Genomic DNA, 144,179 nt, shown 5'->3' on the forward strand with positions numbered 1-144,179 from the left:
AAACCTTCCCTATCAGCATGACGAGTCCAGACCACACACGAGTTCGGCGACATCTGCAACACTCCGACGCCTTGGGTTCACTGTCATCTATCATCCTCCATGAAGTACCGACATGGCCCAATCCGATTTTCATCTGTTTCCAAACTTTAAAGACTACCTTCGACGACTCCACGTTCATAGTTATGAAGCAGTGCAAGCAGAGGTGAGACTGTGGCTCCGCCAACAAAGTCAAACACTCTGCACTGATGGTTTCTACAAATTGGTATATCGTTGCGATAATGTATTCGTTGCCATGGTGACTATGTTGAGAAAAAATATGTAGACATAAGGAATAATGATGCAGAATGTTAATAAAATTAGTTTTAATTAAAAATCTTTAAGAGCATTCACTTAAAAATTTCAGAGGCATTAATTTTTGCACGCTTTTTTATGATTTTGAAAATGGTGGCGTTCAAGCGAGCCAACGGTGTTAGTGATTTCAATTTTATGACGACTATGTCACCAGCATTCGTATTGACGTTGACGGTGGACGATATCTAAATATGCACAGGTACAGAGAGCTCTGTGGCATACACTGAGGTGACAAAAGTCGTCATATAGAGACATGAACATATGCAGAAGAGGGTAGTATCGTGTACCCGAGGTATATAACATCAGTGCATTGGTGGAGCTATCATCTGTACTCACGCGATTCATGTGAAACTGTTTCCGACTTTCCGACGTCATTTTGGCCGCACAAAGGGAATTAAGAGACATTGATCACAGAATGGTAGTTGTAACTAGAGAAATGAGACATTAAATTTCAGATCAACAGTGTCAAGAGTGTTCCGTGAAGGTCAAATTTCAGGCACCAGGAACAACGTAGTGACCAACGCTCTACACTTAACGACCGAGAGGGTCGGTGTTTGTGTAGAGCCACCAGTGCTAACAAACAAGCAGCACAGGGTGAAACAATTGTACATACCAAAGTGCGATGTACAACGAATGTATCCGAGAGGACAGTACGGCTGCATTTGGCGTTAATGGGCTATGGGAGCAGACGACCGACTCGAGTACCTCCGCCTGCAGCTCCTCTACTGGACACGTCGTCATATCGGTTCGATCCTAGGCGACTGGAAAAACGTTGCGTTGTAGGTGAATCACTATTTCAGCTGGTAATATCTGATGGTAGGGTTTGAGTGTGATTCAAACCACGCGAATGCATGGACCTAAGTTGTCAAGAAGGCACTTTGCAAACTGCTGGAGGCTCCATAATGGTGTGGACTCTGCTTAAATGGAATAGACTGGGACCTCTCGTCCAACTGAACCTATCGGTGACTGGAAATGTTAATGTAAAGCTAGCTGGAGACCAATTACAGCCATTCCTAGATTCCAAGATCCCAAATAATGATGGAATTTTTATGGATGGCTGTGCGCCATGTCATCGGTTAGAAGAACATGAATGGGACAATGCTCAAATGGTTTAAATCACACCTAACTGGAAGAGTGCAAAAAGTTGAAATAAGCAGTTCACATAATATGGAAAAAACTGGTGAGGAACAATCAAGAATGGGGTGCCGCAAGGTTCGGTCTTGGGTCCTCTGCTGTTCTTAATATATATTAACGACTTGCCATTCTATATTTACGAAGATGCAAAGCTGGTACTTTTTGCCGATGATACAAGTATAGCTATCACACCCGACAGACAAGAATTAACTGGTGAAATTGTAAACGACGTTTTTCAGAAAATCATTAGGTGGTTCTCTGCAAATGGGCTCTCATTAAACTTTGACAAAACACAGGATATACAGTTCCACACAGTAAATGGAATGACCCCATTAATAAATATAGACTTCGATCAGAAATCGGCAGCTAAGGTATAATATTCAAAATTTCTAGGTGTATGCATTGATGAGGGGTTGAACTGGAAAAAACACACTGAGGATCTGCTGAAACGTTTGAGTTCAGCTACTTATGCTATTAGGGTCACTGCAAATTTTGACGATATGCATCTGAGTAAATTAGCTTACCACGCCTATTTTGATTCTCTGCATTCGTATGGCATCATATTCTGGGGTAACTCATCATTGAGTAAAAGGGTGTTCATTGCACAAAAGCGTGTAATCAGAATAATTGCTGGAGCTCATCCAAGATCATCCTGCAGACACTTATTTAAAGAGCTAGAAATCTTCACTGTAGCCTCACAATATATATATTCACTTATGAAATTTGTTGTTAACAATCCGAACGAATTCAAAAGTAATAGCCGTGTACATGGCTACAACAGTAGGAGAAAGGATGATCTTCACTACTCAAGGTTAAATCTAACTTTGGCTCAGAAGGGGGTAAATTATACTGCCACAAAAGTCTTTGGTCACTTACCTAATAGCATCAAAAGTCTGACAGATAGCCATACAGCATTTAAAAGGAAATTAAAAGAATTTCTTAATGGCAACTGCTTCTACTCATTAGATGAATTTTTGGATATAGTAAGTGGGTAATTTCCCGACATGCTCTAAAAAAAATTATTGAGTGTCATGTAATATTTTGTCTAATGTAATATCTTGTATAGACACCTTTTATTAACCTGACACGTTCCACATCATTACGAAGTGTCGCATTCATGACCTATGGAACAAGTACTAATCTAATCTAACCTAATCTAACAATTCGAGAGAATGATACGGACATCCAGATCATTCGACATATATCCTATAGAACATTTATGGAAGATAATCTAGAGGTTATTCAGTGAAAAACTCATGCACTGCCAATACTTTCGCAAATGGGGACGGCTATAGATGCACCGTGGCCCTGTATTTCTGCAGGGGACTTCCAGCGTCTTGTTGACTCCATGCAACGTCGAGTTGCTGCGCTACGACAGGAAAAAGCGGTGAGACATATTAGGAGGTCCGGCCGCTGTGGCCGAGCGGTTCTAGGCGATTCAGTCTAAAACCGAGCTGCTGCTACGGTCGCAGGTTCCAATCCTGCCTCGGGCATGGATGTGTGTGATGTCCTTAGGTTAGTTAGGTTTAAGTAGTTCTAAGTTCTAGGGGACTGATAACCACAGCAGTTGAGTCCCATAGTGCTCAGAGCCATTTGAACCATTTTTTTGGATCAAAAGTTACGGATCTTCCAGTGCTTCTCTTCTAGTGCGCCGTTTCTAGTGCCTCTCTTCTGGTACGGGTCTGCTAGTGCGGCCGCGGCTATGCAGCTCGTCGCTTTTATACCCTTCGTGTAGATGCCACTCCTACCGAGGTGAAGTCCTAATCAGCGTACAAGTGGCTGACGTCTCCTCACAGCCCTCTGTGTTGTATCGTTCTCGATCTTTGCACCGGCGCTTGTCGTTATGCCGGAACAGCTGACAACACTAAACACCATAGCAGCGGATTCTGCCTCAATAAACATCAAAATATTAAACTGTTATTATTGCTAACTCCGTCAAATCCGGTGTCATCGTCATCTCCATAGCGTTTCAACCCATCTCAAATGATGTAACAAACAATTTCTTGTCTCTGTCACTATCTACTCCTATGTGGTCTTCCATACATACCTTTACAGATATCACACAAGTGTAGCACTACCTCACATTTAAGTTACCGAGTTTCAAATATCGTATGTCTCTCCAAATTCAGTTTCACTAGGACGTCAATAAAAATGAGAAATTATTTAATATCAGCAGCAGCACTTTAAAAATTTATTGTATGTACTTTTGTGGCGTTTACTGACGTTCTTAATTGTGATTATACTAGATAATCAGCTGTTGCTGCCTTTCAAATAAATTTTTCTGTTTACTTGTATAAGGGGTAGTCAAACGAAAATAAGACAGGCCGACAAAAGTAGGTAAACTGTTTATTATTTCAAAATTATAGTCTCCGCAACTGTTAATGTGTTTCTCCCACTGTGAGTTAAGCCGGTCATCGCCTGCATGGAAAAAGTTTACGGTTGCCTACGGAACCATAAGTGATCCAGGCATGCACCTCGTCGTCCCAAGTTTCCAAAAGTGTGAAAATCTCATGGCGAGAGAGCGGGAGAGTATGGAGGATGTATAAGGGCACCCAGCGAAACTTCTGCAGGGTAGTCTAAGTACCTTTGGCAATATGTGGGCGGAAGATTACTTTTGAAACAATTAACAGTTTACCTACTTTTTTCCCATCTGTCTCGTTTTCATTTCACTGCTCCTTATACTATTTACGTTCCTCGCTTCAATGATCCTCTTAGTCTCTGGATCCTCTTTTTAAGCATTCTGTAAGTGCATAATCCTGATAATACCAAAAGTTTCTCACGCTCAAATGTCAGTTGCTGGGGAGCGGTATTTTAACCATACGCGCCAGTCACGCGACCGGCGTGTTGCTACTATTACTTTGTATAGAATGTCGTGAAGCCTTGTGAAACGGGCAGCATGATTTCGTCTACACCAGCAAAGGCAGTTGAGGTTCCACAGCCAACCATTTTTACAGCCAGATGTACAGTCATACTACCACAGCGTATCACTCAACGCAGTCATTTACTAACATATTCAGAAACATATAGCCTCGTTCGCACCCTCGAAATGCAAAAAAAAAAAAAGGTTCAAATGGCTCTGAGCACTATGGGACTAACTTAAATTGTGAGGTCATCAGTCCCCTAGAACTTAGAACTACTTAAACTTAACTAACCTAAGGACATCACACACATCCATGCCCAAGGCAGGATTCGAACCTGCGACCGTATCGGTCGCACGGTTCCAGACTGTAGCGCCTAGAACCGCTCGGCCACCCCGGTTGGCCTCGAAATGTAAACAAACACTCAATAGCAGCTCAAAAAATTGTGGAAACGTCACAGGCTCAGTAGCACCTTTGACAGTGTCTTCCAACCACTCAAAAAGTCATCGGATGTTACCCCCGAAATATCAATCATTCAAATTTTATCTCCATCGTTCAGACACTAACGAAATGTCAATTAACTTGAACAATGGAAATACTAAATAGGTCCACTGGGCACCATATAAGTTATTAATAAAGGAAATAAATAAATCTACTTTACGAATAATCCTGCGTAGAGAGCTCACCGGGTTTTTCTTTTCCTTTTTTTTTTTTTTTTTTTTTTTTTTTTTTTTTTTTTTTTTTTGTCTTACGATATTACAAGAACATGTTACAGCTATTGCCATCATCGGAGCCCAACTTAAAACTTTAACACAAAATTTCAGCGTCAATTTAAGATAAACCTTATTCTGAAGAAGGAAGTGATCCATTAAACTCACTTACCTATGGCCGTCGCTCTCAAGAAGATACAAATTATCAAGAGTCTATTAATTTTGGTCAGAATCACTCTCTGACAATACATCAGCTGTCTTCCCCTTTTATATATATATAAAGAATTTCGGTGTCTCCCTCGGCAACCTTATCTTCTGCTTAACTTCACATCTCCCTGTTAACGTATCACTTGTACACTCCGTAAACCATTTCAGCATTTATTTGCCATAGTTTATCTTGAAAATATCTACTGATTACTCTGCCTTCCACTTTTGTACTCCTTGTAGCCGTTATTTTCTTGCAGGCATGCAGCTCTACTATATGGCTTAAAGGTGATGAAATCCTCTTGGGTAAAATATGATGGAAATAAAATAGTCCCCCATTAGTATCTTCGGGCGAGGACTAATCAAAAAGATGTTACCAGTAAAAAAAAAAACTGGTGCTCTGTGGATCGGATTGTGTAATTCCGCCGGCCGGGGTGGCCGAGCGGTTCTAGGGGTCTAATTCTTGAAGCTTAAAATGTCGTATTTTAGGTCTTTACGGATACATTGCACTAAATAATTTTGAGGATTAGTGTTGCAGATCTTTTGCTTTTGCGTAAATATATTTTCTCACATTTTAGTATTTATACAGTATTTTGATTTTTCACATTAACAAAGCCGAAATTACGTGTTTAGCACAAAATACAAAAACACGTCCGCGTTCATCGTGGCCAAGCCTGCGACTCCCTCACATTCTGCGGAAATAACAATATTGCAAAAGGCTTACAATTTTTCTTAACAAATGAATGTCTACTAGTATCTCTTACGTTCGATTATTCCATAAGTGAATCCAGAAATTAACATAGCAAACAGTACAGGATTGCGTAATTAATAATAGAAATTTTAAATGTGCCAGCAATTCGTAATTTCATATTTTGTGAACTACTATAAGGTTTGCCAAACGCTGTTCAAAATGATGCCAAAAGTTAAAATACAGATTGCCGAAATTAAATTCCACAATTATAAGGTAATTTTAGGTTGTATGATCATCACTTCCCTATGAACATGAGTATAGGTTAGCTTACAAAAAACTGCAAGTGGTATGGAAGGAAATACATATCCTCTGACAAATTTCTGATTAAAATAGAGTTCTTCTTGCTTACAATTTGCTGTAGTCTAAATAAGTGTGGAACATGACTAGTGAAATGATAAAATTAACGTAAGGTGCAAATTTCCAAAATTATGGACAAAATCCGCAATAAAATGCTCTGACATATTTAGCTCTATACAGAATGGTCCAATCTAATGTAATTTTTGAGTCTCTTTCAGCACTGTAATGAAAGAAGTTTGCATGTCTGTTAATTTTACGTAATACTGAATAATGAAATATTATAGAAAAATTTTACTGTAATAACATAATGTAAATGTACATAGCGCAGAAGTGAAACATTGTTCCGACAAACGCAGTAAATAACACAAGTGTATGTGTATTAAGCATGATAAAGATGCATTCAAATGTATAGAAGTATCTGATATATATAACATATTACAGAAAACGTAAGAAAAATATCTACTATACAAGTGAGAACTATACATATATGAGAATATGGCATTCAGATTTTCAGATCTGTGGAACATTCTGTCTCAAAACAAATGATACAAAGTTAAAACTACAAGATTACAACACTAAATTATAGGAATAAGTGCAGAGGCAATGTAAAGTACTATAATTACAAATTGGAAGTTTATATCTATTAAATCACACCTTTAAAATCGTCAAAAGAGAAGAAAAGAAATTCAGAGCCTAAGTGCACCACAAATGAACAGACTCGAAGAACTCACAACGATGGGTACTGACCAGAATAAAATATGCTCAATCAAAAGTAGGAGTATAGCACAAAACCAATCAGCCACATAAACCCGAGTATGTAAGGATACGTTGACTCACGAAAATAGAAAGTAATGAAAAATATTAGGACCGACCCATGAATCCCAACCACCCTGGGTACACACCAGCAGAAATTATTCGAAACAACAAAACGGATAATGTTCATAATCATGTATCAATAAGTTCAATCGTATGTAAAGAAAAATTAGTGGAATAGTCTAACCTCAGTCAATAGTTGCACATTCTGCTTGAGTACATACAAACACACACACACACACACACACATTTGCTATGACCAGGGGTACCCAAAACAGAGTTAAGCATGAGTCTGCACACAACTCAAGTTCCAATGAGATATAATAATGCAGTACTCTAGATAAATGCAGGTAATCAGAGTTATAAATAGCTTTGAATGATGATACAATCGAGTAGCATGAGGACCAAAATAAGACTGGAAATCAGAAATATATACATCTTGTTATATGGTCTATACACAATTCATGATCACAAACGTAAATGTCTTCCATACTATTTGCTAATTGTTCACACAAACCAACCTATGCACATAGAAGCCTAGAAGTTTCATTTACAATTGGTAAGAAAATTCATACTGTTTACTGTAATAATAAAATTCATTGAAATCTACGACTTCTAACCGAACAATGCCTAATTTTATCAGATTCTGCTAATTATTTACAACATGGTTCATAGAACATACTCCTGATCTTTTTAAGTTTTCACATTTCAGTGTTGAACATAACAAATCATCAGTCATAGAACATCAACCTAAGTCAAACACAATTTAAAATTACATAATTTATTGGGAAGTTAATCCATCTACTTTAAAAAACATACATTTATGTGGAATAACACTGTCTATAGCAGTCACGTCTATTCTAAACAAATAATTCCTTGAAATCTATATAAATGCAAGAATTTTGCATATGGGATAATTTCTTAGCTAACAGTTTACAAATGTCAGTCACAAGACTGATGTATTTGACAGATGCTTGAATATCTTACGCAGCACCTATGATCACCTCCTGTCTAGCTTTCACATCGAATCCTGATCCACTGTTCAGAACGTATGTACAAAAGCAAAACAAGTTTACCTGTACTGATGCAGCACCAGGCAAATGCCTAGAAAATAAGGTATGGGCCATAGTCCACGATGTACTGACATAAGAATTCTGTGTTTAATATACACATGTGTTTGGTTTGCACTCTGAAATTTCAAGATACTATTCCTAATGGTGCACCTGAATAAAACAAGTCTTCACTCATATTACCACAACACCCATGACTTTACCCAAAAGAGTTCATGACAATTAAATTTAGGCACTCTCTGCAGAGTACACAAGAATAATAACAATAATCAACACTACTAGCATTTTAAAACAAGAAATTTATCTCTAGATATTTAATGGCATTGCCACATTTCAAAATTATAAAATAGTCCACCCATTTAGCCACGTAGCATGTTGTGGTCTTCAGTCCTGAGACTGGTTTGATGCAGCTCTCCATGCTACTCTATCCTGTGCAAGCTTCTTCATCTCCCAGTACTTACTGCAACCTACATCCTTCAGAATCTGCTTAGTGTATTCATCTCTTGGTCTCCCTCTACGATTTTTACCCTCCACACTGCCCTCCAATGCTAAATTTGTGAGGCCCTGATGCGTCAGAACATGTCCTACCAACCGGTCCCTTCTTCTTGTCAAGTTGTGCCACAAATTCCTCTTCTCCCCAATTCTATTTAATACCTCCTCATTAGTTATGTGGCCTACCCATCTAATCTTCAGCATTCTTCTGTAGCACCACATTTCGAAAGCTTCTATTCTCTTCTTGTCCAAACTATATATCGTCCATGTTTCACTTCCATACATTGCTACACTCCATACAAATACTTTCAGAAACGACTTCCTGACACTTAAATCTATACTCGATGTTAACAAATTTCTCTTCTTCAGAAACGCTTTCCTTGCCATTGCCAGCCTACATTTTATATCCTCTCTACTTCGATCATCATCAGTTAATTTTCTCCCCAAATAACAAAACTCCTTTACTATTTCAAGTGTCTCATCTCCTAATCTAATTCCCTCAGCATTCCCCGGCTTAATTCGACTACATTCCATTATCTTCGTTTCGCTTTTGTTGATGTTCATCTTATATCCTCCTTTCAAGACACTGTCCATTCCGTTCAATTGCTCTTCCAAGTCCTTTGCTGTCTCTGACAGAATTACAATGTCATCGGCGGACATCAAAGTTTTTGTTTCTTCTCCATGGATGTTAATACCTACTCCGAATTTTTCTGTTGTTTCCTTTACTGCTTGCTCAATATATAGATTGAATAACATCGGAGACAGGCTACAACCCTGTCTCACTCCCTTCTCAACGGCTGCTTACGTTTCGTGCCCCTCGACTCTTATAACTGCCATCTGGTTTCCGTACAAATTGTAAATAGCCTTTCGCTCCCTGTATTTTACCCCTGCCACCCTTAGAATTTGAAAGAGAGTATTCCAGTCAACATTTTCAAAAGCTTTCTTTAAGTCTGCAAATGCTGGAAACGTAGGTTTGCCTTTCCTTAATCTTTCGTCTAAGATAAGTCGTAAGGTCAGTATTGCCTCACGTGTTCCAACATTTCTACGGAATCCTAACTGATCTTCCCCGAGGTCGGCTTCTACCTCTTTTTCCATTCGTCTGTAAAGAATTCCCGTTACTATTTTGCTGATGCGACTTATTAAACTGATAGTTCGGTAATTTTCACATCTCTCAACCCCTGCTTTCTTTGGGATTGGAATTATTATATTATTCTTGAAGTCTGAGGGTATTTCGCCTGTCTCATACATCTTGCTCACCAGATGGTAGAGTTTTGTCAGGACTGGCTCTCCCAAGGCCGTCAATAGTTCTAATGGAATGTTGTCTACTCCCGGGGCCTTGTTTCGACTTAGGTCTTTCAATGCTCTGTCAAACTCTTCACGCAATATCGTATCTCCCATTTCATCTTCATCTACATCCTCTTCCATTTCCATAATATTGTCCTCAAGTACATCGCTCTTGTATAGACACTCTATATACTCCTTCCACATGGCACCCCTTCCACATGGCACTCCTTCCACATGGCATATATGCATCAAAATCCAAAGCACATATCTATTACCTAACATAATTGCATGAACCTGCAGATACAGTGTTGCATAGAATTAACTCAGACAGTAAATACGACACAACTTTAGAAATCACATCATCTTACATGCTGCATTCCGGTCAAAGGAGAAACAAATAAAATAGATACTAATGAATCATGCCTATAAGCTTTCTGTAAGCTTGACCCAGTGGCCCTGATTTTCTTAAGAAGAAAGGCGTGTTACTAGGCTAGTCTTCTGGGCACAAGTGAATAAAATAAAGATATCGTAATGGTTAATGTAAGAGCCCCATGGAAGCGGGAAAGACCAAAGGTTGGCCAGGTGCTTACATCAGGAGTTACCTGGTGATACAACATCTACGGTCTCCACGCCTCGAGTAGTTACCACATAGCCTGTCCCAGAAGAGGAATAAGTGTCGTGATAGCGTCGACGCAGCAGAAAGTCTATGATTCGGTTTTGGCTGATTTGATGGAAATCGATACCTTGGCAAGGATGGGCAAAGGCAGTATAAATTTCGTTTATAGACAGGTGTATGCAGACTGCAAGCTGCCAACTTCGAGGCGAGGAGGAGTCGACAGGAGCCTGCAAGCTGCCACGACCGTACTCTGCCGCTACTAGCTGCAGACCTGCTGTTCACGCTAACACATTCTTAGCGCCCTCGAACCAGTGGACCACCTGCTGGCCTACTTCAGTCACTGCAGGCTTCCTACAGCTGTGGCCTACGTTGGTGGTCCACAGTTTGAGACTGGGGCAATGGAACTGTTCACTCGACATCGCTTGTGGAGGCTAACGCCTATCTGTCTGCGTCATCTTGTGTGGACAGGCACTGTTGCAGAGAGCATGATTCTGCATGCAATGGCGCGTCTTGCCCCAAGCTGCTCAGCTGCTTTTTTTCTGCGTGGCTGCCGTCATGCGCTGCGTTCAGTCTGAGTGGTAGCCGTTGTGGGCTGCCGCTAGAGTTGTGCTCTTCCAAAACTACAGTTCGGTAGTTTTGGTACAGTGCACAAATGACATACACTATGTGATCAAAAGTATCCGGACACCTGGCTGAAAATTACTTACAAATTCGTAGCGCCCTGTATCGGTAATGTTAGAATTCAGTATGGTGTTGGCCCACCCTCAGTCTTGATTACAACTTCCGCTCTTGGTGGCATACGTTCAGTCAGGTGCTGGAAGGTTTCTTGGGGAATAGCAGTCCATTCTTCACGGCGTGCTGCACTGAGGAGAGGTATCAATGTCGGTCGGTGAGGCCTGGTGCGAGGTCAGCGTTCCAAAACATCCCAAAGGTATTCTACAGGATTCAGGTCAGGACTGTGTGCAGGCCCGTCCGTTAAAGGGATGTTATTGTCGTGTAATCACTCCGCCACAGGCCGTACATTATGAACAGATGCTCGATCGTGTTGAAAGATGCAATAGCCAACCCTGAATTGCTCTTCAACAGTGGGAAGCAAGAAGGTGCTTAAAACATCAATGTAGGTTTGTGCTGTGATGGTACCAAGCAAAACAACAAGGGATGCAAGCACCCTCTATGAAAAACACGACCACACCATAACACCACCGCCTCCGAATTTTACTGTTCGCACTACACACGCTGGCAGATGACGTTCACCGGCATTCGTCATACTTACACCCTGCCGTCAGATCGCCCCATTGTGTACCGTGACTCATCACTCCACACAACGTTTTTCTATTGTTCAATCGACCAATGTGTACGCTTTTTAACCAACAGAGGCGTCAGTTGGCATTTACTGGTGTGATGTGTGGCTTATGAGAAGCTGCTCAACCATGAAATCCAAGTTTCCTCACCTGCGTACTTGCAGTGGATCCTGATGCAGTTTGGAATTCCTGTGTAACGGTCTGGATAGATGTCTGCCTATTACACATTACGACCCTCTTCAACTGTCGGCGGCCTCTGTCAGTCTACAGACGAGGGTGGCCTGTACGCTTTTGTGCAGTACGTGTCTCTTCACTTTTGCATCGGACTCAGTGGACCTAGTAATGTTTAGAAGTGTGGAAATCTCGCGTACAGAGGTGTGACACAAGTGACGCCCAGTCACCTGATCACTTTCGAAGTCGTGAGTTTCACGGAGCGACCCATACTGCTCTCTCACGATGTCTAATGACTACTGAGGTAGCTGATGTGGAGTGCCTGGCAGTAGGTGGCACCACAATGCATCTAATATGAAAAATGTATGTTTCTTGGGGTGTCCGGATACTTTTGATCACATTGTGTATTAAATGGTATGGTTAGTGGTAGTATTCTTAGCTTTGTCAGGAAAAGAAATATAAATGAATGTCTGAGGGACAAAATGAGAGCAGACGACTTCTCTTTGTTGTTTTTTTGTTTGTTTTGATCATAATCAGAACCGCATAAGATCAACGTTAGTTCATTGCGTATTTTATGTTTTTACAATATATGAAAAGCAATTTATAAGTAATAAAAATTACTTGATTGCGTAGCTTCTGCGATACTATATATTCATGCAATTACTTTTGATACAACACAGTTCACATGCACAAACATAAAAAATGTTATTTTGAACTAAATAGAATGTTGCACATGGTGATGAAAGGCAAGAGTTTCTAGTTATCACCGATAACTTCGAAGTTGTTTATGAGTAGCAGAAACATGTGTTATATAAACTGCACGAAATACTGAAGTGGAGTTTGATCTCTTTTTGTTTCGCAATCTTTCTTAATTTTATCTCTACTTGACGCAATTGCGTTTTCTAATATTGTATGACAAATCTGTTCTTCTTTATTTTTAATACAACAACCTTCCATTTCCCGTTGCAAATCAATAGTTCTAGATTAAAAGATGAATTGAACGTTTACAATTTCAATTTTGCTTGTAAATGCTGCTCATTTTTAAGTAACGGAGACGAGAATACCTGTGTAGAATAAAAATGTTTCTAGGTTACGTGGCTCATCATAGACACATCAAAAAGAATGTTTTGCATCACCTAGGCTCCGAGAGTTTCGGGACCTGTACCAAAAATTGGAATAGAGATAAACAAAACATCATTTATGCCCTTTCTAATGCTCATGAAAACCACACATTGTATGTCGTACCAATATACAGCAAGACCTTCAGAAGTGGTGGTCCAGATTTCTGTACACTCCGGTACCTCTAATAATCAGTAGCATGTCCTCTTGCATTGACGAATGCCTGTATTTGTCGTGGCGTACTATCCACAAGTTCACCAAGGCTCTGTGTGCCCAGATTCTCCCACTAGTCAATGGCGATTCGGCGTAGATCTCTCAGAGTGGTTGGCGGGTCATGTAGTCCATAAACAGCCTTTTCCAACCCATCCCAGGCATTTTCAATAGGGTTAATGTCTGGAGAACATGCTGGACACTCTAGTCGAGCTCTGTCGTTATCCTGAAGGAAGTCATTCACAAGCTGGGCATGATGGTGGCGCGAATTGTCTTCCATGACGCCGAATGCCTCCCCAATATGATACCAATATGGTTGCACTATCGGTCGGAGGATGGCATTCACGTGTCGCACAGCCGTTTCGCGCTTTCCATGATCACTAGCGGCGTATGACGGCCCCACATAATCGCACCCCAAAACAGGAGGGAACCTTCACCTTGCTGCGCTCGCTGGACAGTGTGCCAAAGGCGTTTAGCTTGACCGAGTTTCCTCCAAACTCGTCTTCGACAATTGTCTGGTTGAAGGCATATGCGACACTCATCGATGAAGAGAGCGTGATGCCAATCCTAAGCGGTCCATTCGGCGTGTTGTTCGGCCCATCTGTACCGCGCTGTATGGTGTCGTGGTTGCAAAGAAGGACCTCGCCATGGACGTCGGGAGTGAATTTGCGCGTCATGCAGCCTATTGCTCACATTTTGAGTCGTAACACGACGTCTTGTGACTGCGCGAAAAGCATTATTCAACATGCTCGCGTTGTTGTCAGGGTTCTTCAGAGCCATAATCCGTAGGTAGCGGTCATCCACTGCAGTAGCAGCCCTTGGTGGCCTGAGCGAGGCATGTCATCGACAGTTCCTGTCTCGCTGTGTCACCTCCATGTCCGAACAACATCGGTTTGTTTCAGTCCGAGACGCCTGGACACTCCCCTTGAAAGGTCCCTGTTGGATTCATTTCATGTTAATTTCTTAAATCTGTTGTCATTTACGGCATAAATTCCTCTTCTAAATTTACTGTGGTATTTCTGACTATCTGGGAGGAGACTGAGCAGTGAAACGTGTTACTTTTACACATAAACAAGAACGATCTGTCACACTACTACACTTAAAACACAGTTTATATGTAATTCATGTCACACAGTCTCATACGTAACCTACATCCGCTTTCTTTTATATACTATATATGATAAGATACTGTCATCCCCCTTCCCTTCTGTGTGATAGGATGAATGAGCAAATGTGTTTCTAGTTGCATGCTTGAGGGTAGCAGACAAGCCTGTCTGCTAGAGAACAGTAGGACCAACGTCGGAACAGGTAGCTACGCTTTCTAAAAGCAGAGAGGTTTCCATTCTTAGCATGTCCGTCTCTTGTCATATTGGCATAGGAAGCTGTCTCTCTGGTCACTTCGGTTTCTATCTGGGAAGCACGCTCGGTAGGAGCGCAGGTCAGTCTGTCCGCGGCGAGCGTCTGAAGTGGTAAGATCTCCGGCTAAGCGCGTGTCTGCTAAGTCCGCAGGACAATGGATTTCTTAAGTTCAGCCAAACTGAAAATTTAATACCTTTATTTCAGGTTTATCTCTAAAATATCTAATGTTATCTTAAATTGCAACGCAGTGTAATTCGCGTGTGAAGTTCAGAATATCTTCCGGTAGTTGCTTTGTCACTACTTTGTGAGTAAAGTGGAACCACGTGTTGATCAGTAACTCTAACTAAGATCATTAATCTTAAATGCGAATGCTTGTGTGATTATAACGTCTCGTCTTGACAATATTTTTCAATATAGCAACTTTTCTTTATGTTCAACCCACGTGGGGTGTACTTTGCGAGACCAGTACCACATGCCTATATAACTGTTTGACCCATCAGGTTAATAGTAAGACGATAGTAACCAGTTCAAGGTTTTTCTTTAGTAAATTGCATTTCGATGTAATTTATTTTAATTATCAAAATTATTGTGGAGTTACACTCTTTGTGTAAACCAAGTTGACCACGTGAAGCATGTGGTGAAAGCATCAACGTAGCCCTCAGCTATTCTTTTCGGGAAGATTTCACAGAGAGTTAGTATGAATTTAGTATACCAGTGTGTGGTAATTACATGACGGACAGGATTGCGCTACGAACGTAACTTCTTTGGGTGAAAATTGAATCGGTTGGTTGTGGTTAATTTCCTCTTGCATATGTTTCAACGTTCTTTGTGTGTTATTTTATGAATACAGTGTTGTATGTAGTCTCCCAATCTTGGCTCCCTATTTGATGTGTTCCGTAAGATTACAAACTCACATGTTCACAGTCCTAAATAAGGCACCAGCTTAGTTACGACTCACGGTTAATATGCTGAAATTTCAATGATCAATGTTAAAATAAATTTCCAAATATAAACTGATTTATATCTTTTTATTTAAATTCTCTTTTTTATACATATATCACCGGTTGTCGTATGACTATTAAAAGATTATAATTAATGTTAGTCTGGTTGGGAATTCGGTAAGCTAGACTGGATGCCTGGTGAAACAGTTGCTCAGTAATGCAAGGTTAACTTCCCCAGACAGCTCACAGCTTTAACCTGCCTTTATTGTCTATCAGTACCGCTTTCATAGCAAATTAAAGTAACAACGTTACACCCTTGTTGAGAGCCCCTCCTGGCAGAAAGTAACAATCCGGACGCGATCGAACCGCGGTACTGACCGTCTAGTCATGGTTGAACTACAGACAACATGAGCCATGTACCTCCTTCCTGACTGGAACTGATCGGCTGTCGTACCCCCTCCATCTAATAGGAACTGCTCATGAGTGGTTTTTTACATTTTTGGACGGGTTTAGTGACATCTCTGAATAGTCAAAGGGATTATGTGTGATACAATATCCTTAGTCAACGTCTATCTTTAAAAGTTATGGGAAGTGGGGTGATGCAAAACTTTTTCTGATGTGTGTACATCCTCACTTACACTCATCGCCTACGCAAAGAAATGTGATCGAAATGAGGTAATTCCCGACAAATATGCAACACACCTAAAGTAACATGTTTACGATCTTAATTGACAAAGGCTGCTAGGAAAATGACTTTATTCTACGCTTGTTTCCGATACTCTACGGTAGCCTACGGTGGTTTTACAACTCTAGCTGCTGCCCGCTTCTGGAGTCAGCTTCCATTCCAGAGTCGCTTCCGTCACTATTTCACTGGCAGAGCGGTGTCACAGGTAGCCAGTGAGAACAAGCCACTCGCACGGTAGCACTTTCTAGCCGTCTGTATACAATTTACACTTTGGGGACGTTTCTTTTCCGAGCATCATCACCACTGTTGTATGCTGAGCAGAAAAATAAATATTTTTATCAAAAGTGTTTTCATGGCGAAACGTCGGATGACGCAAAAGCCTTTACTCGCCGCTTCACAGTCATCACACTCAAGGATGTGTAATGACTTCCTGACATCTGACAGCTCAGCTCCAATGCCCACCGTAGAGTCCAACCACTGCTGGCCTCTACAGGATGTAAGAACGTTTTTTGGTGTGACAAGAACATTTCCAGCAAAAATAAGAAGATGGCAAATGGAAACGTGGCAGACGACCATGTCCTGGACAAATGGTATCAGCGAACCAGTGGGGCCTTGCAGTGTACTCGAGGAGGTTGCCGTGGGTAGAGAGGCTTGGTAGAAGACAACAAGAATACAACAGATTGTTATTAATTGATATTTGCCCTAATTCATTCTGTGTTAACAGTAAATTGAAACTATCGCATTTTGTTCAGTTGGGTTAAGTGAAATATCTTAGCCTTCAATAGTTATAAAATTTAAAGGATTTTAAGGAGTTGAAAGGTGGCTGCGTTCACAAATTTCAGCCACTAATAAAAAGCCAGGATTTTATCAGTTACTGAACACGTACGAAACAGCTAATGTCCTTGACTTTTCAGAAGAAGAAGTACTAAATATTTGAAATAAAGAATTAACTGCAAACAAGCTATCTGCAATATAAATTTCAATTCTTTTTAATACTAACTAGAAACAAATATGAAACTATGTTTGTAAGAACCATTCGGACTATTTGAACGGAACGCTAATTTTGCGAGCTGCTTTGTTGCAATAGGTCAGTCATGGTTACACCATTTTACACTAGAAACGAAACAGCTACCAAAATGAAATCCGGTGACCCAACACGGAAAAAAGGAAAAAGTTGCATTCATTTAAGGGAAAGCTTATAGGAAGTGTTTGTGAGATTGAGATGTTTTGATTTCTTATTGACAACCTGCACTGCAATAATGGTTGACATTGCTGCTCAGGATAGTGAACCAGCCCGCAAACGTACTTTCGTTCTGTGATATCCGTGGGACTTGAAGTACGAATGTTTGAAAGATCCTCAATTCTCGCCTAGTTTGGAATCCTTCTAGCAAACGTTTTATTTCCATAAGCGAGGTTATGGTACAAGCATATAGGGATTTGTAGACATTTCCCGAATAACATATCAGGGATGAAATCTACTTGTTGGAAAAACGTTGCACAAATTGCGTTTATCTGACTGGGAATTACCCCGTCAAATAAGCCGTCTTTCTCCTAAGAGATTCAGTGTTCCACAGGGACCGAGGATATTTCGCCTCGTCCCCTTATCTTTTGTCGAGTTCTTGCGTAAGAGAATCAGTAGGAATAGGAAGCCTCAAAGATCTAGGATAATTTCTGAGCGTGATTCAGATCAGTTAATTTGGAAAACCCTATACTTTAAGGAAAGATATTCCGAAGATTGCATGTTGCTCTGTACAAAAAATCAACAACCCATATTTTTCTCTTTTAATTATAGTTGACAAAATAAAGAAAAAGTTAACCATTCAGTGAGACTCTCAGGAACCTCATACAGTAATGCGTATATATATTATATATATTATATATTATATATATTATTCTCCCATGTCGCAGCAAAGTGCTGATTCGTTGCCCTGGCAAGAAATAGGAAAACATTATCTCATCGTACATTACCAGAAATCGCCTAAGAACTTGTGAACCACACGTTGCGACAGTGATAAGTAAAAAGTGGCCATCGTTGACTACTTATTGTAGCCCACGCAAGTAGCGTAATCTTGCCGCTCTTTCCTCCTGGCTCATGCATTCGCACAGGGACACTTAAATGCACGTTCCACATTATTCAGTAAAATGAAATTAAAGTGCGCTACCGTTTCTTGACATAAGAACATCAGAAATATAGTTTTGTTTGTGATTCGATGTGTGACAATATGCGCGAAAGTTTTTGATCAAGTTTGACTCAGCTATCATATCCTAACTACAGTAACGGAAAATAATCTCATTGCCAAAAAGGAGTTGCTAGTCGTAAGCAAAAGTTGGTAGGCGTGTTTCTACAGCTGAAAAACGATGTCTATTCATATTTCGCAGCAGTCGCGTTAGACAGGCGCTAATAGCGCCACCCTTAAGATGCAAATTAGGATTGCGTCAAACACACTGTGTACTCGTCGTAAGGTTTAGTTACCTTGGTCACTGGACGTGATGAGTTGATGTTAGTCAAGAATGCCTTTTAGAAGGCAAAGACGCCATTTCAGCACATCACTAAGTTTGAATGAGGTCGTGTAATAGGGCTACGAGAAATTGGATGTTCCTCCCGCGATACCGCAGAAAGATTTGGCAGGAATGTAGCCACTGTACGTGATAGCTGGCAGCGATGGTCACGGAAATGTACTCGCTCGAACACAAGAAGACCAGGGTCTGGACGACCGTGTGGCACTTCAGAGAGAGAAGACCATTATGTCAGTGTGTAGCTCTGGCACATCGCAGTGCATCTGCAGCAGCAGTTGACACCACAGCGACACAATGAACTCTTATAAATCGGTTACTTCAAGGACAGCTTCGAGTCACGCGGATTCCACTGATCAGAGACCACCACAATTTTCGACATCATTCGAGGGCGGGGTGGAGGTCTGTTATGTTTTCTGATGAAAGCCGGTTCTGCCTCGGTGCCAGTGAGGGCTGTGTATTGGTTATAAGTAAGCCAGTTGGCGGCCTCCGACCATTCTGTCTGCGTGCTAGACACACTGGGCCCACACATGGCGTTACGGTGGAGTGCGATTTCGTATGACAACAGAAGCACACTCGTTTTTATCCCACACACCCTGACTGCAATCTGTAGGTCCGTCTAGTGCTTCGATCTGTTGTGCTGCCATTCCACGTAAAAAATGGAATGAGCGTATGGCGTCGTTGGCCGGGAGGCTGCTATTAGGAGAAGTTCGGCCGGCAAGAGCAAATCTTATTTCATTCGACGCCACATTGTGCGACTTGCACACCGGTGATGAGGATGAAATGATAATGAGGACAACACAACACTCAGTCCCCGAGCGGAGAAATACAAACACGTAGTCTGATCGAACCCGGGCACACTTCCATGGGAGGAGAGCACGTTACCAACTAGCTAAGCAGGCGGGCACCATTCCAGGTGGCGTTAACCAACAAAAAATGGCTCTGAGTGCTATGCAACTTAACATCTGAGGTCATCAGTCCCCTAGAACTTACAATACTTATACCTAACTAACCTTAATACAGCACACACATCCGTGCCCGAGGCAGGATTCGAACCTACCCTGTAGCAGTCGCGCGGTTCCAGACTGAAGAAGCGCCTAGAACCGCTCGGCCACCGAGACCGGCGTTAACCAACAGGATGACTCACTTCCACGTATCAGTGTCGACATGTTGTCTTGGCCTTCTCTATCGTAAGATCTGTCTGCAATCGGGCACATACAGAATATCATGGGAAGACAACTAGCGTTAGCCGTCCCTGTGTTGTCCGACCAAATGCAGCATGCATGGAACTCCAACCCACAAACTGAAATCCGGCACCTGTACAACACAACGCATGCACGTTTGCATGATTGCATTCAACACTCCAGCTCTTACACTGGTTTTTAACGTTGCAGTATTCCACATTTGCAATGACTTACCTCGCACTTACTTTAACCTTTGATCATCCAATGTTAATCACTTGTATATGTTACCTAAACAAACGCATTCCCGAAATTTCATTACTCTACTTTTTTTTCCCTTCAATGTATAAAGAGAACAGTGACGATTTCAAAAAATTAATGCGAGACAGAACGACACCGTTTGATGTTCATGAACGGTAAACCGCCCATTGCCAGCTTAGTTGGACGCATGGGTCTGAGACGGACATATTCTCGACGTTGAGAGTCAGCTTAAGATATCAGTATTACTGCACCGTTTCTCAACAAGCGGCTGTGGTAGCGGTGTCGTTAAAGGCAAGAACGACGCATGAAGATATAAAAATCCAATTACTTTATGATGGTGTTTGGTTTGTAGGGCACTCAACTGCGCGGTCATCAACGCCCGTACAAAGTCCCAATTTTGACACAGTCCAATTTTTACGCAGTCCATTCTAGCCATTGTCACGAATGGTGATGGTGATGATGATGATGATGAAATAATGAGGAAAATACAAACACCCAGTCCCCGGGCAGAAAATATCCACAAGCCGGCCGGGAATCGAACCCGGGACCCCGTGATCCATAGGCAGCAACGCTAGCCACTAGACCGCGAGCTGCGGACAATCTCATCAGTATTGGAGGCAGTCTGAGTGTGTGAATTGTCTTCGTACAGGAGTCAGTACTACCGCACCGTTTCTCAACAAGCGACTGTGGTAGCGGTGTCGATAAAAGCAAGAATGACGCATGAAGAGATAAAAATTCCATTAGTATTAGAGGCAGTTTGATTGTGTGAGTTGTCTTCGTACAGGAGTCAGTACTACTGCACCGTTTCTCAACATGCGACTGTGGTAGCGGTGTCGATAAAAGCAAGAATGACGCATGAAGAGATAAAAATTCCATTAGTATTAGAGGCAGTTTGACTGTGTGAGTTGTCGTCACACACTAATTAACTACAAAGTTCATTCATAGTGGACAAATATATGCTGCTGACGTAATTGCAACACGTGAAACATGTTTACTCCCTGTATATATAATTAATTAACAAGAATAATTTGCGTCAGTGATCCATTAACACACCTAACCTTTTTCTCAAGTGTGAAGTGTTTTGGTAATGGCAAGACATTAATATACTAAAAGCGAAAAGCACGAGATAGATGATTGTAGACTCAAGATAAGATTGCTATAATAACTAATTTCCAGTGGATATTTAAGTTAGTAATAATCAGTTGTGGAAGTACTTAAATCATCAGTTAAATACATAGTGAAAGGGTCGCTTTTTTGAAGCCCCCTCATTTTACCCCACTGTGACGCAGGACTGTGACTCTTGGCTCACAGATTTGTACACCCTTCATCTGTAACAGTACAAAAGCGTGGCGCCCAGAACCTAGGGCTCGGCGATACTTCAGACACCAATGTGTCGACACGTAAGGTAAACGGTAAGAGCTTAGAAGTTCATGACAGGTGTAAAGTGGGCTACCGAGGTCACAGTGACACCAAATTTCATCAGAATTCTACCCAATGCCACAGTGGACGTGTCACACGATGAGAAGGTTTTCTTATGAGTGGCGAAGGAGAACATCTCAAACACACCGCCGCTCAGAAACGACGCGGAAAGGCATAAGCTGTGTCATTAAAGCTACCCCTTCCCTTGGGGCTTTCATTTAGACACATTTCACAGTTGGAAATGACGTGCAACAGACTGATGGATGATTCAGTCCTTCTCTAAGCATTTCGTAGGGCTACAGTCCCAGTTAACGCGATCGCACCTCTTACTGTGTAGTGTGACTGCAGTTTTGCTGTAGTATAGAAGGTGGAATTTCTAGATGCCATTCAATATCATTCGACGAAATTTGAACGTGATACGAAGCAGCAAAGGGTGTTTATGCTTTTTCATCCCTTCTGTGTCACTCCCTCTTCTATCTGCTCACTTTAGGGATAGCGTCCCGGAGGGGGGGGGGGGGGGAAGAATGCGACAATGACATGTGCATGAATTAGCCACCAATGTACCAATGCAATTTGACTGAATTTTCTCATACTGTGATCTTTGATGGAGAAATCTATGTTTTTACTTGCGAAAAGACTTTGTGCCAAAGATGGCATAAATTAGTCTTTATTGATGACAACAGGTTGAGACGGTTGTATATGTCATCCTCTGCTCTATAACACAGTGCATATACCTGGAAAATACCTCCTACCACGATTTAGGAAAATATATTTGAGGAAAAAGATTCGTTTCACATTACAAATACGAAAATGGAAGATATACATTCGCATATCCTTAAAAAGTAATTGTTATAAGAGGTGCTACACAGCAAGTCATGTTGTGGCACCACGATGGTATGTAGTGGTAACTCAATATCGAACACGTTTTATATGCAAAATTTTTTGAAGGTATTAAATGTGCAGTTTCGAGTTCCGTGTTTGTAATGTTCTCAAATATTTTTTCATAGATCGTGATACGAGAAATTTTCCCTGTGTATGCATTACGCTACAGACCAGGAGATGAAAGGGTCAATCGCCTAAACCGGTTGTTGCTAATAAAAACTAATTTATGCGATTTTGTGTATTGAAATATTTTTCTCATGCATCTTTATTTCACACTTTAAATACGTACCTGCAAAGAGACAATGCTTGACTGATTCTTAGGCACCTATGGGAGACAACCACTGCGACTCCCTACTGAATCTAAGGGGTGTCTAAGGGATTGCTTACTCGCAGCAGCCTATATATCGGTCCAGGGTTGTCTCTATACAGGTGAATTTTTGAGTCCTCAACAAACCTATGAGGATTGTACCGACGGTGTTGCCGAACTGTAACGTCTTAGGGGGACTCTGTTTTATTCATGGATATGTAAATATTGAACCCGTTCGCTATCCCCCCCCTCTGCACCCCACCCCACCCCCCCAAATCGCTGACACCTACGTCACAAGAGAGTCTAAACACCCCTTGCTGCTTCAGATCGCTTTCACATTTCGTCGAACAGTTTTGAACGATGTTAGTGGTTCGACTCTGTGTACTAGCGTAAGGACTGAGGTCTCATTATAGTGCAAAGAGGTCAGAACACGTTCATTGGAGCTGCAACCGTACGACGTCCTTAGAGAAGGATTGGATCGTCAGAGCAGTGTCGACGACGGCGTCAAAGATTTTAAGGAACCTCGTCCTGTTGCTCATCGCCAAATTTAACGTCTCAATGCGATCGACAGATCAGCATCAACGTTGTGACATATGAAATGGAATTTAATTCAGAACACTAGCACAGAGTCTGATGTTCAGTAATTTTACACCAATATCGCTTCTCCTCTCTCCAGTCTAATACTGATTTGTTGAGGTTTCTTCCTACCACGATTAGGAACGGCCATCTTTGAGGCGAGAGCCTCGGCACGGCGTGCGTCATTGGCCACGGTAATATATTTTGTGGACGCTCTTAGTCTTCAGTCTCGCCCTAAGCTCGCGAAAAAAAAAGCGTTCATCAACTCAAGCTCTACTGAATTTTCCTACACTGAATTTGTCCAGAAGTATCTTTCTAGCAGCTTAAGTTAATTCTTCTCTCTGCTAAGGAGAAAAATAAGCTTTTAATGGAAATGTATTCACGGAAACAAAATTGGTGTACTAATACAGTGCGGCCCAATAGTACGGTGCATGTCTTTCAATGAGACACCACTTTTTTTTATCCATCTGTATCTCCGACGTTTTGCCTACATCAGTTGTGTGCGAATGTCGCATGACATCCATTAAATTTCATGGATGAGAACTTCAATCAGTTCTTTTATGACAGAGGATGGCCACACCGTTACCGAGCAGGCGTAGCTACACATCCAGCTCGGCAACTTGCGTGTCCTTGACTGGCAGTTGTTAACTACCTAGAGAAAAGACACCTACAGTTTGACGTTGAATTAGAACTAGTTTCTGGCGCCTCTTTACATCTTTGAGAAGTTTAAACTCAGACTGAAAAACCGTGGTCCGATCGTGATTCCATCCCACGCTTTATCAAATGGTTCAAATGTCTCTACGTACTATGGGACTTAACATCTGAGGCCGTCAGTTCCCTAGACTTAGAACTACTTAAACCTAACTAACGTAAGGACATCACACACATCCACGCCCGAGGAGGGGGAGGAGGATATTAGTGTTTAACGTCCCGTCGACAACGAGGTCATTAGAGACGGAGCGCAAGCTCGGGTGAGGGAAGGAGGGGGAAGGAAATCGGCCGTGCCCTTTCAAAGGAACCATCCCGGCATTTGCCTGAAGCGATTTAGGGAAATCACGGAAAACCTAAATCAGGATGGCCGGAGGCGGGATTGAACCGTCGTCCTCCCGAATGCGAGTCCAGTGTGCTAACCACTGCGCCACCTCGCTCGGTCCCATGCCCGAGGCAGGATTCGAACCTGCGACCACAGCAGCAGTGCGGTTCGTGACTGAAGCGCCTAGAACCGCTCGGTCACAAAGGCCGGCCATGCAGACACAGTTACAGTATGTGTTGAAAATGGTATCCCTGTGTCTCAGTGCATGCGTGTACGCGCTATAGCACATTCTGTCCCACACGTTCACATCGGCAAGGTTGCATCCGAATAGTGTGAAAGGCAGCATGAATAAGCTGCTCCAGCGTATCCACATCTGTAATGGCCTCTGCATACGCGATACTTTTGAGATGGCCCGTGTAACCAGAAATTGCACGGGTTAAGATGCGGTGAACGTGCAGGCCATGCAACTGGCAACTGGACTCCTTCGTCCTATCCATCGACCAGGGAAGATACGATTTAGATGCGGCCGGCAAAATCGGCTGGAGCACCATCATGTAGGGGTCACATAACCCTTCAAATCATCAACGCCACTTCCAGGGGAGACAAGTCATCCACAAGAAAAGCAGATAGTTCCGGCCTGTTAGGCGACGTGGAAGGAAGACTGGTCACAAAATACGGTCGACAATTATCCCGGCCGATACATTCCGGCTGCATCGATGCTAATGATTCGCTATCACCTTCTGCATACTATCCCATAGATGACTGTTATGAAAGTCGAAGATACGTCGCCGCGTATTAGTGGCCTCATCTGTGAATAGTGTGGGTGACACAGATTCCGGAATCGCGGTTGCCTGGTGAAGAAACCAGTGACAAAACTGTTCCTGATGGGGAAAGTCTGTCGCTAGTAAGCCCTGCACACGCTGTAAGTGATAAGGTAGTAACAATTGTCATGCAGAGTGTTCCACACGATCGTCTGGCTTACCTTGTACTGGCGAGTGAAATGCCTGGTACTGACGTGTCGTTCGCCTTCCACAGTGTTAATTACATATTCCTCTAAGTGTGGTGTCCGAATATTTTGGATACGTCCTTTATGATTCTGTGCTTCCTGAAACGACCCTTCTCAGACAAACACCGAAAAATTGTTGCAAACATTGAACGTTCTGGTTTCTGTCGGCGGCGATAGGTCTCCTGATACAACCTTGCTGCCCGTCGCCTGTTGTCATTTCCTTCCCGTACGTAAACACCTTGCCGGCAAGCTATCAACTCGAATACGGAAGCGTTCTATACAACTCTGTATCAGATCCACTACAAGGTGAGTCAGCAAGAGAAATGGGACACAACATTACAAATTACTGTGGCAGGAGAGGATGCTAGGGCATGACGTATGAGGAACAGTTACCACCCTCTAGGAGGAAACCACGCACACACTATGTGTGCTATACCGCAGTCTCTGTGACAAAATATGATTGAAAAAATGGTCTCTAGCATGGAAACCATGCATGTGCGGACATCATTAGACATTTTTTGTTCCGTATCCTAACGTTTGTACAATGTGAAAAAAATCACCCTGTATGTTTGACATGGGTCCACAGGGGCAGTCAAGGGGAAGAAGCTCATCCTAAATCCCTGGAACAATTTCCGTCAGATTTGGTACACATATATGGAAAGAAATACAGAAGTGGTAAGAAACGCTACCCTCCTATTGGAGTAAGCGCGATAAATTGGAGAAAGAAGGACGGACGAGGATATGAACAGACAGCAAGGGGGAAGGAGATAGGTATAGATACGACGAGGGTGAGATGGACAGAGATAGCGGAGGGGCAATTGGACAGAGGGAGGGGAGATAAGGAGATGGATAGTGGAAGGAATGGAGATGGACAGAGACATGAGGAAGAAGAGGTAGGCGGAGAGATGGGGAAGGAGTAGTCGAACAGAAGGGGAGAGGGATATGGACAGACAGAGGGGCAAGAGGAAATGTCCAGAGAAGGGAAAGAGGAGAAGATACACAGAGAGAGGTCAGAGGAAACAGGTGGAGCCGAAAAGGGAGAGGTGGGAGGAGGAAATGGACAGAGGGTGGGAGAAGGCGATGTATAGACAGTCAAGTAGGAGGAGATTAACAAATAGAAGGGGAGGAGGAAATGGAGTGTGGAAGAGACGATGTACAGAGGGGGAAGGAGCAGATTGACAAAGAGAGAAGGGGAGAAGGAGAGTGAAGGGGCAGGAGGAGATGGACAGTTGGGGGTGGAGACGTACAGATAGAAGGGATGAGGGATATGGACAGAGGAAGGGAAGGAGGAGGTGGACTTCTCGTCCTAATGAAAAAATTAAGCCTTATTACTTAAAAGTTAAATTGAAAATTTTATTAAGAGACAGTCGATTTCTTGTTGGGATGAATGAAAACCAGGGCAATGTCGGTACTCAGCTAGTACGTTGATAAAAACAAGTTTTCAATAGCAGAGTCGGAACTGGGGACCTAACGATAAAGCTTGGCCGGCCGCTGTGGTCGAGCGGTTCTAGGCACTTCAGTCCGGAATCACGCGGCTGCTACGGTCGCAAATTCGAATCCTGCCTCGGGCATGGATGTGTGTGATGTCCTTCCGTTAGTTAGGTTTAAGCAGTTCTAAGTCTAGGGAACTGATGGCCTCAGATGTTAAGTCCCGCAGTACGTAGAGCCATTTGAACCATTTGATAAAGCGTGGGATGGAATCACGATCGGACCACGGTTTTTCAGTCTGAGTTTTAACTTCTCAAAGATGCTAGAAAGGAAGACGAGATAAGAAAAATTTCAAATAGTTTAAACCTTCTAGCCAATTTAAATACAGCTAATTAGATTATTAAAGAAAATACCGTCTTTGTTGTATTGACACAGCATATGACGCTACTACTCTAGCAGAATTTCAGGTGTGAGAACAGCATGAATAGCTGCTGCTACAAGGAAATTAATATACATGGAGAATGGGAGCATTGAAGTCCTGTGTCCAGATTAATTTTTCAATGAGCAGTATAAAGTAGATACTTTCAAGATAAGTTGCACCAGCTAACAAGAGATTATATAAATCATGACATGAATTACAGAGTGTACAAGTGGTGTGTTATCAGAAAGATATGAAGTTACGCAGAAGATAAGGTTGCCGCGGGTAATTCTGAAATTGCAGCATAACTTAGTGTATAAAAGGGGAATTCATCTGATGTCTTGTCAGAGCGAAGTGTTGACGAAAATGAAGAGCTTCCTGATTTGTATTATCTTGGGAGCGACGGCCTCAGGTGAGTGGGTTTTACGGTCTATTTTCTGCTATAGAATAAGGTTTACCTCACACAAACGCTGAATTTTTGTTGATGAAGTTCTTAGCTTGGCTTCGAAACAGATGAAACAAGTTACATGAAAAATTGAACACAAAAATTCAATAAATTAGGCAGCATCATTCGAAAAGCATATTTACTTATTTTCTTTATTAATTGCTTTTATGGAGCTCAAATGACCCAATTTAGTATTCTCATTCTTCAATTTCCTTGATATTCGTTATCGCCTCTACGAAGGAGGTAAAACTTGAATGTTTGGTATTCCCGCTGTAACCTCAGATGTACTTTATGTAGTTGGAGGTTATTATCAAAAGTGCTAGTAATGTTGTGTGTTCTAGTTCAGGAAGATTTTTGTTTCATAAGCTTCATGTCGGGGAGTCTAATATGGATACAATAGACAAATTATCGGCGTAAGACATTTCCACAGTTTTTAAGCTGCTTTTCAGTGTTTGTTTACGTTACGTCGCAGTCAACGAGACAGTACTTTTCTAAATATGTTGATGAATAATTGACTTGAGAGATACGATATCGTAGTGTGAGATCAATCTGAGTTTATGTCTGCCTGTTGGTTAAATACGATTGGGTATGTAAATTATACAGTAATTGCTGATGCTGTAGAAATCATGTTTCACGCCTGAGGACTTCCAGTGCGAAGTGATGATTCCAACCCAGCGATAGCGCTACTGACACAAATATTTGAAGTACCGCTGTCGAGAACCGACATCTGAGCCTGTGAAATTGGTGGTATTGGCAGGCGTATGCACTTACTGAATGCTAAAGAAAGGGATTCGAACTCTTAGAGTGTCAGCATAGCTTGAAACTTAGGTAGTATAAGGGGCAGTCAAATGAAAACAATACGGAAGGAAAAAAAGTAAGTAAAGTGTTAACTGTTTTAAAAGTTATCGCCCGACCACATGTTGTCAATGCTGCTTGGAGTACGCTGCGGAGGTTTCGCTGGGAAGCCCTTACACATCCTCCACATGGTCCTGATCTCTCCCTATATGATTTAATACTTTTAGAGCCCTGAAGAGAGTCATTCGTGCCCGTCGATTTGCTTCGAACGAAGAAGTGCACGCCTGGGTACAATCATTGTTCCGCAGGCAACAGCAAACTTTGTCCGTGCAGACAGTGACCCACTTGTGTATTGTTTAATGTATATTGAGCCGCGGACCTAGAAACGATGGAGAGGCTTCGTCGCGCCATAGCTCTCAGTGGTTCCCAACCCCACAAGAGGCCACAGCAGTCCACCCACCCCACCGCAGCCCCACACGGAACCCAGTGTGCGGTGCGGCCCCCAGTGGACCCCGCTGGGAACGTCTCATACCATACGAGTGTACCCCAAATGTTTGTGTGGTATAGTAATTATCATGTACGCTCACTTGGAGGCAGTGTGTGCGTAGCAATGGCCGGCATAGTGTAACTGAGGCGGAATAAGGCGAACCAGCCCACATTCGCCTCCTTAAAAACCATCCACAGGCTGGCTGGCACACCGGAATTCGACATGAATCCGCCGGGCGCATTCGTGCCGGGGACCCGGCACGCTTTCACGCTCGGGATGCAGCCCGTTAGACCGCGCAGTTAGCCGGGTGATGACCTACTTACAATGGGACAAATGTGTTAACAGTTACGGAGATTACGTTTGAAATAATAAAGAGTTTACTTACATTTTTCACCTGACTCGTTTTCATTTGACTACCCCGTATACAGGACAACAGAAAAATCTACTTTGAAAAGCAGTAACCGGTGACTAGCTAGGGTAATTACAATGAAGAATGCGGGTACAGACTGCAAAAGCGCATACGGGAATTGTCTATTGTACTGCTGCTGTTATTAAATAACTTGTCATTATCACTGTCTTGCTAGTTAAAGTAGAATTGGAGAAAACTTCGACACTCAGAACTTGGTAACTCAAACTGTAAAGTAATATTACAATTTATGATACCTGAAAAGGCACGTATCAAGACCACAGAGGAGCAGACGGCGACAGAGACGAGAAATGGTGTCACAACATTTGAAACGTGTTGAAACGCGATGGTGTTTATGATGTGATGTGATGGAGACAGTAATAACGCTGTTCTTCATTATGTTGGTCATTGACGCTGAGTACGCAGCTAATGTGTTTGGTGTTGTTACTCCAGTGTTCAAATGGTTCAAATGGCTCTGAGCACTATGGGACTTAACATCTGAGGCCATCGGTCCCCTAGAACTCAGAACTACTTAAACCTAACTAACCTAAGGACATCACACACATCCATGCCCAAGGCAGGATTCGAACCTGCGTCCGTGGCGGTCACGCGGTTCCGGACTGAAGCGCCTAGTACCACTCGGCCACCGCAGCCGGTTACTGCCGTGTCATCTATGACCGCACCGTGGCGCACAGCGTTTCGGGGCCAGGAATCAGACGGCGTTCAGCTCGCGGCCGACAGGCGGTAGCACCACCGCCGCAATACAAAGCAAGCTTAACCACCCCTGAGCCGCTTCAACGTTAACACCGGCAAAGCCGGCCGCCGTACACAGGGAAAATAGCTCCCTACCGACTACAGGCGAATCACGCCATACTACTCTACAGCGGGCTCACCGGGGGTCTGTTCACTCCCGCATGCCCCGACCAGCTAAAAGCGCACGCTCCGCCACGAACAGCACTGCGCACTTAGACGCAGCGCTTGTAACTGCAGACATACACAGAGTCGAAGTGACAGTGATGCATTATAGTGATAGGGACGCAGTTTACAATTCCGGCTGACAGTGTTTCTTTTCAGATCTTGCGTGAACTTCAGCTGAGAGATTAAACTTGTTTTTCCATTAACGCTTCCAGTCTTTGCTGTTCCGCGCTTCCCGGATACAAGTTACCAGGCCTGGTGGGGTATAAGAGGCATGGACAGCCTACGATGTTGAGGGATCACTTCGAAGAAGGATGAGATGACGCTTACTCTTGTGATACAGCGTTGTCAGTACCTGAGAATGATTCAATGCCGCTCTTTGTACGATTGCGCACGTTCTGTCTTAAACCATTATCAAGCGTCCTGTTATTATAGGCAATATAAATCTCCTGTGTCCACAATCTATTAAGTGTTAAACTTAGTAAGAAGTTAGACCTTACTTCACACACAATTGCCGATAGCACATTACACTGAGGTGACAGAGGTCATGGGATACCTCCTGATCCGCATTCTCCCCACATACCTCACTAACTGGATGTGGGATGGGCTCAAAAAGTCGTTGGAAGTCACCTGCATAAATACTAAACCATGCTGCCGGCCGCTGGTGGCCGAGCGGTTCTGGCGCTACAGTCTGGAACCGCGCGACCGCTACGGTCGCAGGTTCGAATCCTGCCTAGGGCATGGATGTGTGTGTTGTTCTTAGGTTAGTTAGGTTTAAGTAGTTCTAAGTCCTAGGGGACTTATGACCTCAGCAGTTGAGTCCCATAGTGCTCAGAGCCATTTGAACCATTTTAGCCAAACCATGCTGCCTCTACAGTCGTTCGTAACTGCGAAACTATTGCCGGTGCAGGACTTTTTGCTCGAACTGAATTATCTATTAGGTCCGATAAATTTTCACTGAGAGTCATTTTTGCCGGGCGATCTGGGTGGCCAAACCATTCGCTCTAATTGTCCAGAACGTTCTTCAAATCGGCGACATGGCGCTCTGCCATCCATGAAAATTCAATCTTTGTTTGGGAACATGAAGTCTACGAATGGCTGCAAATGGTCTCCAACCAGCCAAAAATAACCATATCTAGTCAACGATCGGTTCAGCTGGGACAGAGAATCAGTCCTCTCCATACAAACGCTGCCCGCGCCATTATGAAACAACCGCCAGCTTCCACAGAGCCTTCTTGACAACTTTCATCCAAGGCTTCGTGGGATCTGAGCCACACTCGAACCCTAGCGACTGAAATGTGGACTCATATGACCAGGCCACAGTTTTCCCGTCTAGGGCCAACCCGATGTGGTCACAAGCCCAAGGGAGGCGCTGCACTCGTGTCGGTCATCTGCTACCACAGCCCAGTAATGCCAACTTTCACCGCGCTGTCATAACGGATACGTTGGTTTCTGCGGTTATTTCACGCAATGCTGCTTGTCTGTTAACACTAACAACTCTACGTAAACGCCACTGCTCTCCGTCGTTAAGCGTAGGCTGTCGGGCAATGCGTCGTCCGTGGTGAGTGGTAACGCCTGAAACTTGGTATTCTCGGCGCGCTGTTGAGACTGTGGATTTCCGAAATGGAATATCCGATCCGTGTAGCTCCTACTACCAATCCGCGTTCCAAATCTGTTAATTCCGGCCGTGTGGTCATTCCCACGTCGGAAGTCTTTTCACATGAATCACCTGAGTACAAATGATAGCTGCACCAATGTACTGCCCTTTTATTCCTTATGCATGCGGTACTACCGCCATCAGCAGATGTGCATATCGCTGTCCCGTGACTCTTTGTCACTTGTATGGCGTACAAGTCTCTGTGTCTGCGCATGTTTAAACATCGGTCACCGTCACTGCGCCTACGAATGAAGGTGGCACAGTCACCATAACATTGAAATGAGTAGCTCCGTTTGTTTGGTTGCACGTCACAGTTCTCAAAATTATGTATTAGGGCTTGCTGAAAAGTAAGGCCTCCAAATTTTTTAAGTGAATACTGTTAAATATTTGTAAACAAATGTCATTAACATTGCACATCTTTATTCTACTTGTCTATGCAATTTCATTCTCAGCATAGTCACCTAGGTGACGAACACATTTCCCCTAACGAGTGACCAGTTTGTTGATACCGTCACTGTAGAATGTCTGACATTGTTGACGGAGCCACAACCTCACCTCTGCTTGCACGTCTTCAGCACTACCAAACTGAGGTTCTCGAAGATGTTCTCCGAGTTTTAGAAAGAGATGAAAATCGGATTGGGCCATGTGGAGACTACGTGGAGGATGATCCATGTAAGGGAACGCAAGCGTCGAATATTTGCATATGTTGCAGAGCCCGTGTGTGCTTTGGATTCGTCGTGCTGATGGAGAGGGTACGCATGTGTGGTCGAACTCTTAGAATTCGAAACACAATTACAGCACGCCATTTCTCATACAGCGACATAGTTAAGTTACACACGTCCATGTTACACACTACAATTCTCAGGCCTTTAGCAGCAAAGGGCTGCAGATACATGGGCATGAAGAACAAATCTGTGCCCGCATCTCGTGGTCGTGCGGTAGCGTTCTCGCTTCCCACGCCCGGGTTCCCGGGTTCGATTGCCGGCGGGTCAGGGATTTCCTCTGGCTCGTGATGGCTGGGTGTTGTGTGCTGTCCTTAGGTTAGTTAGGTTTAAGTAGTTCTAAGTTCTAGGGGACTTATGACCACAGCAGTTGAGTCCCATAGTGCTCAGAGCCATTTGAACCATTTTTTTTTTTAACAAATCTGTAGAGAGTTAATAACGGTTGTTCTGTGTAAAAATCTGTAAGATCTTTGACATAAAAATATCGGAGGCTTTACTTTTCAGCATGCTCTTGTATATTACACGTATCATCGCACTCAGCATACACGTACGGCCGCACTACATTTAATGTTGGCATGGGGCTACTGATAAAGTGTTATCAGGATCTTGTACACACACACACACATATCAAGAAGACGTACAAATACGAAGCAGTCGGGTGTTCTGATTCATGTGTACTGAAGAGTGATAAGATAGGTTCAGTAAGGTTGCCTGACAACAAAAGTGAGGTACACAAAAAGCATGATCGGATGTTAATGTAACTTCGTACACGCACACAACATTGACGGGTATGTAAATTATTTAAGTTGAAATTCCCTAAGACAGGCTGAACGACAACTAGGATGCATTAATGTTGTTCGTGTTTAGCGTTGTTACCAGACCTAGTGGGGTATATACGGCATGCACAGCGTCAGAGGTGGAGCGACCACCGCGAAGGAGTCGGACGGGCTGCATACTCTTGCGATACAGTGTTGTCCGCCCGGGGAAGGGCCTCGCAGTGGGCCTCTGTACGGCCGTCTGGTATAATCGTGCATTATCCAGATACATGGCTCATTCGTAAGTGACAGTGGCCTGATCTGGACGGAATGGCAACGTAAGGGCGAGCAAACTCGTTATCAAGTTCCCTGGTCCACCACGTCTGACCACCACAAAGGAGCACCACCGTGTTGTGCACCAGGCACATAATAAACCCTACAAAGCTGTCCATGCCATCCGAAACCCCTTGCAACATTTTGAGTCACTGGATTTTCTCATTGAAGGGGATCTGTTTTATTTGTTAAAGACCATTCAAAAGCAAATATCGCACAAAATATTTTTTATTCAAGACACCCGGTTTCAACAGCGTTGCATTTTACTCACTTGACATCTTTTGCACGAGGTTCAGAGTAAAATGAACATGTGTTATTCCAAAATTTGTTTAAGACTGAAGATGACAGCTAAGACTATTGAATCCGTATATTGTGCAATATTGGCTTTTAAATGATTTTCAACAATTTTGTGTCACCATTAGCCGGAGACTAACACCAGCCAGGCCAGGGAATTACTGTTCTAAGCGTAGTAGGATGCCGTTAACATCGCAGCACAAAAGGGTGCGATTCGAGAGGTGCGATAACGGAAAGCATAGACTGCTGTTGAATGCCATCACATTGGCTTCGACGATGAATCGCAGTTCTGCACTAGCAGGCTGACGTTCGTCAGCGAGTGTCAAGTATGGCGGCGACCTGCAGAGAGCTCCTTTTCTTTTAATGTTTCGGATGTGCGCAGGGACATTACTCACGGCATGGTGTGAAGAGCCATCGGGTATGACTTCAGGTCACGGCTGCTAGTGACTGCGGGAACTCTGACTGCACAAAAATAGGCCGAGAACATCGTGCATTCTCATGTGGTACCTCGCATGCGACTGTGCCGCGGTACACTTATTCAACAGGACAATGCTCCTCGACACATCGCACGAGTCTCTATGAAGTGTCTGTGTAATGCAGAGGTATTTCCAAGATCTTTTCACGATCGAACATAGGTAAGTCCTGCTCGGTCAACTCAATCCCATTTCCACTATCCCATATATCAAGGATACTTAATACACCTGTAGGCCAGCTTGCGTGAGGAAACAACTACAGGGGATAGTCAAAATAAAGTGAACACCTGTTCATACTTGGGAAAATTTTATTAATAAGAGGGCCGCGCGGAGTGGCCGCGCGGTCTAGGGCCTCATGTCACGGATTGCGCGGCCACTCCCGCCGGTGGTTCGAGTCCTCCCTCGGGCATGGGTGTATGTGTTGTTCTTGACATAAGTTAGTTTAAGTAGTAAGTCTAAGGACCGACAACTTCAGCAGTTTGGTCCCTTAGGAATTCATTCACATTTTCTTAATTAGTGGTTGGACCCCATTTGCCCGTAATAAAGCCGCGGTTCTGCTTGGAACAGTGGCCTATAATGATTGTACGGTCTCCAGTGGAATGTTATGTCACTCCACTCTTCGATCAGAGCCTCTTCTAACTCCCGTAGTGACATGGAGTCGGAAATCGGCTCCGAAATCTGCCTTCCAATACCGCCCACAAAGGTTCGATAATGTTCAAGTCCGTGGACTGTGCTGGCCAGGGAAGACGCTGCAGTTCAGCTGCATGCTCCTTCTACCACGGTTGCACTGTCCTTCCTGTGTGAATGGTTGCATAAACGTCCTGAGATATGGCGTCGTTGTTGGGGAACAACATTTGAATAATGGGGTGCATCTGATCAATTAAAATGTTCACATAATCGTTGGCTGTAATACGGCCTTTGAGAGTAATGATGGGACCAGAAGAATATCATGATACGGCTGCCCACACCTTTACTATTCTGACACCATGTTTTAGGTTCAAATGGCTATGAGCACTATGCGACTTAACGTTTGAGGTCATCAGTCGCCTAGAACTTAGAACTAATTAAACCTAACTAACCTAAGGACATCACACACATCCATGCCCGAGGCAGGATTCGAACATGCGACCATATCGGTCGCTCGGTTCCAGACTGTAGCGAAAATGGCTCTGAGCACTATGGGACTCAACATCTTAGGTCATAAGTCCCCTAGAACTTAGAACTACTTAAACCTAACTAACCTAAGGGCATTACACCCACCCATGCCCGAGGCAGGATTCGAACCTGCGACCGTAGCAGTCCCGCGGTTCCGGACTGCAGCGCCAGAACCGCTAGACCACCGCGGCCGGCACCAGACTGTAGCGCCTAGAACCGCACAGCCACCATGTTTTACGTTCCTTTGGTTTGGTTGTCGTCACTAACCGTTTCAGTATAGCATTTCATCCATAAATATTCGGTTTATGAAGTTGTCGATGGACAGCGTCGGTACATACGGGCTCTCGAAGATGGCTCTGAGCTCTGCAGTCACTTTAGCCGCCGTAGTTTTATGTCGTTTTGACACAATTCGTATTATCGTACGACGATCTCTGTCATTTAGTTTTGATTTGCGCCCACTATTACCTTTACACGATGATGTTTACCCATGTTTTGTGTAGGCTGTCAGGCCTGTTGAAACAGTTGCTCTTGAAATATTCAGTAAGTTGGCTGTTTTGGTTACTGATACTTCAGCTAATCGGGCTCCCACAATCTACCCTCTTTGGAACTCCTTTAGGTCTTTCATTGCACGTCGAGCTCGTCCTCTGAATGCAAATACAAAGTGTCCACTACTCGTAAACAACCTACATTGATGCCTAGTCCGTATTGAACATGAACAGTCCAGCAAGACACGAGCCTTAGCTGCATTGTTGAGCATTAAACAAAACCACCCTGTTACTACTGCTGTTCACATTATTTTGCCTTTCGCCTGTGCATGACATCCTTCTCAACCGATTCTGTGCATGCATCCACACCACAGGAGAAACGTGATCTCATACTGCCAAGTTCATCACACATTTGATTCGATTTCATCATCACTAAAATTACGTCACATGCCGTCTCAAATCTTGAAGTTTCGTTTCCTCCTATTCTAGATCCTTCCCATTCCTTGACAGTCAGTGTGTATACGGAAGTACATACATGTATACATGTAGTTACCAAATTAAAATAGATTCACTATAGCGGGAAATTTCTGTCACTCGACATATCAAACCCTCATAAAAAAATTATACCAGCAGAAACTATTTAAAGCATTAAAATTTACCTCCTTAAGTATAAAAGAAACGTCTAGATAAGTTTATGAATAGTATATCTCCAAGAACTGATAACTGCATACGACTATTTCTAGCTCTAGAACGAAATTTGTACCCAAGAGAATGGAGTGGTGTTGGGTTCTGCCTCGCAGGCGAATTAGGTGATACTTTTATTAAAAATTTACTAGAAAAGATATTTGCGGGTTCACTGGAAAAACGAGAAAATAGTTCATTATGATAGGTGTGTCGACGACATATTAATCTTATTATACAACAAATGAGTATAATATTAAACATTCACATTTCAGCAGGTTGTGTCATCAGATTAAATTCGCAGTGGAACCAAAGAAAATGAGAAAACGTCAGCTTTTCTTATCTCAAAATTTCGAATGTGAAATTTGAAGATACATTCGATATATTTCATAACCCCTGCACAACGTACATTATTATTCACATATAGAACCGTCACCAGAAGGCACATAACCCTGCATCAGCTTACTCTATGATTCATAGGTTGCCAGTGGAAAACAAAATTGACTACAAATTCTGCGGAACATAGCAGTAAATAACGATTTTCCTAAGTAGGTAGCTCACACGTCATTTAGAAAACCAACAAAATGTGGCTCAATCTCGTTACTTTTTCCGATAAAATAGCTCGTTGCTTTAAGAATTCGAAAGTGAGCACAAGTCGGAGGAACGATAATAGTTTGCAGCGCCTGTTGAGACAAACGCCACGTAAACCGGAGATTTTCCCATAAAACATAAAATTAGTTGCGGAAATGATTTCAGTTTTATATTGGTCAAAGAGAAAAGAAGGTGCAAAGAACACACGGTGATAAGTGACAGTAACTCCTCCACTTTGTTGCACATTTAAAAGACTCCAAGCACAAAGAGCTTAGTATTAGTGAATCGTTGCACGATCTGCATGAACTACACAAAGGTAAAGTAACGGACGTGGTGGAGGGAATAGACAGTTTTCTTAAAGTAAGGATCTAAGTGAGGTAGCTCAATGGTTAGCACACTGGACTCTAATTCGGTGGGGGAGGGGGGGGGGAGGCAGGAGGGGATGACGGTTCAAATCCTCGGCCGGCAATTCCAGATTTAGGCTTCCAATGATTTCCCCAAATTGCTCCAGACAAATGCCGGAACCGTTGCTTTGAAAGGGAATGGCGATGGAAGTCTCAAGATAAATGACGATGGAGATGATACGAAATGCTTTAGAAGCACGTAGGAGGATGTGAAGATGGTGATCGAGCTGACGCAGCTGAACATCTATCTGGAACGAAAACAATCAAAATAATTCAAAAAAATATGGGCAAATGGAGGAAACTTAAATTTATGGATCGAAACATTATATATTTATATGAAGATGAAGCGTGGATGCTTGTACTCGGACGGTGAAGTTATCATACAAATTTACAAGACTTGGGAAGTTTTTGATATGGAGGGACATGTGGTCAGTACACCGCTATCCGCTCTCCCGGCCGGATGTCAGTGTACGGGACCAGGGACGCTACTTGTCAATCAAGTAGCTTGTCAGTTTGCCTCACAGGGCTGATTGCTGCCCCTTTGCCAACAGCGCTCTACAGACTGGATGGTAACCCATTCAAGTGCTAGCCCAGCCCGACAGCGCTTAACTTCGTTGACAGATCCTTCTAGCACCGCGGAAGTTATTTCTGATGTCTTAACATATGTCCTATCGTCATGTCCCTTTCCCTTGTCGGTGTTTTTCGTGTATTCCTTTCTTCAGCGATTCTTCGGAGAATCTCCACATTCAGTATCTCATCAGTACAATTGATTTTTAACATCATTTTATAGTACCACAACTAAAACGCTTCAGTTCTTCTCCAGTTTTAACGTAGTCCTTGATTCATTGCCATACGATGCAGTGCTCCAAACACACAATCTCAGAAATTTCTTCCTCAAATTGTGCCTGTGTTCGATACTAGTAGACATCTGTTAGCCAGAAATTCCTTCTTTACCTAAGCTAGCGCTTCTTATTGTGCTTCTTATGTCCTTGCTACGTTTGTTATGTGTTATTTTGCTACCAACGTGGCACTTCGTTTACTTCCTGGTCACCAGATTTGATGTTCAGTTTGCCGGGAGCGGTTCTAGGCGCTTCAGTCTGAAACCGCACGACCGCTACGGTAGCAGGTTCGAATCCTGCCTCGGGCATGGATGTGTGTGATGTCCTTAGGTTAGTTAGGTTTAAGTAGTTCTAAGTTCCAGGGGACTGATGACCTCAGATGTTAAGTCCCATAGTGCTCAGAGCCATTTGAACAATTATTTTGATGTTCAGTTTATCGCTAATCTCATTTTTACAGTTTCTCATTACTGTCTTATTTCTTCTGCATACTCTCAGTCCATATTCTTCACTCACCAGCAATGTTATCAGCAAATTTTATAAAAAAGGGTGTATTCAAGCTGCATTTTAACTTCCTTGTACCTATGTTTTTCAACTTATGTGACTGCCTCTTTTAGTAAAGCCAGTTCTCTCCAACTTAACTGCCTACTACCGTGTTTACTGTCTCAGTATTTACATACATAAAAAACTTCTAATTTGCCTCATCATTCCACAGTACCTCTGTATCTTATTTCTTTGCACATTGACGGTTCCCTAACATTCTTTTAAACTTCAGTCTATTGTTCGTCCTTTCTGTTCTGATCAGAATCCCTGTGTAAGCTTTACAGTCAGTATCTGTTGTCGGAATCTGTGTTTCACGACCTTTTTCTGGTATATCACCTCTTCTTGTGAGTATACACTATTATTAGCTGAAATTTATTGGACAACCCATACCCTTCCACCATCATTGCTACTGCAAAGCCGTATTCTCCCGTTACTCCTAATGCTATTCCTTCGCCTACTACCACATTTCCGACCCCCCTTCATTATTAGACTATCTACTTTTACACACTGACTTACTAGTTCAATATCCTTACATATTTCGTCTATCTTCTGCTGCACGTCGGTAAGTACATCAGAACTCTTGCCTCTGGCGTTGGTTTGCCGATTCTGATGAAAATAACACTATCATTGAGCTGTTTGTGGTAACTCAATCTCCGTTTTACTGTTCTATTCATAAAGAATCCTGCTCTTTTTATACCATTTCTTGCTGCTTTTCATGTTATCCTATACTCGTCGTACACACAATAACATTTACTGAGCAAATAGGGCGTTCCAGATAAATTAAAAATAAAGCTTTGAGACTCAGGCTCTTTTTGAATGATCATCGTTAAACTACACTAAGGATATGGAAGTGTTAGTTGTGTTAGAAATGAAATGTCTTAACAATATAAACTACGAGTATACTACGGACTTCTCAGGGGTGACTATCAGTACGTTGCTTGTTGCTCTTATATATCGCCACTCTACCTGTATAGAGACAGACTCGGAGAAAGGTGACGATATTATTTGCACACCGTATAACTCTCACCAAAGAAGTCTAGTAGTATCAAATAAGGGGTCTAATTTAAAGAAGAAATTCCTAAATAAACTCGGAGTTGTTTGGAAGTGAATAATTGATTGTGGAAGGACTGGAAAAGAAGAGAACTGAAACGATGAGATATGGTACTACAGGGAAATGTTGAAAATTAAGTGGGCCGATAAGGTAATAAATGAAATAATTTCCTAGGTGCTCTAGGCAGACCGGCACTGGGTAACAACTGAAGGGGACAAAAATGGCTCTGAGCACTACGCGACTTAACTTCTCAGGTCATCAGTCGCCTAGAACATAGAACTAATTAAACCTAACTAACCTAAGGACATCACACACATCCATGCCCGAGGCAGGATTCGAACCTGCGACCGTAGCGGCCGCTTGGTTCCAGACTGTAGCGCCTAGAACCGCACGGCCATTACGGCCGGCCTGAAGGGGAAGACAGACATTGGAATACATCCGAGAAATAGTGAGGACAGTGGGTGGATGTACTACTCTGAAATGAAGAGGTTGGCGCAGGAGAGGGAAGAGTTTTGGGCAGAAGATTGATGGAGGAGAGCAAAGTTTCACCGCCCTGGCCTCAGACGAGTCGGACGGGAGCGAACGACCGCCATATTATCCTCAGTCAATGGCGTCATTTTGATGTGCTGTGGATTAACGTGGGGTCAGCACTTAGCTCTCCCGAACGTTGTCGGCTTTGAAGTCTTGGAGCCGCCACTTCTCATTCAAGTAGCTCTTCAGACAATATAACGAGGCTGAGGTGAACCCTTGCCAGGTGTCCCATCAAGAAATCAATCTCGTGGAGTACCATAAATTCTAGTAGCGTCCTCTACGTCACTGAATGCCATGCTGACCGCTCAGATTCCCAACACGCCACGGAAGAAAAAGGAAAAATCTGCTCTAGGCATTCAATTATGTCTCTACTGTTCGCGGTAAAGACGTCAAATAAAAGTAAATAGCTCAGCTATAGGGCAGATTGGCAACTCGTATATCGATATTGAAGCCTGCATTCGTCTAATCCATAAGACGTTATCTCGCTTTTCTGTACTTCGATTTGGAACTCTAGTTTGATAGCGTGTTTGCTGTACGAGACTACTCTAGCTTTTCTCATTGGTGCTGACGTGACCTGAGTTTAGGTACAATCGTAACGTTCACCCCATGCAGCATTTTCTGCTATCGATTTATCGTCGCTTTATTTCTCTACACTATACGCCATTCGCAGCAGAGGGGTGACTAACCAGGCTACGCCACAATACTTTCTACACATATCATGACATGTAACGGTGTTACGTTGTAATATATATTTCAGTTTATTTACTAACAGCAAACTAAAGTGCATCCAAACACTGAATAACAGTGTGTCAGAGTGAGAGCTCCACTGTCTACAGAACGAATGAAATTGGTGGAAAAGAAGCACCAATCTATTATTTTTCAAACTTTGTGGAGACGTTCAGTTTACAAACTTTTATTTGGTTTGGAAGCGATGTCGATTATTAACATCGGTATGAGGTGTAGCCCACATGGTCACGAAGACAGTCTAGCATTCATTTAGACATGGAACAAAAAACCCTTTGAAGGTCATCTTGAAAGAATTTCTTGTCTACTTGGAACAATTTCTCAGTTCATGAAAGTTATTAGGAGGCTGTTATGAAAGTTGTCTTGCCGCAGCAACTCAGATATTCTCTACGGATGACACATCAAGGGTGACAACACATCGGTCAGTGATCCTTGCATTCCTCACTGTATTTGTGGTGTGAACTTCAGTGTATGGTACTGCTGTTGCCTGCTACAATACGCCGTTTATTACCCTGTTCCCGGAGGGTACGACAACAACTGTCAATCCTCTTGGAATTTCCCATCGCATCCGTCTACAGGAGGAGTTGGAGAGGTATGAGTCTGGAGAATCGCCGTTCATGTAACTCTTCACCATGTCATGCAAGTCTCTGTGGTGCATGGTATAGTGTCCGCGGTAAACGACGTCCAGGAACTAGGGAACTCGACTCTGCCTTCATTAATGTTTCCAACAGTTCCTCATGACCTGTTTGTGACATCTTTCCCGATTTCAGCTGTTGTCGTCCGTCTACCCCTGAGAGCCACTCGAAGACTCCTACGATCATCTCGTGCTGTATTCCTTCTGCAAAGACCTTTGTATCTTTTCTTCCTACCGCACTGTTGTCGTAAATTCATCGTTCGTTATTTCACTACTGGCCAACAATCATTGTGGTTTGTCGGTCTGATGCTCCTATGACATTAATTCCAATGATTCTACCTTTTACAAAATCCGAAAGACTATTGTAACCTGCACAACGACATCCTTCTCCTAGAAAGTATCAGTAACGTTAAATACGCCCGAAAGTCACGTAATGATACCATTTTCCATCGGCAGGAATGATTATTTTCTGGATGAAAGAAAGCTCTGGTGAGGATGAGCTTTTAATGAGCGTATGTCAGATCGCTGGAAATACTGAAGTACTAGCTAGCTCTCACTCTGTCAAAGTGTTCTTCATTTCCCATTTCTTTCAGTGTGATTCTGTAAGTAGCGCGACAGAGATTTCGTGAGAGGTTTTACTGCTCGTCAGCGTGACGTGATGGATATCATGTCCAGTATAAATGTATTTCGGTATGTGCTTTGCAGATGCATGGAACACCATGTTAGAAGTTACACAGACACAGGGCTTTCGGCGTTAATCGTTTCAGCAGATCACTTGTCAATTCATTAGTCACTATTAGCAAAGACTGAAGAGTGAAGACTTGGTAGTTTTAAGCTGACAGCTCCCTATGGTATACAGAAACCCCCGTGCGAGACATACCTTACTGGATACAGGCATTAGTAGTAACGCTGGAACGCACCAGTGGGCGCTTGAAACATCAAAACAGGTGGCTTAGACGGCTGGTGTTTTGCAGTACACATTGCTAAACGACGAAGTACGTCAAAAATCAGAGCAAACAATCGCGTTTGCCGACAGATAACATTCCGGCTGATGGGACACCTACTTCTATGTGGGAGATATTGCTGTGAACTGAAGTGGAGCTCGTGATACAGTTTACAGTATGATGGTGAGCGATACACGAACGTACAGTTCTATCGTGCCCAGTGCCATTAGAACACTGTTGAATCTTATCTTTGATGAACATGCGTGAAGTAGCCACAAGAATAGACTACTTCGGAAAACGCGTGCATCGTGTATGATGTAATATGAAGATTCATTAGTGCAACTATTTAGATGCTCCAAGAATAACACCAGTTAAACAACCGAGGACATATTACATACCAGATGACGTAATGGATGATCAGTTTCAGAGCTCTTCGTGTAATTCGTACTTGCACGATGTGAATGCTACGATTTCGTTGCGCAGTGTGTTACCACTTCTCAGTTCTGACGGTAAGCATATAATATTCAGCATTTTCACAGTAGACAGATATAACATATGATGCCATTGCTGTTTCTCCGTGTTGTTATTTAACTGCGTCGTGAGAGCATCGGATAACGTTAAAACTTTCTTTCTCCAATGACAATGGAATCTTTTATATCTATATCTACATACATTCTCAGCAAGCCACCGACCGTACAGTGCATGCCGGAGGCTACCCTGTACCACTTACTAGTCATACCCTTTTTTGTTTCACATGCAAACAGAGCAAATGGAAAACGACTGATTGTATCCCTCTAAATGAACCCTAATTTCTCTTTCTTTATCTTCATGGTCTTTACGCAAAGTGTACGTTGGCTGCAGCAGTATACTTCTACAGTCGACTTCAAATACCGTTTGTCCAAATGTTCTCAGCAGTGTCCATCGAAAACAACGTCGACTGCACGCCAGGGTCTCCAGACTGAGTCCAGAAGCATCTCCGTAATACCTGCATGTTGTTCGAACGTAGCGATAACGAATACAGCAGTACGCCTATGAACTGCTTCATTGTATTCCTTCAATCCGAACAAGCGCTGATCCCAAACACTCGAGCAGTACTCAAGAACAGGTCGCACTAGTGTCCTATATGCTGTCTCTTTACGGATAAACCACACTATTCCAAAGTTCTCCCTATTAAAAACCTTATATGCTCATTCCATTTCTTATCGCTTTACAATGTTACGCCTAGGTTTCTAAACGTGGTGGCTATATCAAGCAACAAATTCCTAATGCTATATTCGGACATTACGGGTTCGTTGTTCCTACTCATCCGCACTGAATTACATTTTTATACATTTATAGCTAACATCCATTCATCACATCAACAAGAAATTTGGTCTAAGTACCCTCCTACATTCGCCAAATGGTGATACTTTCCAGTACATCACAGCATCATCGACAAATAGCTGCCCGCATCTCGTGGTCGTGCGGTAGCGTTCTCGCTTCCCACGCCCGGGTTCCCGGGTTCGATTCCCGGCGGGGTCAGGGATTTTCTCTGCCTCGTGATGGCTGGGTGTTGTGTGCTGTCCTTAGGTTGGATAGGTTTAAGTAGTTCTAAGTTCTAGGGGACTGATGACCATAGATGTTAAGTCCCATAGTGCTCAGAGCCATTTGACAAATAGCTGCGGATTGCTGCTACCCTGTCCGACAGATTTTTTTTGTGTATAGAAAACAATAATGGTCCTTTCACCCTTCCCCGGGGCACTCCATGTCTGGGAAACCACGTACTGGTATCCTTTTTTAAGAGCCTGCAGTGCGGTACAGTGTTAAATGCTTTTCGGAAATCTAGAAGTATGGAACCTGCCTGTTGCCCTGCTTCTACGATTCTCAGTATATCGTCTGAGAAAAGGGCAATCTGAGTTTCGCACCAGCGATATTTTCTAAAACCGCGCTAAATTATGGACAGAGGCTTCTCCGTCTCACGGAAGTTTGTTATATTCGACTGAGAACATGTTCAAGAATTCTGCAGTAAACTACTGTCAAAGATATTCGCCTATAATTTTTATGGTACATTCTTTTATTCTTCTTATGAACACGACTCAACTGCGCTTTTTGTCAGTCGCTTGGGACTCTGCGTGGGCGGGAGATTCGCCATAAATGCAAGATAAGTAAGAGGCCATTGAAATAGAGCACTTTCTGTAAAACCGAATTGAGATTTCACCTGGCCCTGGTGAATTATTTGTTTTCAACCTTTTCAGCTGTTTCTCTTCTGTGTCATCCATTCCCCGGGAGTCTGCGCGAAAGTCAAACGACTGTATGCTTGTACGATTCTCCTGCGTGAACGACTTATCAAAAGCAAAATTTAAAACTTCGGCTTTCCTTTTGATATCTTCTACTGTCACACAAGACAGGTCGACGAGTAACTGATAAAAACCTTAGAGCCGCTTAATGATTTGACATAGGACCAAAACATTCTCGGATTCTCTGCCAGATATTTTGATAAGGTACGATGGTAGTATTTGTATGCTTCGCACATAGATTTTTTTACAGAAAAACTAATCTCTTCTTTGTGTTTTCCGAATTTCCTTGTTCAACCACGGTTGTTCTTTTCTGTCCTTAATCCAGAGCACGATTTACAATCCGTTCAGACTTTGTCAATAATTTCTCTACCTCCATCATACTTGAACTAATTGCCGGCCGCGGTGGTCTCGCGGTTCTAGGCGCGCAGTCCGGAGCCGTGCGACTGCTACGGTCGCAGGTTCGAATCCTGCCTCGGGCATGGATGTGTGTGATGTCCTTAGGTTAGTTAGGTTTGAGTAGTTCTAAGTTCTAGGGGACTGATGACCACAGCAGTTGAGTCCCATAGTGCTCAGAGCCATTTGAACCATTTGAACTAATTGATGCCAGTTCATTGCCTAATTGAGATACTGACAACTCCTTATTTGTTCTTTCTAGCATATATACTCCCCTATGCTTCTTGATCTATTTATTAGCTTTATCGACCATAGTGGCTATCATGATGGCATGACAAAAAATCCCCGGCTCTATTCTGACGTCGTCGATAAGGTCAGGCTGTTTGTAGCTACAAGGTCTCTGATATTTCCTCTGCATGTGGGCAATCGAACTAGCTGCTCGAGACATTTTTTGAAAAAAAAAAAATGTTCAAACTACTTCGCAAGACTCTGTCTCTGTCTCCCGCAATGAATCCATTGACGTAGTCTTAAGTCGCTTCCAACTAATATTATATAATCTTGGCATTTCCGCGCTACTAATCGTTGACTTTCCGTAAGTGACACTAAAACTTTCATAGTTGAAACGGGTGGTCGGTAAAAATATCCAACGATTTACTTGGTTTTACCTAGACTTTTATACGCTACCAGATAACTTCACTGTCACACTCAAATTCTGCCTCAATAAAAAACGATTCTTTTCACCTGCAATGAACACTCCCTCTGCCATTGCATCTAATTTGCCTTTCCGATACACGTTCCATGACCGGCTAAATGTTTCAGAGCTTCCCGGGTTTCAGCTAGTCCCAAGAATAATTTGAGCGTGAGAACTTTACTTGAGAAGAGGACGGAAAAAGGAACGATATTTAGCCACGAAATCGTCACCGAAGTTTACTAAATGGTGTGGCTCCCAATCTCGTAACATCTCACTTGACTTCTTTGCTGGTGGGATGTCACGTAACAGCATCTACATTTAGTGGATATTAAGTCTGAAGGCCATCTTACACATGAGTAGTAGGTACTGTTCACCACGTGTGTAGTGATAGACATTCAGAGTTGTTTGTCGAGATGCAGTGTCTGGGCACGGGGGCCGCATCGTGAACGGCAAACCGGCGGAGGACCACGAGTTCCCCGCGCTGGCGTCTCTGCACGTGAACGGCAGCCACTACTGCGGCGCCAACGTGCTCTCCGAATACTGGCTGGTCACCGCCGCGCACTGCGTCAAGACCAGGTAAAGCAGCCACCGCATCTGCGAATTGTGTGCCCAGCCGCTCTTATAATACTTTCCATTCGGAGAAATACACTTTCTTATACTTCATACTTTACCTAATATAATTTCATTACCGATTCCCCATTATAAAAACAAAGCCATTCGCAACACCTAACAACAAAGTCTTTGACACTGTGCAAAATATATACGAAATTCTTTCAGTTTATTTTTATACGTAAGACACATTTATGGCAGCAACATAACGTTCCCGATTGCTTGCTGATTCCATTCATCCTATGCAGTACTCCGGAAAATGTGTAAAGGCTATGAAAAAGTTTACGAACGAAGACCGTGCAGACAACAATTGGTAAGCCAATCAGGCAACACCGCTGTGATAAATGAGGCAATCATCCTACCGAAGCACCTGGTTGACTATACTCGTTTGGTATAACAGCGTGTCCTGCTGCACAACGAATTCCGTAACTGCCTGCTGCACATCCTCTTCCGACGAGTATTATCTAATCTTCAAGGCCGTTTTTAAGTGTCCGAAGGTGTGATAATCTCACAGAGAGATATTAATACTACAGGGCAGGTGCTCTGTCTCGCACCTGAGTTTGCGTTACTTCTCTACGACGACGAGATTGAGGATGGCCTCCCAGGTCCACCAGCGTTTTGTGTAGGATCGCGGTCAGCACAACTTGGTGCACCATTTGACTACGATGGTTATCAACAGACATGCTGCCCCATACACGTTCTTGATTCTCCAGTCGCTGTCTAAGGATATTTGCCCTTCGGCAGCCCAAAAGAGAATAAGACGTTGCTCCTGTACAGATTCAATTGGTAATAACGTCGCCATAGTTTACGTTTCCGCTTTTACCGTACGCAAGTCGGAAAGACACGAATGCCACACTAATCCCTTGCCTTTACGTCGGTGCTTACATACCCGCATCGGAGTCGCGCTACATTGCGTTCCTATAAGAAATCCATATTTCGAGTGTTGAAATCAGTTTAATACATGACCTCAATCTTAAGTGCCGTGAACTGAGGATCGATAACTACTTTAGACCAAACCAGAGTCATAATTTGAAAGCGTTGTCACGAATTAACAAAAGATACTGTTCTGCAGTATTAAAAGCGAATTAAAGAACTGTTTTCAAAAGTAACATTTATTCAGGATATGCTGTAACACAAAATATCACGTTATACACATACAACAGAGGCCAAAACATATCAGCTAACTTAGTATAATTCAAATATAAATTCTAATTTAACTCTCCGTAAGCTTGGAAATACTATAGACAAGCAAAATTTGAGACCAGTTTTTGAATTACAAAGAAAATTCCTTTAAGACGACACGACCTACACATCCATTATAAGCCTTTTCAAATTTCGTAAACAATTCATCTATTACATTTTCCTAAAGTGGCAGACAGGTTTTTGGAAATAATACTGTACACAAGTCTGACTTCTAACTTTATTAATAAACTCTCTAATTGGAAAAAAGGCGCAGATTGGTTACAAATCAATATTCATACTGTTATCGACGAAAAACGCAGAATTATATACTCTGATGGACGATGTATGAATGTGTGGCGTTGCAGCGCTATTCCATCGAGCAGATGGCAAGGGTAGTTGGCTCTGAGCACTATGGGACTTAACTTCTAAGGTCATCAGTCCCCTAGAACTTAGAACTACTTAAACCTAACTAACCTAAGGACATCACACAACACCCAGTGGCAAGGGTAGTAATCAGGGGGCATGTCCATACCAGGGTTTTTGTGACATATGATACCAGTATCTTTGTGACATGTTAATAGGAGCCATGTCACTATTCGACGACGCTGGCAGGAATATGTGAACTATGGTCGCATATAGCGTCAAGAATGAAGCGGTTGACCTGTAGAGGCGACTGAACGAGAGCACTTAGAAATCATCAGAGAGGCACTTAGAGTCCCAGATGATTTATTATCACCAGTCCTACCTGCAAATGCAGCTTCAGCAACCACAAGGACCATTAATAGGGGCCCCTTGCGACGACTGCTATTGACCTCTGTACAGCAATAACCACGTTTGCAGTGGTGTCGGGCACATTCTGCCTCGAATCTCATCGGCTGCAATACAGTTGTCTTCAGCGACGAATCCCGCTCCGAACTGCGCACTGATCACCGAGGAAGACGTGTCTGGAAACCCCCAGAAAAGTGGTTGGATACCAATCCGGCTGTCGCCCACCATCCAGCCCGACAACTGGGACGTCGACGATATTCTACGTCATGCTTTGTTGCCCTTCATTGCAAACCATCCTTGTCTCACATTTCAGCAAGATAATTCCCGCCCGCACACGGCGAGAGTTTCTACTGCTTGTCTTCGTGCTTGACTTAGTCAGTAAGGTCACCGGATCTCTTCCCGAATGATAACATTTGGAGCATTATTGGTACGGCCCTCACCCATCCGTGGATTCTGACGATCTAAAGTGTGTATTGGGGAGAACTGGGCACGATATCGCCCAGGAGCGACACTTAACAACATTATAAATCAATACTAAGTGGAATAACTGCTTGCATAAGGGGCAAAGGTGGACCAATGCATTATTGAATTGCTCAATTTATGAAGCTCTTTCTCTTGAACAATCATCCAACTTTTCATACTACTTGTACGTCATATTTACCGATTTCCATCCCTTTCGGATAATTCCTTCATGGTGCATTTTTTCCTTCTTTTTTATGAGTGTGATGTAGAGGACTGGAGTTTTGGCTTCTCTGTTCTCTAAACGGTGTAGCGTGGAGTGTGGTGGTGAGAATCTGTAGGACGCCCGAAGTCGCTAATGAGACACAGTTGTCAGAAAACAGATTTATTATTCATGGATACATTAGCTGTCCTGTTTGACGGCTGCCAATAGCTGGGCGAACAGAAGTACGTTGGTTATGATGGCATGCACTGACACCGGCGCCTTTCTCGGTGTCAGCTGCCGGCGGAAGGGAGGCGCATACTCCGTACACCGCGATGTAGCTGTCAGCTACCCGCAGCTCTGCTGCCTCTGACGGCCAGCAGTCAGGGCGCTCTCGTTGACTTGGTAAACTGCATCCCGGAGAGACAGGCAACAACTCCGCATGAAGTGCTCGTAGTCGTGAAGTGTTACGTCACGTCCCCTGGGCGAGAGAACGACCAGTAACGCAGGTCTGCTTATACAGCGTGAACATTAATAAAATCGACAAACTGCAGGAACGGGTTGCTGACTCGAAATGGGAAAAGGAAATACGAACATGTGTCTGGAAACGCATCGTTGCCACAGTAGATGGCTCTGGCAAATGGAAGTTCCTCTGATCAAGAACTGTGTGTTCCTTGCGTTTTGTAGGCTGTGTGATTGACGCTGCGAGCATACTGTAAGCTGTAGAATGGTCCTGTATTCACGTCAGGAAGAAGCCGAGATTATGTTTGTATACGGTCAAGCAGATGCAAACGGTCAAGAGGTTACACCAAAGCAAGTATCCTAATAGGCACCAACCGCATTTTCCACAATTTCAAGCCCTTTTCGGCCGTCTGTGTGATCATGGGTCCTTTCAGACACAAGAATGTGCAGGGAGGCGGTGAACTATGCGTAAAACCAGATTCGGAGGACAGTGTTCTACAGGATACTGAGGTGAACCCTAGCACGAGCTCCAAATCAGTTGTACGCACAGTAAGCCGCCTCCTGCACGTTCGTCTGTCTGAAAGGACCCATGATCACACAGACGTCCAAAAAGGGCTTGAAATGTTGTGGTTGGTGTCTTGTTTTGATGTAGCCGTGCTTCCTATCGGAAGTTTCCATCTAGTTGGCCGTACGCAAACAGCATCTTGACTTGTTCCCGACATGAAAATTTCGAAAAGGATGGAAATTACATGTAAAATCTGTTGCTGCTTGAAAGTCCTCTTGTTCTCAGATAATGGATGAATATAGTCTGCACAATTGTCTTTCTCAGGCAAAACTTCAACGAAATATTATTCATTTTAATGAATAGATGTACACAGATTTTTAAATTTTTTTATTTAATCGATAATTGCTTGAAATATTAGGAACTTTTTTTTGTTGGTTTGGAAGCCGTTACATCGGAAACCTGAAATTGATACCGGGTGATGGAGGGTTTTCCACTCGTTTATTAATATAGATCCGGGGTACAGAGGCTGCTACTAAGCTCGACAGCTTAATGAAAAGAGCAGGGCAAATGTGCTTATAGGCTACCACAAACAATCTTATAAGGTAGTGTCATTGTTTTTGTAAAAATCGGAAAACAGATTGCAAAAATGACGAAGAATATTAAGATATTTCAATCTTCCGCGTAATTTTGACTCAAACGAACTAGGGACTCCATTTCCATAACAATCTAAAACTTATTTTTGGTTATAGATGGATATGCTCGTCGAAAATATAAGACAGAGATAAAAGGTGTGCCCTTATGTATACACGAAGTCGACTGTAAAAGTCTGAGACCCCATTTCATCATGCCACAAACGGAGCTTCTGGATTTAATCAACGTAATTCGATGAATTTAGTGGTGGCAATCGATTCAAGCCTCTAGTTCCGAAGTGCACTTGTAACAGTGTGCCACGCAAATATTTATAAATCAAAACATGTCTTCATGGCACAATATTTACTTCGTAAACAGCTCACAAAATGCACTCAAAGTTACAACTGACGTCTGGTTTGTTATTGCGCTACTTCCGGCCTACAACTAATTGGCATTCACAAAAAGTTTCAGAATTCCGTGTCTATATGACCTACCATGACTAGAATACTCTCTTTCAAATTCTGAAGTTAGCAGGGGTAAAATACAGGGAGCGAAAGGCTATTTACAATTTGTACAGAAACCAGATGGCGGTTATAAGAGTCAAGATGCATGAAACGGAAGCAGTAGTTGGGAAGGGGGTGAGACAGGGTTGTAGCCTCTCCCCGATGTTATTCAATCTGTATATTGAGCAAGCAGTAAAGGAAACAAAAGAAAAATTCGGAGTAGGTATTAAAGTTCATAGAGAAGTAATAAAAACTTTGAGGTTCGCGGATGACATTGTAATTCTGTCAGAGACAGCAAAGGACTTGGAAGAGAGTTGAACGGGATGGACAGGGTCTTGAAAGGAGGATCTAAGATGAACATCAACAAAAGCAAAACGAGGATCATGGAATGTAGTCGAATTAAGTCGGGTGATGCTGAGGGAAATAGATTAAGACATGAGACATTTAAAGTAATAAAGGAGTTTTTCTATTTGGGGAGCAAAATAACTGATGATGGTTGAAGTACGGAGGATATAAAATGTACACTGGCAATGGCAAGGAAAGCGTTTCTGAAGAAGAGAAATTTGTTAACATCGAGTATAGATTTAAGTGCCAGGAAGTCGTTTCTGAAAGTATTTGTATGGTGTGTAGCCATGTATGGAAGTGAAATGTGGACAATAAATAGTTTGGACAAAAAGAGAATAGAAGCTTTCGAAATGTGGTGCTATAGAAGAATGCTGAAGATTAGATGGGTAGAACACACAGCTAATGGGGAGGTATTGAACAGAATTGGGCAGAAGAGGAGTTTGTGGAACAACTTGACTAGAAGAATGGATCGGTTGGTAGGACATGTTCTGAGGCATCAAGGGATCACCAATTTAGTACTGGAAGGCATCGTGGAGGGTAAAAATCGTAGAGGGAGACCAAGAGATGAATACACTAAGCAAATTCAGAAGGATGTAGGCTGCAGTAGGTACTGGGAGATGAAGAAGCTTGCTGAGGATAGAGTAGAATGGAGAGCTGCATCAAACCAGTCTCATTACTGAAGACCACAACAACAACAACAACAACATGGCCTATTATAATATCAGTTCATTCTTAGGTGATGCTTGACATCAAGCAAAAACGTAGTTGAAGACATCCCTCTTCCCCAGAGTTTAAGGGACGTGGAGACACAAAACGAGGTATAAACATGTACTGAAAAATAGAATAAAGCTGCCTGTAGGATAGCGCTAGTTTCATTGATATTAGTAGTAACTTAAAAGAGTTTTGCTATAGTATATTAATCCTCCTGAACGCATTGTTACGCCACAGAACGATACTCCAGGTTAATCGGAACATTTTTGAAGTTTTCCTCAGTCCTCGGTCACTGCCAGAACCAAAGCGGAAGTCAAAGCAGTCTAAAACGCAATATGTAGACTGAAATGACAACCAGGAAGAACAGCCGATATTACATGCACATCACGGAACTAAATTGCCACACATCACCAAAGCTGGGAGGGCAAGGTACCGATGCAGCAAACTGATCTCACAGAAAATGACTTTTAACGTCACTCAGTTGTCCACGCACAGTGAAGCTACAGTGCCTAGTAAGAGCTTTGAGTACACAGACGCTGCAGAAAGAACTGAACAGAAAGCCTGACTATCGGATTTGGGACATCATGGCCCGGTGTAGAGCAGTGAGAGGTTATGAAAACTGTGACACCGTTGTTCTTTCTAGCCATATGATAACGTAAATGGCACAAATACACTGACTTCCACAGCTTAGTTCCCAGTCTGCAGCTAATCAGTCCTGAGGTGGGATCTGTGACGCTCTATCGGCAAGCCTCTACATAATCCCGATTTACGATGCAGCAGCCAGCTAGGCCTCAAGGACGTATATGCTATGGGCTCGACATTAATACAATCGACAATAAGGAAGGATCACTGAATGGAAATGGAGGAAAAAAAGGTCCTTTGAACATGTGTTGGGAAACGCATCGTTGCCACGGTATATGACGCTACGATGAAGTCCATGCAACCTTGTACTAGTCTCTTCCTCTCGGCAAAGGTGATGTAACCTCAATCTATGTCCATAATTTTTATCCCCTACACTACTCTCCATTACCAAAATTATGCTATCTTGATGCTTCATGTTCATAACAGATAATTCCTAAGTACTAAACATTGTAATTACTCCGAAACTAGCAATCGGATTTTGAAACGTGATATGCCGTTGAATTCGTTTATTTTAGAACAACGGTTGCAACAGCAGCATTTGTTACAGATCCGCTTCAAAAAGTAAAGCTGGTACCACAGCTCTGTAATTAATATGGCTATGAAAAGAGACTATAAGTCATTTAGGGAGGACTTTTTCACAGTTCGTCTGTGTGTAAATAGAATTATGAATTACTGCACTGGTCTGGAAATATACGAGATGTGCAGCTCAACTGGATAACCCAGTATACTACACATCAAGAGGAACAGTTTTGCCGTAGTTCAGTCTCCCAACAAGGATATTATTAATTCTGAGGGATGTTGTTTACCACAGATACCTTGTTGTTATTTAAATCTTTCAGCGCTCTGTCAAATTTTTCTCGTAGTATCGCATCCCCTGTCTTCCAACTACTTTTCTTCCTGTGCCATAATATTCGCTTTAAGTTGCTTTCATTTCTACTGCCCTTCTAAATTTCACACTTCCATTCTTCACGTAGCATTCGCTTGCCATTTGAGCCCTCGATATTTACACGCCTTTCTCTTTCTTCTCCAAACATTTATTTTATTTTCGTGTAGGCAGCATTTATCTTTCCCACTGCGATGCGTACTTCAACAGCTGTGCACTTTCCTCTATCCATTACTGCTCTGTCGTTTTGCACTTCCCATCAATTTTAGTTTTTTAGTATCTGTATTGTCACTTGCTGTTTCATTATCTGCATTTTTATTTCTTTTGTCAACAGTTAAATTCAGTTCCTCATGTTATTACGCTCTAACAGAAACTGTTGAATTTTAGCACGGTTGAGGTATCTTACAAATCAGGATTTCTACTAGACCTTGTCTTTTGTCCTATTCGATCCTCTGCTGCTCTCGTTATCCTCCCATCTTTAGTATTCGTTACTTCTGTTTCAGCCAATCGTTGGTTGATACTCTGTGTAAACATCTCACGGAACTTTGGTTCTCTCAACATATTGAAGTACCATCTCCTTAATTTTCTCCTTCTCTACGTCATCACGCAAAGTTACTTGTTCTTATTCTCTTATATTTCTTTCCCCTATATCAGTTGCCTAAAGCATGGTTTGAAACTCTCAACATCTGGTTCTTTCAGCTCATCCGGGTCCCTTCTTAATTTCCTACTTTTCTGCCTTTACTTCAATTTTGACCTGCAATAAGTAACAGCTCCTCCAGGAAATATTAATGTTGGGTCAATGTATGGATTGAATGACGTGGGTAGTATGCAACTCCGTGTCGCGGCCTTCTTAACTCCTACTTCCCTTTCATGCATTTCAACAACTATGACTACAGTCTGGGTTACATACGAGTTACAGATAGAATTACGCTCCCTGTAATTAATCCCTGCTACCTTCAGAATATCATACAATCTATTACATTAAACTGTGCCAAACGTTTTCTCTGTCTCTAGAAGCACTACAAACTTAAGTCCACCAGTCTTCAGTCAACTGTCTAACGTAAGTAGTGCGATCATCATTGCTTCGCATGTTCCAACCTTTCTCCAGAACGTAAACCGTTCATCCACGACGGAAGTATTTACTAGTGTTTCTGCTTTCCTGTAAGTACATCGTTTCATCATTTTGCAACTACTATTTATTGAACTGAAGGTTCGGTGATGATCATAACTATCAGTAACTGCCATACCTGGAACTGATGTTACTAAGTTCCTCTTGTAGTTTGAGGCTTATACGCCCATATCTTATATCTTGCATGCCAAGGGGAATTTTTTTGTCATGATTGGTTCTCCCAGGGGTATTAATTTGGTCTACTCCAGGTGCCTTATTTCGACTTAGATCAGCAAGTACATTTTTTTTCTAACGCTCTTCTATATATTATTTCCAGCTTTAAGCTGTCAGTCTCAATTATTAGAGATCTGTGTTGCCTTTTGCCTGTTTCATTTGCTTCATTTTTATATTTTCTCCTCTCGCCAGTTACATTCCATATGTTGTATGTTATCGAACAACTTCTACTGGGCCTTGTTTTTTGTCATTCGTTACACTTCTGTCTCCATCACATCATCCTTGAAAGCTTCCCATCCATGTTTTGTTGCGTTTCTCTTCCTGTTTCTGTCAGTCGTTGCATAATGCTTCATATAAAACTTTGAACTACGTCTGGTTCTCTTATATTAACCATTCATCATCCAAATATTTTACTTCTTACTGTTCCTGTACTTTTAATTTGCAATGAATAATCAATAACTAAGGGAAAGCAGAAAGGTGGAAGGAGTATATAGAGGGTTTATACAAGGGCGATGTACTTGAGGACAATATTATGATAATGGAAGAGGATGTAGATGAAGGTGAAATGGGAGATACGATACTGCGTGAAGAGTTTGACAGAGCACTGAAAGACCTGACTCGAAACAAGGCCCCCGGAGTAGACAACATTCCATTGGGACTACTGACGGCCTTGGGAGAGCCAGTCCTGACAAAACTCTACCATCTGGTGAGCAAGATGTATGAAACAGGCGAAGTACCCTCAGATTTCAAGAAGAATATAATAATTCCAATCCCAAAGAAAGCAGGTGTTGACAGATGTGAAAATTACCGAACAATCAGTTTAATAAGCCACAGCTGCAAAATACTAACACGAATTCTTTACAGACGAATGGAAAAACTAGTAGAAGCCGACGTCGGGGAAGATCAGTTTGGATTCCGTAGAAGTACTGGAACACGTGAGGCAATACTGACCTTACGACTTATCTTAGAAGAAAGATTAAGGAAAGGCAAACCTACGTTTCTAGCATTTGTAGACTTAGAGAAAGCTTTACACAATGTTGACTGGAATACTCTCTTTCAAATTCTAAAGGTGGAATTGGTAAAATACAGGGAGTGAAAGGCTATTTACAATTTCTGCAAGATGTGATTGTTGCAAGACGGAGCTCGACCCCATCGAAGCAGGAGAGTGAGGTCCTGGAGGAGCACTCTGGGGATCGCATTCTCGCTCTGTGCTACCCCGAGACAACTGGTTTGGCCTCGATTGGCCGCCATATTCTCCGGATGTGAACACAGGCGACTCTTTTTCGTGGGGCTACATTAAAGACAACGTGTACAGCAATAATCCCAAAACCATTGCTGAACTGAAAACAGCCATCTGGAGGTCATCGATGACATCCATATTCCGACACTTTAGCGGGTCATGCAGAATTTCGCTACTCGTATGCGTCAGATCATCGCCAAGGATAGTAGGCATACCGAACATGTCGTAATCTAAATCCGAATGTCTCTGGCGTAATCTAAATACGAATGTCTCTGGTAACGTTTACATGTTGAGAAAAGTGTGAGCACGCCGTAGTTTGTAACTAATTTACATATTTTCTTATAGTTCAATCCCTGTATTTCAAACATCCACGCTGGGTCGTCGTAATTTGAACACCAAGATATTGAGATCCAAACAGATCCATAAAGTACTTCAACTGAAATCTAGTAAACAGCCATGTCACAAAATTACGGAATAAGCAAGACAGAGACTTCGGCACAACAAGATTCAAAGTGTCTTGCAGTCATCTGGTGGCCGGGTCTTAACTTTGACTTGTCTTCAGCAGGCAGGCTCATATGATGGCTTTTTGATGCTGCCGGAGAATTCGTTGATAGCGGAATCGACCTCGCTGTCGAATGACTGAGATATAGCTATGATGATTGGAAGATCCAGTTTGTATGCTTCAAAATGGTGAAGCAACTAAACTGAAAATGTGTATTTAGAGCTACATGAGCTTGTTCTCCTGTATTCATTCCATCAAAAGGACGCTGATATCTGAAACACAGCCCAGTCTTTCACATACCAACTAAAAACCCCAGTCGTTGCTTAGGACAACATTCATTCATATGCATCTATGGTTAACTGTCATTAAGTCCGCACAGTTCTTTAAACACAACACTTTTTCGACGAACATAATGTTTGTACACAACGATTAATGTATATGGCAGACTAAATTTTAGTTTTAATGGAGAACTTTAAGTACATGGTAGGAAAACGAAGAGAAGGTGAAACACAAGGAGAACTGGTGAAATTATGTGAAGTGGGAAACTGTCTGTCTCAATTTTGCACAGAGCTCAGATTAATACTAGCAAACATTTTGTTTAACGATCACAAAAGAAGGCTGTATATGTGGTTGAGATCGGGAGACTCTGGAACGTTTCAGAATGATGATATGATGGTAAGCCAGAGGTTTCAAAATCCCATTTTAAACTTGTGTTGTGGTATAACGGATATTCGCGGCAATTGATAGCAGGTTTCTGTAAATCCCGTTGTATGCAAATGACGAGATAATGGTAAGATAGCTGTTAAGTCATTGGATTCCGAAATAGTTCAATTATTTAAGTATGGTGTTTTGGTAATTTTTGTACATAAACCTTTTATTCTATTTGTTTCATACCATTATCGTGTGGCTCGGCTTATTATCTCTGGCAGCATCTTCGTCGCTGACGCCAGAGACAATAAGCCGACCACTGGCACGCAAAAACCGACGGCCAGCGGAGAGAAGAAGATCCTACTTACAACTGTTGCTCTCTGCCTTCAACTGAATTACTTACGAAAAATATTGTAAGTGAAAAGTAAATGAATGTCGTTGTATTCATTGACTAACGTGTAACGTGATAATGTATCAGTACGCACGTTAATGTCTTGTTGTCAAGAGCTGTCACAAACTTGTGTGTATTTGCTACGATGTAATAAAGTCAGCTAGAAGTAAAGATTATTGTATTCGACTTCTTGATCAAGAAGCAAACAGTAATCATATATTTTGCAAGGGCCTGCTGTAAAATCACTTTACTGTTTTAAGTGATAATTTACGAAAATCTGTCAATTCACCTATGGTTTGTTTACGAAGCTGCCCATTCCAGAGATAGGCTTTATTATTGAGAATTTTTGATGAAGTTGATGTTTTTACTACGTCAACGGAGAGTGTTTCTGCTCAAGCCAGAGCCTCTCAACGACAGAATCTGCACATATAGTTAAGGCCTACACACTGGGTAACCGAACACGGTCAAGAAAGATTAAATCAAATATTTATTTTAGTGCAAAGCTGATTAACTGAAAACACAACTTCTGCAATACTTATTCACCGGGACCGGAGGCTCTAACGCACCAACACAGACCCTCATAATAATTTATTGATTGTTGTTGTTGTTGTGGTCATCAGTCCTGAGACTGGTTTGATGCAGCTCTCCATGCTACTCTATCCTGTGCCAGCTTCTTCATCTCCCAGTACCTACTGCAACCTAAATCCTTCTGAATCTGCTTTGTGTATTCATCTCTTGATCTCCCTCTACGATTTTTACCCTCCACGCTGCCCTCCAATACTAAATTGGTGATCCCTTGATGCCTCAGAACATGTCCTACCAACCGACCCCTTCTTCTGGTCAAGTTGTGCCACAAACTTCTCTTCTCCCCAATCCTATTCAGTACTTACTCATTAGTTATGTGATCTACCCATCTAATATTCAGCATTCTTCTGTAGCACCACATTTCGAAAGCTTCTATTCTCTTCTTGTCCACACTAGTTATCGTCCATGTTTCACTTCCATACATGGCTACACTCCATACAAATACTTTCAGAAATGACTTCCTGACACTTAAATCTATACTCGATGTTAACAAATTTCTCTTCTTCAGAAACGCGTTCCTTGCCATTGCCAGTCTACATTTTATATCCTCTCTACTTCGACCATCATCAGTTATTTTGCTCCCCAAATAGCAAAACTCCTTTACTACTTTAAGTGTCTCATTTCCTAATCTAATACCCTCAGCATCACCCGACTTAATTCGACTACATTCCATGATCCTCGTTTTACTTTTGTTGATGTTCATCTTATACCCTCCTTTCAAGACACTGTCCATTCCGTTCAACTGCTCTTCCAAGTCCTTTGCTGTCTCTGACAGAATTACAATGTCATCGGGGAACCTCAAAGTTTTTATTTCTTCTCCATGGACTTTAATACGTACTCCGAGCTTTTCCTTTGTTTCCTTTACTGCTTGCTCAATATACAGATTGAATAACGTCGGGGAGAGGCTACAACCCTGTCTCACTCCCTTCCCAACAACTGATTCCCTTTCATGTCCCTCGACTCTAATAACTGCCATCTGGTTTCTGTACAAATTGTAAATAGCCTTTCCCTCCCTGTATTTTACCCCTGCCAACTTCAGAATTTGAAAGAGAATATTCCAGTCAACATTGTCAGAAGCTTTCTCTAAGTCTACAAATTCTAGAAACGTAGGTTTGCCTTTCCTTAATCTTTCTTCTAAGAAGTCGTAGGGTTAGTACTGCCTCACGTGTTCCAACATTTCTATGGAATCCAAACCTTCCCCGAGGTCGGCTTCTACCAGTTTTTCTATTCGTCCGTAAAGAATTCACGTTAGTATTTTGCAGCTGTGATTTATTAAACTGATATTTTGGTAATTTTCGCATCTGTCAACACTTGCTTCCTTTGGGATTGGAATTATTATATTCTTCTTGAAGTCTGAGGGAATTTCGCCTGTCTCATACATATTGCTCAGGAGATGGTAGAGTTTTGTCAGGACTGGCTCTCCCAAGGCTGTCAGTAGTTGTCTACTCCCAGGCCCTTGTTTCGACTCAGGTCTTTTAGTGCTCTGTTAAACTCTTCACGCAGTATCATATCCCCATTTCATCTTCATCTACCTCCTCTTCCATTTCCATAATATTGTCCTCACGAACATCGCCCCTGTATAGAACCACTCTATACTCCTTCCATCTTTCTGCTTTCCCTTCTTTGCTTAGAACTGGGTTTCCATCTGAGCTCTTGATATTCATGCAAGTGGTTCTCTTTTCTCCAAAGGTCTCTCTAATTTTCCTGTAGGCAGTATCTATCTTACCCCTCGTGAGATAAGCCTCTACATCCTTACATTTGTTCTCTAGCCATCCCTGCTTAGCCATTTTGCACTTCCTGTCGATCTCATTTTTGAGACGTTTGTATTCCTTTTTGCCTGCTTCACTTACTGAATTTTTGTATTTTCTCCTTTCATCAATTAAATTCAGTATCTCTTCCGTTACCCAAGGATTTCTACTAGCCCTCGTCTTTTTACCTACTTGATCCTCTGCTGCCTTCACTATTTCATTCCTCAAAGCTACCCATTCTTCTTCTACTGTATTACTATCCCCCATTCCTGGCAATTGTTCCCTTATGCTCTCCCTGAAACTCTGTACAACCTCTGGGTTAGTCAGTTTATCCAGGTCCCATCTCCTTAAATTCCCACCTTTTTGCAGTTTCTTCAGTTTTAATCAACAGTTCATAACCAATAGATTGTGGTCAGAAATGTTTTACAATTTAAAATCTGGTTCGTAAATCTCTGTCTTACCATTATATACTCAACCTGAAACCTTCTAGTATCTCCAGCGATCTTCTATGTATACAACCTTCTTTCATGATTCTTGAACCAAGTGTTAGCTATGATTAAGTTATGCTCTGTGCAAAATTCTACCAGGTGGCTTCCTCTTTCATTTCTTAGCCCCAATCAATATTCACCCACTACGTTTCCTTCTCTTCCTTTTCTCACTGTCGCATTTCAGACACCCATGACCATTAAATTTTCGTCTGCCTTCACTACTTGAATAATTTCTCTTATCTCGTCATGCATTTCATCAATTTCATCATCATCTGCAGAGCTAGTTGGCATATAAACTTGTACTACTGTAGTAGGCGTGGGCTTCGTGTCTATCTTGGCCACAATAATGCGTTCACTATGCTGTTTGTAGTATCTTACCCGCACTCCTATTTTTTTATTCATTATTAAACCTACTCCTGCATTACCCCTATTTCATTTTGTATTTATAACCTTGTATTCACCTGACCGGATGTCTTGTTCCCCTGCCACCTAACTTCACTAATTCCCACTATATATAACTTTAACCTATCCATTTCCTTTTTTAAATATTCTAACCTACCTGCCCGATTAAGGGATCTGACATTCCACACTCCGATCTGTAGAACGCCAATTTTCTTTCTCCTGATAACGAAGTCCTCTTGAGTAGTCCCCTCCCGGAGATCTGAATGGGGGGGAGTATTTTACCTCCAGAATATTTTACCCAAGAGGATGCCATCATCATTTAATCATACAGTAAAGCTGCATGCCCTCGGGAAAAATTACGGCCATAGTTTCCCCTTGCTTTCAGCTGTTCGCAGTACCACAACAGCAAGGCCGTTTTGGTTAGTGTTACAAGGCCAGATCAGTCAATCATCCAGACTGTGGCCCCTGCAACTACTGAAAAGGCTGCTGCCCTCTTCAGGAACCACAAGTTTCTCTGGCCTCTCAACAGATACCCCTCCATTGTGGTTGCACCTACGGTACGGCTATCTGTATCGTTGAGGCACGCAAGCCTCCCCTCCAATGGCAAGGTCCATGGTTCATGTGGGGAGGGCATCCATCATAAAATCATTAAAATCTAAGTATTCAAAAAAAAAAAATGGTTCAAATGGCTGTGAGCACTATGGAACTTAACTTCTGAGGTTATCAGTCCTCTAGAACTCAGAACTACTTAAACCTAACTAACCTAAGGACATCACACACATCCATGCCCGATGCAGGATTCGAACCTGCGACCGTAGCGATCACACAGCTCCGGACTGTAGTGCCTAGAACCGCTCGGCCACTCCGGCTGGCTAAGTATTCCACTGGGTATGATAAAATATTAACGAAGTTAATCAAAGAGTGCTCATGCGAGTTGAGTTCTATCTTAAGTTATTTGTGTAATCAACCTCTTATCAGTCGAACATTTCCAGACTGGTTAAAATATGCTGAAGTTAAGTCTCTTTACAAGAAGGGGGATAAAGAGATACTATCAAACTATTGACAAATTTTACTTTCCCAGATTTCTCAAAAATATTTGGAAAGGATTGTTCATGCGTCTCATTAAGCATCTGACTGCAAATAATGTATTGTCCAAGTCAGAGTTTGGATTTCTTACTGGTTCTGATACTGAGAAAGCTATTTAAACTTACAGTGAGAATGTACTTAATTCATTAAATAATAAATTAGAGGCTACTGGCATATTCCGTGACCTGTCAAAAGCTTATGACTGTGTAAGCCACTGAATTCTCTTAATTAGAATATTATCGTGTCACCAGCAATGCTGCAGAATGGTTTGAGTCTTGTCTATCTAACAGGAACGAAAGGGTGTTGTTGCAAAATACCTGTGCAGTAAGCAGTCAGTCTTCATCTAATTGGGAATTAATTACATGTGGTTTTCCTCAAGGTTCCATCTTGTGTCCATTGCTTTTTCTTGTGTACATTAATTACCTCTCGTCTGTTACAATTCCTGATGCTAAGTTTGTTTTGTTTGCATATGATACAAACATTGCAATAAGTAGCAATTCAAGTATAGATTTAGAAATAGCTTCTTATCAAATTTTCACTGACATCAATAAATGGTTTAAAGCTAATTCACCGTCATTAAACTTTGAGAAGACCCACTATATGCAGTTCAGAACCTGTAAGAGATTCCTCCCATCATATGTATAACATATGAAGTCATGCACATCGAAGAGAAGTTGACAGTGTTACATCTCTGGGATTACAACTCGATAATAAATTCAGTTGGGAACGACACACCACAGAATTGCTTAAGCGCCAAAAAAGTCTGTATTTGCAGTGAGAATTATGTGGATTAGGAGATATAAATATAAAAAACTTGCATAGTTTGCTTAGTTTCATTCTGTTACGTCATACAAGATCATATTCTGGGGTAACTCATCAAACCGAGCAAAAGCTTTTAGGGTGCAAAAACGTGTGATGAGAATCATTTGTGCTGTAAATTCAAGAACATCATGTAGAAACCTGTTCAAGGAACTTGGTATTCTAACCACTGCTTCTCAGTATATTTATTCCTTAATGAATTTTGTTACAAGTAATGTATCTTTATTTCCAACCAATAGCTCAATTCATAGTGTTAATATTATGAATAAGAACGATCTACATAAAGACCTAAAATCACTTACCTTGTTCCAAAAAAGAGGTCCAATATTCGGTAACACACATTTTCAATAAATTTCCAGATTCCATTAAGAACTTGTTTTCAGATAAAGCACGGCTTAAACAGAATTTGAAAGACTTTTTGATAGGCAACTCCTTCTACTCTACTTTTTAACATGGACTATTAAGCCGGATTAAGTAAAAACGTCTGTTACATTTCAGTCTTGACAGACTTACAGTTAGTCACAAAAGTCAAGATTAGTTATTTTTTGTATCATAAATTTATTAATAGGCATAGCAATGTTTCGTTCTAACAGCATGTTAATTCTGTAAATATTAGGTTTTCCAGTTTACCGCATTATATTCACCTGTTTCGACAATATCCTGACAAATTATCAGGAAAGTAAGTATTATATTCAAATGTTTTACGTTATACGTTCTGACATGTTCCACACCCACGAGAATCTTCTCATTTTTTGGGTCTATGGAATGAAAACTGAATCTAAAATCTATAATAGAGCAACCGAAAAAGCTTTCCGTGCCACTAACGATCCTGATACATAAAATGATGGCCGCGCAAACAGACTTGCCGGTCAACAACCGATTAATAAAATTCTTTGTTCATGCTTATTCACTAGGTCTATTAAAAGTGAAGAAAACTGTACATTGATCAATTCTCTGTCTCATCAGCCGACATCACAAAGATTACAATCCTACAGCAAGCAGTGCATAACTTTGCGCGTTGAATGCAAACTAACGGCGTGTTAGTGAACTGTCATCGGCCCGATTAATTTCTTAGTTGTACCATCAATGTCAGGCACAAAACGTTTTTAGGTTGGACACTTTTACATCTGTTGTGAAAATAGTAGATGTCATCAACACTCTGTCAGCTGTTGTACATTCGATGACCTACAGCCAATGTGTAACAAATTTTATATTTATTTTCACCAGGCTTAAGATGCGCATATAATTATGTAGTTCACATATAGCTACGGCTTCCGCAACACTTCGCTACTTTAAAGTTAGACCAGTGACAGCAGTGTTGCGAGATGACGTCAAGTCCAAGTTAAATTGTCTGGTGCCTCAAGATATCATGTTCCCCTTACATCCTATCAATGGACAACATGCCTGGTAGTGTTACGAAGAGCAAATGGCTCCCTATGTCTCGGTGGTGAATTAGTGCACAATCAGAAATTAACGTTTACCCCATTCCAAGGCCAGAAGAGCTTCTGTCAGGACTATCAGGTGAACAGTAAGTCTCTAATGTTGGTAGATACGAAGCTTATTTACAATTGTTGCTAAAGGCCAATTCATGGACACCAACACTTCATCAGGACTGTACAGGCGCAATAGGTAGTCTTTCCAAATTGTCGTTGCAACAAAGATATTCCAAAGTTTTTTTGGAATAGATGATCGAAAACTTTCTGAACCCAGTTAATCATCTGGATGATACGTTATTGAGTGTTGATATGACAGGGCAATACTTTGTGAACTGACGTCTACTGTTCCAAACACCACAATAAAATGAACTGAACAGCAACCTACGAATGTTTCGAGTTCGTTCAAAACTAAATGGTGTGATTAGACTGCACATTAAATGGCAAAAGCACTTCAGCTGACTGAGCAACATGTGGATGCCGCAGAAAAAATCCAGAAACTATTATGTAAAATTTACAAGTGTCTCTCACATCAGCTGACCCCTTGATAATCTAAGCAAGAAATGTGCAAAATATGAATGTCCAAAGCGGTGTCACAGGACTTTTCACAAGTTAAACATTATCTGAAATAAGCTCATTGGCGACCTATCACCTATCAAGGAAGGAAGACTGGGCTTAACGTCCTGTCGACATAGAGGCCGCTAGAGATGGAGCACAGGCTGAGATTTTTTCATGGATGGGGAAGGAAATCGGCCGTGCCCTTTCAAAGCAACCATCCTAGCATTTGCCTGAATCGATTTAAGAAAATCACTGGAAACCTCAAACTGGACGTCCGGACGTGGGTTTGAACCAACGTCATCCCGAATGCGAGTCTAATATGTTAACCCCTGTGACCCATAAAACGTTTTATCCTGACTGCTGGCGTGTCTCACAATGGCATCGGCGCCAAACTTTCTCACAAAAGTGAAGATTGGCATACATTCTTTACAGTACAATATTTCAGCCCATAAACCACTGGCCTTGCTGTCTGGTGGGGTGGTTTGCATGCCTTCTTGACACTGATAGCCATACAGCACGTGTGAGGCCAGACAAACTTGTGGTTTCCGAAGATGGGCAGCAGCCTTTTCAGTAGTTTCAGGGGCAAAGCTCTGGACGATTGATTGATGTGGCGTTGTAATATCAACCAAAACGGCTTTGCTGTGCTGGTACCGTGAATGGCTGAAAGCAAGGGGAACTATAGCTGTAATTTTTCTCGAGAGCATTTTCGGTTGAATGATGATGGCATCCTCTTGTGTAAAATATTCCTGTCGTCAAATTGGCCCCAATTTGGATTTCAAGGCAGGGAAAACTCAGGAGGATGTTGTCATGAGGGTAAATAAAACTGGCATTCATCGGATTGGAGTGTGGAATGTTAGATCCCTTAATTAGGTAGGTAGGTTACAAAATTGAAAGATGAAAATGGATCGCTTGTTGTTCGATACAGTAAGAATTACAGGTTCAGTGGCAGGAGGAACAGAATTTCTGGTCGGCAGAAAACAGGACTATGAACACAAAAGCAAATAGGCATAATGCAGGAGCAGGGTTAATAATGGATAAGAAAATATGAATGTGTGTATGCTGCTATGAACAGCATAGTGAATGCATTATCATAGGTAAGATAGACACGAATCCCACACCCAACACAGTAGCACAAGTTTATATGCCTACTAGCTCTGCAGACTTTGAAAGGTATGTGCTAAGGTCTGATCAGAGTAGATCCAGAAAATAAAGTCGGTAGTTGCCAACTGCAAGGTGGAATGAGTATAATATCTTTGAGTAGGAAGATCTTTGATGGTTAAGAGAGCCGAGCGCTCGCGCAGTAAAAAACTCGGGAGTCGCAGCTAGGTGCCGGGAAGAAGCAGACGTGTGTGGACAGCTTTAAGGTAGGAGTTGGGCTCGCTGAGCAATTACCTTAAGAATACTTTAGCACGTAAATGAGAGAAGATTTGTACGTCCAAGGTTTGACACAGTAAGCGTTTTGTAAAATTTTTTGTAAGAGTGATTCATGCTACAAAAATGTTGGAAATGGTAGGTTTTGTGTGTGACTTAAAATTTTACCAATGTGTGTGTATATATATATATATATATATATATATATATATATATATATATATATATATTGAGATCAACATTGTGTTTAAATCTAACAGCCTGAATCATAATCCACATCCTTTCATTGTATTGAATATGAAAATGAGTGGTAAAGTTACTCACCAATAAAAGAACGTAAAGAAAATGAGGACTCTACGCAATATACATGTGCAGTTGATGGTTTGAAATCGATTTTGGTATAACCAACGTTATCAGAGCAAAGTTATTTCAAATAACTAATTTTATGCCATTCCACAACTGGCATTATTCAAGTCAAGATATAATTGCATTAAGTAAACAACAGGGCCAAAAGTCAATTTTTCAGTACCATCTTAAAGCCACTGCACAAACTGTATCATTATCTTAAACTTGATTGCTGAGTCACATACATGCTGCCTTTCTAGCAAAATGGAGGAGTGCAAGAAACAAGTTCACAGACGCAGTCGTCATAGACGGTGTGGCTGGTCCCGGCGGAGGTTCGAGTCCTCCCTCGGGCATGGGTGTGTTTGTTTGTCCTTAGGATAATTTAGGTCAAGTAGTGTGTAAGCTTAGGGACTGATGACCTTAGCAGTTAAGTCCCATAAGATTTCACACACACACACAGACGCAGTCAGATACAGATTTGTTGAATAATTAGCTTGGAAAAATTTTATCATTGATACTTTCACTAGTAAAAAAGGATACAATTTTGGTTATATACTTTCACTTGGCGACATCCTCTGTGGTTACGTACTTGGATATATTTTCTGTAACTGTGAATTTTGTTTTCGAGCATTCCTTTCCCCACCACTGTTTGAGTTAGTTGCGTAATATTGCGTTTGTTGCTACACCACTGTTTCAGCTGTGCGCTGCATCGCTAGTTGCGTAATATTGAGTTTGCTGCTACGCTTGTTTCAGTTAGTTGCGTAATATTGCGTTTGTTGCTACACCACTGTTTCAGCTGTGCGCTGTATCGCTAGTTGCGTAAAACTGAGTTTGCTGCTACGCTTTTGAATATTTATTTTAGCTCTAGCTTCTGTTTATACTGATTTTATGTGTCCATTCTAATTCTTTTAATTCTTTTACTTTTTGTGTACAAAATATCGTCTTGTGAATTACGACCATTTTGAGATTTTGTCCGCCATATTGTCTCCCTCAAGATGTCCAAAACAAATCGACAGGGTGATAAAGTACAATTACGCAGTTCCTCAAAATCGCGTAAGCAACAAACAACCGAACAACGGCCTAGTTTTGTCAGCTAACCCTCCTACTTCACAAAGTGATCAGGAATTTGACAACAATGCTGCGGAAAGTAATGACGCCAGAGAGTCATAAAATTCTGCATCGGTTCCTCTTCTGCCTTCGGATTCTCAGAACGTAGTAAGCCAATTATAAACAGTTTCCCATGACTCATTCATGTTAATTCCACCTTCACAAAGCCATGTGGTTGATCCCGACAGCCAATTTCTCTTGCAATATTCTTCCACAGACAGAGAAATTGTTTCGTCTGAGAATTCTCAAATAGTTTTTAGCAGCCCTCCCCAGCAATATGAGTTGCAACACCCAAATCCCGAGGTGACATCCCCAGCTCTAGTTGAAGATAAATTAGATTGTTTTCTTCGACTACTGAGCGAACGTGATGGAAAGCATGATGAATAGTTTGCGCAATACCGTGCAGACAATGCTAAACGTGATGAACAATTTGGTCAATACCATGCAGAGAATGCTAACTGTGATGAACAGAACGCAAAACGTGACGAATACCTTACCGGTAACATTCAGAAATTAACCCAAACTATCGACAAATTTAAAGAAGTAGCTGACAATAAATTAGAGGATATCATTGAAACGCATAAGCGTGACGTTACTGACCTTAGGGACAGAATCAATGCAGCACTTCCACCTGAGTCTATCGAAAAGTTGCAACAAACTTCCTCTGCTCATTCTGAGCACATACAGGCCTTCGAATCATGTACCCAACCCCTGACGTCACTCAACTTAAAACAAAGGTCAGTAAACAGGGTGAGCAATTCCACCCTTAATTTGGAAATATAACGGAAAGATTACCCACTTTGGAAACTCATGCAGAAAATCAATTAGATCAGAGAACCCCAGTTCATTTTTCAGAAACAACTGAATACCGAGCGGAGGCTAAATTTAAGAGTAAACATATTACTAATAATGAATAACAAAAACGAGAACTCAACTCAGTTCATAGTAAACATTCCGATATTGAGCAACAATTACAGGACGACAGTGCGCCTCGTAATTATGTCCCAGAACAGCAGCAAAATCCGTTTGCATACCAGCAACAACAGCCCCCATTCTTATCTTCACAGGCTCCATTTGCACAATATTACCCTGTATAAAGTAGTTCCTTCCCAGGCAATTTTTCTTTGCCCCATGATGCTCCTCCTTTTCCACCCAAGACAGTGTAGTTTACAAACACTTCCTGTCAATCAGAAAATTTAAAACGTTCCGGAATAACCCGAATGATTTACATCCTCTTGATTGGATTCCGCAATTTACATTCGCTTTTCCTCCAAATTGGCCAGTGGCACATCAATTAGAACTTGTCTGCAGTTTCTTGGAAGGCGAACCTGCAATGCGAATGTGATACATTGCACAGTAATGTTCGTCTTTCCAGTCATACCAACAACAAGTTCTTGATGCTTACTGGAATCCCACTTCACAGCGTGCTGTGAAAGATAAGTTGCTAAATATGCCACCTTTTTGTAACTCACAATTTGGCACTTTGACACAATATTTTGACCACATGATTCAACAGAATCAACATTTAACTGAACCCTACAACCCTTCCGGTCTCATTCAGCTTTGTATTTCAGAATTACCTAGATCGTTGAGAGTTCCGTTGCTGACAGGGAATCGCACAGAAAACTTCAACACTTTTCGTGATGTTTTACAGCTTCTTTAACTGGATGAAACACACAATCCACGATCTAGTTGACACTCTTTCCCGGAAACGCAAAAGAATAGACAACCGTTTCCGTAACGGCAGGCAGTTTCCGAATAATAGGCCTCAGTATGGAAATGCAAGGCGCTTTCTTCCACAACCCCAGTATCAGCAGAATGTTGTGAATGCCTTCCCACTCAGGAATCAAAATTATCACACCTTTCCATTAATGTCGTACCCCAATGGTCAATATGGCAATACCCCACCAAATAATCGGCGGTACAGCAACAACCAGAGAAACTGGGAGAATCAGTGGAATAATTCCAACACATCTGTTATACAAGGAAACCAAATGTGGCACCAGAACCGCCACCAACCATACGGAACCAATGATTACTACCAACGACGACAAACCTTTGATCGCCCACCCACTCATCAGTACTGTCAACAGAATTTTTCAAATTGTAATGATAATTATCCAAGTCACAACCAGAGACAAAACAATGAAAGCCAAGATATAATTTCACTAAGTAAACATCAGGGCCAAAAGTTAATTTTTCATTACCATCTTAATGCCATTGCACAAACGGCATTCTCTTAAACTTGATTGCTGAGTCAAATACATGTTGTATTTCTGGCAAAATGGAGAAGTCCAAGAAACAAGTTCACAGATGCAGTCAGATGCAGGTTTGCTGAATACTTAATTTGGAATAATCTTATCATTGATACTTTCACTAATAAAAAAGGAAACAATTTTGGTTAGATACTTTCAACATGAAGAACTTGAAGAAATGAATGATGAGGTAAACGAAGTTACTCAGATAGTTAAGGGATACGAAAATTTAATTGTGATGGTTGACTAAAATTCGATAGCAGGAAAAGGAAGAGAAGGAAAAATAAAAGATGAATATGGATTGGAGCAAATGAATTAAAGAGGAAACCACCTGGTAGATTTGCACAGAGCATAGTTTAATCTCAGCTGACAATTGGTTTAATACGTGGAAAAGACCTGAAGACAGATGAAGGATCCATATTGACTATTTAATAGTAAGACCGAGATTATGGAACCAGATTTTAAACAATAATTTCCATGGATAGGTGTCAACTCTCATCACAATTTATTGGTTATGAACTTTAAATTAAAACTGAAAATTGTAAAAAGGTAGGAAACTAGGGCGTTGGTAGCAGAATAAGTTGAATGAACCAGAGGTTGTTGATAGTTTCAGAGGGGGCACCAAGCAACAATTGACTAGAAAAGGGGAAGGAAATACAGCAGAATGGGTAGCTCTGCGACAGAAAATAGTGAAGGATCAAATACTTAAAAAGACAAGGTCTAGTAGAAATCATTGGATAACACAGGAGATATTAAATTTAATTGATGAAAAAATATAAAAATGAAACAAATGAAGCAGGCGATAGGGAATACAAACTTTTAAAAGTGAGGTTGACAGGAAATGAAAAATGTCTAAGCATGAAAGGCTACAGGAAAAGTGTAAGGAGTTAGACGCATATCACCAGGGAAAAGAAAGATTCCGCCTATAGGAGAATCAAAGACATTTCCGAAGAAAAGTTGTCTGAGGACGTAGGTAAACATGAGATGGAAGATATAAGGCTGCGAGGCGGATTTGACAGAGCACAAAAGAGAAGTCCCTGAGAGTAGACGACGTTCCGTCAGAACGACTGTTAGCCTCGGGAGAACAAGCCAGCCATGACAAGACTCTTTCACCTGGCGCGCTATTTGTATAAGACAGGTGAAATACCCTCCGCCTCCAAGAAGCATATAATAACTGCATTTCCAAAGAAAGCAAGTAGTGTCAGGTGTGAGTACTACCGAACTATCAGATTAATAAGTCATGGTTGCAAAATGCGAACACGAAATCCTTACCGAAAAATGGAGAAAGTGGTAGAAGCCGACGTTGGAAAGGAATCAGTTCGGATTCTGAAGAACTGTAGAAATACGCGAGGCAATACTGACCCTACGAGCTCGCTTAGAAGACAGGTTAAGAAAAGGAAAACCTACCTTTATAACATTTGCAGACTTAGAGTAAGCTTTTGTCAATGTTGACTGAGATACTCGCTTTGAAGATGTAGGAGTACCAGTCGTAAAATACAAGGATCGAAATGCTGTTTGGGAAAAGGCCTTGCCGCAGTGGATACACCGGTTCCAGTCAGATCACCAAAGTTAAGAACTGTCGGGTATGGCCGGAACTTGGATGGGTGACCATCCGGGCCGCCATGCGCTGTTGCCGTTTTTCTGGGGTGCACACAGCCTCGTGATGCCAATTGAGGAGCTACTCGACCGAATAGTAGCGGCTCCAGTCACAGAAAACCATCATAACGACCGGAGGAGTGGTGTGCTGACCACACGCCCCTCCTATCCACATCCTCAATGAGGATGACACGGCGGTCGGATGGTCCCGATGGGCCACTTGTGGCCTGAAGACGGAGTGCTTTGCTTAAAGGCCATTTATAACTAAACGGCAGTTATGAGAGTCGAGGGGCTTAATAAGGAATCAGTGGTTGCCAAGGGAGTGAGACAGGGTTCCATTCGATCTCAAATGTTTTTCAGTCTACACAATGAGGAAGCAGTAAAAGAAACAAAAGAATAATTTGGGGTAGGAATTAAAGGTCAATGAGAAAAAGAAAAAGTGAGATCTGCCTATGATACTGTAATACTGTCAGAGACAGCAAAGGACTGTGAAGAGCAATTCAGCACACTGTATAGGGTCTTGAAAAGAGGATATAAGATGAACATAAACAGCAGCAAAATAAGGATAATCGAAGGTAGTCTAATTAAATTAGGTAATGCTAAGGGAATTAGATTAGGACACGAGACGCTGAAGGTAGTACCTGATTCCTGCTATTTGGGCAGCAAAGTAACTGACGATGGCCGAAGTGGAGAGGATATAAAATGTAGAGTGGCAATGAAAGAAGAGAATGAAGAAGAGAAATCTATTAGCATTGAATACAAATTTAAGCCTAGGGAAACCTTTTCTGAAAAATATTCTTCTGGAGTGTAGCCACGTATGAATGTGAACATGGATGATAAAGAGTTTAGCCAAGAAGGGAATACAAGCTTTTTAAATGTGGTGTTGTAGAACAGTGGTGCGGGTTATGCGGGTAGGGCACGTAACTTATGAAAATATACTGAATAGAGCGGGGCATAGAGATGTTCGTGTCATAATCTGACTGAAAGAAGCTATGGGTTGATGGAACTCATTCCGAGACGTCAAGGGATCACCAATTTAGTATTAGAGGTAAGTATGGAGGGTTAAAAACCGCACAGAGAAACCAAGAGATGAATACAGAAAACAGATTCAGGATATACGGTGCAATGGTTATTCGGTGATGAACAGACTTGCACAGGATAGAGTAGCATGGAGATCTGCATCAAACAATTCTTCGGACTGAAGACCAAACCAACAACGGCAACATCAGGGACTTGAGCCTACAAACTGCAAGATGCAGGTGTACCAACACGTCGGAGCTAAGAGAGCTCAGTGCTTTGGGAAGGTAGGTTTAACTTGGAAAAAAGGTCGAATATGTCAAGCTATATTGGTTTAAATGTCTTTGAAGCAGCCAGAGAAGCCGAGTACCTAGTTCTCTTCTTTTACATCTCTAAATATCTACAAACCTCCTAAACTGGACGAGTTTTCTTGCTTCTAAACTGCTGTTTCAAGTCTCAGATGGACATATTAGCATATATTTACAGCTGATGACACTAACGTAAATCATTTGTACTATAGTCCATCCAGTACGAAATTTAAGTGGGTGCTTTCTTTTTAAAACGTGTCGCTACTTCAGCTTGCTCCTGCCCATCATACGAACAGTAGTCACACTCTCTCATGGATATATTTACAACGAAATCCCCAAAGAGAGTGATTGGTATACGCTAGAATGTGCCATAAAGAAACTGCAACTGACTGTATACCGATACTTCAGACACATTAATTTACCTGAACTTGCAACTTAGCGGCGAAAACAGTTTGTGGGCTTTTGCTAGTACTATCTCAGGAGGTGAAGAGGCGGAGATTAGCGCTCAACGTCCCGTTGTCAATGAAATCATTAAAGACGAAGCACAAGTTCGGATTACGAAAGTATGCCGTAGGAAAGTGGCCCTGAACTCTCAGAGGAATTATCTCAGCATTTTCTTTAATTGATATACGGAAATCACGGAAAAACCTAAATCGGAATGGCCGTACACGGGCTTGAATCGTCGTCCTCCCAAATGCAAGTCCAGTGCGCTAACCATTTCGCTGCCTCGTTCGCTTCCTCTCTCAGTAGTAAATGAAAAACCTCACGGGTTTACTAAACTCAACTGTATGGCAAATACGCTCCACTAAAGGCTGGAAAATCATCGAGAGGACAGTCTGCCCTTGCAAGACCTGCACGTCAACCCAATCAGCACCCCTGCAATGGTTCCAGTTGTTACTATCCCCTCCATGTGAACCCAGCCGGCGCTCTCTTCGCCGAGTTGCCGCTCCTCGTCATAAACTTGTTACTCAAATTTCCTCACGTTAGAACGTCAAATACTACATAAAAGGAGACTATAAAGCGCACTGCAAAATATATTTGTCATTGAATAGACCCTAGAAACAATCGTTTCGAACAACGTTCCTCAATTTTTATCCAGTATCTTTCAGGTTTTCCGCTCTAGTAACATCATAGTGCTCTTGACAGTGGCGTCATTGTAGCCAGCCTCAAATTGCAAAGCCGAGTGGTTAGTTCTCATCTTTAAAGCGCAGATGCGGAAGGGGCTGTCAGTCTCGTGTTAAAACCAGCTGAGCCTACACTTAACGGTTTCTATCTCGACAGAACCACCACCGTCCCAAAAGTCGTTTCCCTCGTACTCCAAGATCAACACTGCTCTCCCTGCCGCCAACCGAGGTTCAAATGGTTCAAATGGCTCTGAGCGCTATGGGAATTAACATCTGAGGTCATTAGTCCCCTAGAACTTAGAACTACCTAAACCTAACTAACCTAAGGACATCACACACATGTATGCCCGAGGCAGGATTCGAACCTGCGACCGTAGCAGTCGTTCGGTTCCGGATGGAAGCCCCTAGAACCGCTCGGCCACCACGGCCGGCCCAACCGAGGTCTCAGCGACTCCACATGTCGAGATGCCGAGATTGCCTGTGAAAATTTAGATGACATGCCCACCCTTCCCATACGCTGATCACGATATCGACCGGGCTACTTCTGGCCCTAAGCGCCGATTAAACGGAGAGGGACGGATGCTGTATCTCTGTCATCCGTCAGTGATATCGATATCCAACGACCTCAACTGTAAACTTCACCTGGCCACTGTAAACTTCACCTGGCCACGGACTTCGGACATGAGATAAAACTCGTCCGCCGAGCGGCTGCGAGGCACTACGAAACGTGTTATGCTATAGCCTCTACCTCACTTACATCGTACTTTCGTGATCTGCCCGTTAACTGGACTATGTTTTTGACTGCTGTTTCAATGGATTATTGAAGGATCTGCTTGGAACTGGACTATCTACATTATTCTCTTGGTTTGTTCTGCAATTTACAACGAGCTGTCGCGGACCGGCAATGTACAAATCAAGTGACTACGGTGTTTCTCTATTTTTTTAAAATAAGGAGAGTGCTGCACCATAGCAGGTGTAACACATTTATCAGACCCTTAGGTCTTTAGTACTTTTATATGTAACTTTTGATAGCGGGCCGTTTCCAGAATCTGACTCGAACCTGTATAGCTGCCCTTTGGCACAATGCGTTACCAGCTCTATATGTCGTACACGTCTCAAGAGACTATCTCAAAGCAGCAACCTAGCGAGGGCTTATCTCAGTTCCACCAAACGTCCGTACGCACTTCTCCACGAGGCTGTGGCACTGGCACTCTTAGGAATATGGACAGATAGCAGAGTTCCCTTTTTTTAAAGACGGTTAACCAGGTGTTGATGTTGTCACACACAGTTGTGACGTATGATGTATAACCTACAAGGCTTATCATTCTTAAAAGAAAGGAAGAATCACTATGTGTTTGCTTCGAGCGGTGTTTCCCAATGGAAGTGGCAGAGAATCTCCTAGTCATGAAACAAACCCGTCCATGTGGTTTCAAAATATTTACAACGACACAATGGGCCCCAACGAGCGACGTATAGGCATACTATGATATAATATGTTTCCATTTGCGTATAAAATATCTTCAATTGCTGTCTTTTGTATGTAATATTCTTAGAATATTACGATTATTTATGTTTGTAACTGAAAAGTTTGTCGAATGGCGGAATTTAACCACTGAGCTGGTTCATTTGGTCGTTCGTATTTTCAAACATCTCCTGCGACAGGCCAGCCGGCTTTGGCCCTCAAACAATTAATAATTTAAACAGTTGCAAAACCTGTTCAAACCAATCTTGAGAAGGAACAATGGATCTTGGCCTCTAAAACAGTTAAGAATTTGAACAGTCACTAAAAATTTGTTTTTATAAAAGAACTCTACACAGCTGCTCCAGACGTACAATAAGAAAACTCTTTACTGTATTTAGTCAACATTCAGTTACCTAAGGTGAAAATTGAATGAGATCCAATTACTCAAAATCTCGAAACGCAAAAATCATAATTGGTACTCTACTCCGTAAGGAAGTTAGAATTGTAATGCACAGCTGGTAGCCACAGTTCCTTTACACTACCTGGCCAAGTTTTACCAGTTTTAAGAAAATATTAACCCAGAATCTTACTAATTAAGAACAATGGGTAAGATACAAATACATAGACGATAGCAATATCAATAAAAACAATAGGTCATTAAATTTAAATTGTACGCGTCTTTTTACCCAGGTGTGCAGACATCGGCTCGGTGGCACACACAGAGAAAAATGGTACCTTCTCTGTCACACGCGGCTGAAGTAAGACAGCCACTTGTGCAATTCTCCAGTGTGCCCACGCCTTGTGCCAAATTACCTTACCGCACACAATTACAACAGGCTTCTACAACAGAGCGACATGCACAATTAATTACTTGTTACAATAAGGCGAATCAATTGTACACGAATTCAAAGTATTGTCCAGCGTGGGAATGCTCGAGGCTGAAACTACGAGTGAGAAAAAATAACTCCTAAACAAATCACTACCGTATTGGCTATCTACACATTAATACAGAGCAGGATCGAGTATTATAAATCAATGACCAAAAAGCGCACATTGTTAGCCATTCTTTAGATAAGCACAACGTGCTGTTCCTCCCTTTAACTAAAAAAAAGAATAACGTCCTGTAGATCATCACTGACACTAGACTCCACCAGACAAGTGAATTTAACAGTTCAGACGACCTAAAGAAATTTGACTCGAGATGGAGTTTCTGGTGATCTCACACCGTTTATCAGACCGTGAAGACGAGACCAAGACCACAGCCATCAGCACGGTGCGGCTTCACTCGTCCTGCACCCCCACCCCTAGGGCGACCAACAGTATGTTGCACTCTCGTGTTATTCCGGTCAGCGGCGGTTACAAGACTGACTGCCCCTCGCTGCCTGCCGTCACGTGCGTGGAAACAAGCACGTGACACCGACAAGCGCTGGCTACCTTCATTGACCAGCGTACGCTCCCTTCTCGAAAGTCGAAACAAGGCCCCTTTACCACGCTTGTCCGCTGCTTAAAACTATTCCAGATCACGGGGCGCTCCATCTCTCAATAACGTCTAACTCCTCGCTCCAGTGAAGCTGAGCCGTGGGAGAAATCTAAACGTACGTATCAGATTGGTCATATGTTAACTATCTGCTCCCTGTATTTCCTAAAAAGAGGAAGAAATACATATTAACAATTAGTAATTGCGAATCGTCGCAGCCACTTGTTATGGACAGTGTGTCTTCTTAGTGCATAAGTGGGCGCAGTGTGCTGTCAGATATCTCGTTCTGCCAATTAATATGATCGTTTCCAGCGCACCGTCTGAGCAGTACATATTGGCCGGCACAAACTCACAGACGAGTGGAGGCTCCATCCACCAAGTGGAGCAGAACATCGTACACGTGAACTATACTGGTCTAGTGGGCTCATCTGCAGATATAGCATTGCTGAGGGTGAGTTTACAAATACTGTACGATGGATTTCCTATAATTCTTTACATTCCGTTATAGAATTCACATAGGATATAATGCAGGAGAAATGTCGCAGATCACTCACTGTTTCGAGACCATAATGCAAAAGCCAAATTTAAGTCTCGTAATTTTATGGTCAGTCATCAGTGACTATTAAAATAATCGAGTGTGGATCCTCCTTTAACCTCTCTTATAACAGTTCTTAGTGCTCATACATATGAGAGGATGATTATTCAGATCACCATCAAGTCATTCACATTAAGTATTCAATGCTTTCAATAAACTGCTCATGTTAGTTGTTTGGGTGATCATTTTGAAAAACGTATGCGCCATATCTCTTTCCATTCCCCGCACAATCAGATAATGTGGCATTTGGAATGATCATCGTTAAAAAGCATTCAGTCTTCCTCCTTCTTCCAAAAGTAACTTCAATTAGTGCCTTTTCTAGATGACACATGTTTGGTCAATTATTCCGTACCATGAGAGATATTTACCCTGTCACAACTAATTCCATAACCATTATTCTTCTGGCCGTAGTAGTCTGAATTCAGGAATACGAGTGGAGACATTTGTGGCGCACAAGTTTTCAACATTGTTAACCAGAATTCCAAGGAATTTGAAAAACAGTTACGACTTTTTTAGACAAAAATGGTAAAAGACCGCAAAACTATAAGAGCTGGGTCGGTTCAGTTTAAGAAACCCAAAATTGTTTAAACAGAGTTTCAGAGCATTTAGATATTTTCAAAAAAAAAAAAAAAAGAAAACAAATATCTCTAGTACTACAGTTCCAAACACAGAATCACTAAATTTTCAAGTTTTACGCAAACCTGAAAGAAAAATAAGTTTTTCAGTAAAAATAGTGAAAAACAACAAATTTTGCAATTTTTCCGTCCAGTATGCTTACACCAACCATAGAATTTCTATTTATTGCATTTTAATCTGCAGTATTCTATTAAATGTGGAAAAAATTAGCAAAAACAGAATTGTGAAATAGCTATTGTATAATATTTCAGGAATGGGTACAGTATGTTTACTGGGGAGACTGAAATACAGATACGTTAACTAGAACACAGAGCAAATTACCAGAAAGACAGAAAAATAGAACCCAACCTGACAACTATGTTTTATCTGCTTATACTATTAGTATATTAGCAGTTAATTATCTGGAAGTTGTGGAAAATATAGAAAACAGCATCTGTTATATCCGTATTCAAATATGTTGTATTGTGCCTGAAGAGATTGTTATAGACAACAAGTGTCTGGCGCAGTTGTTAGGTCGGTTACTGCTCCTACAATGGCAGGTTATCAAGATTTGAGTGAGTTTGAACGTGGTGTTATAGTCGGCACACGAGCGTTTGGACACAGCATCTCCGACTTAGAGATGAAATGAGGATTTTCCCGTACGACCATTCCACGAATGTACCATGAATATCAGGAATCCGGTAAAACATCAAATTTCCGTCATTTCTAAGGCCGGAAAAAGATCGTGCAAGAACGGGACCAACGACGACTGAAGAGAATCAACGTGACAGAAATGCAACCCATCCTCGAATTTCTGCAGATTTCAAAGCTGGGCCGTCAACAACTATCAGGGTGCGAAGAATTCAACGAAAAATCAGCGATATGTGTATCCTTGGTGACTGTACGACACAAAGCTTTTCGTATCGCCTGGGCCCGTCAACACCGACTTTGGACTGTTGATGACTGGAAATGCGTTGCCTGGTTGGACCAGTCTCGTTTCAAATTGTATCGAGCGGATGGACGTGTACGGGTATGAACACAACCTCATGAATCTATGGGCCCTGCTTGTCAGCAGGGGTCTGTTGAAAGTGGTAGAGGCACTTTAATGGTGTAGGGCGTGTGCAGTTGGAGTCATATGGGACCCTGATACGTCTACATACGACTCTGAGGGATGACACCTACGTAAGCATCCTGTTTCATCATCTGCATCCGTTCATATCCATTGTGCATTCCGACGGACTTGGGCAATTCCAGCAGGGCAATGCGACACCCCACATGTCCAGTGGCTCCAGTGGCTGAGTTTAAACACTTCCGCTGGCCAAACTACCCACACATGAACGTTATTGAGCATATCTGGGATGCCTTGCAACGTGCTGTTCAGAAGATATCTCCACCCCCTGGTTCTCTTGGATTTATGGACAGCCATGCAGGATTCATGGTGTCAGTTCCCTCCAGCACTACTTCAGACATTAGTCGACTCCCTGCCACGTCTCGTTGTGGCACTTCTGCGTGCTCGTTGGTGCCTTACACGATATTAGGCAGGTGTACCAATTTCTTTGGCTCTATTTATATTCTGCTAAATCTAACTCACAGAAGAGCTTGAATTAGTAAAAATTACTGGCGTTACTCAGTTTATATTACAAGAAGGAACTAATACTACTAATAAACTGTCATTATAGAAAGTAAGAAAAAGAAAAACCGTTGAAGTAGAAACACGCGACAGAAAAAAAGGTGAACAGAAAGGGCTATGGTAATGTATTAATTAAAAAGTACAAAGTCCCTGTCCCACTTGAGTACACCTGTTTAAAAATAAACACGGCCTTAACGTCTGTTGTACTGGTCAAGGGTTTCATACTGAGAGTGTCTGAAGATGACGCAAATTTTCAGATTTCTTTATTTGAGAAGGTGGTAGTTTTCGTTGTAGTTAAGATTATAAAATTCATGAAATTGCCAATTAATATGTAATTGGCTGTGCACTTTTCAAGTTTCTTGCTGTTGGAACACACTGTTTCCCGCACGCAGTTGATTACAGCTGTGGTCTCGTGTGCAGGTGTCTCCTCCGCTAGCTCTGGATGGAATGACCGTCTCCACAGTGAAGCTGCCGGCGCAGGGACAGGAGATAGAAGACGGGGCGAATGCAGTCGCCGCTGGATGGGGCTACCTGTCGGTAAGCACAGCCACAGTTTACCAGGGGGGTGACTCCAGCTACACTGGGAGCGATGGAAAGTGACTTGCCGCCATGTTACACTCGCCGATCCCCCAGCTTTATTTCTATTGTTTCTCTTGAGTCAGTACGCTCTGTCAGTAGCTGACTACAGATCTGGGTACTCATCTACTCGTTTTTACTGCTTTTATTGCTGTTTCCTGTCGTTTATAAACTTTCACTGGCATTTCTGTTTTATGTCTTCATTCCTTTGGAGTTCCAATAGAGACAATCACGCAAGACAATATTCTCTTTCCCGGTTTGATTTATTATTTCTATTCTGTTCCATGTTATAACAGCTATTAACGTAGATTTGACAATCTCATAATATTACAGCATGCCATTGTTAGATTTAAGGTTGTTACAATGATTAAACACTTCGTTTGAAAATTTTTAAACAATATTTTAATATTTAATATTTAATTTAACATTTTTCTTCGTCATATATATCACTCTGCTCAGCAGAAAATGCATATAACGTTACATACCAGTCGGGCTCCTCGGGCATGTGTTGTTTAAATTGACAAAAACTGAAAATATATTGACTAATTATGATGTGGATCACCTTCGACGTACAAATAATTTAAAATGACGTTTATTGTTTAAAGTTTGAATTTTAAAAAACCATTTCATATTTCTACTGGTGGCTTTTTAAGGAGATATAGTTTATTCTTATTCAACAGTAAGTGTTTTTATAATATAATTCTCATAGCAACTTTGAGCAGAGTCCACATATAATAGCAGACTGTTCCGAGCATATAGGTTTTTAAAAATTGGTTCTAACCACACAGGCTGGCGAGGAAACGTGAACCAACACGTCAACATAATTAAATTTTGGTAATTATTTTCCGAAATTATGACTGACAAGACAAATTAGGCGAAGTCATCGAGGCTAATAGAAAAAATTAAAAAAATGGCAGACTGGCCTCTGCTGCTTGTTGGTAGTTAAAGGGATTAGAAACATGAAGCAGCCGGAATAAGGAAACTTGATTTACAAATTTGTTTACATCTTCCCCATGGGGTTATTCATTAAGTTTACTGAACAGAATTCTTGAAATTGCACTCTTTCAATTGTACTCATACTCCATTGGCAAACATCTTTTTAGGAAGACAGGGCCCCTTCTATCTTTGCTTATTCCTGTCTGGTATTGATTTCTTATGGAAGCATCTCATTTCTCCAATGACACGACCTGAGCAGTTTTCTACACTGGTGGAGATGCAGCTGTATTAAGCTGTCGCAGAAGCATTCCCCATCGTAGTCAGCCTGCATTCCTCCGGTCGCGACGAGTAAGCAAGTGACTGGACACAAAAATAATTATTGATGGAACACTTTTTGAAACAGAGGCGAATTAGATCACATATTTCACAAATAAAATTGTGGCGTAATTTTTACGATGGTATTGGATATGATATAACGAATTGTAACAGTTGCTGATTCACATAAATGGCGATTTACCCGTGTTTTGAGGATTAATCATTTTTAATTACCTTTACTTCATGATATCTACGTTATCAAGCAGGTAAATTACTGTCTTAAATTACGTGGACTGAAAACAATATATTAGCACACAGCCCTCTGGTTTGATGATAATGGATACTATTAAAGGTTTGCTCTGTGTTTACGTAGTCTTAAGAGCTGTTGTACAGTAATAAATCCATATCGTGATGGTCACACAACTTAAACATCACGAGAGACACGACATTTCTTCTCTAGTGTATTTAAATTCGGTCATGTCGTCCGCGACAAATAACTCCGTGCACAGTAGTCAGTGATTTAAGTCTGGACAACAGTGTCAGCTTCTTATGCAATAAAAGGAAAAACGAAATTTATAACCTCATTAACAACAACTGAAACATAAAGCAAAACTTATGGAATGTTGTCCAATTATGGAAAAGAAATTTACTTTCATTGATGTGTTTCAGTTTGAATAAGATCAAAATATTTTAACGACACGAAACACAACACGAAATCCAAATTAATACTTATTACGTAGACTTGGAATGTCACCATAAATAAGTTGCTAAATATTACGTACAAGTAATAAAGAAGAATACATGACTTTTTTAAGAGTATGGCTTTCGTACTAATTACAGTAACGTCCCCCATAGGCAGAAAAGTAACGTCCTCATCGTGAGATGCGACAAACACTCTTTTAGGTACTTCATATAGCATCCGGTACTCGCACACTAACCTTCCGGTTAAGCTTGTGATATTTGTCACAATGTTTGGCTGGACATAGGCCCCTATACGCCACCTTCTGGTGTGTTGGTACTTTAAGTGACATTTCCATACAGGATGAATCTGAACTCTACCGATAAAATATTTGAGCGCCAGAGGGATACTTTCTGGGTATTTTCGTACAGGTGACAAATAGTCTTCAGTGTGATTACGATTTACTCGGTTTCTTACACAGACTACCTACGTTTCTTTGGAAATTTCTTCACACAACGAAAAACTGTGTAATATGCCAATCATTCTAACACAAAAGGATACAGCTCCCTGTAGGTGCCTATGGACAGATAAAAAACTACTGTGATATGACTGCCACCGCCGTGGGATCAGTTTAGCAAAGCGTCTATGCGAAGCTCTTCCGTACCTTAGAGGAACAGTGCCCGAGATCCATACCGACAAACTCTTCAATAATAAACCTATCCATATTTCACTCTGTATCACTGATAACGTACAACTAACAGTAACGGAAAAAACAGATGTAACCGAACAGTACAGAATCCGTACTGTAACAAATAGGACTGAAAAGGCCGCGCGTACAATCGAGGTTTGGCAAGAGTCTTGGTGCTCGGTACTTATTTGAGCCAGGAACATTTGGTTTAGCTCTCACCAGCCGCCATCTGGTAGCCATTCGAATATGTGTCTAGCTGTAGCTATGTTACGATATATTAAGCAAAGTTTGATCTACGAACCGGGGATGGTGCCAAGGGAAACAGTGTGAATCAATTAATTCCTTTTGCAGAAGATATTAATTGTGTTGAGCCGGCCAATGTGGTCGAGCGGTTCTAGGCGCTTGAGTCTGGAGCCACGCGGCTGCTACGGTCGCAGGTTCGAATCCTGCCTCGGGCGTGGATGTGTGTGATGTCCTTAGGTTAGTTAGGTTTACGTAGTTCTAAGTCTAGTGGACTGATGACCTCAGATGTTAAGTCCCATAGTGCTTAGAGCCATTTGAACCATTTGAACCATTAATTGTGTTGAAATTAATGCTCAGCTAATGGCGGCGTTTGTACTAGGCTACCACCCACATTTTACGCACAACAGAATGAAAAAAAAATACTCTTGCATAGTTTAAACTTATAGGAATCAGTTCAGACTTTGCACGAAGGTAGACACAGAGATAAAGTGAAAACGAAATTTTCAATCCAGTAATCTTCATCCCCTATCCAGATATAATGGTTTAAAGTCGAAGCCGGCCGGTTTGGCTGAGCGGTTCTAGGCGCTTCAGTCTACGGTCGCAGGTTCGAATCCTGCCTCGGGCATGGATGTGTGTGATATCCTTAGGTTAGTTAGGTTTAAGCAGTTCTAAGTTCTAGGGGACTGATGACCTTAGATGTTAAGTCCCATAGTGCTCAGAGCCATTTGAACAATTTTTTTAAAGTCGAGATGAACAAAGCACATAAATGTCGTTCGTATGTGAACTGAATACGCGGAAACGATTTAAAGTGTATCAGATAAATAAAAATGCATTCTTACGATAAAATTTAAAACTCGCTTTCAGAAATCCAGCTTCATTCGGATATTACGTTCAACAAACATGTTTTTTCGTGAGGTTTCTTTCACGCATCACTTCTGTGTTTCAAACTTGCGCGAATCAGTTCAAATTTTCTGGGAAAGTAGACAAATACATGCAATTAATGGTCATCCTGTTGTTTTGTGAAATCTTCATCCGTTCTCACGATTAGCAGTCTAAAGTGACACATGAAATACACATAATATCTTCAAAAAATACTATGCTGTCTCGTAGAAAAGTTATTTTCAGACAAGGTAAGCTTACTTCGTCAGTTTTCGTACAAGTCTGAATAGCTGACGATATTTTGTCGCGCGTAATTTGTTTCATAGTTCTGCTTGTTTCAGACAATCATACTCATACGAAATTCGAACTTTTTTGTTGCAGCAATTCGCGGCAAAGTGGAAGTTGGAACCGAGAATGAAAAATGCTCCCATTCTAGCACACAAAATGGTGACTACGTCCTGCCCATAGTTTGGGATGTTGGAGAAGGGAACTAGCCTTTCGACTTATCTGGTTGTACCAAAACCATTTAAACAAAACTTCTTCACGTATTCGATCTTTTTTACCAGTTAACCTATTTTCCCAGCACAGTGAGGACTCCAAGCTGCAAGGTGTTAGTACACCTGCATCATGCAATTTATAGGCTGAAAGCCTCTATTTTCTTCTTGTCTAAACTGTCTCTCGTCCATGTTTCACTTCCATATACGGCAACAATCCATACTAATACTTTCACAAATGGATTCCTAAGACTTAATTATAAATTTGGTGTTAGTAAATTTCTTTTTTTTTCTGTTACGCTTTTCTTGCCATTACCATTCTACATTTTACATCCTCTCTACTTCGGCCAAAAAGCGAAACTGAGACACTACTTTAAATATCTCGTTTCTTAATGTATTTCTCTCAGCATCATCTGATTTCATTCGACTGCATTCGTTATCCTTGTTCTGCTTTTGTTGATGTTCATCTTATATTCTCCTTTCAGAACGTCCACATCTTTCAACGGCTCTTCAAAGTACTTTGCTGTCTCTGACACAGTTACAATGTCATCGGTAAAGCTCAAAGTTTTTATTTTTGCTCCCTGAACTTTAATCCATATTCCAAATTTTTCTTTGGTTTCTTTACTCTCTGCTCAGTGTGGTGGCATCCGTCAACCCTCGAAAGGTGATGGTGTAGCATACGTGGTTCAGAGACTGCAGCATCAACTGTGTCTAACAGAAGCCGCTCTCCCTTTCCATGTTGTCCTCTTCCTAATTTGTTCATGTGTGCGTTCAACCTCTGCAAGCTTGAACCCATTTCACGCAGTTAGTCGCCACATGACACGATCATCAGCAGATCAGCAGTACTTTCGCGGTAAAATGGAAATGCCGTGTGGCTAGGGCCCCCCGTCGGCTAGACCGTTCACGTGGTGCCTGTCTTTCGAGTTAACGCCACTTCGGGGACTTGCGTGTCGATGGGGATGAAATGATGATAAGAACAACACAACACTCAGTCCCTGAGATAAGAGAATCTCCGACCCAGCCGGGAATCGAACCCGGGCCGTTAGATATGACATTACGTCGCGCTGACCACTCAGCTACCATGGGAGGACACTTTCCCCGTGATTTGTATTAATACAGGCTTTGGTCAGGCCTCTCTTGCAGACATCCTTGAAGCGAAGGTGCGATCTTCCGACTGGCTTCCCACCCTCCTGGGCTACTCCACACAGTAGTTTTTTCGGTATTCGCTCAGAATACATGTTGTAGACATGTCCCAGTTAATTCCTTTTGAATACATTGTGAGAGTGAACAGTAATCAATGTGTTACAAACACCGCAATAAAACAAATTGTGATCAAGACTGTTTTTGATAGTAAAATTTCCCCGTTACCTTCGATTTCGATAGGTCAGGAGGGCTTGAATGCTGGTTGTTTTTGCAACGATTTCGGTGTTGCGTACTGTTGCGTACATGGAATAGTCCATGTGATCTGAAGAATCCTTCGGAGGCAGTGGAGGTGGAAGTTGTTCAGCCGACATTCTTGCTAAGCAAGAGCCCATGTTTCACAGCTATTGAGAAGGGTGCTGATAACAAGTGTTGTTTTCATGTAATTTTGTTTTTATTTTGAGCAGTCCATTGTAGCGTACACTATTCTTCAAGTAGTCACTGCTTCTCCCGGCTCCTCGCTTCCAGCTGACGTTGAGAGATCATATCCACGTTTGATCGGCCAGGTATGAATCAGCACAGATATTTTGGATAAATTCTGGAAGCTAGGATCTGTAATCATATTAAGATGGACCTTGCTTATACTTTCCCAGCTACAGTTGGCAGTGTCGTCCGTCGGTAACTGTTGCAAACACTTCTGCCCTCTTTTGTTTATACAGAACACAAATCTTCTAATTCCGCATACTCACTGAGTTGTAACCTTCATCCTGGCTGGTTGTGAGACGTGAGTGTAGGTGTCTGAGAGAGACAGACTTGTTTTATTTAATAATATCTGCACAGATCCCATCTTCACGTAGAGTCTTTTCACTAGCAGGAGAATCTATTGGTTTACTGAGTTTTCCATAGTAAGCATTGCATGTAGTTATTATATAAGTACCATTTGTGTGATGGCGTCAGTTGTATCCCTGACAGCCGGCCTTTGTGGCCGAGCAGTTCTAGGCGCTTCAGTCTGGAACCACGCGACCGCTACTGTCGCAGGTTCGAATCCTGCTTCGGGCATGGATGTGTGTGATGTCCTTAGGTTAGTTAGGTTTAGGTAGTTCTAATTTCTAGGGGACTGATGACTTCAGATGTTAATTCCCATAGTGCTCAGAGCCATTTGAAGTGTTTTATCCCTGACAACTTCATTTTCCGCTACATTCAACTCGAGGTAGTGTTCAACCCAGCGTTCCATCTTCTTACCTAGAGCAATGTCGGCCCCCGGTAGCTGAGTGGTCAGCGCGACGGAATGTCAATCCTAAGTGCCCGGGTTCGATTCCCGGCTGGGTTGGAGATTTTCTCCGCTCAGGGACTGGGTGTTCTGTTGTCCTAATCATCATCATTTCATCCCCATCGAGGCGCAAGTCGCCGAAGTGGCGTCAAATTGAAATACTTGCATCGTCGAACGGTCTACCCGACGGGAGGCCCTAGTCACACGACCTACATCAATAAAGATTTCACCTGCCTTGGGCTTCAGAGGGGCTGTTTTTCTGGCAAAGAGACCAGTTGCTTTCTTAATATAATTATACACTGTCTGTGTACCTACACATCAATTCAGCCACCAGTTATTTGAACAACAACCCTGTCTCTCTCCCTTCTTAACCACTGCTTCCCTTTCATGCCCCTCGACTCTTGTAACAGCCGTCTGGTTTCTGTACAAGCTGTCAATATCCTTCGTTCGCTGTATTTTACCCCTGATACCCTCAGAATTTCAAAGAGTGTATGCCAGTCAACGTTGTCAAAAGCTTTCTTGAAGCCTACAAATGCTGTAAACGTAGCTTTGGCTTTTCTTGTGATGTCGTAGGGTCAGTGTTGCCTCTCGTGTTCCTGTCCTCTTCCGGAATAGTAACTGATCTTCCACGAGGTCGTCTTCTACATGTTTTCCATTCTTCTTAGCATTTTGCAATCATGACTTATTAAAATGGTAGTTCGGTAATATACACATCCCTCAGCACCTGCTTACTTTTGAATTTGAAATTATTATATTCTTTTTGAAGTGTAAGGATATTTTTCCTCTCTCATTCGTCTTGCACCAGATCGTGAAGATTTGCCATGGCTGACTCTCTCAACGCTATCAGTAGTTCTTGTGGAGTGTCTTCTACTTCAGGGACCTTGTTTCGGCTTACGTCTTTCGGTGATCTGTCAAATTCTTCTCAAAAATGGTTCAAATGGCTCTGAGCACTATGGGACTCAACTGTTGAGGTCATTAGTCCCCTAGAACTTAGAACTAGTTAAACCTAACTAACCTAAGGACATCACAAACATCCATGCCCGAGGCAGGATTCGAACCTGCGACCGTAGCGGTCTTGCGGTTCCAGACTGCAGCGCCTTTAACCGCACGAAATTCTTCTCGTAGTATCGTACCTCCCCTCTCATTTTTTCATTTACATCCTTCTCCATTTCTATAATATTGCCTTAAAGTACATCACCCGTGTGTGGACCTGCCGTACACGCCTTCGAACCTGCAGCTTTCCCTTTTCGTCTAGAACTGGTTTCCCAGCTGAGTTCTTGATGTTCATGCAGCTGTTTCTCTTTTCTCCAAAGGCCCCTTTAATTTTCTGTAGACGGTATCTACCTTTCACTTAGTGATATATCCTTTTAAATCATTACATTTGTCATCTAGCCATTCTTGCTTACAAATTATGCACATCTTGCCAGTTGCATTTTTAGACGTTTGTATTCCCTTTCACCTGCTTCATTTGCCGCATTTTTATATTTTCTCCCTTCGTCGGTTAAACTAAATTTCTCCTGTATTATCCAACGCTTGGTTTTAGGCGTTGTCTTTCTACCTATTTGATCCCCTACTGCCTTCACTATTTCCTTTGAAAGCTACCCACTCGTATTTTACTTTGTCTCCTTCCCCTGTTCTAGTCAACTATTGTCTAATGCTCCCTCGGAAACTTCTTTTTGAATTGTAATCTTTGGTTCATCCAACTTATCCAGGTCTTCCGTTGCCCTACCTTTTCCAATTTGTTCAGTTTTAATTTACAATTAACAACCCTCTGGAGGTGCCTTAGAGTTTAAAATCTGGTACCGAAAAGTTTGTCTTACCATTATAAACTGACGGAAAAAAAACCGCAACACCAATAAAGAGCTGTGCGATATAAAGTAAATTTGGTAGGCGTATTTCTACATCTGAACGATTATATCCACTCAGATTTCGCGCCAGTCGCATAACAGTGGCAGTAGTAGCGCCGCTATAAGGATACAAATCAGGTTTTCTTTAAATACGCGCTGTAACGGTCGTGAGCATTAGTTACGTTTGACAGTTGACGTGTTCAGTTGATGTTAATCAGGAATAACTTTTAGACGACAAAGAGGAGACCATTATCAACACCTTATTGAGTCTGAATGAGGTCGTGAAACAGGTCTTCGAGATGCCGGTTGTTCTTTGTGTGACATAGAGGAAAGACTAGGAGAGAATGTAGCCACTGCACATGATGGCTGTGCGGTCGGGAGAGATACGGGCTCTGGACGGCCATGTAGCACTACAGAGAGGGAAGATCCTCGTGTTCGGCGTGTGGCTCTGGCGGATCGTACTGCATTTGCAGCAGCTATTTGGGCAGCAGTTTGCCGGCCGGTGTGGCCGTGCGGTTAAAGGCGCTTCAGTCTGGAACCGCGTGACCGCTACGGTCGCAGGTTCGAATCCTGCCTCGGGCATGGATGTGTGTGATGTTCTTAGGTTAGTTAGGTTTAATTAGTTCTAAGTTCTAGGCGACTGATGACCTCAGAAGTTGAGTCGCATAGTGCTCAGAGCCATTTGAACCATTTTTTTGGGCAGCAGTTTGCCCCACAGTCACGCAACGAACTGTTACGAATCGGTTACTTCAAGGACAGCTCCGAGCCAGATACCCTGTAGCGCTCATTCCACTGACCCCAAACCACCACCATTTGCGACTTCAAGCGCGAGCGCATAGGAGGAAAGGTTGGAGATCGGTTTTGTTTTCTGTTGATAGCTCGTTCTGCCTTGGTGCCAGTGTTGGTCATGTGCTGGAAAAGAGGCTATTTGAGGGCCTGCAACCAACCTGTGTGCGTGGCGTACACATTGCATCTGTACCTGGAGCTATGATTTCGAGTGTGATCTATTTATTTGACCTGCTCTGCTATCATTCACGAACAGCATTCCAGCAGTGTTTAGCTAACAGAGTACCGCTCGCCAATATACCGCCGCTGTAACCCAACATGCTCTACTGACTGTCGAGATGTTGCCTTGGCCTGCTCGATTACTCCATCTGCCAAAATCGAGCACAAATGCGACATCAGCGGATGACAAGTCCAGAATCATCCATAAAACATCATTAACTGTCCCTGTATTGACTGACCAAGTGTAACAGGTATGGAACAGCATGTCACAAAGTGACATCCGCAGCCTATACAAGAGAATGCACTCACGTTAGCATGCTTTCATTACGTACTGGCAATTACACTAGTTATTAATGTACCAATATTTCACATTTGCAAGGGCTTACTTCTCTCTTACATTAACCTGCGATCTTGCAGTGTTTACCTAGATAAATGTGTTCCCAAAAAATTATTACTCTACATTAATTATGGTTTGGTGTTGCAATTTCTTTCCTTCAGTGTATAATCCATCTGGAACCTTCTGGGGTCACTAGGTCTCTTCCATGTATACTTCTTTCGTAATCCTTAAGCCAAGTGTTGGCGAGGATTACGTTCTCTTCCAAATTCTACCAGGCGGCTTCCTCTTTCATTCCTTTCCCCGAAGTCTATCAAATTCCAGTCCCGAATAACTATTAAATTTTTGTGTCCCCTAACTATCTAAATAATTTCTCTCATCTCAGCACACTTTTTTTTTCAATTTCTTCGCATCTGCGGAGCTATTTCGCGTATAAATTTGTACTGTGCTGTCTGTCTTGAGTGCGATAATGCGTTCAGTATGCCGTTCGTAGTAGCTTATTCGTTATTAAACCTACCCCTGCATTTCTCGTTTTTGATTTTGGATTTATGACCCAGTACTCACCTAACCTGAAGTCCTGTTGCCCCTGCCACCGATCTTCACCAACTCCCACTATTTCGAAGTTCCTCCTATCCATTTTCATTTTTAAATTTTCCAACCTACCTGCCCGAATAAGTAATCTAACATTCCAGCCTCTGATCCGTAGAACATCAGTTTTGCTTCACCTGATTGCGACACCCTCCTGAGTAATCCTCGCGCGGAGATCCGAATGGGTGACAACTTTACCTCCGGGATATTTTACCCGAGGGATACCATATAGTAGAGCTGTATGCCCTCAGGAAAATTACGGCTGTAGTTTGAAGTTGCTTTCAACCGTTTCGCAGTACCAGCACAGCAATGCCGTTTCGGTTGATGTCAGATCAGATCAGTCTATCATCCAGACTGTTGTCCCTGTAACTACTGTCAAGGCTGCTGCCCCTCTTCAGGATCCATACTTTTGTCTAGCGTCTCAACAAGTACCCTTTCGTCGTATCGCTAAGGCATGCTAATCTCCTCATCGTCGATTGCGACGTCCATGGTTTCTCGGGGGAGGGGGGGGGGATGCTCAAAATATTTGCCAATCATAGTAACTAATATACGAGGTTCGCCCGGAAAATACGTATAAAAGTTGAATAATAACTTTATTTTACAATTATTCAGGTATTACAATATGGTCTCCTTCAAAGTACACGCCCTGAGACGCGATACACTTCTGCCAGCGCCGTTTCCACTGTTGATAACATTGCTGAAAGTCTTCAGTTGTGATGTTGTTCAGTTGCCGTGTCGTTTCCGCCTTGATGGTTTCCACATCTCCCAAGTGCCGCCCCCGAAGCACCATTCTGCATTTCGGAAACATGAAGAAGTCACGCGGGGCTAAATCGGGTGAATAAGGCGGGTGGTCGGTCACGGTGATTGAGCTTCGGGCCAAAAACTCGCGCACAACGAGCGACGTGTGAGCGGGCGCATTGCCGTGATGAAGGATCCCCCTGCCCCCTTTTGCCTACTCCGGTCGAACTCGCGCCACACGAGCTCTGAGACGTGTAAGAATTTCAACGTAAAAATTTCCGTTCACTTTCTGGCCAGGAGGGACAAATTCCTCGTGAACAATGCCTCTAGAATCAAAGAAAACAATCAACATTGTCTTCACATTGGACCTTGATTTTCGCGACTTTTTTGTTGTCGGTTCTCCTGCTAGTTTCCATTCCTTGCTTTGAGATTTGAGCTCCACATCGGATTCGTAAAACCAGGACTTGTCTCCAGTGATGACTCGGTTGAGAAAGTCCCCTCGTTCCTCTGCTTCCAACCAATCCTTACAGCACTCAACCCTCTTTGCTTTCTGTTCTGTCGTCAAGAGCTTCGGTACGATTTTCGCACACAATTTCTTCATTTCATGTTTTTGTGTCAGTATTTCGGGAACGATTGTTTTGGGGATTGACAACTCGTCAGCAATCATTCTGACTGTCAATCTACGGTCTTTAAGAACACAAGCCAGAATTCGTTCAAGATTTGCATCGGAACTCGATGTCGACGGGCGTCCTGGGCGAGGGTCATCGTTCACTTCTTCACAGCCATCCCGGAACCTTTTTAACCACTTTTTCACGGTTGGTTCCTTCAGAGAATTGTCTCCGTAAACCTGTTTCAAACACTCAAAAATCTCACGACCATTCTTGCCTAGCTTTGCAAGAAACTTGATGTTGACGCGCTGTTCCTCAGTCAGAGAGAGCTCCATGCCGACGGCAGGTGAAGAAGGGTAACTGTCAACAAGCTGCCGCACACTCCCACCTTCACGCAGAGTGCTCTGACTCGAACTGAGCGTTGATGGGATTGATTACAGCAGTAGTCCCATCTGGCGGTGACTGCAACCTGTAAAATAAAGACATTATTCAACTTTTATACGTATTTTCCGGACAAACTTCGTACAAAATCATATGGATAAAGAGCATACATACATGTAATAGCTAAACAAGTTTTTCTGCGAGGATGAAATATTTGGGTGTGGATATATTCCTGGGAACGCAAATTTTTTTTATTTTTTGGGTGGGAATGGTTAAGTTTTCCGCGAGGAGACTATTTGCCCCCCCCCCCCCCCCAGATACACTCCCTGTTACACGTATTGTTAGTGGTGTGAGAGCAAACACAAAATTATGTGCTTCTAGAGAGTGAGAAGAATCTACAATAGGTAGTATCCAAGAGTGGGGATGCATGCATCCAAAATTTTAATGGCTATTTGTGTCCTACTGCACGACATGACAAATGCCATACTGAATGACTTGAACACATGTGTCATGTTATACATCATGATATCGCGTATCATGTTCCTTTACTTGATGCAATGTATTAAATATATGGCACGGGTACTAATACTAACAATTGAAAAGCGCGAATATATCAAGATGTTTTGATTTAAGGGGCTCCGGAACGCCCTATACTTGCAATGTTAAAATAACGCTTATAAATTACATCTTTCCTCACAAAGTATTTGAGGTAGGAAGTTGAACTTTTTACAGATTATTTATTGGAATATGGGCTACAACTTAACACAGGGATTTTACAAAATTTTAGTTCAGTTATTAAAGATGATTTTTTTCTATTGTAATGAAAATTCACAACATTTTTTTGCAATTTTTTATTTATATATTCAAAAATATACAGTTTTTTGGAAAAAGGCTGTGTTAAATTATGCAGAAGGTACTGTGTAACATTTACTGAAAGTTTGAAACAAATATGTTTGGAAGATCCTTAGAAAACATGTAATTAGTATGAGAAAATAAAAGTTTTGGGAATCGAGCGACAAAGATTGGATTAACTTTTTAGTGCATTCCAGGTCCATAGGATGGATTATCTTCATCCTCTGCAAACTCCTCCTCCAGTTTCCTCTTGTTCCTCGTCATGTTTACTCTTGCTTGTATTTCTAGACTCTTTACAGCCCTGTCTGCAGCCCGAAAGCGTTCCTTGTCTAAAGCAAGCATCGCTCGTACCATGTTAGAACCTATCTTCATTCCCATATTTTTAAATACCTTGCACCTTACAATGTTGCCATCATTGAAAATCGCAACAGCATCATACACACCAAAGTGAAGTGTTTCTATTCCAACAAATACAGTCTTGGGGATTCTCGACCATATAACACTATTTACACTTTCATTGGGGTTTTGAGTTTTTCCGTGAATACACTTTTTCAACAGTTCAGGTGCTGCTAAGTCTCTGAAAATAGGTTTTATCACCTCCATTATTGCATGAGGCAGACTATGCTTATGAGTGTACACTTCACCAGTTAGCAATCCTTTGTTATATTTACACGAACTGTCTTCTTCTTTGGCACACAAGCTATGTTGGGGATTTTCATCGTCTTTATTGTTTACAGTAATAACACATACCTTTGGCTTTCCAACATTTCTCCTTTTCTTAAAAGCCTTCAGAGGATTTCTAATAACTTTACTTTTACTCATTATTATACTTCAACAAAACAGAGACTCAAGATACAGAGTTAATTACGAATATTTTCGAGATAACGACAGAGTAAATAAACATGAAACAATCGACAATCACACCAGCGATATATATTGAACCATCACAGGTTAGCCACAACGCATACTTTATCTCACATCACTAAAATGTACCTGATGAACACGGACGTTAATAATAACACCATTTGACAGCAGTTTAACAGCGCCACAGTGGGTCACGCCCATGTAGAACACATTTAAAAAAAAATTTATAAATAGTTGTAGTCTTCGGAATTGAATAAATTATATATCTATTAAAAGGTAATAGTCTGCAGATTCAGAAAACGCAAAGAAGTAAAAATTGAACTTTTCATGATTTTGAGCCTTTCCGGAGCCCCTTAAATGTCTCTGAAGCTGCGAGATAAGTGAAAAGCTAGTCCCCTTCTTTCACAGAACTCTAAGGAGTTTAAAATACGAATTGGGGTAATATCCACATAGAAACCTAGATGTCGAACCCTATGACTTCCATCTCTGCCCACATCTAAACAGCTTGTGGGTGCCACCGTTTCTGGGTCTAGTCATTAGGTTATGGCAACTGTGACTATAAATTTTGCAGTATTGCCGATCTACACTTCAGTGAGGGAGTCAACTTACTGCAGAAACTTTCTAACAATGAGAATTGAGCTAAATTGGATTGTGTCCACATCTAATTACAGTTTCTACATAAGAAGCGCAGTCTTTTACTTCTAGGACGACGTATGATGACAGTGCCTTTGAAAATATTTCATAATTATATGCAGAATTCCAGTAATAAATTTTTTGCAGAGTGATTACGGGAACGACACGCTGGCGCCATGGCTTCAGAAAACCAACCTAACAATCGTCAACAACCAGGAATGTCAGAAAGACTACAGTTTTAATCTCATCCTGCCAGAGCACGTTTGCGCGGGAGACCGTTATTCCGGGATTTGTGGTGTAAGTAATTTTCAGTTTTTTTTACGTTGATAATCAAGCATATGGATATTTTAGACAACTACGGGAGTAATAATTACTCTTTATACTAAAAGATAATCTGCTAACATTTGTTAAAACTAAACAGAAATACCTGGAAATCGTATTCCTGAGATTTTCTGATACGTCTCATTTTTACGTTACATCCACTTCTGTCCAACGGCATGACAAAGGAAATACCTGTCAAATGATACCAAATGGAAGATACAAAAGTAATTTATTGTACAACTTCAAATCAATGTCAGAATGTTTCTCTTATTTCTGTATATTGTATTTATATTTCTTGATTAGCGCGCGCGTTTGTGTGTGTGTGTGTGTGTGTGTGTGTGTGTGTGTGTGTGTGTGTGTAAATGTGTTTGTGTGTGTAAATGACTGGACACAAGTACGAGACATACAAGCACTTATATTGCCAACATTTATAGCATTAACTGGCCAGCTGTTTATTCAGTCGTTACCTTCCTTACCTGCCATTTCATCCTTCACGTCCACTATTCAATCACAGATCTAATATAGATCCACAAACCTTTCAATACCATCCTACCAAATGAGTTTTTCTGTCTGTAGCTTTCACATCTGTCTTACTTTTTTTCTGGTCATCAGTATTCTGACTGGTTTGATGAGGTCCGCCAAGAATTCCTCTCCTGAGCCAATCTCTTGATCTCAGAGTAGCACTTGCAACCAGCGTCGTCAGTTATTTGCTGGATGTATTTCTGTCTCTGTCTTCCTCTACAGTTTCTGCCCTCTACAGCTCCCTTCAGTACCATGGATGTCATTCCCTGATGTCTTAACAGATGTCCTATCATCCTGTCCCTTCTCCTTGTCAGTATTTTGAACATATTCCCTTCCTCTCCGATTCTGCGCGGCACTCCTCCACTCTTCATTTCTTATCTTATCAGCATTCGTCTGTAGCACCACATCTCAAATGCTTTGATTCTCTTCCGTTCCGGTTTTCCCACAGTCCCTATTTCACTACAATACAATGCTGTACTCCAGATGTACATTCTCAGAAATTTCTTCCTCAAATTATGGCTGATATTTGATATTAATAGACTTCTCTTGGCCAGGAATGCCCTTTTTGCCAGTGCTAGTCTGCTTTTGAAGTCCTCCTTGCTCCGTTCGTCATTGGTTATTTTACTGCCTAGGTACAGAATTCCTTAACTTCAGCTACTTCGGACCATCATTCCTGATGCTAATGTTCTCGCTGTTCTCATTTCTACTACTCCTCATTACCTTCGCTTTTCTTCGATTTGCTTTCAACCCATACTCTGTACTCATTAGACTTCATTCTATTCAGCAGATCATGTAATTCTTCTTTACTTTCACTCAGGTTAGCAATGTCATCAGTGAACCGTATCACTATTATTCTTCCACCTTGAATTTTACTTCCACTCCAAAAACTTCCTTTTATTTCCATCATTGCCTCTTTGATGTACAGATTGAACATAAGGGGCGAAAGACCATATCCCTGTCTTACCCCCTTTTTAATCCGAACACCTCGTTCTTGGTCGTCCACTCTTGTTACTCCCTGTTGGCTCTTCTACACATTGTATATTACCCGTCTCTCCCTGTAGCTTACCCCTATTTTTCTCAGAATTTCGAACATAAAGCATCATTTTACATTGTGGAACGCTTTTTCCAGGTCGACAAATCCTATGAAAGTGTCTTGATTTTTCTTTAGTCTTGCTTCCATTACCAACGCAACGTCAGAATTGGCTGTCTAGTGCTTTTACCTTTCCTAAAGACAAACTGATCATCATGTAACACATCCCCGATTTGTTTTATATTCTTCTGTATATTATTCTTGTCTGCAACTTCTATGCATGTGCAGTTAAGATAATTGTGTGATAAATCTCGCACTTCCCAGCTCTTGCAGTCTTCGGAATTGTGTGCACAATATTTTTCCGAAAGTAGGATGATATATCGCCAGGCTCATACATTCTACACAGTAACGTGAATAGTCTTTTTTTTTTAGTTCCCCCAATGATTTTAGAAATAATGATGGTGTGTTATCTATCCGTTCAGCCTTTTTTGAACTCAAGTTCCCCAAAGCCCTTTTAAATTATGATTCTAATAATACTGGATCCACTGTCTCTTCTATATCGACTCCTGATTCTTCTTCTATCACATCAGACAAATCTTCCCCCTCATAGGGGCCTTTAGTGTATTCTTTCCATCTATCCGCTCTTCCTCTGCATTTCACAGTTGCATCCCTCTTGCACTCTTAATTCTGGTCATCAATATTCTGACTGGTTTGATGAGGTCCGCCAAGAATTCCTCTCCTGAGCCAATCTCTTGATCTCAGAGTAGGTTGTTTTGACTTTCCTGTATGCTGAGTCAGACCGTCCGACAATCATTTCTTTTTCGATTTTTTCACACTTTTCATGTAGACATTTCGTCCGAGCTTCTCTGCCTTTCCTATTTATTTCATCCCTCGGCGACTTGTATTTCTGAATTTCTTAATTTCCCTAAACACTTCTGTACTTCCGTCTTTCATCGATCAACTGAATCATTTCTTCTCTTTCCCATGGCTTCCTCGCAATTACCTTCTTTGTACCGATGTCTACCTTTCCAACTTCTGCGATTGCTCTTTATAGAGATGTCGATTCCTCTTCAACTGTACTGCCTACTGAACAAATTCTTATTGCTGAATCCATAGCCTAAGAGAATTTGAAGCGTATCCCGTCATTCCGTAGTACTTCTTTGCTTACTGATTCTTCCTGAATATTCTCTTAAACTTCCCCTGAATCTATATCTGCTCCTTGGTACGCTTTATAATCTAGTATCTGATATCGAATTCTCTATCTGACCATTATGTAATCTATATGAAATCTTCCCGTATCTCCTGGCCTTTTACAAATATACCTTCTACTCTTCTGATTCTTGAACAGAGTATTTGCTATTACTAGTTGAAATTTACTACAGAAATCAACTAGTGTTTGTCCTCTCTCATTCCTGAACCCCAAGCCATTATTCTCCTGTAAACTTTCCTACCCCTAAAACTGCTTTCCAGTCCCCCATTGAGTATTACCTTTTCAACATCCTCATATACTTTCCCTATCTCTTCAGATTTAGCTTGCGACGTCAGCATGTATACCTTAAATATCGTTATCGGTGTTGGTTTGCTACCGATTCCGATGAGAACAATCCTATCACTGAACTGTTCACAGTAACACACTCTCTGCCCTACTTTCCTACTCATAACGAATCCTGCTCCTATTATACTATTTTCTGATTTTGTTGATTTTAATCTGGCCAGTAATCCTTGTCTCTTTCCATTTTACTTCACTACTACATCTAAACTGAGCCTTTGCATTGCCATCTTGCAGAACCCTCAGACTAATCGAAGCCTTCTCTTTCCTTTCCTCAATACAGAGTTTACTTGGTTATACCGACAACAGCGATTTTTAGAATGATTCCTAAATGGTTGTAGGATGTGATGTGCTCCAGATGTTCACCACCAACATCGTAATCAGTTTCTATTGGATTAGTTCTCTTCTCTGCAACGCTAGGAGAGGCAGTTGGGCATCTGGCGCTTTGAGAGCCAGTGGTATGAGGCGGCAATGCAGAAATCGGTGATGTCAGCAAAGAGGTACTCAGGGGATGTACATTTATTCTGACGCGAAATCAAGTGTGGTGTGCGTACTGTAAGGCCTTCGGTACACCCACCATCAGATTATTTGACCTGTCGCTCTAACGAAGTAGGCGTGTGTCAGCAATATGTCTCGTGGTCTTATCGTGGCGTGTTTATCTTCTGCCGTTAGGTCAGACGATAGAAATGCCATTTGCACGGTTAGAGTAGCAGATTGACGGTGACCAACTTTAAACAGAACTTGATTAATTTTCACACACATTTATTAAAATAATAACAAGCATAAACATTACGTAACTTGATTCTGTATGCGATTTACAATTGACAATCTGAAGTTCCTTTGGTTTTGGTACGTTAATCTTATTCTCACATATCTCTGATACTTGACAAAAGTGTCTATTCATTTATCTTCATGGCTATGTACAGGAATATGATAATCTTACTAGGCACAGACTGAAACTTGACTATCAGCTGGTACAGACAAATGCAGACTAATGCAGACTGACTAATCGGAGGTCTGTACACCCGTTATACCTTGCGCGTTCAGGTATCACTGCGCGAGGGTCATCCACGAGGAGAAAAGGTTTTACGTTAGCAGCAATCTCATTGGCTGCGTTACATATTAATACGTGGACCGGCGGAAGCAGAATTTGGTCCATCTCTAAGGCAGCGCCATCTCGTAGTGCGGAAATGGACGAGCGCTGCGCCTGCGCTGTTGTGCTTAGTGGGGCATGCTCTAGTGGGAAAGTTGTGTATGCACTGACTACGCAGGACTATGTACACAACATCAAGTAATTGTTATTAATAAATATTTGCTAACAAAATTTGCTTGCAGACCGTAGGAGTCTAGGGGTGATAAACACTATCTTTCAGTAATTTTACATAGGCAGGAAATGTTGCCATTAATAAATAAATGAATAACTTTGTCATAACCGAAGACGTACGATCTTATGTGAACTATATCGGTTGTATACTCGTGTTACAGAATTGCGTCATATTCGGCAGTCGTCGATAGGATGTTTTTCGACCTTGTCATGTGGTAGACAATGCTGTCGTACCGTTAATAGTTTATGATTAGTGTGAACAAGTTCATTTTGTGGTGTTTCTTAAATAAACGAGCAATAGTGGCATCCTGTGTAAAAAAATTTTTGCACAAAGAAAACCTTCCCGCTTCATTACGTAAAACATAGACAGCAGTATCGCACTTCCGGAATCCGACAGCGCTGCTACGGCTCTGCAAGGGGACACAAAACTACGAGAGCATCTCCACATAACGGATAGGGAGAATTCCTATGCGTTGGCTCACTAAGTCAGTTCAAGGACGGAGTGGCTTAATTATCGCAAAACTCGTGTGGGGAATCGTGGCCACTTATACTGTACGCCCCTTATACCACCATCTACGGACTCACCTGCAAAACAGGTTTAGTAGGAGTGGGGGTTCTTGCAAAGTAAAGTAAAAGAAAAATATAGATTGCGTTTTAAAAAACATCGTTAAGAAGACACCGTTAAAAATTATTTATTTATTATTTCCACAAGTGAACCCTCGGTCGTTGCATATTATCAGGTGGAATACAGCGAAAAATTTCCAAATTTGAGAATATCGAACAACGTATATATGGCTTTTTAAGTTCTAATTTGTATTACAGTACGTAATTTGTAGTAGTAATTCTCTTGAAAAAGGCCAAAGTTTGAATATGAGCAGTCGAGATCGACAAAGATGTTTGATAAAATGCTTTATCTGACTGTGTACATCGCTCAGTAACAGGTATTCAATAGATACTCGAATTTAAGGTCTCATAACATTAACGCAATCAAAGCTCACCACGAAATACGCAGTGTATTAGTGCTTTCTTATAATGTGAATAAGACTGAAGTTTGTTGTTGTTTATTTCTATTTTATAATGCATTGATATGTTTGCAGGGGGATTCTGGAGGACCTCTTTATGTGAACGAGCAGCTTGTGGGCCTAGTTTCCTTTTCTCGGTACTGTTCAGGCCTTACACCACCGAGCGTCTACACCAGGGTCCCAGTGTTTGTCGACTGGATCAAAGAAAACGCACAGTAGTGGATCGCCTTCAAAAACAAATAAAGGAAAAACATAGACGACGTGAAGAGGCGTTTTATTTATACCCTTGCTTATTTGCTGTCTCAATAATTAACAGCTTATCTGCATTTCACGTTATCCAAAGCATTTTTCACGTTCATGTTACTAACCAAACTATCATGTAACTCCTCCTTCTTTTATAGTTCCGATAAAACTGAAACTATGTAACCGACCGCCGGCATGGTAGCTCAGCGTGTTCGGTCAAAGAATTAGCTACCCTCTATAATAATAATAATAAAAAAACTGAGTGACTGGATCAACTATGAACTTGAACGGGTGTCACGGAACGTCCGCCCCGAACAAATGCAACGAACAATTACGAACAAAATGAGACAATCCAAGAAAACAAAGATAAAAACCGGCAGTCCAAAACGGTCCCTTGCCCTTTTGAGGAAACTCTACAGAGTATATTCCAGGTAGCTATATGTTGTGGTGAACGACAAAGAAGAAGGGTACTTCCTTGACTGAATCTTCCACTCTGCAATGTATACTGGTAGATTGAAGCTTTGAGGCGTAGTGGAGTGTACTCTGGCAGACTGAAACTGTTGGGAGTGCTTGAATGGTTCAATCGGTAGAGCACCACTGTGAAACCCAGCCCCAGTTCAAGATGTTACATCTGCGCCGCAGAGTGGGGGCTACGTTCTGGTACAATTATGTGTACAACGCTTGAAGCCTGCAGTGACTACGACGGGTGAGATCCGTCGGCATTTGTTGCAGCTCAAAAACACGACCTTAGCTGTACTGAGAATAGCATACAGTTACTGCCTGTACTAGGATACTGAAATCGAGCATTACAAAATTAAAACCAAAATATGCAACAATGCTCCTCAAAAACAAACGAATGAGAAGAAGAATGGCTCAACGCAAAACAGGAAGAACCTATAAAATCACTGTCCCACATCATTATCTTTTGCCTGCATGAATCAAGGATCATGTTTAAGGTAAGAGTGTAGTTTTTGTAATACATAAGGCAATAAACATGTAAAAATTATGCTCTCGGTCTCCATACATGGTTTAACAGTATAAGCTCATTTATATTATTCGTATGTGGTTTAATGAATATCACATATCACTACACACAAACTCACTATTCAGTTTTCGAGAGTAGTTTGACTTCGATCGGCAAGTGCATTGTTTACAGTATATTCCTATTGGTTAATTGCGGTAAGCGTTTCGTCACTGCTGTTCATGATCTATACAGATGAGATAGTAAATGGTGCTAACTACAGCCTCATACTTTTCACTTCTCAAGAAGAAACTAAAGTGGCAAGAGTTCAAAATGAAGATAGTGTAGTACACATTTGTTGAGTAACAGCACATGACTTTTACACTTCTGAGGACACTTAATAAGTGACTTTACGAGTGAGATGGTTAGCCTAGCATATGAAAGAGATGAAAGAGTCGTTTCTGCGGAGATGATAGTTACATAATGTCCTACTGTCTGTAGACGACCATCTCCAATTTTTCCTTACTTTAATTAGGACTTTCTCGGATTCCTGATGGCGATACTATTACACATTATCATCCAGGTGCCATTCGCAGTAGGCAGAGAGTTACCTTTATTGTCGTTTCGTAGGCTCCACGAATTTTAGTACCGTACGGAATCATTTAAAATGCTTCGTCTACAAATCTGATATTACATTTCTGTAGTAATTACACTGAAGAAGTGTTCAGGCAACTGGAAAAGTATCCATGGTAACAAGATATGAATCATAGCTACTTGGAGAAACATGTATACATTTAGGTTACGTCAAACAATCCCACTCTAGATACAACATGGGACTCTACTAGTAACACCAAGAATCGCTCTTGTGGTTTCTGTCCTACTTTAGACAGGATATATATGCTTGCACTTTAATCCGGCACTTTTCACGACCTTAAGAGGGCAAGTTCTCGCCTCTACCGCAAATGGATGGGCCTAATCTGCTATCTATGAAACCACAGTACAATTAGTCGTTGATCAGTCTCCTATTCTCTATTTAACTATAACTACTCCACTTATCAACGCTTATTTACATTAATAGGCTAACACTCATTCTAGTTACTGCTGTTTATGAACAAGAATTAATTGGTAGTTTTGAAGGTTGAGGCAGCTTTCTACTTACTTCATGCTCTAATCTATACTTCAGTAAATAAGGCTGTCACAGTCTCACCCTCTGTCACCTTCCAGTCCATCCAGCATCTTATATGCGCCTTTCCTCCGGACTTGTCAGAACCACCACTGGTCGGCCCCGTCGCTGCATGGTGGACTGCACGTTCAACAAAACGTTTGCAATACTCGATGCAAAACTGTTTGTGACGGCTAATTTGTGTCGTTATGTCCTGGACCGTATTTGAAAGCCTGTGCCTCTTCCGTGATTGACAACTGTTTCTTGTGAAGTGATTGAGTAGCTCAGATGGTAGAGCACTTGCCCGCGAAAGACAAAGGTCCCGAGTTCGAGTCTCGGTCTGACACACAGTTTTGCTGCACGGGTTAGCTGCGCAGCCCAGGGCGTCTTGTGACGGTCCACGCGCCTCCCCCCGTCAGAGGTTCGAGTCCTCCCTCGGGCATGGGTGTGCGTGTCGTCCTTAGCGTAAGTTGGTATAAGTCAGATTAAGTAGTGTGTAAGCTTAGGGACCGATGACCTAAGCAGTTTGGTCCCATAAGACCTTACCACAAATTTCCAATTTTTTTTCCCTTGTGAAACGTGTTGTGTGTTGATAGTTATAAAGTAACATTATAGTTAGTACGATGTTTTGTTTTTCAGATAATTATTACAACTCTTTACTCTGCCGCATTTTTGTGGTCAAGGGACACGTTATCGCATACAGTAAACATGACCTCGATTCAATTTTACATATCACTAATGAATTAGTTACATAACAAACATTGGACTAATAGTACTATACTACTCGTCACCAGACCAGCACTTTATTGTACGGTGTAAATACGAAAAAGGTATAGCTGAGATATATTAAAATGTGGGTGATATTATACACGGTGAAGAAAAACTCGCCCACTCGGACTTCGCAGCACGATTCCTCACATACTAGCATTAAAAAATTGTCTAATACGAAATTTCGTAATGCAATATATATATCTGGTAGGAAATGGACATTAAGATTAGAAATCTCGCAACACATTCATCACATGTACGGTAATGAGTTATGTCAGCATATAGGAGTAGTACTGTGGAGTTTGTGGAGTGGATAACGTTTTGAGTTAGCATGCGGGAGGTCAAGAGTTCGATTCTGCGTCGAGGCGTATTTGTTTTTATTTGCTACATATAGTGTGCGTGGTACGGTATCTAGTGTCTTAATCGTCATACAGCGATTCCTTTGTCAGCTTTTAAAGAAGCCTTGTGCATATCGAGGACGCGAAATGTTTCGCACAACCGTACCTACTACATTCCAAACCCTTTTTCTGTATATCATTTCCCGACGGTCTAATTGACTAGTACCAACAACTATTATTCTTGCCACGTGCAGGTCCGTTACACTTCGTTAGTGCCTTACGTCACCAGTAGGGCTTCTGGGGCGGCAGGTAATAATGAAATGGTCTTTACTTCGTTATGTCATAATGGAAATACTCTTTAATTGTCTGCGCGTGCTTTCCATCTACAAGAGCTTGAAAACTATTTTTACGGCCAGCCATACAGCCATACAGAACATACCATAATTTCCAGTCTGCTAATCACCATTACTCTTTGCGCTTACTCAAAAAAAATGTTCTTACTTCTTGTATATAAAAATTTTAAGGTTTAGCTGACTAATATATTCTATAAAAGTACACTCCGAAAAAATATCTCTTAGTACTGTAACTAATATCCCTGTCGGAAACAGTACTATTAACAGTTCACAATATACATAAATGACCTTGTGGATGAAATCGGAAGTTCACTGAGACTTTTTGCGGATGATGCTGTGGTGTATCGAGAGGTTGTAACAATGGAAAATTGTACTGAAATGCAGGAGGATCCGCAGCGAATTGACGCGTGGTGCAGGGAATGGCAATTCAATCTCAAGTGTAATGTGCTGCGAATACATAGAAAGAAAGATCCCTTATCGTTTAGCTACAATATAGCAGGTCAGCAACTGGAAGCAGTTAATTCCATAAATTATCTGGGAGTACGCATTAGGAGTGATTTAAAGTGGAATGATCATATAAAGTTGATCGTCGGTAAAGCAGATGCCAGACTGAGATTCATTGGAAGAATCCTAAGGAAATGCAATCCGAAAACAAAGGAAGTAGGTTACAGTACGCTTATTCGCCCACTGCTTGAATACCGCTCAGCAGTGTGGGATCCGTACTAGACAGGGTTGATAGAAGAGATAGAGAAGATCCAACGGAGAGCGGCGCGCTTCGTTACAGGATCATTTAGTAATCGCGAAAGCGTTACGGAGATGATAGATAAACTCCAGTGGAAGACTCTGCAGGAGAGACGCTCAGTAGCTCGGTACGGGCTTTTGTTGAAGTTTCGAGAACATACCTTCACCGAGGAATCAAGCAGTATATTGCTCTCTCCTGCGTATATCTCGCGAAGAGACCCTGAGAATAAAATCAGAGAGATTAGAGCCCACACAGAGGCATACCGACAATCCTTCTTTCCACGAACAATACGAGACTGGAATAGGAGAACCGATAGAGGTACTCAAGGTACCCTCCGCCATACACCGTCAGGTGGCTTGCGGAGTATGGATGTAGATGCAGAACAGTTCATTGGCTTTGTGAACATTGAGGGCGGTACGTAGACAATCACTTCTGCGAAAACTTAGCGATCCAGGATGGAGTACAGTCGAGTTCACTTCCTACTTTTACCGAAAACCCATTCAAGTCTGCCCAGCCCTGACGCCATGCGAGGCACAATGCACATGGGTGTTTGACTCATACAAGTGGAAACGTCGGTGCGAAGTGTGTCCTACCATTGCCTCTCTGAGTGTACTTGTATGGGGTTACATCTGCTATCAACCGCCCTACGCACAGGTAGCAGAATCTAAATAGCCCCTTTCTCGGACACATATTAATTAATAGCTCTATCATTTAGCAATTTCCGATCTTAATTTGTATATAAATAGAGTTATGCATGCTGTAGTTACTGAAAAAGTCTTAGCTCGACTGTATTTAAACTCTGACAACTAGAACATTACCTCTGAACTGCCTCTTTAAGATTTCTCGTAACCAACGTTATTTACAATATAGTCTTGAGACTTGATACAACTGTACAATTTCATGAATGTAGCCAATTGCTGTGATTAGAACTTTGTATTACAAATACAAATGATATTCTGTCATGAATAAAGACGTTTTCATTCTAATGTAGTTCTTAGTAAGTAACTTGAAAACTAATAGAGGTAGCTTATTTGTGTCACATTCTTAATGTTTTCTCATCAAACTGAGGCTACATAGGAATTTTCAGCTTTTTGAGTCCAATATTTAACGGCTTTAATTTTTTGTAAAAACTCTGATTTTAACCAAAATCTTGCTCTGATAAAGTTGACACTTGTGACTTTTAATTATGACTCACATTTGGTCAATTTTTAGAATTCTAATTGTACTACTCAGAGCCTTTTATTTTTTTAAGATCAGATGTTTTGCCTAACTTAGTCATTTAATCGTTCTGAGACGTTTTATTGTTAATATTAATGTACTTAAGCATACACTGACGAAGCTAGCGAAAGTTATATTAGTTTTTAATTTCACTCTTAGATTATGATGCAATCCTTTGTATGTTAAGCGCAGGCAGGTTATGATGACGTGGTGCTGGTAGTACTGAACTGAGGTAAGCCCTGACACTCTCGCTCGCCTCTGTACCTCTTACAGTGACACGGCTCTTGTTTCGCCTCTTTATCCCCTATTTATTCTTCAACAAAATTATTATAAACAAGTAATGTTACTATAGCTGACTTCTTTTAAATGAAACTGATTTTAGCTATATTTTCCTTAATACCAAACACACTAAATTTAAATATGTATATGCAGATTTTTCTTTCGTTTTGACTAGCAGTAGTTCACCAGTATTTAAACTATTGGAGGCAGATTTTGTTGCAAGTCGCCTTTTTTGTCCAAGACAGTTTTATGTATGGATGATCCAGCCTGTACTTTCTTTTCATCCATGATATAACTTTCTTCCGCATTACCATCTTGCACATTATTCCCGAACTCCGTACCTTCCTGCACCTATCCCTCATTCCTCATACTCTAATAAACAGTTCCGGTGCTTCGTAATTATTGCCCATATAACTTCAAATAAAAGGCTCCGTAATCATTCCAGAATCTGGTAAAGTTAACACTAAGTGGATTTGTTCAAAGTCAGTCATTCCTTTTTATTTAGTTAAAATATCTCTATGAATCACATTTAGACACTTAACCTGATCACGAATAAACAAGGATGATCCATTATTATCTTACCTATACCAGTTGGTACCAAAGCTTCGTGCTGTACTGGTCTAGGAAGTTTCCAGTAGATCCTATGATCCTATGATCCTGTATTCTGAACCACCGTGCTTCCAACATTCAGGTTCCCACTATCATTATTTCGGTTGTTTGTATGAATGATGGAAGATCTATTATTATTCTATATCTGCTGCTCAATAGTAGCTACTCTTTCCACTTAATTCAGATATTCAGTGAACCTATTCACGTAATCTCCAGGTGCGGAAATGATTCTTTTCTGCCAATACAAAGGCAGCCTATCGTCTAGTCCCATGATTTTCTTTCCCGGATTCACCTTTTCTGTCGGAAGTGACAGGCGTGAAACCGAATATCATTATTTCGGTTGTTTGTATGAATGATGGAAGATCTATTATTATTCTATATCTGCTGCTCAATAGTAGCTACTCTTTCCACTTAATTCAGATATTCGGTGAACCTATTCACGTAATCTCCAGGTGCGGAAATGATTCTTTTCTGCCAATACAAAGGCAGCCTATCGTCTAGTCCCATGATTGTCTTTCCCGGATTCACCTTTTCTGTCAGAAGTGACAGGCGTGAAACCGAATTTCTAGAGAAGTCTTTGACTGATTCAACACGGAGCAAATTTTTTAAACCTCCAAAATTCTCTCTGAAACATCGTTTTGTTTTTTATGTGACTAGTACTCTTTAAGAAATTCAGTTTTAAATTCAGAAAGAGTTTTTCATCTATGATTACACCAGCTGACCATCGAAATCCCCTCCTGACAAATGGCTTCTTATGAAAGAAATTTTCTCACATTCTGACCATGCATTTGGTAAAACATGCTCAAAATCATTTCAGAACTCTAGCAGGTGAATTTGTTTGTCTCGATCAAGACGTAAAAATTGACGACATCCATAAAAGCAGAGTCAACTACAGCAATATGCTAAACAGTAGTATTACATGAGCTAGCAGAGGTTTCTCTATTTCCTATGTTAGTAATATTAATATTTAGTTCTTCTACTTGCAGTATTACTGTCTCCAGTGTGCCAGAAATTTTTTTATCAACATCCTTACATAATTTCTCACAGTCAGATTTTACTTTCTTAATATCCCCCTGACAAGCATTCACTTCATTAGTTATTTCCTCAAATCGATTAGAGCGAAGTTTGTAGCCTGTTGCCCTACTTTGACCTGCAGATCATGATGGTTACAATCATTTTTATAATTTAAGCTATTCAGTTTGAATTCATTTCATCCTTTAATTCTTTATTGCTAGATTCAATGTTACTGCTTAACTGTTTACTACTTGATTCCAGCTTATCGTTCTCTTATTTATGATGCGACTCAAGTTTAGAAAACAGTAATTGTATCCAACTTGATGCCTCTACCTTGTCTCTTCGCATTCCAGCCGGATTTAAAGGAGTTTATATTATTCACTAACTTGCCTGAAATTCAGACATATTGAACTCATGAACCATCCTTGTTCGCCGGCTGGGGTGGCCGAGCGGTTATAGGCGCTACAGTCTGGAACCGCGCGACCGCTACGATCACAGGTTCGAATCCTGCCCCGGGCATGGATGTGTCTAAGTTCTAGGGGACTGATGACCTCAGAAGTTAAGTCCCATAGTGCTCAGAGCCATTTGAACCATCCTCGTTCATTTCGGTTTCTAATTCTGAGGATTCATACTCAGAGACTGATTCCATTTTAACTTTACATCATCCTCATCAGTAGAATCTATTTTTAATAGCCTGTTGGAAACAAATAACAAAAACTTTAAATATTGTTGACTTACTTTCTTGACCTCGACAAACGATGCTGGCACGGTGTACCAGCAAACGTGGTGCGACGTGTTGTGTCAGTTTCCTGGGCTGATAATAACCATATATGGAGCAGCTGATAATAACCAAATGGCCGTTACTTCGTCATCATGAAAAGACTTAATTTCTCCTTGTGTACTTTCCATCTATCTATTTGTGGTGTTTCTTAAATAAACGAGCAATAGTGGCATCCTGTGTAAAAAATTTTTTGCACAAAGAAAACCTTCCCGCTTCATTACGTAAAACATAGACAGCAGTATCGCACTTCCGGAATCCGACAGCGCTGCTACGGCTCTGCAAGGGGACACAAAACTACGAGAGCATCTCCACATAACGGATAGGGAGAATTCCTATGCGTTGGCTCACTAAGTCAGTTCAAGGACGGAGTGGCTTAATTATCGCAAAACTCGTGTGGGGAATCGTGGCCACTTATACTGTACGCCCCTTGTACCACCATCTACGGACTCACCTGCAAAACAGGTTTAGTAGGAGTGGGGGTTCTTGCAAAGTAAAGTAAAAGAAAAATATAGATTGCGTTTTAAAAAACATCGTTAAGAAGACACCGTTAAAAATTATTTATTTATTATTTCCACAAGTGAACCCTCGGTCGTTGCATATTATCAGGTGGAATACAGCGAAAAATTTCCAAATTTGAGAATATCGAACAACGTATATATGGCTTTTTAAGTTCTAATTTGTATTACAGTACGTAATTTGTAGTAGTAATTCTCTTGAAAAAGGCCAAAGTTTGAATATGAGCAGTCGAGATCGACAAAGATGTTTGATAAAATGCTTTATCTGACTGTGTACATCGCTCAGTAACAGGTATTCAATAGATACTCGAATTTAAGGTCTCATAACATTAACGCAATCAAAGCTCACCACGAAATACGCAGTGTATTAGTGCTTTCTTATAATGTGAATAAGACTGAAGTTTGTTGTTGTTTATTTCTATTTTATAATGCATTGATATGTTTGCAGGGGGATTCTGGAGGACCTCTTTATGTGAACGAGCAGCTTGTGGGCCTAGTTTCCTTTTCTCGGTACTGTTCAGGCCTTACACCACCGAGCGTCTACACCAGGGTCCCAGTGTTTGTCGACTGGATCAAAGAAAACGCACAGTAGTGGATCGCCTTCAAAAACAAATAAAGGAAAAACATAGACGACGTGAAGAGGCGTTTTATTTATACCCTTGCTTATTTGCTGTCTCAATAATTAACAGCTTATCTGCATTTCACGTTATCCAAAGCATTTTTCACGTTCATGTTACTAACCAAACTATCATGTAACTCCTCCTTCTTTTATAGTTCCGATAAAACTGAAACTATGTAACCGACCGCCGGCATGGTAGCTCAGCGTGTTCGGTCAAAGAATTAGCTACCCTCTATAATAATAATAATAAAAAAACTGAGTGACTGGATCAACTATGAACTTGAACGGGTGTCACGGAACGTCCGCCCCGAACAAATGCAACGAACAATTACGAACAAAATGAGACAATCCAAGAAAACAAAGATAAAAACCGGCAGTCCAAAACGGTCCCTTGCCCTTTTGAGGAAACTCTACAGAGTATATTCCAGGTAGCTATATGTTGTGGTGAACGACAAAGAAGAAGGGTACTTCCTTGACTGAATCTTCCACTCTGCAATGTATACTGGTAGATTGAAGCTTTGAGGCGTAGTGGAGTGTACTCTGGCAGACTGAAACTGTTGGGAGTGCTTGAATGGTTCAATCGGTAGAGCACCACTGTGAAACCCAGCCCCAGTTCAAGATGTTACATCTGCGCCGCAGAGTGGGGGCTACGTTCTGGTACAATTATGTGTACAACGCTTGAAGCCTGCAGTGACTACGACGGGTGAGATCCGTCGGCATTTGTTGCAGCTCAAAAACACGACCTTAGCTGTACTGAGAATAGCATACAGTTACTGCCTGTACTAGGATACTGAAATCGAGCATTACAAAATTAAAACCAAAATATGCAACAATGCTCCTCAAAAACAAACGAATGAGAAGAAGAATGGCTCAACGCAAAACAGGAAGAACCTATAAAATCACTGTCCCACATCATTATCTTTTGCCTGCATGAATCAAGGATCATGTTTAAGGTAAGAGTGTAGTTTTTGTAATACATAAGGCAATAAACATGTAAAAATTATGCTCTCGGTCTCCATACATGGTTTAACAGTATAAGCTCATTTATATTATTCGTATGTGGTTTAATGAATATCACATATCACTACACACAAACTCACTATTCAGTTTTCGAGAGTAGTTTGACTTCGATCGGCAAGTGCATTGTTTACAGTATATTCCTATTGGTTAATTGCGGTAAGCGTTTCGTCACTGCTGTTCATGATCTATACAGATGAGATAGTAAATGGTGCTAACTACAGCCTCATACTTTTCACTTCTCAAGAAGAAACTAAAGTGGCAAGAGTTCAAAATGAAGATAGTGTAGTACACATTTGTTGAGTAACAGCACATGACTTTTACACTTCTGAGGACACTTAATAAGTGACTTTACGAGTGAGATGGTTAGCCTAGCATATGGAAGAGATGAAAGAGTCGTTTCTGCGGAGATGATAGTTACATAATGTCCTACTGTCTGTAGACGACCATCTCCAATTTTTCCTTACTTTAATTAGGACTTTCTCGGATTCCTGATGGCGATACTATTACACATTATCATCCAGGTGCCATTCGCAGTAGGCAGAGAGTTACCTTTATTGTCGTTTCGTAGGCTCCACGAATTTTAGTACCGTACGGAATCATTTAAAATGCTTCGTCTACAAATCTGATATTACATTTCTGTAGTAATTACACTGAAGAAGTGTTCAGGCAACTGGAAAAGTATCCATGGTAACAAGATATGAATCATAGCTACTTGGAGAAACATGTATACATTTAGGTTACGTCAAACAGTCCCACTCTAGATACAACATGGGACTCTACTAGTAACACCAAGAATCGCTCTTGTGGTTTCTGTCCTACTTTAGACAGGATATATATGCTTGCACTTTAATCCGGCACTTTTCACGACCTTAAGAGGGCAAGTTCTCGCCTCTACCGCAAATGGATGGGCCTAATCTGCTATCTATGAAACCACAGTACAATTAGTCGTTGATCAGTCTCCTATTCTCTATTTAACTATAACTACTCCACTTATCAACGCTTATTTACATTAATAGGCTAACACTCATTCTAGTTACTGCTGTTTATGAACAAGAATTAATTGGTAGTTTTGAAGGTTGAGGCAGCTTTCTACTTACTTCATGCTCTAATCTATACTTCAGTAAATAAGGCTGTCACAGTCTCACCCTCTGTCACCTTCCAGTCCATCCAGCATCTTATATGCGCCTTTCCTCCGGACTCGTCAGAACCACCACTGGTCGGCCCCGTCGCTGCATGGTGGACTGCACGTTCAACAAAACGTTTGCAATATTCGATGCAAAACTGTTTGTGACGGCTAATTTGTGTCGTTATGTCCTGGACCGTATTTGAAAGCCTCTGCCTCTTCCGTGATTGACAACTGTTTCTTGTGAAGTGATTGAGTAGCTCAGATGGTAGAGCACTTGCCCGCGAAAGACAAAGGTCCCGAGTTCGAGTCTCGGTCTGACACACAGTTTTGCTGCACGGGTTAGCTGCGCAGCCCAGGGCGTCTTGTGACGGTCCACGCGCCTCCCCCCGTCAGAGGTTCGAGTCCTCCCTCGGGCATGGGTGTGCGTGTCGTCCTTAGCGTAAGTTGGTATAAGTCAGATTAAGTAGTGTGTAAGCTTAGGGACCGATGACCTAAGCAGTTTGGTCCCATAAGACCTTACCACAAATTTCCAATTTTTTTTCCCTTGTGAAACGTGTTGTGTGTTGATAGTTATAAAGTAACATTATAGTTAGTACGATGTTTTGTTTTTCAGATAATTATTACAACTCTTTACTCTGCCGCATTTTTGTGGTCAAGGGACACGTTATCGCATACAGTAAACATGACCTCGATTCAATTTTACATATCACTAATGAATTAGTTACATAACAAACATTGGACTAATAGTACTATACTACTCGTCACCAGACCAGCACTTTATTGTACGGTGTAAATACGAAAAAGGTATAGCTGAGATATATTAAAATGTGGGTGATATTATACACGGTGAAGAAAAACTCGCCCACTCGGACTTCGCAGCACGATTCCTCACATACTAGCATTAAAAAATTGTCTAATACGAAATTTCGTAATGCAATATATATATCTGGTAGGAAATGGACATTAAGATTAGAAATCTCGCAACACATTCATCACATGTACGGTAATGAGTTATGTCAGCATATAGGAGTAGTACTGTGGAGTTTGTGGAGTGGATAACGTTTTGAGTTAGCATGCGGGAGGTCAAGAGTTCGATTCTGCGTCGAGGCGTATTTGTTTTTATTTGCTACATATAGTGTGCGTGGTACGGTATCTAGTGTCTTAATCGTCATACAGCGATTCCTTTGTCAGCTTTTAAAGAAGCCTTGTGCATATCGAGGACGCGAAATGTTTCGCACAACCGTACCTACTACATTCCAAACCCTTTTTCTGTATATCATTTCCCGATGGTCTAATTGACTAGTACCAACAACTATTATTCTTGCCACGTGCAGGTCCGTTACACTTCGTTAGTGCCTTACGTCACCAGTAGGGCTTCTGGGGCGGCAGGTAATAATGAAATGGTCTTTACTTCGTTATGTCATAATGGAAATACTCTTTAATTGTCTGCGCGTGCTTTCCATCTACCTCTGCCATCTACAAGAGCTTGAAAACTATTTTTACGGCCAGCCATACAGCCATACAGAACATACCATAATTTCCAGTCTGCTAATCACCATTACTCTTTGCGCTTACTCAAAAAAAATGTTCTTACTTCTTGTAAATAAAAATTTTAAGGTTTAGCTGACTAATATATTCTATAAAAGTACACTCCGAAAAAATATCTCTTAGTACTGTAACTAATATCCCTGTCGGAAACAGTACTATTAACAGTTCACAATATACATAAATGACCTTGTGGATGAAATCGGAAGTTCACTGAGACTTTTTGCGGATGATGCTGTGGTGTATCGAGAGGTTGTAACAATGGAAAATTGTACTGAAATGCAGGAGGATCCGCAGCGAATTGACGCGTGGTGCAGGGAATGGCAATTCAATCTCAAGTGTAATGTGCTGCGAATACATAGAAAGAAAGATCCCTTATCGTTTAGCTACAATATAGCAGGTCAGCAACTGGAAGCAGTTAATTCCATAAATTATCTGGGAGTACGCATTAGGAGTGATTTAAAGTGGAATGATCATATAAAGTTGATCGTCGGTAAAGCAGATGCCAGACTGAGATTCATTGGAAGAATCCTAAGGAAATGCAATCCGAAAACAAAGGAAGTAGGTTACAGTACGCTTATTCGCCCACTGCTTGAATACCGCTCAGCAGTGTGGGATCCGTACTAGACAGGGTTGATAGAAGAGATAGAGAAGATCCAACGGAGAGCGGCGCGCTTCGTTACAGGATCATTTAGTAATCGCGAAAGCGTTACGGAGATGATAGATAAACTCCAGTGGAAGACTCTGCAGGAGAGACGCTCAGTAGCTCGGTACGGGCTTTTGTTGAAGTTTCGAGAACATACCTTCACCGAGGAATCAAGCAGTATATTGCTCTCTCCTGCGTATATCTCGCGAAGAGACCCTGAGAATAAAATCAGAGAGATTAGAGCCCACACAGAGGCATACCGACAATCCTTCTTTCCACGAACAATACGAGACTGGAATAGGAGAACCGATAGAGGTACTCAAGGTACCCTCCGCCATACACCGTCAGGTGGCTTGCGGAGTATGGATGTAGATGCAGAACAGTTCATTGGCTTTGTGAACATTGAGGGCGGTACGTAGACAATCACTTCTGCGAAAACTTAGCGATCCAGGATGGAGTACAGTCGAGTTCACTTCCTACTTTTACCGAAAACCCATTCAAGTCTGCCCAGCCCTGACGCCATGCGAGGCACAATGCACATGGGTGTTTGACTCATACAAGTGGAAACGTCGGTGCGAAGTGTGTCCTACCATTGCCTCTCTGAGTGTACTTGTATGGGGTTACATCTGCTATCAACCGCCCTACGCACAGGTAGCAGAATCTAAATAGCCCCTTTCTCGGACACATATTAATTAATAGCTCTATCATTTAGCAATTTCCGATCTTAATTTGTATATAAATAGAGTTATGCATGCTGTAGTTACTGAAAAAGTCTTAGCTCGACTGTATTTAAACTCTGACAACTAGAACATTACCTCTGAACTGCCTCTTTAAGATTTCTCGTAACCAACGTTATTTACAATATAGTCTTGAGACTTGATACAACTGTACAATTTCATGAATGTAGCCAATTGCTGTGATTAGAACTTTGTATTACAAATACAAATGATATTCTGTCATGAATAAAGACGTTTTCATTCTAATGTAGTTCTTAGTAAGTAACTTGAAAACTAATAGAGGTAGCTTATTTGTGTCACATTCTTAATGTTTTCTCATCAAACTGAGGCTACATAGGAATTTTCAGCTTTTTGAGTCCAATATTTAACGGCTTTAATTTTTTGTAAAAACTCTGATTTTAACCAAAATCTTGCTCTGATAAAGTTGACACTTGTGACTTTTAATTATGACTCACATTTGGTCAATTTTTAGAATTCTAATTGTACTACTCAGAGCCTTTTATTTTTTTAAGATCAGATGTTTTGCCTAACTTAGTCATTTAATCGTTCTGAGACGTTTTATTGTTAATATTAATGTACTTAAGCATACACTGACGAAGCTAGCGAAAGTTATATTAGTTTTTAATTTCACTCTTAGATTATGATGCAATCCTTTGTATGTTAAGCGCAGGCAGGTTATGATGACGTGGTGCTGGTAGTACTGAACTGAGGTAAGCCCTGACACTCTCGCTCGCCTCTGTACCTCTTACAGTGACACGGCTCTTGTTTCGCCTCTTTATCCCCTATTTATTCTTCAACAAAATTATTATAAACAAGTAATGTTACTATAGCTGACTTCTTTTAAATGAAACTGATTTTAGCTATATTTTCCTTAATACCAAACACACTAAATTTAAATATGTATATGCAGATTTTTCTTTCGTTTTGACTAGCAGTAGTTCACCAGTATTTAAACTATTGGAGGCAGATTTTGTTGCAAGTCGCCTTTTTTGTCCAAGACAGTTTTATGTATGGATGATCCAGCCTGTACTTTCTTTTCATCCATGATATAACTTTCTTCCGCATTACCATCTTGCACATTATTCCCGAACTCCGTACCTTCCTGCACCTATCCCTCATTCCTCATACTCTAATAAACAGTTCCGGTGCTTCGTAATTATTGCCCATATAACTTCAAATAAAAGGCTCCGTAATCATTCCAGAATCTGGTAAAGTTAACACTAAGTGGATTTGTTCAAAGTCAGTCATTCCTTTTTATTTAGTTAAAATATCTCTATGAATCACATTTAGACACTTAACCTGATCACGAATAAAGAAGGATGATCCATTATTATCTTACCTATACCAGTTGGTACCAAAGCTTCGTGCTGTACTGGTCTAGGAAGTTTCCAGTAGATCCTATGATCCTATGATCCTGTATTCTGAACCACCGTGCTTCCAACATTCAGGTTCCCACTATCATTATTTCGGTTGTTTGTATGAATGATGGAAGATCTATTATTATTCTATATCTGCTGCTCAATAGTAGCTACTCTTTCCACTTAATTCAGATATTCAGTGAACCTATTCACGTAATCTCCAGGTGCGGAAATGATTCTTTTCTGCCAATACAAAGGCAGCCTATCGTCTAGTCCCATGATTTTCTTTCCCGGATTCACCTTTTCTGTCGGAAGTGACAGGCGTGAAACCGAATATCATTATTTCGGTTGTTTGTATGAATGATGGAAGATCTATTATTATTCTATATCTGCTGCTCAATAGTAGCTACTCTTTCCACTTAATTCAGATATTCGGTGAACCTATTCACGTAATCTCCAGGTGCGGAAATGATTCTTTTCTGCCAATACAAAGGCAGCCTATCGTCTAGTCCCATGATTGTCTTTCCCGGATTCACCTTTTCTGTCAGAAGTGACAGGCGTGAAACCGAATTTCTAGAGAAGTCTTTGACTGATTCAACACGGAGCAAATTTTTTAAACCTCCAAAATTCTCTCTGAAACATCGTTTTGTTTTTTATGTGACTAGTACTCTTTAAGAAATTCAGTTTTAAATTCAGAAAGAGTTTTTCATCTATGATTACACCAGCTGACCATCGAAATCCCCTCCTGACAAATGGCTTCTTATGAAAGAAATTTTCTCACATTCTGACCATGCATTTGGTAAAACATGCTCAAAATCATTTCAGAACTCTAGCAGGTGAATTTGTTTGTCTCGATCAAGACGTAAAAATTGACGACATCCGTAAAAGCAGAGTCAACTACAGCAATATGCTAAACAGTAGTATTACATGAGCTAGCAGAGGTTTCTCTATTTCCTATGTTAGTAATATTAATATTTAGTTCTTCTACTTGCAGTATTACTGTCTCCAGTGTGCCAGAAATTTTTTTATCAACATCCTTACATAATTTCTCACAGTCAGATTTTACTTTCTTAATATCCCCCTGACAAGCATTCACTTCATTAGTTATTTCCTCAAATCGATTAGAGCGAAGTTTGTAGCCTGTTGCCCTACTTTGACCTGCAGATCATGATGGTTACAATCATTTTTATAATTTAAGCTATTCAGTTTGAATTCATTTCATCCTTTAATTCTTTATTGCTAGATTCAATGTTACTGCTTAACTGTTTACTACTTGATTCCAGCTTATCGTTCTCTTATTTATGATGCGACTCAAGTTTAGAAAACAGTAATTGTATCCAACTTGATGCCTCTACCTTGTCTCTTCGCATTCCAGCCGGATTTAAAGGAGTTTATATTATTCACTAACTTGCCTGAAATTCAGACATATTGAACTCATGAACCATCCTTGTTCGCCGGCTGGGGTGGCCGAGCGGTTATAGGCGCTACAGTCTGGAACCGCGCGACCGCTACGATCACAGGTTCGAATCCTGCCCCGGGCATGGATGTGTCTAAGTTCTAGGGGACTGATGACCTCAGAAGTTAAGTCCCATAGTGCTCAGAGCCATTTGAACCATCCTCGTTCATTTCGGTTTCTAATTCTGAGGATTCATACTCAGAGACTGATTCCATTTTAACTTTACATCATCCTCATCAGTAGAATCTATTTTTAATAGCCTGTTGGAAACAAATAACAAAAACTTTAAATATTGTTGACTTACTTTCTTGACCTCGACAAACGATGCTGGCACGGTGTACCAGCAAACGTGGTGCGACGTGTTGTGTCAGTTTCCTGGGCTGATAATAACCATATATGGAGCAGCTGATAATAACCAAATGGCCGTTACTTCGTCATCATGAAAAGACTTAATTTCTCCTTGTGTACTTTCCATCTATCTATTTTTTCGGTCATCCAGCGATGGAAAACAAACGGACCATAATTTCCAGTCTGCAAGTCCACGTTACTCTTTGTGTTCACTGAAAGAAAATGTTCATACTTGCCACCTACTCAGTGGGATAAGTAACTATGACTATAAATAAAAGTATGACTATAAATAAAAATTATGGTGCAGTCCTTTGTATGTTAAACACAGACACTTTATCATGACGTGGCGCTGGTAATAGTGAAGTATAGTAAGCCCTGGCACTCTCGTTTGCCTCTGCATCTCTTACAAAGATACAGCGTTTGTTCGTCTCAGGCTAGCAACGTCATTTGCAAATAATTTCCAAATTCGGTTACCATTTGTATGTATTATGACCATGGAACCACTAATTATGGCTTTCAGTGTTGAGTCTGATAAGATCATGCTGTTTAGCAAGTATCTCCATGCGTTACTATTATCATTATTCTTCTTCTTGTTCGTATTATTATTTCGATGGAAATGTGGAAACATCACGGTCATTACCGTTAAAGAAACAGTGTAATTCGGAAACGAACATTTCACAACCAGCAATGTCGGGATGAATCATGCGGAACAAAAGCTGTAAGAGAGGTGATGTGCGTTACAGGAAACAGCCTGCTGCGACTAATGCCATGTTTATGCTGTATGCGCTGTTCACCAGACAGGGACTAGTTGCTAGCGGAGTAACGCGCCCGTGATCGACTCAATGCACATTCGTCACATATCGTATTTTCTTCTTATGTTATTCTAAAACCGTGTGGCAGACGGTGAATATGTGGACATGTTTCTAATCCATAAAGCATCTGATATCCCTGCTGGCTTTTCCGCCCGTGAATATGCTGCTACATATCCTGGTCGACGTCATCCAGATAAAAGTATGTTTCGTCGTCTGGAGCTTCACCTTCGGGAGACAAGTTATCTCCCTCCACCATCGCGTGACAGAGGTCGTCCACGGACTCGCCGTACTCTAGCTACTGAGGAATCTATTACGGAGGTGTATGACACCAAGGAAACCAGTGAAGTACACATGGCGTGGCAAGATAACAGCGCGTCACCAAAAGCACGGTCGTTAATGTGCTGCACGAGAATAAGCTGCATCCATATCATTATTATCTGACGCAGAACCCGCATCATGCAGATCGCCGTCTGCGGATGCAATTTTGTGAATGGTTCCAACAAGAAAGGGAAGCCAACGACGACTTCATAAACATTGTGATATGGTCGGATGAAGCAGCGTTCAGTGATGAAGGTGTCTTCAATATGCATAATGCCCACCTCTGGCGTGATGTTAAACTTGCAAGTCACCCGCGACCGTGGATATCAAATTCTTTTTCGCATCAACGTCCGGGCCGGAATACTGGGAGACAAGAGATTGGGTGCCTACTTGTTGCATGACAGGTTGACTGCACGAAGGTATCATACATTCCTCTCACACTACTGTGTTTGCCTGACGCAATGGAAGGTCTTCTATTCTATGTTCAGCAGATGTTATTGTTCCAACATGCCGGAGCACCTCCACACTTTGGAATTAATGTGCGACGGTACTGAGACAGAACATTTCCAGGGAAATGGCTAAGACGTCCACTTGTGTGGCCGCCGCATGCACCTGACCTAAATCTCCAGGATTTCTTCCTGTGAGGACACATGAAGGCGCACATGTGGAGCAACTGATAGCGCTTGTTAATGCTGGTCTTGTATCTGTCAACGCAGCCATACTGCGAAGATTTCAAAGCCGTATGACCTAGCCGCTAGCGGGTCGCGCAATGTTTTGGTCATGCAGGGGGGTCGCTTTGAACACCTGCTCTGAGGACAAGGTATTCTTTTGTAAAAGTCATATGTCTTAATACGGAAATTATTATTGTCATTGTTCTAACGTGTTACTTCTGAGCGGGCGTACTGGATGTAGTATAAATGACAAGAAGATTTTGAGTTGTTTGACCGTGAAATCAACTTTCTCAACTTCAACAATTTCAAAATTGATATTGGATTTGTAGTTATGCAGTCACATGCTAAGTTATTTGTGTCAGCTGCCTATTTCTGATTTTTGCCGGCCGGGGTGGCCGAGCGGTTCTAGGCGCTCCAGCCCGGAACCGCACGACCACTACTGTCGCAGGTTCGAATCCTGCCTCGGGCATGGATGTGTGTGATGTCCTTAGGTTAGTTAGGTTTAAGTAGTTCTAAGTTCTAGGGGACTGATGACCTCAGCAGTTATTATTTGGACAAGCGTAAATACAAGAGAAATGCCATTCTTCCGGAGGAATCAACAACAGACATAACACTCGAACAAGGCGAGCAAAAGTTTTTATTAACAAGGCGTCGGAAAAAAATAATAACAATAATACTGAAGTAAGCTAAGAGGTGTGAGGCGATAGACAAGAAGTGAAGAAGGTGCAGGCAACTGCCCGACAATGGAGCGTGGTGGCAGAGTGGGCAGGGGTCAACATGCGATGCTTGGCCACTGTGTTCCCGGCACCATTACCGGGTAGAAGCGCCCGAAAGGAAGGAAGAAGCTAAGGACGAGAGGACAGTAGAGGAAGGGGAATGACCAGCGTGCTCTGGTATAGCGCATAAAAGAAAGGAGGACCGTGTCCATGCGCCCACACCACTGTGGGGTACGATATAGAACGTAGCCCGGAGAGTCTCAGATGCCAGCAGGGGGGGGGGGGGGGTGGGGGGGGGAGTGTCGTCTACTTGTGGTACCATCCCGCTGAGCGGGAGAGACGTAATTATTGCGTGTAGGCAATTGGCGAAGAAGGCGCGGTAGCGCGGTTGGTGCTCGACTTCACTGTGGGCGGTTTGTAAGTACTGCCAGAAGTCAAGGTGTGTGATTTGTCGCCTTCATTATACATGTAGGTGATCGTCCACACCTTGCCCCTTACAATCACATGATTTTTGGTGGCGGGAAACAAGTATTCTCAGGATGAATAAAAGTCCTTGGGTCCATCGAATCCAGCGGAAAGCGGAGGTAACAGGTAACGAACTATGGACCAAGGTTCCAGACGTCACTGGTGACAACACAAGTCAGTTGGTGGACATCGTCATCTATGAGGTGGCGCCGCGCGGGGTAGCCGTGCGATCTAGGGCGTCTTGTCACGGTTCGCACGGCTCATCCCGTCGGAGGTTCGAGTCCTCCCTCGGGAATGGCTGGTTGTGTTGTTCTTCGTGTAAGTTATAGATTAAGTAGTGCATAAGGCAAGGACCCATGACCTCAGCAGTTTGGTCCCATAGTCCTTACCACAAATTTCCAAGTTTTTCCATGAGGTGGCAAAGTGAACAAAGTGGAGAGTCCGTTAGTCCGACGTCTTGAAGACATTGATTTGTGGCAAATTTTCCACATGCGACGTGGTACCATGTTGCCCGGACCCCGGTTGGAAGGAAAAGCTGGTGGATATGACGCCAAACAGTGGACCACCGAGTCGATGGATGTCTGAGTTCGATGTTGTTGCTGGATGTATGACGAAGCACTCGGGTGTAAAAATCTTTAGGTCGAGGAGAACGCGTGTCCGATAAGTGTGTGTGAGCATAACTGAAGTCGACGATGAAATCAGAAATGTGCGTCAGATGGTGCTTGACGTGTTCGACTGGTACTGATGGCTTTATGGTCGCGGGTATAAGAATTTCCAGCAAGCTGCGCGTAAGGGAGGGGCCTCCGTTCCACTGCTTGTGCATGGTGGACATGTACAAAGACGCCGCTCGGAGTCGCACATTGATAAGGCCGAGACCTCCCGCTCGCTGGGGGGGGGGGGGGGGGAGGGTGAGAGTTTCGTAACGAACCTAAAGAGCGTACCGGCCGTACGAAAGTATCAGAAAGCAGCCTGGAGGCTGCGTCCAATAGTTGATGGCAGCAGGAGTACCTGCGCGATGTGGACCATTCTGGACGCCACATGTTGATTGAGGTATTGGATCCGTTGTAGCGAATCGATTCGGCGAAGGAGATTTTGTCGCACCGTCGTGCGGATTATTTGGAGTGTACGCCGAAAATTGATGGCAGCGGAGCGGCGCACGGTGGAGGTGAAAATGATACCAAAGTATCGTAGATGCTGTACACACGGCAGAGGTGATAAGTCGTCGTGTGAGAGGCCGCGTCCAATGGACATCGCCGTAGATTTAACCACAATCATGGTGCTGCCCGCTGCAGTTCCGTACGTTGATATGAAATCAAGCACCGTTTGTGTTTCATTCCGTGAGCAGACCAAGAGGTGGAGGTCGTCCGCATACGCACGACATCGAAAACTGTGCTGTCGCAAAGTGAGACCAGAAAAGTTGCTCGTCAGACTTCCGATTAGTGGCTACAGGTTTATGGCATAAATGGGCAACCTTGCCTTCTACGAGTAGATCACCGGGTCGTCACTGGTCCCGCCATTCGGCCATTAACCTGAATCAGCGATTCGGCGGTGCCGTACAGGCGCCGGATGACTTCGATAAATGAGGGTGGGAAACCCATTCGGCTCATTACTGAGAACAGAAAACGATGACGCACCTTGTCGAATGCGCTGTCAAAAACAACGGCAACCGCCGCAGCGCGGGGTCTGGACGCCGCTGCCAGTGCAATTAAACCTCGACGTTCTCCCGTGGCCGTTTATTACCTGCGCCACCCGGAGTTGCCTGTTCCGGGGATAGAATGCTAGACAGGATCTTGCGGCATCACGTCGCCAGGAGTCGTGTAACAATTTTATAGTCTACGTTGAGCAGAGTCAGGGGACGGTAATGTGCTGTCGTCAGTGCCGGTGTCGCTTTGTGGATGAGTAGAATAATTCCCGTGACATTATCCCCAATAATCATCAGTTCATGAAACATCGTCGTCCACCGTAACGCCATTAGCACTAGGAAATAGCGATAAAATTCTATCGGCAATCCGTCGACAAATGGTGACTTATTCAGAGCACCTTTTTTGATTGCATCGTGGACTTCATCGTGCGTACGTGGCTCCATCAGCTCGTCCGCTTCGTCGCTGGCGAGGGTACGAGTTACGTGTGGTAACAAACCCCTCAGCGTGGTTGTTGGTAGTCTCCTCCTGGTACATTGTGCGGTAGTGCTCTACAAAGGCATTGAAGATTTCGGCGTGGCAAGTTACTTGCTGGGCTGTACTGAGGAGGGGTATCGATGTCGGTCGGTGAGGCCTGGCATGAAGTCAGCGTTCCAGACCACTCTAAGGTGTTCTATAGGGTTCGGGTCAGGACTGTGTGCATGCCAGTCCATTACAGGGGTGTTATTGTCGTGTAACCACTCCGCCACAGGCCGTGCATTACGAACAGGTGCTCGATCGTGTTGAAAGATACAAATTGCTCTTCAACAGCGGGAAGCAAGAAGGTGCTTAAAACATTAAAGTAGGCCTGTACTGTGATTGCCACGCAAAACAACAAGGGGTGCAAGCCCCCTCCATGAAAGACACGTCTACCCCATAACACCACCGCCTCCGAATTTTACTGTTGGCATTAGACACGCTGGCAGATGACGCTCACCGGGCATTCGCCATACCCACACCCTGCCAAGGGATCACCACATTGTGTACCGTGATTCGCTACTCCACACAACGTTTTCCCACTGTTCAATCCTTACACCAAGTGAGATGTCGTTTGGAATTTACCGGCGTGATGTGTGGCTTATGAGCACCCGCTCGACCATGAAATCCAAGTTTTCTCACCTCCCGCCTAACAGTCATTGTTATTGCAGTGGATCCTGGTGGTGTTTGGAATTTCTATGTGATGGTCTGAATAGATGTCTGCCTATTACACATTACGACCCCCTTCAACTGTCGGCGATCTCTGTCAGTCAAAAGAAGACGTCGACCTGTAAGCTTTTCTGCTGTACGTGTCCCTTCACGTTTCCACTTCACTATTACATAAGAAACAGTGGACGTAGGGATGTTTAAGAGTGTGGAAATCTCGCGTACAGACGTATCACACAAGTGAAACACAGTCACCGGAGCACCCCATTCTGCTCTCTCACGATGTCTAATGACTACTGAGGTCGCTGGTATGGAGTACGTGGCAGTGGGTGCCAGCACAATGCACCTATAATGAAAAGCTTAAGATTTGGTGGTATCCTGATACTTTTGATCACGTACTGTGAGTGAGTTCACTGAGATACCGTTTCGATATAAGAGAAGCGGTCTCCGTCAAGAATTGCAAGCGTAAGAAGAAAACCTAAAATGAGAAACAAAGATCTGCGTTAAGGCATTAATGGGCGGGGGTCACTGCGGGAAGGAAGTTGGGAATTTGGGCCTAACGGGAAAAGTGTCCACATGTCTGTTGCGGTTATGGCTACAGTTCTAGACAAGCGAAACCATCCGGGTTCGAGTCCAGTTCCGCCACAAATTTTCAGCTCTCGCCAATACACTGCCGCATTGCTCTCTGTGGCTGGAAGTCATTATTTCTTCCCTATCTCTGTCCTATCCCGTGTCCTTTCCATTTCCTTCGTCCCAGTTATCCATGACCACGGATTCTCCCAGACCTGGAACTAACGACAAACATGTTACTATCAATAGGGCCATGAAATCAATTGTGTTATGTCGTGTAGTGTTTGATAAACATAAGTTTCTAGAACATGTCATACAGTACACCGTCAGACCACTCTTATTCACCATAACACAGAGCTTTTAGTACTCACTGCCTGCAAGTGCCTTCCTAATAGACTGGGAACAGAGTCTTACAACAATAATAATAGTAGCTATGAAGGACTTTAAGAAATTAGCTTCTGACCACCAAACTATTTATATCCGCCAGAGGCATGGCCACACCGTCATTGGGACGCATATTGTCAATATTTAGTCTCCGTCAGGCTCCACCCGCAGACGCGACAGGGCACACTCCTATTCAGAAGAAATACCCCCTTCGTTTCTTGGACGCTGTTATGATTACTTGCTTGGGGGTGATTTTAATTGTGTCCTGCACCCTAAGGGTCAAATGCCCCACTACAACACCTGTCAACAACTGCGCCTTGTCGTCCGTGACCTGTTGCTCCGCGACATTTGAAAAGTTCGGCACGGCGACGCACCTGGACATACTTACCAGACGAGTCACTCCGCGAGCCGCCTTGATGGGATTTACGTCTCTCGGGAACTCACACCTGCAGTTTAAGGTGCAGAACTTTAACCCTTGACTTTTCGGACCACTGTGCCTACAGCTGCAACGATCTCCTCCCGTAACAAGTAATCTAGCGCAGTCGTGCACCGCGGAAGCTAAACACCTTCCCATCTTTATGATCCCGAATGCCTTCAACGTCTTACCAAGTCTGTCTTGTAAAACTCATACCATCCATGCCACTAGCCTCCCCCTTCCACCGTCCTTTGCCTTTTTGACCCACTCTCAATCCCCTCAATCCATTTTATAATTTTACTATTTGACACCATTTCCATTTTATACGTTTATTGATCTACACTATTAGTACATTAACGAGAATTTTTACATAATTATATCTACTATAATTTAAGCAGGACTCGTCTTGTTAAACTCAAGACGTCCCCACTACCTCTGCCTCCTTTCGCTTACCTCCTTCAATCACCCTTACTCCCTTTGTCCTTGCTCCTTCCGTCCCTTCACCCCGACCATCAACATATACGTATTTAAAACACTGACCACAGCTGGAACATGCAGTACTCTGACATATAGTTCTGAGTAGACAAGACGGATTGCTGCCACCACTACTTAGGTAAATTGTACATTTATGTACAATTCCTTTTTTCTACATATTGCAAAATATTAGAGGTACATGTTCAGTTGTTCATTGTTTTATACCTGGAGATGACCCTGAATGATAGAAACACCTAATGTAACTAAAAATGTACATCCGAGACGGAACAATATAAGAGAATAATCTTAAATTTTGAATAGTCTTAGTCTCATATTTTCTCTTCAAAAATAACATGACATCAATGCACTGCACCCTAGGCAAAGACAGTGCAGCTCCATCTTGTAAACATTCGTACATCTGACGTCTGCTAGAGCGTCTGCCAAGACTCACCACAGTAACTGCCCACGCAAGTGCTACTGGCAAAAGGACATCGTTCCTGCTGAGGCTGCTGTCTTTGTTCTAGGCATTAATGACGTCAGCCCCTGGCGTCACCATTGCTGGGTGTCTAATGACTGAAATTAAGTACTGTGCATTTTTAACTAGTGGTGATCGCTAACGATAAGACAGTTAAGTGCATCCAAATGGTATAGGTAATCCCTCATAAACTACCTCTTTGGCTGCATGCATCTTGTATTTATAACGTTCTGTTTGAGCCAGGTTAAAAGTGTTGAAATATTTTGCGGCTTACAGAAGAAAACCACTAAGAAAATTATATGAAGATGACAAAATATAAATCAGCTAAAGGTGGGTACCCGTGGTCTAACGGTCGCGCGACTGCTACGGTCGCAGTTTCGAATTAGCCGGCACGGTAGCTCAGCGTGTTCGGTCAGAGGCTTAGCTGCCCTCTGTAATAAAAAAACTGAGTTAATCGATCAACAAAGAACTTAAACGGATGTCTTACGACGCCCGCCCCGAGCAGATGCAACGAACAAAACCGAACAAAATGTAATTAACAAAAAAAGGGGGTAGCGCCTTTGATTCATAATCAAAACGTCTTCGGTCCCGGATTCGATCCCCGCCACTGCCTAAGTTTTGATAAATAATCAGCATTGGCGGCCGAAGACTTCCGGCATAAGAAGTCAGCCTCATTCTGCCAACGGCCTTGTCAAAGAGGGCGGAGGAGCGCATAGAGGTTCAGGGCACTCTCTTGTCCTAGGGGTGGGAAATTGCCCCTAAAGGCGGAAGAATCAGCAATGATCAACGACATGAGGATGCAAAAGGCAATGGAAAACCACTGCATTAAAGACACGTAACGTTTATCCACAGGACATGTGGCCTGTAATTGAAGAAGTGTCATGATGATCTCTCCATTGGCAAAAGATTCCGGAATAGTCCCCCATTCGGATCTACGGGAGGGGACTGCCAAGAGGGAGGTTACTATGAGAATAAGATTGAATAATCAACGAAAGGATAACGTTCTACGAGTCGGGGCGTGGAATGTCAGAAGCATGAATGTGGTAGGGAAACTAGAAAATCTGAAAAGGGAAATGCAAAGGCTCAGTCTAGATATAGTAGGGGTCAGTGAAGTGAAGTGGAAGGAAGACAAGGATTTCTGGTCAGATGAGTATCGGGTAATATCAACAGCAGCAGAAAATGGTATAACAGGTGTAGGATTCGTTATGAATAGGAAGGTATAGCAGAGGGTGCGTTACTGTGAACAGTTCAGTGACCGGGTTGTTCTAATCAGAATCGACAGCAGACCAACACCGACAACGATAGTTCAGGTATACATGCCGACGTCGCAAGCTGAAGATGAACAGATGGAGAAAGTGTATGAGGATATTGAAAGGGTAATGCAGTATAATGCAGTATGTAAAGGGGGACGAAAATCTAATAATCATGGGCGACTGGAATGCAGTTGTAGGGGAAGGAGTAGAAGAAAATGTTACACGAGAATATGGGCTTGGGACAAGGAATGAAAGAGGAGAAAGACTGAGTTCTGTAACAAGTTTCAGCTAGTAATAGCGAATACCCTGTTCAAGCATCACAAGAGGAGGAGGTATACTAGGAAAAGGCCGGGAGATACGGGAAGATTTCAATTAGATTACATCATGGTCAGACAGAGATTCCGAAATCAGTTACTGGATTGTAAGGCGTACCCAGGAGCAGATATAGACTCCGATCACAATATAGTAGTGATGAAGAGTAGGCTGAAGTTCAAGACATTAGTCAGGAAGAATCAATACGCAAAGAAGTGGGATACGGAAGTACTAAGGAATGACGAGATACGTTTGAAGTTCTCTAACGCTATAGATACAGCAATAAGGAATAGCGCAGTAGGCAGTACAGTTGAAGAGGAATGGACATCTCTAAAAAGGGCCATCACAGAAGTTGGGAAGGAAAACATAGGTACAAAGAAGGTAACTGCGAAGAAACCATGGGTAACAGAAAAAATACTTCAGTTGATTGATGAAAGGAGGAAGTACAAACATGTTCCGGGAAAATCAGGAATACAGAAATACAAGTCGCTGAGGAATGAAATAAATAGGAAGTGAAGGGAAGCTAAGTCCAAATGTCTGCAGGAAAAATGTGAAGACATCAAAAAAGATATGATTGTCGGAAGGACAGACTCAGCATACAGGAAAGTCAAACCAACCTTTGGTGACATTAAAAGCAACGGTGGTAACATTAAGAGTGCAACGGGAATTCCACTGTTAAATGCAGAGGAGAGAGCAGATAGGTGGAAAGACTACATTGAAAGCCTCTATGAGGGTGAAGATTTGTCTGATGTGATAGAAGAAGAAACAGGAGTCGAATTAGAAGAGATAGGGGATCCAGTATTAGAATCGGAATTTAAAAGAGCTTTGGAGGACTTACGGACAAATAAGGCAGAAGGGATAGATAACATTCCATCAGAATTTCTAAAAATCATTGGGGGAAGGGGCAACAAAACGACTATTCACATTGGTGTGTAGAATATATGAGTCTGGCGACATACCATCTGACTTTCGGAAAAGCATCATCCACACAATTCCGAAGACGGCAAGAGCTGACAAGTGCGAGAATTATCGCACAATCAGTTTAACAGCGCATGCATCGAAGCTGTTTACAAGAATAATTTACAAGAGAATGGAAAAGAAAATTGAGAATGCGCTAGGTGACGATCAGTTTGGCTTTACGAAAAGTGAAGGGACGAGAGAGGCAATTCTGACGTTACGGCTAATAATGGAAGCAAGACTAAAGAAAAATCAAGACATGTTCATAGGATTTGTCGACCTGGAAAAAGCGTTCGACAATATAAAATGGTGCAAGCTGTTCGAGATTCTGAAAAAAGTAGGGGTAAGCTATAGGGAGAGACGGGTCATATACAATATGTACAAAAACCAAGAGCGAATAATAAGAGTGGACGATCAAGAACGAAGTGCTCGTATTAAGAAGGGTGTAAGACAAGGCTGTAGCCTTTCGCCCCTACTCTTCAATCTGTACATCGAGGAAGCAATGATGGAAATAAAAGAAAGGTCCAGGAGTGGAATTAAAATACAAGGTGAAAGGATATCAATGATACGATTCGCCGATGACATTGCTATCCTGAGTGAAAGTGAAGAAGAATTAAATGATCTGCTGAATGGAATGAACAGTCTAATGAGTACACAGTATGGTTTGAGAGTAAATCGGAGAAAGACGAAGGTAATGAGAAGTAGTAGAAATGAGAACAGCGAGAAACTTAACATCAGGATTGATGGTCACGAAGTCAATGAAGTTAAGGAATTCTGCTACCTAGGCAGTAAAATAACCAACGACGGACGGAGCAAGGAGGACATCAAAAGCAGACTCGCTATGGCAAAAAAGGCATTTCTGGCCAAGAGAAGTCTACTAATATCAAATACCGGCCCTAATTTGAGGAAGAAATTTCTGAGGATGTACGTCTGGAGTACAGCATTGTATGGTAGTGAAACATGGACTGTGGGAAAACAAGAGAAGAGAATCGAAGCATTTGAGATGTGGTGCTACAGACGAATGTTGAAAATTAGGTGGACTGATAAGGTAAGGAATGAGGAGGTTCTACGCAGAATCGGAGAGGAAAGGAATATATGGAAAACACTGATAAGGAGAAGGGACAGGATGATAGGACATCTGCTAAGACATGAGGGAATGACTTCCATGGTACTAGAGGGAGCTGTAGAGGGCAAAAACTGTAGAGGAAGACAGAGATTGGAATACGTCAAGCAAATAATTGAGGACGTAGTTTGCAAGTGCTACTCTGAGAGGAAGAGGTTAGTACAGGAAAGGAATTCGTGGCGGGCCGCATCAAACCAGTCAGTAGACTGATGAGGAAAAAAAAAAAAAAAAAAAAAAAAAAATCAATATGAAAAGAGACGGATAATTTCTAGAAACGTAGTGTAGTGGCAGCAAGTGTGTGTTATATTACATCATAACCTATTTTCACTATGTAGAATTTAAATTATGATGAACAGAGCAGTTTCCACCTGAAGTAATCGGTTTGGAATAGATTGTTCGCCATCGATCATTAAAAAAAATGATGAGAATCAGTAACTTAAATGTTGCTACTTCTTATGAAATGTCCAGCACAGTTACTACACGTCCTCTAAAATGTTGAAATGTTGTCACTGAACCTATGGGTGATACATATGTAGAGCCCAGAGCTGGCCTGCGATGCCTATGGAGCTTAAGTCTCTGAGACGATGGACGAACACTGCAGTCAGCAAACTCAGCGGTGACTGGAGGCTCCACACCACTCGTCGCACTGAAGAGTACTGTCCGCTGAAGACCTTTTTTTTTTTTTTTTTTCGTGGAATGTTGCGATATAGCGCCATCGGTAGAGAGCGGTCTAACGTTGAATGACGGCACCGTAATGACATATTTTATTGCACATTGTCAATTTGGTGGTAAGACTTGAAAGTCCCGCACTACCCTCCGACGGAGTAAGTTTAAGTGTACCAATAAGACGTGACACAGCTACAGAGGTAGGTAGAGTGGTGGTATGTTCACCGTAGCTCAGTGTTCCGGCATTTAACGAAGCATTGACATCAAAAGCATCCAACACAAAAAATGTTATGACTCGAAGCTTCACGAATGACAGTAAATCGCACTGATTTTGTGGTCTTCTTGTAAGTAGCATCTAAAACACATGCTCCTAAAATGCACACAGTGATGCCAATGGATTGGCAGCTGCGGCGGCTGGCGGGCCTCGGTATACTCCGTGCTTCCAACTCATACGGTTGCTGCGCTATGACTAGTTCCAGCGCGGCCTATCGATTGCGGTGCACTACTCTCTGAGTCGTTAATACCTCACCACACCCCTTCCTCGCAGAATCGGCGCACGGTCGTAGGAGAATTGTGTTGAGAACATTGTGGCGGGCGGTGTGGGGGAAAGGGGGCAGAAGCACTGCCACCGGACGTATATGAGAAGACTGGTGGCGGAACTGAGGCGGACGGATCCTGCCAGCCCACACTCTGACATCTGTTTTGATAGTTCGCCGCCGGCCGCTGGTGGCCGAGCGGTTCTGGTGTTACAGTCTGGAACCGCGCGACCACTACGGTCGCAGGTTCGAATCCTGCCTCGGGCATGGATGTGTGTGTTGTCCTTCGGTTAGTTAGGTTTAAGTAGTTCTAAGTTCTAGGGGACTTATGACCTCAGTAGTTGAGTCCCATAGTGGTCAGAGCCATTTGAACCATTTTTGATAGTTCGCCGGGAAACCGTCATCAGGGTGCACCTATAGGGCAGGCCTTCAGCGACACCAGGTGACGAGGGGTCCCTGGTGGTTTCTGAACGTAGTAGGCGACGAAGATGACGTGAGCGCGTCAAGGTCCACGGGGGCTGCGTCGTCCGGCGACGGTGGTTCTACGTCCATGTGGGCCGGCAGCGGGGAAGATGGCGCCGCTGACGAAGGCTGCTCGAAGGCGTTTGGAGGTGGCTGCACCCTGGGAGTGGGGAGGTGGGCAGGGGAGGGATGCCCTGTGGCCCGGAGGCAGACAGCGATCTGCTGAAGCCCGGGGTGGCGATCGGCCGGATTCTGCGGCAGGTTCACTGTAATCATCATATTAGCGGGGCCTCAATTGTTTCTGCTGCCGACGGCAGATGCGACCAGGAGCCGGTGTGACGTCTTAATGTGTCTGACCGTGAACGGCGACGACAATGACCAGCTCCCAGGCACGTCGCAGATTGTATACGCGGAATTATACTTTGTTAGACACTGAACTTTGTGCGAAATTTCTGAGGAGATGGCACAGTTCTGGGAACCAATAAAATCAAAATTGTACCATGAGGACGTCCTTGTAGAAGCCCTGGTAGAGACTTGCCACTGGAAGGCAGAGAGCGATAAGAATGAAGAATAAGAGTCGACGAGAGCACTGACTTGCCGTAATAGGCTATATAATAACGCCAATGCATTGCAAACGACGTAGCTCTGTGGCAACTTTGCGACGAACTGCTTGAAGGACAAAACTGTTAACGTGCGTCTGGACGAAGACTTTTGCTCACCCCAGAGATCCATCAAATAAAATTTGAAATTCATGAGATAAGGCATTCACATCAGTATAAGATGTATGAGAAGCCTTGTGCAGCCCATTGTCCTGTATTTTCAGTTCAAAGACATCAAAAGCATCCAACACAAAACTGTTATGACTCGAAGCTGCACGAATGACAGTAAATGGCACTGATTTTGTGGTCTTCTTATTAGTATCATTTAAGACACATGTTCCTAAAATGTCAATTTTAGCGCCATCGTGAGTCGTCACACAAGTATTTGAAGAGAACAATGGCGAACTGCCAAGCAGTTTTTAAGTATTTTGATTCAGTAATGTAAGAGATGCACCCGTATCTAGTTGAAACTGCACATCATGCTGACCAATTTCAGTGAAATAAAGACCTTTTTTGAACTTCTAATAACTTTAAATCGCCTCCTGACAGGGTTTTACTTTATTAGCAGTAGCATATGTGGGTGCAGATTTCCAACATTTGCGTCGATTTGACATTTTGGTGTCATTAATAACATATATATCCACGAGTTCTACATGCTGTCGATGTGTTGAAGGATTCGGCTACTGTAGCTTTTGAGAGCAGACTTGCTGTACGTGACCAGGTCTGTTACAGAAAAGAGCATGCATCGTCCCTCTGAGGACAAAGTTAACGTTCGTGGTGGACAGAGAGCTGAGGGCATTATTTTAATTTATGCGCGGCCCTTGTTTACCAGAACTCTGTGCCCGTGATGGCCCGCAGGAGCATGGCTGGCCGCACCTGTTGGCAGCTGTTTGCCACGGCACTTTCCAGAGGAACAGTAAAATCTGCTATTTCTAGGAAGACCCCGTAGCTCAGTAATTCATTCCTTGCAGGTTTTCTGCTGTCGTTCTGTACATCGAAAGAATCTGAATCGAGCGACAGCAACGTCACGTTCGCTGCCAAAGCAATCCTATAGAGACGTAACACTCTCCCACTTGTGCGAGTCAGACTCAAGAAACAGTTTGACAAGGAGAGTGAAGGTAGATTTTCCAGTCTTCTACCTCCTCGTCACAACTACGAAAAGGTGGCACAGCGACTTTATTGCTTTTATCCCTCTTGTCTAAGCATCAATGCTTGAAAAACATGAGCTGCGACATCTACTGTGACTGAGACCAAAATAATTTATGTAAGTTCACGTTCTCGTTAGGCATCATGGTAAATAATGAACCACACAAATTTATATGATAAATAAATATTCTTAAATTAAATTCTGCTGTCCGCCTTCCTGAAACAGAAAAAAAAATGGTTCAAATGGCTCTGAGCACTATGGGACTTAACATCTCAGGTCATCAGTCCCCTAGAACTTAGAACTACTTAAACCTAACTAACCTAAGGACATCACACACATCCATGCCCGAGGCAGGATTCGAACCTGCGACCGCAGCGGTCGCGCCGTTCCGGACTGAAGCGCCTAGAACTGCTCGGCCACCAGCGGCCGGCCCTGAAACAGAAAATTACTCACATGCACAGTAAATTACTACGCACAAGCACTACACCTTTTTCCGCTATCTGCTTGTCACGGTGTATCAAACAGAAATTACCGACTGAGCCGTTTCGTTGGCCGGCCGCGGTGGTCTAGCGGTTCAGGCGCTCAGTCCGGAACAGCGCGACTACTACGGTCGCAGGTTCGAATCCTGCCTCGGGCATGGATGTGTGTGGTGTCCTTAGGTTAGTTAGGTTTAAGTAGTTCTAAGTTCTAGGGGACTGATGACCACCGATGTTAAGTCCCATAGTGCTCAGAGCCATTTGAACCATTTGAACCGTTTCGTTGGGAATCGAGGAGGACAGCGTAGGTTATCTTCAGTCAGAAACATTCCTAACAATTAGTAATAAAATGATATTTATTAAGTACGAAGAAATCCTCAACTTCCTTTTTCCGGACGGCGTAAGCTTGTTAAAGTTTTCCGGTAAGACGTGATACAGCTACAGAGGTAGTCAGAGTGGTGGTACATCCGCCGTAGCTCAGTGTTCCGGTATTTAACAACGCATCGACCATTCGCCATCCAAACACGTGATGTCCATGTGTTGGCAATTGCGGCCCCTGGCCGACCTCGATATAGTTCGTACTGCCAACCCATACAGCTGTTGCTCCACGAGTGTATCGAGCGGTGCTTATCGATTGTGATGCGGTACTCTCAGGAGTCGATAGTACCGTCAGCACAAGGGCGAAAGGGGATTTAAGCACAAACAAGTTGCCTACTTCCTCTTAACCACCGCAATATCTCGACTGAGGAGTCTATACGCTACTCTGTTGACGCGTTTGCTTTCTTTTCTTTTGGTCGCTGTATGAGAGATCACTAACAGTATTGTATTTGTTCGAGTAAATACAACAATGAAGTTTCTTGCTAGTAATTGCTTTAGTTCTACACCATACAAATGTACTATGACAGAGCTGGCCTTCTGTAGATGTTAGGGATTTTGTCCTGCAGAACGTCCACTTAGAATTACTGAAGCTTTGTTAGCATGATTGCTTAGCATGGATAGTGTATGACAAATTATACAAAAACACAAAATGTAGCTGGATTTAGAACCACTTTTCAGTAACTTTATTAAGGTGAACGTTCCTAAAATGAACTGAAGGAATACAGAAGTATACAGGGTGAAACAATGCGGTCAAAGTTGCACGAAACAACCTTCACACTAAAAGAAAACATGGGTCCAGAAACGCTTTATTTCCGTTTTAGAGCTCAGTCTCTGCAATTCATCAACACAATAATTATTTGAAACATGCAGAAAAAGAACCTATCAGCACAGTATAAACACTTTCTTTAATGAAGAAGAGGACGTTTGAAGCAATTTATCGTCGTCTTAGGTAGAACGGTATGTTTAAGCCTATTACACACGAGTAGGGGGGGGGGGGGGCGTAGAAAGACGAAGACATTTCAGCTGGAGGAGGAGCTTCTTCGTGCACTTCGTGACGACCCTGGGGTCAGCGTAAGACAGTTAGCTGCCACATGTAATGTTGACTAGCAGGAGAGTGCTACATGAAAACCTGCTGCATCCCTACCATGTACACCATGTGCAGGCAATATCAGCAGCTGATTTTGCTGCACAGGCACGCTTATGTGAATGGTTCATCCTTCTTGCATTCCCAACAGTCCTTCCTCAAGTAAATTCTTTTATCCGGCAAGTGACGGAATTACAGGTCGATGACGTTTTGGGACGCACAGCACACCTAGCCACAAATAGAAACGTCAGCCAGTACACCGCGTGCGGTTCTTCAGAGCTCCACAAACATAGTTGAACATCTCAATATTGCTGAATTTTGCACGATTTGACACAGAGGGATGAAATAATAGCTGTGGGTAAAAGAGGGATGTGAAGAGAAGCCTTTAGTGAGCTTCTCATATGGAGACCTGATGCAGCCTTTCCGCCAGCACATTTGTCTCGGGGGACGTGGTGTTGGTGAATTTCACGTTACAGTCCAACTGTCTATCAATCACAAATTTGCGTTCAACCATGATATACTCCAGAAAATATCCAAGACGTACAGAGACACTCAGTATAGCGACATGACATTTTTAACGACGTATCCTTGTTTTCGTTGATGAAAACGGCAAGTTAGAACTTTATAGGGAGAGAAAGAGATAAAAATACAAATGTAGAAACATAAAGAGGGAAATTACAGTGGGTTGATACACAGTCTAAGGGACCCATGGCCTCCAGGCGGTCGTTGCGGAGGAATAATGTAATATTTTAGTCATCCTGTCCATGTCTCGTGACATATTCATTTTAGCCTGCAGATATCTCAGATTATGTGGCTGCCTTAGCTTCTCGGTTTTACATACTTGCATTTTTTGTCTATTTTGGAGGACACATAATTCATCATTATACGATTCCAAAGTAGCCTGGGATCACGTTAGATTGGACATTTTCTCTTAAGGGACACTTGATACGAATACCTACTAAGCTCAAAAGCAGGAACAACGTTCTCCACAAACTCTGTGGCAGTAGTTGAGGATCCTTAGGAGACACTTTTCAAGTATCAGTCCTCGGATCAGTATACTCGACAGGAGAGTACTGAGGGCCTGTCTTGCTGAATAGTCTATACATAAAAACATAAAAGTACAACTTAGCAAAGGCCTGCACATTGTTAGTAGGTCAATACGGTCTACTCCCACATACTGGTTACCCGTTTTAAACCACAATCCGCCTTCTTATGTCAGACGGAAGAGTGTGCTACTAAGTGGTTACCAGAAGAATGCCAATCACCCCGACCTTCAAATATTGAATGGTGCTCGTATTCCCTGTGGAACGAAAAAGTTTGAGATCAAGACTTCCCACTCTAATCATAGCCAGGACTCTTACGGAATTGAAGTCAGTCCATCCAAGAATGGAAACGTTGCTGGAATCAAAACTGTCCTCCATAATGCCTGAAATTGGCCTGCACATAGAAGAAACACCATGGAATTGACTAGCCTCGGCCAATTTGAACTACCCTGAACAGTGTCCCATGGTTTAACGGAAGGAATGCAGACGCTCTACATAAGTGGAGCGAATCTTCAGCACAGAACCGTCCTGCGACTGTAGTGTAGAATGACAGAACTGCTCATGATGTATAAACATGACCCGCACATGTCTACAAGGATCCTTTCGAAGATTACCTCATTGCAAAGAGTAGTGTGATAAAATACGGAAAAAACTTTAATATCGATCTATAACTGTTGTTATTTGTGTTATTTTACCCTCGAGAGATGTGTTTAAATGTTGACATGTAGTAGTTTACAAATCTTTGCATATACAGGGCGTTTCAAAATTATAGCCGCTGACTTCTCGGGGATGTAAAAGATGTCTTGGAAACAAAATGAGGTTAGGAACCCTGTCCAAAATCGTCATCCATTGACGCTATATACTGTCAAAGTTACAGCACCGGCGCCTGTATAGCTCATTAGTCATAAGAAGTGTTGAATGCTATCGATAAGGGATTTCCAATTGATTCCATATTTTTGGATTTCCAGAAGGCTTTTGACACAGTATCTCACGAGCGGCTTGTAATCAAATTGCGTGCTTATAGAATATCGTCTCAGATATGCGATTCGATTCGTGTTTTCCTGTCACAGAGGTAATATTTCGCAGTAACTGACATCGAATGAAACTTATTTATGGCGCTCCTGATGGTAGTGCTACGTGCACTCTATTGTTCCTTATCTACTTAACGATTTAGGAGACAATCACAGCAGCCGTCATACGTTGTTTTCAGATGATGCTGTCGTTTATTGTCTAGTAAAGTCATCAGAAGATAAAAAAAATTATAAAACGATTTAGATAGGATATGCGAAAATTGGCAATTCAGTCTATATAATGTAATGACTGAGATCATCCACATGAGAGCTAAAAGGAATCTGTTGAAGTTCGGTCACACGATAAATCAGTCATATCTAAAGGAGGTGAATTCAACTAAATACCTGTAAATTACAATTACGAACAACTTAACTTGGAAAGAATTCATAGAAAATGTTGTGGGGAAGGCGCGAACTAAAGACTGCATTTCATTATCAGAATGGTTAAAAGATGCAACAGATCTGCTGAAGATACTGCGTACGGTACGCTTGTCCGTCCTCTTTTCGAATACTTCTGCGCGGTGTGGGATCCTTACCAGATAGGATTAAAGGACTACAACGTCAAAGTTCAAAGAAGAGCAGCACGTTTTGTATCGTCGAAAAACAGAAGAAAGAGTGTCACATACATGATATAGGATTTGGAGTGGACATCATTAAAACAAAGGCGTTTTTCGCTGCGCCGGAATCTTCTCGCGAAATTTCATCCACCACATTTCTTCTCCAAACGCGAAAATATTTTGTTGACGCCGACCTACATAGGGAGAAACGATGATCACAATAAAATAAGGGAAATCAGATCTCGCAAGCTAAGATTTAGGTTTTCGATTTTTCGGTGAGCTGTGCGAGAGTGGAATAACTGAGAATTATTGTGAAGATGGTTCGATGAACTGACTGGCAGGCACTTATTGTGATTTCCAGAGTATCCACGTAGATGTAGATGTAGGTGCAGACACTATAACCCCTGACCTACAACCGATGTAAACCCGTCTAGGCGATAGCAGCGTCACCTGGAGAGGAATGACTGCTAGCCACACACACGCATGGTGCATGTAGTATCAGTAATCATGCTGTTCGTGTTAGAATGGGGAAGGAGCGTGCTCTATCTGAGTTTAACCGAGGGCAGTTTGCGGTGGCTCGGCGCGAACATTTCGGAGACTAGACGAGTTATCGGGTGTTCGACGACTGGTGTGACGAGTGCCTTCAACATTTGGCGAAACCATGTTGATACCACGATGTGGGACTGGACGGCCACTCCTCGCTACAGGCGGGATGTCGTAGGATGGGCAGACTGGTGACACAGGACAGGCGGCGAACTGTGCAGGAACTTGATGTGTTGGTGAATGTGCCAACACCTTGTAGATAGAGGAGGCCGAAATGCACGCTATCTAACGCAGACGGGCGTGAATTCTGGAACAGGATAAGTAGTGAATTCTAATAAGAAAAGTATGCAGCTCCTCTAATACTTAACTTTTATTTATCCTTGTTGTGAATACAGCATTCTTGATGAGACATTTCATACGATAACTATCAAACTATGTAAGGCTAATGGCGCCTTGCTAAGTCGTAGCCATTAACTTAGCTGAAGGCTATTCTGTCTCTCGGCAAATGAGAGCAAAGGCTTCGTCCGTATAGGCGCTAGCAACGTCGTCGTACAACTGGGGCGAGTTCTCGTACGTCTCTCGAGACCTGCCGTGTGGTGGCGCTCGGTCTGCGATCACACAGTGGCGACACGCGGGTCCGACATGTACTAATGGACCGCGGCCGATTTAAGCTACTACCTAGCAAGTGTGGTGTCTGGCAGTGACACCACATTCCTCCCCCGCAAATCGGCGAACGGTCGTGTTATAAGGCTTCCGCCCGCCGTGGGGAGGACCCCATGTTGACGTATGCGATGAGGTGGGGAGCCTAACAACAGGCGAGGCTGTGCCACCCGCACCCGGCCATTCGGTCCGAGGGGAGCTAGGAAACGCCTGAAAACCTAGTCCAGGGTGCACGTCAACATGCGGTGTATGCGCCCGTAGAGGCAGGAGGGGCCGAAGGGTCGACCTCCATGTGGTCGGGGCACCCGACGGGCGAAGACGACATCTGGTCTGGAGCGGGCAAGAGTTCCATTGCGGAGGACATCTGGTCACGGGAAGCGAGCAGCGGCGCGTGACCCAGGGAGGCGCTGGGCGGCTGCCGCGAAGCGTCCACTGCGGGCGGCGCCGGCGGGAGAACAGGCGGCGGTGGCGGCGGCGGCGGCGCGTCGCCATGAGGCAAAATGGAAGGCAGCGTCGGTAACACCTGGGGATGAGGCGAGCCAGTAGATGGGTCCCCAGGGCGCTGACCGGACGGCACCGTCGCTGAAAGCAGACGGGGAGCGGCAGAACCCAGGCGACGACAGAGGCGCAGCTGATTGAGATGCCGGCGCACCTCACCAGAGGCCCCCAACACCAAATACATCGCGCGGCCGAGGCAGCGAAGAATGCGCCCGGCGAGCCAACGCCGTGAACCGCGATAGTAGCGATAGAAAACAACGTCGCCAGGAGCAAAAGCAGTAGGCTGCCGCTGCACTGGAACCTGATGCGGCGGATGCAGCAAAGACATCAAGGTTCGATGAGGACGACCATGGAGCAACTCAGCCGGCGAGCGACCACCGCGGGGCTGAGAGCGATACGAAGACAAAAAGAGCAACAATGCGTCCTCCCTAGAATGCGACTTTTTCAACTTCAACATCTGTGACTTGAAAGTCCGGCCCAGTCGTTCAACGGCACCGTTTGACTGAGGCGAAAACGGCGCGGATGTCAGATGTTGAATACCATTGGCCTTGCAGAATGACTGAAATTCTGCGGACATGAATTGTGGGCCATTGTCGGAAACAATAGTCCGGGGAAGACCTTCAATGCAAAAAATAGCGGACAACGCTTGGATGGTGGCAGATGACGTCGTGGAAGACATCCGGACAACAAAAGGAAAATTACTAAAGGAATCCACCACAACCAACCATCGAGCATTCCAGAATGGATCAGCAAAATCGATATGTAAGCGTTGCCAAGGGGAAGTGGCTGTCGGCCATGCAAAGAATTTCCGCGGCGGGGCGGATTGTTGTTCGGCACATGCCACGCAAGAAGAGCACATATTCGTAATCGCAGCATCGATTCCGAACAAAGTACAGTGCTGACGAGCAAGTTGTTTCGTGCGCACTATACCCCAATGTCCTTGGTGAAGAAGCCGTAAGACAGAGGACTGTAACGAACGTGGGACCACGACTCTGGATTGATCATTATCAGAACGCAACAACAAAACACCATGTCGGACAAAAAGTCTCTCCTTGTGAGCAAAAAATCGGCGAACCAACGGATCCGCGATCCGTGACTTTGACAAGGGCCATTGCGTAGAAACAAAACGCAAAACAGTAGCAAGGACAGGGTCAGCAGCTGTGGCTGTAGCAACACGACGAAAATCAATCGGAAACGATTCGACCACGTCATCGGTTTCCGCATCAATGAACATGCAAGCTTGTGATTCGAAATCGTTTAATGTTCTTGCGACCTCATCACGCAATGCGTGGGGAACATTGCGCGCTCGGAAAAATGTCGGTTGCGCGTTCACTTTCAGTTCCAAATGTGCTTCACAGTTCCTAGCGCAACCAAGGCCCGGTGCAAAAATGTCTGCAAATTCCTCACATAGACTAGAAACACTGGCGGATGGCACAGTCTGGTTCACTGATAAGACCTGATTTGCGATAGACATGTTAAACAACTGAAATAAATCTAAACCAAACAAGTTCACTGCAGTAGAAGAACGAAGAACGTAAAATGACACAAGTTTTGTTTCTCCCTTGTATGTGGCAATAAGGCTGCACTGTCCTACCACAGGTATCTGCTGTCCTAAATAACTACTGAGCTGAACATTTGCGGCACACAACGGAGGTTTGCCCAGTTGTTTGTACGTGTCTTGATTGAGCAATGAAACTGCAGCTCCGGTATCGAGCTGGAATGGTATCACTTTGCCTCCAAAGTCTAAGTCTACAAAAAGTTTATTGTCCCGCTGACGACAAGAGCGACTTTCACGTGCAATTTGAACTGATACAGGTACAGAAGCACTTGCGACATTACGGGAGTTCGGCGACGTCGACGCACACGTTTTGTGGGACGAACACAGTCACTGTTAGATAAAGTGGCACTGGACGGGGTGGAATTAACTACATGAATGTCCATGGGCGAAGGTCCACGAGCCTGATTGTCCTTGGTGCGATTCCGGCGCGAAGCAAAGGGCCTGGAATGGTTTTGATTGTCTGATCTTAGCTTTTTCTGGCAAACACTATGAACATGTCCTTTCTTATGACAGTAAAAGCAAATAGCTTGGCGTGACGGGCAATTGTCACGCGAATGTCGAGTGGCACACCGTGGGCATGATTTTAGAATTGCATTGGCATGCTTACGCGGCACACGTGTTTGCGAGCTAGGCTGCAGCTGCGCTGACGTGCGCGAGGGCCGTTTAGCGTCCCGTGCTGCGCGCCCGGCGGGCCGGTCAATGCGACACACTGCTGGCGACGTTTCAAATGATTCCTGAGCAAAGTCAAGTGTGTCTTGCCTATCCAATATGTCTATTACTTGTTGAAGGGAGGGATTAACTAGTTTTCCCGTATGCGAACATCAGAAACGTTCTGTGCTATTGCATCACGCACCATAGTATCTGAATACGGAAGTCCACATTCACATGCAAAATCACAATCCCTAGTAAGTCCTTGCAATGTTGCAACCCACTCCCTATTAGTCTGACCGGCCGTACGTCTGGTACGAAAGAACGTATACCGTTTTGCAACCACATTAACTGTTTCCTTGAAATAGGCATCTAAAGCAGACAAAATTTCTTCGTAGGACAGAGTTGCTACGTCGCGTCAGGGAAACAATTTCACTATCACACGGTAGGTGGACACACTGACACAAGAAAGCAAAAACGGCTGCCGCTCATTACCTTGAATTCTGTAGGCGGCTAGATGGAAGCCGAACTGTCGAGACCATTCTTGCCAGGTCTCGTGGGTTGAATCAAAAGTACGGAAGGGCGGCGCAACGGCGTGTTGTGGCTGCGGTAGCGATGAAGCGGTGGCGGCCGCATCGGTTTGCAGCGCACGTTGACCCTGGACAAGCTGTCCCAGGGCATCCAATAACGCCTGCGTCTGCTGATTCTGCAAGCGATAAAATTCGGACAGTATATCTGGCGAAGCCATGACACAAGTAAATGTAAGCAATCAGAAAGAACACTTTTCCCTCGTCGCCAATGATGTGTTGGTGAATGTGCCAACACCTTGTAGATAGAGGAGGCCGAAATGCACGCTATCTAACGCAGACGGGCGTGAATTCTGGAACAGGATAAGTAGTGAATTCTAATAAGAAAAGTATGCAGCTCCTCTAATACTTAACTTTTATTTATCCTTGTTGTGAATACAGCATTCTTGATGAGACATTTCATACGATAACTATCAAACTATGTAAGGCTAATGGCGCCTTGCTAAGTCGTAGCCATTAACTTAGCTGAAGGCTATTCTGTCTCTCGGCAAATGAGAGCAAAGGCTTCGTCCGTATAGGCGCTAGCAACGTCGTCGTACAACTGGGG

The 144,179-nt window shown here is 42.4% G+C and overlaps 1 protein-coding gene across 2 annotated transcripts; it reads left to right on the forward strand.

The window, feature by feature from the left end:
- Positions 1–27,714: 27,714 nt before the first annotated feature.
- LOC126236208 (mite allergen Der f 3-like) lies at positions 27,715–111,131 on the forward strand. 2 transcript variants are annotated; one of them, XM_049945341.1, is made up of 6 exons: positions 27,715–27,803; positions 47,052–47,208; positions 78,150–78,288; positions 81,098–81,214; positions 95,895–96,044; positions 110,947–111,131. In XM_049945341.1, exons 1-6 carry the CDS (start codon positions 27,728–27,730, stop codon positions 111,088–111,090), a joined length of 783 nt encoding a protein of 260 aa, XP_049801298.1. In that variant the 5' UTR covers positions 27,715–27,727; the 3' UTR covers positions 111,091–111,131. The 2 variants fall into 2 exon arrangements, with proteins under 2 accessions (XP_049801298.1, XP_049801289.1); XM_049945332.1 differs by lacking the exon at positions 110,947–111,131 and adding an exon at positions 101,591–101,775.
- Positions 111,132–144,179: the final 33,048 nt, after the last annotated feature.

This window comes from Schistocerca nitens, chromosome 1 (genome assembly GCF_023898315.1).
Source record: "Schistocerca nitens isolate TAMUIC-IGC-003100 chromosome 1, iqSchNite1.1, whole genome shotgun sequence".
Classification (NCBI taxonomy): Eukaryota; Metazoa; Arthropoda; class Insecta; order Orthoptera; family Acrididae; genus Schistocerca; species Schistocerca nitens.

Excerpts from the sequence above, each read along its gene's own strand:
- LOC126236208 (XM_049945341.1), top strand. The coding sequence starts at position 27,728 with ATGTCTTGTCAGAGCGAAGTGTTGACGAAAATGAAGAGCTTCCTGATT. Across the intron at positions 47,209-78,149 it reads GCGCACTGCGTCAAGACCAG|CGCACCGTCTGAGCAGTACA; the intron begins GTAAAGCAGCCA and ends GATCGTTTCCAG. Across the intron at positions 78,289-81,097 it reads CAGATATAGCATTGCTGAGG|GTGTCTCCTCCGCTAGCTCT; the intron begins GTGAGTTTACAA and ends TCTCGTGTGCAG.